Source organism: Chiloscyllium punctatum, chromosome 31 (assembly GCF_047496795.1).
Source record: "Chiloscyllium punctatum isolate Juve2018m chromosome 31, sChiPun1.3, whole genome shotgun sequence".
NCBI classification, from domain to species: domain Eukaryota; kingdom Metazoa; phylum Chordata; class Chondrichthyes; order Orectolobiformes; family Hemiscylliidae; genus Chiloscyllium; species Chiloscyllium punctatum.
In genome coordinates, this window is record NC_092769.1 from 30,584,018 (window position 1) to 30,728,196 (window position 144,179).

The following is a 144,179-nucleotide window of genomic DNA, read 5'->3' on the forward strand; positions in this document are numbered from 1 at the left end:
AAGTTTCGCTCTCTCGCATCTCTGCGTTTCATATATCAGAATTCAAACGCACCCGTTGTCAGAGATTCCGGTCCTTCCCACGATCATTAAACCTCCTTTCCGTCCGTCCCCTCATTTCTCTGAGGCAATGCCCAATCTATCACTCTCTTTACATTCATACTGTTCTGTCTGTGCTGCTGCTGCGGTTACTGTTGTTGGGTGAACGTGCCCCAATACCACCATCGGGACCTCCAAACAAATCGATCCATTTGGATACCGTGGTTGTGAAATCAATCCCCATGTAGCAGCTTTTACTGACATAGGCCAGATACAATTGTAGCGTCAGGCTCATGGAAGATACCCAGGGCAGTTTTGGTGAAAAGACATTTCATTGGAAAAGATTAGCTTTTATGGCTTTCTGCGTTGGTCTTGTGATAATTTCATAGGACTGATAATCCAGAGACCGAGGTAATAGTCTGGGTACTCGGGCTTGAATCCCACCATGTCATGATCGTCAAATTTGGATTCAAAAAATATCTGCAAGGAAGAATCTAATGACTACTATAGATCCATTGACAATTGTTGAAAACAAAATCTGTTTCACTGATGTCATTTCGGGATTGAATTTGCTATCCTTACTTGGTCTGGTCTGCATGTGACTTCAGACTCATAGCAATATGGTTGAGTCTCAACTGTCCTCTGGGCAATTCGGAATGGGTAATACATTCTGCTTAGCCAGAATCGCCCTCATACTAATACTGAAATTTTGAAACAAATGCTCATTAGGCTCAAGCAAGAGTGTTGTGTGCAGTTTTGCAAGTCATATTATAGCAGGGATGTGATCACACTGAGAGAATTGCAGGAGATATTTCCCGGGATATTGTTTGGACTGAAGAGTTTCAGTTGTGAAGAAAGACAGGACAGAGTGGAGTGTTTGTCGCAGTGTAAAGGAGATGTAGAGGAGACATGATTTGGTTAGGGTATGGACAGGGTTCACTGAACGAGTTTCCCACTGATAGAGGGATCGATCAGTCAGGGCCAGAGACTTAAGGAGAAAGACAGAAAACTTTGAGAAGATGTGCGAAAAAGCTTTATCAGCCAGTGGAAGGTTGGAATTTGGAATACACTGTCTGCATTTTTCAGAGTGGCAGAAACCCTTACAACCTGAATAAATATTCAGATGTGAACTTTTGATGCCAAGACATATAAGGCTGTGAGGTAAACTTTCTAAAATGGGATTCAGTTCATTAGGCAGTTGTTTTTGACAAGTGTGGCCACATTTGGTTGAAGGGCCTCCTTTGACACTCTTGTCCTCTGTAGTATAATGGTTAGTGTCCCCGCCTGTCACAGGGCTCAATTTTTCGCTGGGGACAGTGTAAACGTTTTAAAATTGTCACTCCATTCCCAAGGGCGGGTATGGATACCTGTCCTTCCATTCTCGATGGGGCATATCACACGAAGGACAGTGCTGCCTGAATAAAGGTGGGGAGGACTACAGCTCTCAGGGAGGCAGAGTGTAAGTGAACGGCCAAACACGTGACTTCTGCAAACTACACCTTGTGACTGTGTTGGAATGAAAAGCACTTGACAGACTTGTTCTGGATTGAATTATTTACTAGAAGCAGGAAGCTGAGTAAGAAACAACATAAACGCATTCAAATATGAGTGCAGAAACATTTCCCGCAGCACGAATTAGATTGTAAAGGACAGGGTAGCATTTCGATACATTGAATTTGGGTTCTTTTGTTTTGATGAGGCTGTTACCAGGGTATAAAGCCATTTTAAAAAGATACAGCAGTTGTTCACTATGATGGAACGTTGTCTCAGTAATTTGCACTGCTGTTCAGTGGGACGGTTAGGTTGATTGACAAAGTTCAATTGTCGTCTCCTGTCCAGGAAGTGAATTAAGTAAGTTAGGTGAATTAGCCATGGGTAACGTGGGGACAGGTTCAGACGTCACTGGCCGACAGCTAATAGTCCAACAGGTTTATTTGAAATCATAAGGGGGAGGGCTCCCTCTTCCTCAGGTGAAATATACGGGAATAGGGAGGGGAGCTTGGTCTGGGTGAGATGACCTTCAGAGAGTCGACACCAGCTCGATTGAGTGAAATGCCCTTTCTGCACTGTAGGATTCTGTGATTCTATCGGAGAGGATACTGTTGGTGTTTACTGGGGTGTAAAGCCATTAGAGAAGATGCTGACGGGGTGGACTGAGGATGAGATTTTATTCACTTGTCTTCTTGCAAAATTGAGAACAATTATCGCTGAACCAAGGAAGACTTAGTGGGTTTTTTTCCAGTTATGAAATGCTTGGACAGAGTAAATGGGTGGAAAATTCCCTCTTACAAGTAATTAAACTTCTAGATGTCAGGCATTCAAATACTTTGAATAAAACCTTTGAAGGACAAAGAAATGATGAGAACAGAATCGCTGTCACTCGGAGAATCTGTTTTTCAAAATATTTGAAATGGCACATTTGGTGACATACAAGGAATAAATTTCACAAGAAGAGAGACAGCGTGTGGCTCGGTAAAGATGCAGAGCTGGGGTGTAGTCGGTCGGAAGTTGCGGGAAACAATGTCTAAGTTGGTTGACTTTAAATGTAAAGACATTTCGTGAAGATGTGCAGCTGAATAAGATTCGATTCCAAAACTCTAAGTTTAGAAAGATTTGGCATAATATTCCACTTTAAGCATTGTAAATGGAACTGAGCGGATTTTTTTATTGCGTTGGGAAGATATTGCATAATGAATAGGAAGTGACCAGTTGCTTGGAGATCGACTTTGTGCTTTAATCACATGCGTTCAAGATGTGAGGACAAACACCATGATGTTTGGTCCATTTAATACTCGGTGAAATCTGCCAAAGTAACGAGCAACAAAACTGCACTTTAACCCTTTGCTTTTCTAAGAAGTATTCTCCTTAAGCTGAAATAAAGTCGGAGCAAATTTGAATACAACATTAATCGTTCCAATGAGATAAATCTAATTCACTTCCGATATTACAATGAACATTGTCAGGTTGCAGCAAAATAAAAATGAAACGAGCAAACAGCGTTTCTTGCGATTTAATCCAATTCAGGTTCGCCATATCAGAAAGGCCATTGAACCACAACATCGCCTTTATTTACCTCTCCATGGCTGCTTCTTCACGTGAGAGAGGAAGTCACTGAAGAAATTATGAGTCAAATGAAGGTGAGAATATGACGTAAAAGTCTTGTTCTCTGTTTGATTCTGACACAGTTCAGACTCAGAATGTATCAATGACAGCTATTCATTCTGACCAGCATGGCTATTTATTGGAATTTGCTGTCATTATAATTCTAGTGAAAGCAGAAACAGAATGGTGTGGATTCGATTCCGCTCTGGAAATTTCTCATCCATGACGTTCACTGCATGTAACCTGATGAGGTCACATGTCACTGCTTTACAAAATGTGCTGAGGAGACCGAGCGAGTATGGTGGTGGGTTATTATACTGTTGTGCTCCACATTCACGGATTCGAGTCACACTCTGGTTGCTAACTTCACAAACCGCTCCAGCAGTTTTCCTTTGCACGTCACACTGGGTCAAGAATCTTGTTCTTGCCCTTCGCTGCACGGGAGATTGACGAGCAATCGGTACCACATTAAAGTCGAAATGAAGAGCGAGAGCAGTCATTCTATTCAATTGTGCATTAAATTGTTGTAATAAGAAAGAACGCATTTTTCTTTCTGCCCCACATTCCATCTTGTCTTTCTGTGAAGTTACATCGAAAGAAAGAGAAACAGATAACAAGAGATTGGGAGCACAAGTTCATCCAGTGGGGTTGTTCATGAGTATTTTAACCTAACACTTCACACAATGTTTTGATCAGTATTTCAAACAGTCACTCGGAATCGGAACTGCAGAAAGCTTCTCCAATGGAATGAACCTTTCATTCTTCCACAACTTTCTGCTGTGTGTGAATCATACAACGATCCATCATCCAGCGTGATCACTGAGTTGCCAACTGTATAAGGTCCACCAACTTTCTTCAGCAATCACAGCTTCTGGACACAGCCACCTGTGCTGTCCGAGTGTCATTTGTTGCACCCCGGCCTCAGCACATTTCTTCTTCCTGAGTTTATGAGCCTTGTTCCTGATCTGTCTGATCTGTTTCATAAATATTTCCTATCACTTCAGCTCATCCCCTCACAATTCTGAGCTTATGAATAAAATAAGGCATTAGTCCAAATGTTAAACAAAGTGGAAGTATGCCACTCAGCCCATCGAGTCTGCCCCAACATTCAATAAACTCATGGTTGATCTGATAATCTTCAACTCGATTCTGCTCACTTACCTCGACAAAGTTCCATCATCTTTCTGATTAACTATCTGGCACAGTTTGAAAATACCCAACAACTCAACCTCAACAGTGGGTGCCACAAAAATGCCACAGACTTTCTGGCCCCTGAGCAAAGAAATTATTCATCATTTCTGAAATAAATAGGCAATACCTAATTCTGTGTTCATTTCGATTGGTGCTCTCCTCACACCATAGGGCAAGCCACCTGCCTACAACTATCCTGTCAAGATCCAGTGAATATTGAACGTTTATAATTGTTATTATGTGATTATAGAGCTCTCCTCCACCGCCTTTGTTTCAAGGAGAATAATCCCAGCCTAACCAATCATTCCACGAAGCTCCATTTTATACAGAGTTAGCAACATTTTGTAAATCTCTGCTGGCTCTTACAGCGTCCTTACGAAGTTATATGACAGGTGGAGAAATTTCGGTGAGGAAACGGGTTGAAAGTTCAGGAGCAGATGGGAATTGGAACTTGAAATCAGAAAGCGATTGAAATCGGATTGATCCACAAAAGGACCAAATGCAGCAATGATAACTCTGACAAATGAGAATCTAATCATATTCGATTGAAATTCAATGGCTTCATTGTAACTTAATTCCTCCGTGTAATCGTCCTGGGAGGGAGTATTTAGGAGAAATGGAACCTGACCGCCCATATGAAGAAGTTGACAACAATAACATGTCCGTCGGTGGATTTTGTTTGATTATTAACTCAATTCTCATCTCCGTGAAGCCTACGTTGTCCGCAACGCACAAATTAGATTTTTAACAGAACTCTCTCATTTCCCTTGGTGGCTGCTGCTTCTATACCACTGAAGGAACTGGACACCATCCACGACAATGCAGTCACTTAACTGCACATTCTTCAATACCTGAATATTTATTCCCTTAATTGCTAAGGCACAATTGCAGCATAGTGCACCACCTCGAAGATTCACTGCAGTATGTCATCCAGGTTTTGTTGACAGAAGCTTCAATGTTCAAAAACTTTACCGACTATAATACAAGGTTGAAGATGCACTGAAATGTCACCGTTTGCAAATTACCCTCCAAGGAACATATCAGCATGACTTGGAGAGGAGTCAGTGGTAAATTCATTGAGTGATGAAGCGGCCTTGATGGTCAAAGAGTTATACTTCAGCCCTCCACCTTTTATCATACAATTTTTAAAAAATTGACTATTGCATTGACCAGATTTGTGCACATTCCTTTGGTTGTTTCCTAAACTGGCGCTTGCTAAAGATCGAATATCATCCTCAGCCTGTGGTCAACAATAGAAAATATCCAAAAACCTTCTCAATCAATTGATCTCCCTGTCCAACAATCTTCAGAGATCTGTGAATGTCCACTCCAAGATCTCTTTGTTCCGGTACACCACTCAGAATCCCCACTGTTATTGTTTCAACTCCCCAAATTCATTCCCACTTATTGGTCTGGATTCAGTTACATTCGCCATTTTTCCTTTCTACCTGATTGTTACATCCCTGCGGTCCCTGAAATTATTCATCATAGTCAACTATACAACCAATTGTTGTATCTTCTGTAAACTTCTAAACCATGACTCCTACAACTAAGTTTGAATTATCGATCTACATCAGGAAACAGTGGTACTCCACTGGAAACAGGCATCCAAACATGGTTCATTTTTGGATGGGATAAATACCTGAAATAACATCAGAATCGCGCCCTTGCTGTCATTTGTAAACCTGATGGTGACTCTGCAGGTTGATCACCTGACTGATTCCTTCTCACATGTGGGAGTGATGAATAACCTGTCCAAGTTGTGACTGAGCAAGTGAGTTTACACTTCAGCGGGTAATTGAATTCCTTCCTGAAGACCCTGCCCACATGGACCTGACTTCATTGCGGCGTGGGTAACCTTGTGTCTGTTTAGTTTAGATAAGCAGTTGAATTTTAGTCCAAGCTGAGATGACTCCCAATTATCCCCGTCATCCATGTATTTTTTTTATCCTTCCTTATTCTCCCACGGAGTGTGACCATCATAATCTGAACAGCACTTGTTTTTCACCCTTAACTCTCCTTGACCTGAGGCAGAGGGAATTTATGGATGAACCATACTATTGTGTGGTTGGAGTCATATATTGGCAGGTCTCGTTCAGGACGGCAGATTTCACTTTTGAAGGGAAATGAATGAATGGGTTGTCAACAAAGTAAACCTTTTTGTCACTGTTCCTCTGAGCGGGTTTATATTCCAGATTTTATTCATCAAATCTAATTACTACCAGCTGCCATGCTCCATTCTCCAAGGGTTGCTGGCCCAAATATCGCCATTACATTTGCACATGAAACGAAGGTTGGTGGAGTAGCAGATATCATAGGGGAGTGTCAAAGAATGAAGGAGAATATAGATAGACAGGAGAGTTGAGCGGATAATTGGCAGATGGAGTTGAATCCAAGCAAATTTGAGGTGATGCATTTTGGGAAGTCTAATTCTCAGGCCAAATATACTGTAAACGGAAGAGCAGAGCGATTGGGAGTTCAGATACTTTGTACCCAGAATGTAGCTGCACAGGTGGATTGAGTGGATAAGAAGGCACATGGAGTGCTTGCCTTCACTGGACGGGGCATTTAGTATAAGAGCTGGCTTGCTAAAATTGGACAAGATTTTGTTTCAACCGCATTTAGAATGCTGTGTACTGTTCTGGTCACCAAATTACCAAAACGATGTGCACGTTTATGAAAGAGTGCAGAGAAAGTTTCTGAGGATATTGCCTGGGATGGAAGGTGTTAGTTCTGAACAGAGGTTGAATAGATAATGTTTGTTTTCATTAACGAAAACGAGATTGAGGGGGACCTGATTGACATTTACCAAATCATGAAGGGTATAGCCAGGGTAGAGAGAGAGAAGCTTTTTCCCAAGGTGAGGGATTCAATAATGGGATGTCACACGTTCAAGATGAGAGGTGAAAAGTTTAAGAGGGTGGTAGGTACTTGGGTAGTGTTGCCAGCAGAGGTAGAAGAGGAAAACATGGTAGATCCATTTCAGGTGCATCTGGACAGATGCATGAGTAGATGGGGTGCAGAAGGAATTGATTTGGAATTTAGTGATAGGTTTCGACAGTGGATCAGCTCAGGCTTCGACGTCCAAAGGGTCTGTTCTTGGCCTGTAAATTCACTATCACAGAGGGAATTCGAATATGATATGCGGCTGTGTCGGAATGAAAGTGATGTATGCTGGATTGGAATGTTTACTAGGAGCAAAAGGCTGATTTGGAGACGATGTGATCAAAAACAGCTCTTACTGTCAAAGTAACAAAACAGCGCATTGTTAAGGAAAATTTCAGAGAATGCTTTCAATTAATCGAACTCTTGCTTAAGACTCCAGCACGCTTCAGCTGAGCCAATCTGCAGTGCGGGTTAATGCTGCTGTTGTATCTTAATAATCTAATAAACGGAGACAAATATGCCCTTCCTCCCCGCGTTTGACCAGGAACACTCCCAGCTTTGGCATTTCATGTGCCTCTGTACCATCATATAAGAACCATGTCCCCACTTTCAAACCAATCAATCCATTTCAATACCGTGTTTGTGAGATCATTTCTAATGTCGCAGCTTTTACAACAAGGACCATAGATTATTGGAACATCAGGCTCAGCAAAAGGACACAGGGTAGCAGTGAGGAAAAGAAAATTTATTTGGAAGTACCTCTTTCTATGGACTTCTACATCATTTATTTCACTTGCTCATTTGGCTCTATCTAGTCTATTGTGTGCAATTCTGCAATTCGCATGATACCACGGATATGATAGCACTGGAAATGATGCAGGAGCGATTTACCAGGATATTGTCTGGGCAGAAGAGTTTCAATTATAAAGAGAAATTGGATAGTCTGGAGATGTTTTTCTTAAAGCAGAGGAAGTAGAGAGGAGACATGATTGAGATGTACAAAATAATCAGGAATGTGGATGGTGTAGACTGAAATCAACGTTTCTCTTTGATGGTGAGATCGATCACGGGGGGAAGGGAAGGTGGCATAGACTTAAGTATACAAGAGGAAAGATTTGAGTGAATGCGCAGACAAATGCTTTGAAACAGCAATTGGTTGAAATATGGAACACAGTGCATACAAAGGTTGGAGATGCAGAAATCCTCATAACTTTCAGAAGTATTCAGATGTGAATTCTAAGATGCCAAGACAGACGAGGCTATAGGCCAAGTGATTTTATGAAGTGTTCGGATAGTTAAGCGAATGTTAATATCCAGTAATACCAAATAGGCTTCTTTTCGCATAAAATTTCTGAATAGTACCACTGCATGTCGCTGCGTGAGATCCGGTTCAATTCGCTTCCAGGATGAATGCTTGCATATTGGGAGGGATCAGTGGGTAGAATTGCACATTTCCACGCCAGAAACCCGCATTCGATTCCAGAATTGTTTGACTGACTGTGTGGAATTCGCACTCTCATGCTCTCTCTCTCGTGTAAGTTTCCTCTGGCTGCTCTGATTCCTTCCCACAATGCAAAGGTGTGCAATTCAGGTCAATGGCAAAGGAAATCTAAATGGACTGTAAGTGTAAATCAGAGTCAAAAGTCAGAATTGCAGCTGGAGGAAAACAGAATGACCGTTTCAGGTCAACAGACCCTTCCTCGGAACTGTTTTTAATTCGCAATGTTAACTGTAACTTCTCTCCACTGAGCTCCCTGACTCGCTGAGCTTTTGGAACAATTTCCATTTTTATAGGTGGATCATAATTGCGGATTTAGAAATATAGAGTGGGGGAGTGTGAATCTCTTCCATGGCACAGTGCAGACTCAACTGGCCAAATGGTTTCTGTATGCACTGTGTCTAATTCCATTAACGTTGTATCTGTAAGTCTTTGTCCTGTTTTTAGCCTTTGTTATTCACATCTATCCTGTCATGTGAATTGCAGAACAGGACAATCGACATTTTGGGCATAAGCCACCACCAAATCGTTACCACCTGACGCCTGGAAGATAAACGCCTCATATTCTGCCTTAAGACCCTGCAACCACATGGGACAAATGTGGATTTCAATGGCTTCCACATTACCCCTCGCTACACATTATTACAGTCTGAAGCATCAAACTCAGCACCGCCCTCCGGACCCACACCTCTCTCCCCCTCTGACATATCACCTCTTCCCCTGCCTCGAACCACCATTCGCTTTCCCAGCTACCTTGCACCCAACTCCAACCCCCTCCCATTTATCTCCCAGCCCACACCCACAACACTCAGTCCTGTTGAAAGACTTATGCCAGAAACGTCGATTCTCCCGCTCCTCGGATGCTGCCTGACCTGCTTTACCTTTCCAGCACGACATTATCGCCTTGCCGAAGACAGACGAGCTCTGCTCAGGCTCTTTTTCTGGGAGCGAAGAAGGCTGAGTGAGGAAGTGATTAAGGTGCACATTAAGGGGATCGGTATGTGTGATAGGAACAAACTTCTTATGGGAAGAGTTAACAACCAGGGATCTCCGTTAAACACAAGGGAGAGGGTGCTCAGACGAGATTTCGGAAGAGCGTTTACACTCTTAGAGTGTTGTTTATTTGGAATTCACTGTTTGAACGTTCGTAAAGGTATGAGTCAGCAAAACATTTCAGGAGTATTTAGCTGAAAACTTGAGAAGCTAGAGCATACATGGATAAGGATCAGGTACTGGAAAGTGGGGTAAAGCTAAACAGATGTCTGATGAAAGAACCGAACACTGTACAGAAAATACAGAGCATGAAAGCATGGGAAGGGTAAAGGCACGAAAACTACTGGCGATCTATTACAAGGGGTCTGCGGAAAGTTACACTCGTCAAAAGGTTACTGGGGCAGGATGGAGCCAGTGTGACAGGATGGAATAAGAATAGTGGGATGTTCTTACACCAATAAGCAGAGTCAGACTGGGCTGACAGGTTACAATGGCAGGCTGAGATAATAACAATCAGTAAAGTCAGCCTCGCCTACTCAATATCATCATGGCAGTTTGGGACAAGTCCTGGCAATACATACTAAGGACATGACTTTAAATAATTAATTGATAGTTAAGTCAGCCTGCTTGATACGCTTGTAGACGGAAAGATATGACATTAAATATCTAATCAGTAGTTCGTAGAGTCAGCTTGGAACAGGGAAACATTGTGATAGATAGAGTAGATAAGTATCTAATCATGACAGGTTAGTCTGGGATGGAAGTTCATTGTAGCACAGGTGGCTGTAGAATACGTAATAGTGACCGTCGAATAATATTAAGTAGAATTATGAAAAACCATAGTGGCAGAAGTAGAACGATAATGGGAACTAACATTATTGGTTTATTGTATAGCTGGAGTGAGGTAATTCTGACTAACACAGTTGGGCATTTTGATAAGCTAAAAAACATGATTAAAGAAAGGGTAAGAAGTGATGGAATTAAAATAGTGCGTGGCATGGTGGCACAGTGGTCAGCACTGCTGCCTCACAGCGCCAGAGTTCTGGGTTCAATTCCCACCTCAGGCGACTGACTGTGTGGAGTTTGCACGTTCTCCCCATGTCCATGTGGGTTTCCTCCGGGTGCTCTGGTTTCCTCCCACAGTCCAAAGATGTGCAGGCCAGGTGAATTGGCCATGCTAAATTGTCAGTAGTGCTAGGTAAGGGGTAAATGTAGGGAGTATGGGTGGGTTCTGCTTCGGTGGGGCGGTGTGGGCTTGTTGGGCCGAAGGGCCTGTTTCCACACTATAAGTAATCTAATCTAAAATCACATACATGCTAGGTGCTGCACTTTGGGAAAGCGGCACTGATACACATAATGGTAAGGTCCGAGGGTGTGTTGCTGAACAAAGAGACCTTGGAGTGCAGGTTCGTAGTAGGTAGATAAGATAGTGAAGAACGTTTGGTATGCTTTCCTTTTTTGGTCAGTGTGTTGAGTACAGGAGTTGGGAGGTCATGTTGCGGCTGTACAGGACATTGGTTAGACCACTGTTGGAATATTGCAAGCAATTCTGGTCTCCTTCCTATTGGAAAGATGTTATGAAACTTGGAAGGGTTCAGAAAGATTTACAAGAATGTTTCCAGGGTTGGACTTTGAGGTATAGGAAGAGGCTGAACAGGCTGGGGCTGTTATCCCTTGAGCATCGAAGGCTGAGGGGGTGACCTTATTGCGGTTTACAAAATTATGAGGAGCATGGACATTATAAATAGAAAAAAGTCTTTTCCCTGGATCGGGGAGTTCTGGACGAGAGGGCATAGTTTTAGTTTGAGAGGGGAATGATTAAAAAAGAGACCCAAGGGACAACTTTTTCACACAGTGGGTGGTACGTGAATGGAATGATGATGTGGTGGAGGCTGGTACAATTGCAACATTTAAGAGGCATGTGAATAGGAAGGGTTTGGAGGAATATGGGCCAGTTGCTGGTAGGTGGGACTAGATTGGGTTGGGATATCTGCTCGGCATGGACAAGTTAGACAGCAGGTTCTGTTTCCATGCTGCATATATCAATGACTGTATGATTCTATGCCATGGACCCTGAGGTTCGGGGCGATTCAAGCATTTGTTTTCTGAATGTCACTGTTTTTGTTTGCAAATAAAAGGTTTACTCCTTGAAAAATTCCCCGCATCTCCTGGTGATTGTTGACATTTTCTCCAACAACCACAACTTTGGGTGCAGTAAAATTGTGGCGACTGCAGCTCTGTGGCCCAATAAAAAGCGTGTCAGATTGCTACAAATTTGGTACCTTTGCTATTCAAAGTTTGTGGGTTGAACCTCACCAGAATTGGAGGTTAGTTCAGTTTTCAGCTGAATCATTGATTGTTGTGCTGATTCATCGCCAATTCCTGTCGTCTGGAGTTCTCGTCCCTGCTACTGACTAGAGGAAATTCCTTGCCTTCTTGGTTGTGAGTTTTTACGGAGTCATGATCGGACCGAAATCAGATGCTCACCCGCAAAACCTGCAAACTTCGTTCAGAAACCCACTGTCTGTAAACACATTTCCCTCTCAAAGTTGCACAGAAATTGTCGATTGCTTAAATGTCTTTATCCCGTTGTGTGACAGGTTGTTGTGGATGAGCTGGGTAAAGACATTGACGTGTTTGGTCAGCCATGATGATATCAAACGGATAGTAGGACACGTGTTTGGACAAGCCTCCTACTGTTCCTCTCTTTCTGTGCTGTTTCTTACAGAGGGTTTTCAAAATTAACATGATGGGGGCAATGTGAATCGACACTACGGAATATCAAGGTGCTCCCCTTTACCCCACCGCTCTCATAGCCAGAACGGACAGCTGCTATTGTTGCTTTCGATCAGACAGTGAAGGATTCTCTCAGGCGCTCTGTCAGACTGCATGCTCCTCCACACAGGTTTCCAACTGGGTACATGGAGCAAGCAAACGTGTGGATATTGGGATTCAGGGACAGATTTCCACTCTGCTAGGCTGCAGTTCTGGTCACATGAATTTCTGACATGCTGAGTCTTTCTGTGCATTCTACCTACTTTATGATTTAAACTGTAATTGAATTTTTGTTATTGCATAACATTCTAACATCTTCAATGTTCATGCAAACTGTGCAACGTGTTCTTGGATGTAGGAATGGTGAAGATTTAAATGAATGCAATATGGTTCATGTTACCTGTATGAACTTTCAGAAGGAAGTTGGTGATGTTTCGTTGATTCGAATTCTGTGCCGATTGAAGCTGATCGAATGAAAAGCCCTGCGACAGCGGTAATGTAACATTGTTTGTAAACAACGCAGGAACCAGTGGAAACCCATTTTTCGATGTAGTCTATTTTTCACATTTTTTGTGTCCCTTTTGTATCCTTTTCGTGAACCTGATGCTTCAATAATCACAGATTCATGTCAGTTTCACCTTGTCTGCCTTAGGTTTAATTTCAGAACACGACGGTTCAGGGAAATGAAGCAGGGTGAGTGACTGAGGTACCAGTGGGCAGCACATCACCACCAAAGCTCCCACAGTGTTGTGGTTCAGTGGTTAGTACTGCAGCCTCAACAGGGTCCAAATTTCAATTCCAGCCTCGGTGGACTGTTTGTGTCGAGTTTGCACATTCTCCCCGTGTCTGCATGGGTTTTCTCCGGGTGTTCCAGTTTCCTCCCACAGTCCAAAGATTGTGCAGGTCAGGTGAGTTGGTGCATTTGTCAGAGGGGAAATGGTTCTGGTTGCGTTACTCTTCGGAGGGTTGATGTGGACTTTTGGGTCCGAAGGGTCTGTTTCCATACTGTAGGGAATCTAATCATCACAGCAGAACTAGAGCAGTTGAGTTAAACTTCTCCAGGTACGTGTAGGTCACGTGACAGTTTCGCTGTCTGCGGCAACAGTCGCGCAATTGGTCAGAGCCGAATTCTTAAAGGTGCATAACATGCCAAGGTTTTATGTTCAATGCTTATCTAAAGATGCTGTTACTGACATTGACCAGGGATTATTGAAACATCAGACTGAAGCGCAGTTGAAAACAATGTTGAGTAAAGTAGCACTTATTTGAAAAGTCCAGTTTCTGACGTGGGGAAAAGATTTGCCTTTGTTAAACATGCCAATTATTAACAGAATATCTGCAAATATTCCCCCAGTGAATATCCATCTGTTGATAGAGAAACAGAGGATAAGTTTCAGCTTAATAACTTTCCTCAAATTGCTGACCCAGCACTGGAATACATCCTGGGAAAGTCTGTATAAATCGTTTCATATCATTCAATTTCCTGCAAGCTGCACAGCTCATTCAATCAATCGAAAGTATTAGATTTATCTCTTTGTTGAGTTTGCCTGTTGTCAGTAAACTTGGTAAAGGATCTGGGCAAGTAGTTTTGCTGTAGGGAGGAACAAAGGGTCCATCTGGAATAAGGTTGAGTCTTGACGCAGGATTTTTCAAGCGGAGACTCACTCCCCTTTCGGTTGATTATGACCAAATGTTCAAGCCAACAGATGGCAACGATAATGATGTTTTACATCGACAGGCCAAATGTTGCTCACTAGAGGCACCACAGTATTACAGATCAGGTGAGTGGGGGAGATGATGATCCTTGTGGAAACTTGAGAAAGTGCGAAAATTTATCCCACGCTGTTGATCTCACTTTTCTCATAAACCAGTTAGTCAGTGGACTGAGCTAACCGACTTCCATTTAATGTAGAGCTAAACCAAACAGCTCAGTGCATTTACAGTATATAATATTTCATGTTGAATGAGTTGCTGCACCTTCCAACTCCACCAGCTCTTCTCATCCTTAACATTTTCAGTTGCAGATGTTATGCAATTTCTTTCCTATGAATGTTAACCAATTCGATAATGTTTCCATTTTTCATCCCCATCCAGGCAGCCCAGAATCACTGCCACTGTTTAATTCTCCCTGTGTCTGCGTGGGTTTCCTCTGGATGCTCCGGTATCCTCCCACAGTCCAAAAATGTGCCGGTTAGGTGAATTCGCTGTGTTAAATTGCCCGTAGTGTTAGGAGCAGGGGTGCATGTAGCGGAATGGGTCTGGGTGGATTGTGCTTCGGCAGGTCAGTGTGGACTTGTTGGGCCGAAGGACCTGTTTTCAAACTGCAAGTAATCTAATTTAATTTATCTAATTCACTTCTTGTCTGCCTGCACACGCTTTTCAAATATTCTTGAATAAGCTCCTAAAATGATTATATTTCCGAAAATTCATCTCCGAATTCAATAACTGTCAGAATAAAAAATGCCTACTCTAAATTTCTTGATTGTGCCCCGATGGGTTTGAAGTTCTAACCTCTAGTTTCCACTCACCTAAACGAGGAAATTTCCCTCGTATTTACTCTTAACAACTTCATATCAGCTGGATAACCTCTTTTCGGATACAATTAAGTCTTTCCTGATTTCTCCCGCATTATTCCTTATCTATGCCACCATCCCATTAAACCACTTCTTTTCGTTTCTAGTGGCTTTATCTCCAAGTAAACCTCATTTCCATCGTTTCTAATGACATGGCATCATGGCCGCATCATTCCGAACATCTTTAAAGTCCATTAAACACTGCCCGTGTCTTTCATCAAGTCTTTATATCGCTGTATATTTCAACGTGAGAAAGGATGCTGGGTCTAATTCAATGCATGAAAACTCACCACTAAGCTATGCAATCTTGTTGCCGACACAGGAAAGGTGGAAGCAATTTCAATTACAGCTGAATCGATTGGTTGCAACAGAATCGGGTCAAATCCCAGTCCCATACATGACTGTTGTCCTTATGATAATTTGTTCTCTCCGTGTGCTGAAGTTACACAGTGAGGGATCAATTGCTATTGCCAGACATACATAAGGGGGTGAGTATGAAATGCTGAAGTTGTGAGATCAGAGTAGTTTTTATTGACATAGACCATTCACTGTTCGATTCTCAGTCTTAGGAATTAGACAGAGCGCGATTTTGAGCAAAATTTGAGCAGGGAAGTTCCCCCCATGATGTAACACCAAATTATGTGGTTACTTTGTTGTTTACCTCATTTGTGTGTTTTGCCTCATTGAGGATTTTGAAGTTATCCCCTCTACACAAAAGTTCCATGCTTTTGCACCATTATACAAAAGATGTAGTACAATAACACCCAAAGCTGTTTCAGTCTACTTGTACAGATATTGACCCCTGGAAACAGCACTATGAACTCTCCTCGAGTCTGGAAAATAAGTTGCTGCATTCCCATTCTTATGGCTCTTTTCATTACATCGGCTTCTGTTCTTCACGGAATCCGATTCAGCAGATCTTGTGACTGAGTCATTACTTGGTATGTGTTCAGATCATGTGAGCAGAATATCACAGTCCATAACCCAGAAGTCAGACCATACTCAGGGAACCGTACTCTGCTCTAGATCATTTCATGAACACCAGGAAGAAATATCTATGACCTTCAAAATTTACTCACCTGTTTTTCAGAAGCAAGATAAACAATTCCAGGTTTCGGCTTTTGTTATCACACAGACCATGGGTGTAAAGGTTGGAACCAGCTGAGTCTGTCCGCTCGCCCACATCCATTTTCTCCCCAGAAAGTTAGTGGGACAGTCCAAAGATGTGCAGATCAGGTGAATTGGCCATGCTAAATTGCCCGCAGTGTTAGTTAAGGGTTAGATGGAGGTGTATGGGTGGGTTGCGCTTCGGCGGGGCGGTGTGGGCTTGTTGGGCCGAAGGGCCTGTTTCCACACGGTAAGTAATCTAATCTAATCTTAAAAAAAAGTGTTAAAGATGATGGTCTGAATCAGAGTCTTCGAAAAAGAAAAATCTCTTTATCCATTGATTTCTGGTTTATGGGCCCGCTGGGCCTCTGTGTTAGCGCTGATCACAGTGTTCAGCTTTTTTGTAGCAAGTACCTTCGAGGATGTCATCACAGGATATTCTCTGTAACTGTATGATACTCTACCAATAGAGACAGCTCGATCAATGGAGGCAGCTCAGTCTGCTGGGATGGGATAATTTCTGCAGTGCGTCCTGCGGATCAGATACAGTGCATTTTATCATTCAGATCATACAGAGTGTGAGCGCTTGAAAAGGTCAAGCGAGGTTTCCCCACAGGAGTATATTGTAGGTGGAACAATACCAGCGGCACCACCCTAACCCAGGAAAGACCTGTATCAGAAGTCCATTTGGCAAGTTTACTTTTCAGACTCTGGTCACCATGCTCCACGAACCCTGCAGCTTGTGGGAAATAAGCACAAAACAGTTGGTGGTGGATCCCAAAATGAGAGCATAATTCCTCATTTATATCTCCAATAAAATGGGGGTGGGGGGCATTGTCAGAAGGTAGACAAAATCCAATACCAAAGCAGGTAATAATCTCCTTGAGTAAAATATTTGCAACAGTTTTAGCACTAACATTGGAAGTGGGGTAAGCTTCAACCCATCAAGGAAAAGAAATCGACAATGACCAAAACATACTTATAGTGCTGACACCTTTGCAACTCAATGACGTCTTTAAACATCTTTTACAGTTGGCATTAAGTAGTCAGAGATCGACTCACCCTTGTCAAAGAACATAGAACATAGAAGGTACAGCACAGAACAAACCCTTTCACCCACGATGTTGTGCGGAGATTCAATCCTAATGTAAATATAGTAACAACCTACACACCCCTCAACTCACTGCTATCCATGTGCAAGTCGAGAAGTCGCTTAAATGTCCTCGATAACTCTGCTTCTACCACAACCACTGGTCACGCATTCCATGCATTCACAGCACTCTGTATATTTAAAAAAAACTACTTCTGACATCTCCTTTACACCTTCCTCCTAATATCTTCAAACTATGTGTGTGTTTTTCTGTATATATCTGCTTAATGACAGGAGACAGACTGGTGGTGGTCGAAAGTTGTGTGTGTGTGTATTTATGTGTATATCTGTTTAATTGCAGGAAACAGGGTGGCGGTGGAGCGTTCTGTATGTATGTGTGTTTCTGTGTATATCTGTTTAAGGGCAGGAGTCAGGGTGATGGTAGAGGGATGTGTGCGTGTTTGTGTGTATATCTGTTTTAAGGGCTGGAGAGAGTGTGGTGGTGGAGGGTTGTGTGTGTGTGTTTCTGTGTATATCTGATAATCAGCAGGAAACGGGGTGGTGATCGAGGGATGTGTGTGCGTATGTGTTTGTGTATATAACTGCTAAAAGGCAGGAGACAGATGGTGGTGGAGAGTATAGTGTCTGTATTCCTGTATCGATGCGCTTACTGGCAGGAGACAAGGTGGTGGTGGAGGGTTGTGTATGCATGTGCGTTATTGCGTATATCCGTTTAAGGTCAGTAAGCAGGGTGCTCATAGAACATAGAACATAGATCATTACAGCGCAGTACAGGCCCTTCGGCCCTCAATGTTGCGTTGACCTGTCATACCAATCTGAAGCTCATCTAACCTACACGATTCCATGTACGTCCATCTGCTTGTCCAATGACGACTTAAATGTACTTAAAGTTAGCGAATCAACTACTGTTGCAGGCAAAGCATTCCATACCCTTACTACTCTCTGAGTAAAGAAACTACGTCTGATATCTGTCCTATATCTGTCACGTCTCAATTTAAAGCTATGCCCCTCGTGTTCGACGTCACCGTACTTGGAAAAAGGCTCTCCCTGTCCACCCTATCTAACCCTCTGATTATCTTATATGTCTCTATTGAGTCACATGTCAAACTTCTTCTCTCCAACGAAAACAGCCTCAAGTCCCTCAGACTTTCCTCGGAAGACCTTGTCTCCATACCAGGCAAGACCCTAGTAAATCTCTTCTGCACCCTTTCCAAAGCTTTCACATACTTCTTATAATGCGGTGACCAGAACTGTACACAATTCTCCAAGTGCGACCACACCAGACTTTTGTACAGATGTAGCATAACCTCATGGTTCCAGAACTCGATCCCTATATTAATGTCTTCTTAACAACACAGTCAACCTGGGTGGCAACTTTCAAGGATCTGTGTACCTTGACACCGAGATCTCTTTGCTCATCTACACTACCAAGAATCTTATCATAAGGCCAGTACTTTGAATTCCTGTTCCTCTGATCAAAGTGCATCACCTCACACTTGTCCACATTAAACTCCATTTGCCACCTCTCAGCGCAGCTCTGCATCTTATCTATATCTCTCTGTAACATACAACATCTTTCGTCACTATCCACAACTCCACCGACCTTAGTGTTGTCTGCGAATTTACTAACCCACCCTTCTACTCACTCATCCAGGTCGTTTATAAAAATGATGAACAGCAGTGGACCTAACACCGACCCTTGCGGCACATCACTACTAACTGGACTCCAGGATGAACATTTCCCATCAACCACCACCCTCTGTCTTCTTTCAGCAAGACAATTACTGATCCAAAATGCTATATCTCCCACAATCCCATTCCTCCAAATTTTGAACAATAGCCGACTGTGGGGAACCTTATCAAATCCGTTGCTGATATCCATATACACCACATCAACCGGTTTACTCTCATCTACCTGTTTGGTCACCTTCTCAAAGAACTCAATATGGTTTGTGAGGCACGACATAACCTTCACAAGACCGTGCTGACTATCCATTATCAAATTATTATTTTCTAGATGATTGTAAATCCTATCTCTTATAAACTTTTCCAACACTTTACCAACAACTGAAGTAAGGCTCACTGGTCTATAATTACCAGAGTTGTCTCTACTCCCCTGCTTGAACAGGGGAATCACATTTGCTATCCTCCAGTCTTCTGGCACTATTCCTGTAGACAATGAAGATTGAAAGATCAATGCCAAAGGCTCGGCAACCTCCTCCCTGGATTCCCAGAGGATCCCAAGCTAAATCCCATCTGGCCCAGTGGACTTATCTATTTTCAAACTCTGCAGGATTTCTAATACCTCTTCCTTGTGAACCTCAATCCAACCTAGTCTAGTAGCCTGTATCTCAGTATTCTCCTCGACAACATTGTCATTTTCTAGATTGAATACTGTCGAAAAATATTCATTTGGTGCTTCCTCTAACTCCTCCGACTCCTCAAACAACTTCCCATTAATATCCTTGATTGTCCCTAATCTTACTCTTGTCATTCTTTTATTCCTTAAATACCTATAGAAAGCCTTATTGTTTACCCTGATCCTATCCGCCAACAACTTCTCATGTCTCCTCCTGGCTCTTCTGAGCTCTCTCTTTAGGTCTTTCCTGGCTACCTTGTAACCCTCAAGTGCCCTAACTGAGCCTTCACATCCCATCCTAACATAAGCCTCCCTCTTCCTCTTGACCAGAGATTCCACTTCCTTTGTAAACCACGGCTCCCACGCTCTACAGCTTCCTCCCTGCCTGACAGGTACATAATTATGTAGGACACTCAGGAGCTTTTCCTTGAATAAGCTTCACATTTCTAATGTGCCCATCCCCTGCCGGTTCCTTCACCATCCTATACTTCCTAAATTTTGCCTAATCGCATCGTAACTGCCGCTCCCTCAGCTATAAATTTCGTGGAAGGTTTTGTGTGTGTGTATATCTCCATGTATATCTGTTTGATGACAGGAGACAGGGTGGTCAAGGAGATTTGAGTGAGTGTGTGTGTGTGTGTGTGTGCGCATGTGTGTGTGTTTGTCTGTGTGTGTGTGTGTGTAATGTTTCCGTGTATATGTGCTTACTGGCACGAGACAGTTTGATGTGTGTGTGTGTCTTTGTGTATATCTGTCCAATGGCAGGAAGCAGGGTGTTCATGGAGGTGTGTGTGTGTGTGTGTGTGTGTGTGTGTATGTGAGTTTATGCATATATCTTTTTCATGGCAGGAGACAGGGTGGGGGTAGAGGGTAGGTTGTCTGTGATTCTGTGTCTATGTGCTTACTGGTAGGAGACAGGGTGGTGATGGAGGGGTGTGTGTGTGTGTTTCTGTGTATATCTGTTTAATGTCAGGAGACAGAGTATTGGTGGGGGGGATGTTTGTCCATGTGTGTTTTATTTCCTGTGTATGTATGTTTAATGGTAGGTGTTAGGAGGTGGTGCAGAGTTGTGTGTGTTTTTCTGTATATATCTGCTTAATTACAGGAGACAGGCTGGTGGTGGTGGAAGATTATGCATGTGTTTCTGTGTAAAATCGATTAATTGCAGGAAACATTGCGGTGTTGGAGGGTTGTGCATGTGTTTCCGTGTATATTTATTTAATGGTAGGAGGCAGGGTGGTCGTGGAGGTTGTGTGTGTGCGTGTTTCTGTGTGTATCTGATTAACGGCAGGAAACAGGGTAGTGGTTGAGGGATGTGTGTGCGTTTCTGTGTATATCTGTTTAAGGGCTGTGCGTGTGTGTTTCTGTGTATATCTGATTAACGGCAGGAAGCAGGGGAGTGGTTGAGGGATGTATGTGTGTTTGTGTGTATATCTGCTTAAAGGCAGGAGACAGGGTGGTGGTGCAGGGTTGTGCGTTGGTTTCGGTGTCTACCTGTTTAATGTCAGGAGGCAGGGTAGTCATATTGGTTTGTGTGCGTGTGTGTTAATGTGTATATCTATTTAAGGGCTAGGGACAGGGTGGTGGTGGAGGGTGCTGTGTGTGTTTCTGTGTATAACTGTTTAATGGCAGGTGGCATGTTGGTGGTGGAGGGTTGTGTGCGTGTGTTTCTGCGTATATGTGCTTAATGGCAGGAGACATGATGGTGTGTGTGTTTCTCTGTATACCTGTTCAATGGCAGGAGACAGGATGGTCATGGAGGGTTGTGTGTGTTTCTGCGTATCTCTATTCAATGGCAGGAGACACGGTGGTGTTATAGGGTAGAGTGTCTATGTTTCTGTGTCTGTGTACTTAGTGGCAGGTGACAGATGGTGGTGGAGGGTTGTGTATGTTTCTGTGTCTATCAGTTTAAGGTCAGTAGACAGGGTGTTCGTAGAAGATTGTATGTTTGTTTCTGTGTATATCTGTTTGATGGCAGGTGACAGGGTGGTGGTGGAGGGTTGTATGTGTTTGTTTCTGAGTATATCTGTTTCATGGCAGGCGATGTGGTGCTTGAGGGTTGTGCGTGTGTTTCTGCTTAATGGCAGGCAACAACATGCTGGTCGGGGGTTTTGTGTGTGTTTGTGTGTGTGTGTTTCTGAGAATATCTGTTTAATGGCATAAAACAATGTGGTGGTCAACAGTTGTGTATTTGTGCATTTCTACGTATATCTGTTTAGTTACAGGGGATAGTGTTGTGGTGGAGGGTTGAGTGTGTGTGTGTGTGTGTGTGTGTGTGTGTGTGTGTGTGTGTGTGTGTGTGTGTGTGTGTGTGTGTGTGTGTGTGTGTGCGTGTGTGTGTGTGTGTGTGTGTGTGTGTATATATATATATAAATGTTTAATTGCGTGGGTTCGAATCTCACCACTGCCATTTCTGCTGATCAACTCCAACGCGGCAGCATTGTTAAAGTGTTGTTTTGGTCCCCACAGCATGTTGATGTTGAAAACAAAAGGAAAATGGACTTGCTTTAGAGAATTAACTGTGGTGTGGGATAGAGCCAAATACTTCAAAGAGTCTCTGCTGTCAGGATCGTGTTCGCCAGCCACGCGGAAAATCGCAAACACCTCTGCTGTTCCAGGCAAGTTGAGCTTTTACTGGAACCGAATGGAGACTGTTATTTCATTGCTGTTGTGAAACAAAGTCCTGCAGTGACTTGACTCGTCGTTATTTGGTTTTCTGGCCAATGAGAAAATCGTTCCAATGAATTTCGATGTGATATGTTATTGAATTTCTCCCATTTCCTTCATTTCCGTCCTGGAGACATCGGAATGGAAAGGTAATCTAATCGAGACTGTGATTGGTGAAATTCACTTTTTATGGCCCATTCTTATTATGTTCTTTCTTTCTCTCTTTACAGCATTGTCTGGGAAGTGATGGTGCACTAAGACTGCAGTATGTTTGGAAGAGTAGTTTGGAATTGCCCTGTTGTTAGTTGTGAGATTAGTTTATAAATCATGCCCTCGGACTGTCTCACATTTTGCATTCATGCATCTCTGTGTCTGAAAATGCATTAGGTTTGCCAGCTTTGTTTGTGTTCCGTGTTAAATGCTTTCTGTTTTGAGATTCGCTCATTACATTACGAATTAACAGGGTTTCTGAGGTAACTTCCAGCTGAAAAAATCCTTAACTGTGGATCTGGGAAAATTTCAGAGTATGGTCAGTCGGAGCAAAAGTAAGGAAGTCGTTCCTTTCTGCAGTGTTTCGCAATACTACCTTTCCCGTGAGCAGTCGAACACACTAAAGGATTGTGCCACAGACTGCGACGGCAAGCTCCACTAAAAAGTAATCCTTTAAAGCCGGTGTAAGCAACACAACGTTATTGGGGTACACCGCTTGGAAACAAATACTTCGGTGTATCTCGAGCATGCTCACCACATAGCCAAATATAAACAAGTCCAGTTCCCCAGTATTTGGCCCCAAACCCTCGAAACCCATCCTATCCAGAAAATGATCCGATTACCTTTGCAATTTTCTGAGCCTCCTCCGCTTCCTCTGGTAGCTCATTCCATACACGCACAACCTTCTGTGTGGGAAATGTGCCTCAGGTCCTTTGTCAATTTCAGCCCACTCACCTTAAACCTATACTCTCGAGTTTTCAACTCACCCCAACTTGGGTAAAACACGTAAATACTCAGTTTCCAACCCTTCCATCAGATCATGTCGCAGCCGTTACGCTGCAGGGAAAGTCGTCCCAGCCTAGTCGACCTCGCCCTACGGTCCAAACACTGACGACATCCTTGTCAATATTTTATCATCAATTTCACGTGTCTTTTTTTTACGTTTTCAAGATGTCAATTACGCTGGGAAACAACGAGCTATTGGAAACGAATAATGGCTTCAACTTTCAGTGCTGGATGCCACAAAGCTGCAGCAGGAACGGCAGAGGCTTGTTTCTGTAGTGCAGTGATCATCACGTTCGCCACACACGCGAAAGGTCCCCAGTACGAAACTGGGCAGAAACTGCTTTGTTCTTCAACTGCAGCCTAGACAAGCACAGAGCTTCCTTGCTTGCTTTCCCATCTGCAAACCTGCCTTCGAAGTTGCTTGAACAAATCTGCTCTCGTAGTGAAGTGCAATGTAATTCCATTAACTTACAGTGCAAAGCATTGTAAAGTTTTTCTCCAACCTGGTTCTGATCATATGACATTCTGTTTGAGAGTGTATTTACCGCCTTCTGATCCTTCCACGAAAAGCAGTACCGCATTTGCATTCCTTGCGCAGGCGGCCCGGTTCAAAGACAGGGAAGAAGCTGATGCGCTGGTGTCACAGCGCACCACGGATTCCTCAACTAGTCTGTCTGTCAAATGCATCCCAAAGTCGTCTCTGAAAAACCTCATTTGGAAGCTGTCTGTCGTTATTCAACGTGCGAGAATTGGAACCAGAGGTCCTAAATCATGTTTTGGAGCAGTTCGCACGTTCGTGGCTCATTCAATCAGCAACAGCAATGAAAGATATTACACTCTCAGAGGAACCTCTGGACCTGTGCTTTCATAGCGTCGCTAGTATTAAGGTGCGCCCCGAGATCTAAGCCATGTTGGAACTGAAACGGAGGAGTCGACAGAGAGGCTACAGAATGACATCGCATCCATTTGGTTTTCTTTAAATCACTGAGGAGCAGGAAAATGTAAACGGGGAGGGCGAGTGGGGAAGTCAGGCAGTTGCAGCTCTGGAGAAAGTCCTTCTTTGTGATTCACTCAGCAACCAGACACGTGAAGGTGACTCAGAGGCGTGAGAGCTCTTCACATCGAGAACAAAAAGCAATCAAGGGCAGTTAGCACCTCTTCCGGAGTGGGGGTGGGGTGAGGTAATTACCTTTTGAGTTCTGTTACTATGTTCAGAAACTGCCTTTTGGATTGAGGTGAACAGAAACTGCATTTCTAAAAAGCACCATGGAACTTGTTAAACTTTATTGAGTCGCTTTTTCTCATCGATTCCCACTCAGGTTTCCAACTCAGTTGGTATCCATGTGGCTCGTGTCCAGGAGTGAACATCTCTGCAGCAAATTGCACTGTTAAGGTAAAAGGCAAGGAAAGTGGCATCTCGAACAGGCTCCGAGGTCAGACCTTCCTCACAATGTAATCTGTCGTTCTCGGATTTTTTTTTATATTTCAAAAATATACTTTATTCATAAAATGATTTGATGGTCTGTACATTTGATCATGCCATACATATGTCCATATTTACAAACACAGATTCAAATTTATCCTTGTCATTTACAATCCTGTGCCTTTTTCAATCTTGTACATATACATATATTTGGCTGAGGCATCAACAGAGCCCAAAAAACGTCCGCATGGGCCCCCTGTTCTTCTTTAGGCAGGCCGATCTTACACGGTGGTCTTTCCCCACCGCGCCTTGGCGGCAGCTGCCCCAAGCTTCAGCGCGTCCCTCAACACGTAGTCTTGGACCTTGGAATGTGCCAGTCTGCAACACTCGGTCGGGGTCAACTCCTTCAGCTGGAAGATCAACAGGTTTCGGACCGCCCAGAGAGCGTCCTTCACCGAGTTGATGATCCTCCAGGCGCAGTTAATGTTCGTCTCGGTGCGAGTCCCGGGGAACAGGCCGTAGAGCACGGAGTCCCGCGTCACGGCGCTGCTCGGGACGAACCTCGACAAGCACCACTGCATTCCTCTCCAGACTTCCTCTGCATAGGCACATTCCAGAAGGAGGTGTGTGACAGTCTCGTCCCCCCCGCAGCCACTTCGAGGGCAGCGTGCGGTGCGGCAGAGAGTCCGGGCGTGCATAAAGGATCTCACAGGCAGAGCCCTTCTCACCACCAGCCAAGCCACGTCTTGGTGCTTGTTGGAAAGTTCTGGCGATGAGGCATTCTGCCAAATGGCTTTGACAGTCTGCTCAGGGAACCGCTCGACAGGATCCGCCCTCTCCTTTTCCCGAAGGGTCTCAAGGACGCTACGTGCTGACCACTTCCTGATGGACTTGTGGTCAAAGGTGTTTTTCCTCATAAATTTCTCCACGAAGGACAGGTGATACGGAACGGTCCAACTACTCGGAGCGTTCCGCGGCAGCGAGGCCAGGCCCATCCTTCGCAACACCGGGGACAGGTAGAACCTCAGTACGTAGTGACACTTGGTGTTTGCGTACCGGGGATCCACGCACAGCTTGATGCAGCCACACACAAAGGTGGCCATCAGGGTGAGGGTGGCATTGGGCGTGTTTTTTCCCCCATTGCACCGGTCTTTGTACATAGAGTCTCTTCGGACCCGGTCCATCTTTGATCTCCAAATGAATTGGAAGATGGCCCAGGTGACTGCGGCGGCACAGGTCCTGGGGATAGGCCAGACCTGTGCCACATATAGCAATACTGAGAGTACCTCACACCTGATGACCAGGTTTTTTCCCGCGATGGAGAGCGACCGTTGCCCCCATCTGCCTAGTTCCTGTCTCATCTTGCTGATCCGCTCCTCCCAAGTCTTGGCGCACGCCCCAGCCCCCCCGAACCAAATACCCAGCACCTTCAGGTGGTCAGTCCTGACGGTGAAGGGGATAGAGGATTGGTCGGCCCAGTTCCCGAAGAGCATGGCCTCGCTCTTGCCTCGGTTTACCTTGGCCCCCGAGCCCCGTTCGAACTGGTCACAGATGCACACGAGTCTGTGCACGGACAGCGGATCCGAGCAGAAAACAGCGACGTCATCCATGTACAGGGAGGCCTTAACCTGCAGGCCCCCGCTGCCAGGAATAGTCACCCCTCTCAGGCTCGCATCCTTCCTGATGGATTCGGCAAATGGCTCTATGCAACACACAAACAAGGCGGGTGAGAGAGGGCATCCCTGCCTGACTCCAGATCTTACAGGGAAGCTATCTGATTCCCACCCATTGATTGAGACTGCGCTGACAATGTTGGTGTAGAGCAGTCTGATCCAATTTCCGATTCCCTCCCCAAAGCCCATTTTGGAGAGGACATCCCTCATATATGTATGCGATATCCTGTCAAAGGCTTTCTCCTGGTCCAGGCTGATGAGGCAGGTGTCCACCCCTCTGTCCTGCACATAGGCGATCGTATCCCTGAGGAGTGCGAGACTCTCAGAGATCTTCCTGCCCGGTACAGCACAGGTTTGGTCCGGGTGGATCACCGATCCCAGAGCAGACCTGACCCGGTTGGCGATGACCTTTGACAAGATTTTGTAGTCTGCATTTAACAGTGAGATCGGTCTCCAATTTCTAATTTCCTCCCTCTCCCCCTTCTGCTTGTAGATGAGGGTGATGATGCCTTTCCTCATGGATTCACTCATGGTACCTGCCCGAAGCATACTGACATACACCTCCAGCAGGTCCTGGCCGATCAAGTCCCAAAGAGCGGAATAAACCTCGACCGGTAAGCCGTCGCTTCCGGGAGTTTTATTCTTTCCGAAGGACTCGAGGGCCTTGGTCAGTTCATCCAGAGATAGCGGCTGGTCCAGCCTCTCTCGTGTTCCGTCATCTAGGACCTCCGTGATAGAGGACAGGAATGACTGGGAGGCCGCGCTGTCGGTTGGCTTCGAGTCATACAGGCTGGCGTAGAAGGATTTGCTGATCCTCATGACGTCAGCCTGAGATGACGTTACCGAGCCATCTTCTTTCTTCAGGCTGCTGAGCACGGAGCTCTCTTTGTGCACCTTCTGGAAGAAGAAACGCGAGCACGTCTCGTCCTGCTCCGCCGAGCGGACCCTGGACCGGAAGATTATCCTGGAGGCCTCCGAGGCAAAGAGCGAGGCTTGCTGGCCCTTCACCTCCTTGAGGTCCTCCGTGACATCGACCCCCATCGTCTGCAGCAGGAGCAGGTTCTGCATACTTTCCTGGAGCTGGGACAGTTTTCCCCGCCTCTCTCTCGCCTCCTGGACACCTTTGAGGATAAAGAACCTCTTGATGTTCCCTTTTACCGTTTCCCACCAGTCCGCTGGAGACTCAAAGAGAGGCTTCACGGTTCTCCAACCTGCGTAATCCCTCTTGAGCTCTTCGATGTTTCCCGGGGTCAACAGCTTAGTGTTCCACGTTCCCTTGCCCGCCCGCTGTTCGTCCTGTAGGTGACAGTCGGCCAGCAGGAGGCAGTGGTCAGAGAAGAACACCGGCTTGACGTCGGTGGATCTGACCGAGAGCGTTCTCGGATTGTAATGCTACCTCCGGTTTTAGGGTGGATCATTCTTTGGGAACCTTATTCTGCAAAACAGACACAGTGACTGAAACTATGCTACACGGTACGATTTGGGACACGGCCTGCTCAGCTTCGTGCGTTTTTTCTGTAGTCCGGTGTGTTTCGTGTTCCGTGTAAACGTGAAAGTTGTCCTGTTTTGAGCAATGGGTGAAATCATTTAGCAAAGCAAGAATTGAAATTGCAGTAATGTCAAGTAGCTCATGGTAATTTGACCCAATCATAACCGATCATATATTTGCACGCACTCACAGATACATTTGTAGCTGAATCCAGTCTGAGAAGATAGACTCAGTTTACCAGTGATTTTTGTCTGGATTGATGGGCTATCGTTATCTGCTGAGAAATTGATATTGTAGACGGGCACATCCCCGCAACTGTGCGAGTCGGAGAGGGATCATAGAACCGTTTTCACGTCAGTTTGCAGCTGTTGCTATGCAGGAGCACAATTGGAAGTGCAAGAAAATGGCGCGCTGGGCGTGTTGGTAGCGTGGCCGCGCGGTCTAAATCGCTGAATTAAGGCTGCAGTCTCGACAGAGGCATGGGTTCGAATTCCATCACTGCTGTTTCGGCTGAACCAGTCCAACGGCGCTGACCGTTTGGAAGCTGTCTGTCGTTATTCAACGTGCGAGAATTGGCACCAGAGGTCCTAAATCATGTTTTGGAGCAGTTCGTTACCAGAGCTGCAACTGCCTCACTTCCCCACTCGCCCTCCCCGTTTGCATTTTCCTGCTCGTCAGTGATTTAAAGAAAACCAAATGGATGCGATGTCTTTCTGTAGCCTCTCTGTAGATTCGTCCATTTCACTTCCAACATGGGTTAGATCTCGGGGCGCACCATAATACTAGCAACGCCACGAAAGCACCCCTGTCACCTCAGTGTAATAACAGGCCAATTGTTTGAAAGATCTAAAGATTAACCCACCCAAAAACTTTTCCCGATCATATTTCTTCACATTTATTGCTTACTAATACACATATCCCTGTACACAGTGTGCGATTTAGCGTGCCAGCTCACCTAACCTGCACATCTTTGGATTGTGGGAGGACACCACAGCAAAGTCACATAGACTTCGGGAGAACGTGCAAAGTCCCCACTGTCACCCGAGGAGTGAATAAAACGAATGTCCCTGGCGCTGTGAGGCAGCATTGCTAACCGGGTCCCATGTAATCTTATGCAATAAGTAAAATCAGTGAACGATACGAAAAAAAAAGTTTCAAATGAACACTCTCCGACATTGTCAAGGCATGTCAATCTTACATTCAATATGAATAGGTGTATGGAAAACAATAAAAAACAAAATCCCGGCAATTCATGAATAAACTATAATTAAAAATTTAATTTGATCAAAGGTCATAACAATATTTAGACGAATTGCAATTTTTCATGACAAATGTAGGTAATTAGCTGACTAATGAATAATTGGAAGTGGCATATATTTACTGAATGCCGAAGAAAGCGACTTGTTTATCCCCTTGTCACACAGCAGAATAACTGTGTGTGTGTGTGTGTTCGAAATGTTTGAATCCAGCTCTTTCTATCAAAATAAATGATGACTTACGATCACTTCGCCTTGTCACCTTTAAAACCATAACATTCTCAAATATTTTCCAGGCATTTGCAACCAGAAGAACTAGTTAATTTCTTTTCATAGGAACCCAAAGAGAATAAGTAGCGGACACTGTGAATTAGTGAGTCAATGCAAGAATTCAACTGAAGACAACATCCCTTCTTTCCAAAATGTTCAAAATTTAAAAAATGAAAATTTATTGCCATTGTTGAATGAAAGAATAGAGATACTAATTCTTTTTCATTTGATTTTGTTGCATGAAACATCCGTAAGTCGTATTATGATTACAAACACAATAAATGTGAGCATTGAAGTCAAATATAATTAATTGAATTCAACTATGTTTCAACAGGTAAAATAAAAATTGATATTTACAATGATTGAGAGATTGTGCACTGCAATATCTTTACAGTGGTTCATGTACTGTGCCGTAAATCCACATTTGCGCAATCTACTAGATTGAATAATCATTATTTTTTATTAAATAAATCAGCAACACTTGAATTATCAAAGTCTGTCAATGCATTCAAGAATAATGAAATATCTCTTTTTGCAAGTGATTGAGCAATGTCTGGAAATGAACTCGAATTAATTCAGTGAAAAGTAATTACATTTTCCTGAATTTTAAGGCTGACATTACCGTGATCATTCAAATAAGCAATCATCAGATATTTGCAATGACTTTGGATGGGAATTCATTGGTTCCTTTGTGGGGTAGGTGACCTGAAAAATAAAGGCATTTTCATACTGTATATTAGTACTCAGACATAATGGATTAAATGTAAATGTGAATCTCATTATACTTGTTCAAAAGACTTTTTTTATAAATAATTGTGCCATTATTATCATGGCAATGACTTGATAATGAATGCTCTTTTGAAGAATTATAATAATTCAATATCACAAAAGCACTTTGCTGTGATGTTGATTGGATATTTATTAAGATCAGTAAACTGAGGAATAAAACATAGTACCTAGCTTTATGGATTGAAGAAAAATGAGCCATTCTGTGATTATTGAGCGAAATTCTTCTTTTTTTAAGTAAAAAATGTACGTAATACAAGAATTGTGAATTTCCATACACCGGATTCCTTGTAGAGATATGTTTCATCAATTTAAATGATCAATATTATGATCAATGTTTAAAGATTTGTGTCAGAATTAGGAAGAAAATTCGTAAGTCATGAAAGTGAGCTTGAAACTGAACAATGGAGTAAATGACATGTGGCATATATGCGATTTTAATAATATTGTCATTTTTGGACAATGATGAAAAATGTTGGAATAGAAATGTCATAAAATCAACATGGTCAAAGCAGTTCTTTTCTTACAATGAAATGAAAACAATAATCATTTTGTAGCACGCATGATTTGAAATAGCAGATTTTTAACATGACATATATAGTGAAGACTAACCCTTTTGAAAAATGTCGGAACTTCACAAATTTAAAATGCAGTATTTGTTCAATTTGTAATAAAAATGGTTATAATTTGAATTGTCTCTTGTACACACACAATAAAAAAGGAGCTTAAAGATTGTTAGATTGACAAAAATTTGCTTCCCAACGTTATTGCCGTATAGTCAATATCTGTGATAAAGTAGAATTATTGGTTTAAACAATATAAATCAACATTAACGACTGAACTGAAATATAACACATCAATTGCATTAACTGCATAGAATAGTAAATAAATGCTTACTGTTGTCATTTGTCCCAGGAACAATAAGATACTTACTCAGGTTATTCCACTGAATAGTAATCAGCTGAATATCTTTGTGTCGCTTTATGTGCACTGTTTTGTGTGAACATTGATTTCAATAAACTTAGATATTTACATGAATTCAGAACAGACTGATAACTGGGTGTGAAAGATCTTATTTAAGATTAGACAATTTTTATGATTCACTAGGTTTGCTGAACAAAACACAGTTAAGTCATCATGCAATAAACTGGATTAGAGAGAAATATGCAAATTCAATTTCAAATGGATGGACTCGGATATTTTCACAACATTTCAATCTTACATTCAATATAAATAGATGAATGGAAAACAAAAAACAAATTTCAGACAACTCATAAACAGATCAATAACTAAAAATTGATATATAGTAGGAAGTTGCATTTGTTTATTTAACTGAAGAAGAACTTGATTTTTTCCTCATATTTATACCTTTGAAGCATCAAGTTCTATGTGCAGTCTGAACTCAGCTCTTCAGAACAAACGAAAATCAAGGAATATCTGTACTTTGCATATTTCATCTTTGTGAGTGCAACATTATCAAATATTTTGCAAAGAACATTGATTGAGTGGAATTAGATACATTCTGCTAATCGCAGAATGAAGAAAATATATAGCAGATACTGTGATTATTGGAATGAACAACAAATGAAAACATATCTAATGTTGAATTGAAAGGCAATTCATTCGATTCTTAGATATTTTCTTATCAACATTCAGAGCTGCTCTGGCACAGCTCTGTGCAAGGTGGGAATTGAAATTGTCCCCTCGGGTCTGGTAACAGAGACACGACCAGAGTTGCACAAGATTCCTTCATAACATTCCCAAACAGGCTGGGCAGGGCTGAAAAGTAATCAGATGTTTATTGTGATAATTGGATTGGAATTAAATGGTTGGATACTGTGTGTAATCTACTGAACATTCAGTAGTAATTTACAATAATGATGGGAGTTAACAAATGTCTTAATTAAACATGATTTTATGATCACTTGTGGAACGATAGCTTGACAGGATTATGTGATTAGTGTGCATTATATACAAAAAATCAATTTAATTATTCTATATGGTCAGAAGTTTCTCATTTTCTGAAATGCAAATTAAAATGTTTTTGATCTACACGTAAATTGGAACAAAATGATGAATTGGGCAATCAATGTGCCTATTCAGCTGAAGACAACTTTCATTCTTTCTGAAAATGTATGATTTCTAACAAGTCACCATTTCCTGTGATTGTTTAATGAAATAAGATAGATGCCAACCCTTTTTTGTATGCATCAAAAAATTCATGGGGATTTGAATGATTTTGCACATGAAAAATATTGAATTGTTATTGTGAATAAAAACACAATAAATATTAACATTGCAGTGATTTCCAATCAAATCAATTCAAAAGTGTTTCCAAGTTTAAAATGAAAAGCAATATTCAGAGTGATTGAGAGATTGTACATTGCAATGTCCTTGCATTAGTTATTATATGGAAACATAGTTTCACATGTACACCCCTTACCGAATTGAACAATTATTAGGTATTGGCAACAAATCGATTTGAAAACTTTTATTAATGAATTTAAGAATGATGAGGTATCTCCTCTTCCTATTCCACTGAGTAATGTTCAGAAACGAAGAGAAATATTGCAGTGTAAATTAACTGGTGTTCTCTCAATTCCAATTGCTGAAAAGACTGTGATCTTTCAAATAAGCAAAAGTCAGATATTTACAAATGATGTTGCAATGGCAATTATTGGTCTTTTGTGGGTATATTGGCCTGATCGAACAGGTTTTAATATTGTAGCACTCACACTAAGAAATATGAAAGGTATTAAAAGCGAATTGTTCTTGTTATCAAGCCTAAGTTAAAGTATTGCGTAATTATTGTATTTGATCATTGTTTCTAAAATCCTGATAGATAAATTGACTTAATATTTTGAATACACTTTGCACTGATGACGATTGTATATTCATTAAGATTAATAAACTGAAAATTAAAATATAAAACGTGACTTTAATAATTTAAAAAAACTCAGCAACGATTGAACACAGTTCAATTATTTTTGGTCGGTTCATGTCTATTTTATTAATGTAACCTTTATCATGATAAATGTTTAGACAAATGTCAGAACTAGGAAGAAAATTATTAGGCCGGGAAAGTGAGCATTATTATGAACAAAACATCGGGTTAATGATATTTGGTACAGGAAGTCATTTTGTCGCAAATGACTAATAATTGTGTGATTATTGTTCACTGACAACTAATGTTGGAAGAAAATGAAACTATCTCAAAATGAAATTAAAATAAATATCATTTTGGTGGTCACATGATTTGAAAAATGTCTTTACTTTAACTTAATGTGACATTTGAGCTGAAAAATCGTTCTTTCCCCCGCCCCCTCCCCCCACACACCCAGTGTAGTCTTTTCAATAATTTAAAATTTAGTATTAGTTGAAGTAAATAACAAATAGATGTACCTACATTGTTTTTTTGCACACGAAAAAAGTAAAACAATTTTAACATGAAAATGATATCGCTCTGCAAGTAATAATTTCACAGATAATAAGTGTTTGTATTGAATTTAAATGTCACCATAGCTGTAGGAGTGACTTCCCCTGACAGGGAATGAAGACTCAGGAGATCGGCAGTACTCAGGCAAGTGGAAAATGTTTACACATGCTGAAATCAGTTAATGAAGGGATCATCCCCCGAGGCCAAGTTCGGCAGGGAGGTCCATGACACACTGTAACGTTTACAGTAAAAAACAGTATTTTTACACACTTTCTGTATTACAATGGCCACATGCAACGTGGTTACAGTCCTTCCCTCCTTATACTGACACCCGATCCTGTAGAAAACCTAATCTTAGATGGACATCGCTATGGATAGCCCCAGCTTCCTCTTGTTTCATGGTGTTTACAGGTGCTATAACCGCCTGCCTTGGGATCTCTCTGTGCATTTTATTTCCGCAGATTACAAAATTAATTGCTGCAGTCCTATGGGTTTATCACTCTGCCTTATTCACTATTCTCAAGAGTATGTAATTAGAAACTTCTTAAATGTTCTGAGCAACTTTAAAATAGTAACTATTTCTGACAATCAAACTCTGTCTGCTTCCCTGATAGCAGCTGTGGAAGTTAGCTGGGCTCTATCCTACAACTGGTGTTTATTCATTCACTGGGGCAATCATTCTTTCATTAATGAAGTCAGGGTTGGTCATTTTTCTGTGTGCCTGCATTCTCTTATCACTATCTGGAATATGACTGTCTGGAATGGCATACTTATGTAATTGGAGTAGGATTGTGCAAAATGTTCTTTTTTTTCATTAAGACTGTAAAAGACTGTTAGTCTTGTTAATCTACTCTCCACTATTTGTGTTTTAATTCCAAGGCAGGCTGCTCAGGGCATCCCTACAGCAGCAAATCAACAAGGATTTCAGCATTAAAATAAAAATCAACATTCGCTACCATTAGGAAACAGTACCATGCTATATGCTTAGGTCACTGAGACTTATTTCCAGACTTAAAGCCGATTATATTGGATTTGATCAATGATTAAATATTAGATATAAGTAACAATTAGTGTTAAAACTGGTCACTGCAAACAAAAAAAAGATTAGAAATGTCATATTGCTATCTGTTACATGTAGAATTGAACATTAATTATTGGAGTCTAAAACAATCAGGCGTATCTTCATTTGTAAGACCGAATATTAATCCAATGATTTCTGTGAGCATTCACATTAGAAGATATCAGATATTTCCTGTCAGTGTTGGATGATGAATCATTGCTTGGTTTGTGGTTGTGTTGACCTGGAATAAAAGAGCCATTTTTCTTTGTAAAATTGGCACTACAAAATAGTGACTTAAATTGAAATATGAATCTCACGATATTTGTTACAATACCTAAACTGAATTACTGTGTGATTGTTGAACTAATAATGAATTGGTAATCTATTTTAGAACACTGACACATTAAGGTGATTCAATATTTCCAAGCGGGTTTGCTGTGATATGGATTACATAATAATTAGTATCAGTGAACTGAGCATTAGAATGCTGGCATGATGTTTTGGAAAATACATTCGATATGCAGTCATTATTAATCATTCAACATTCTCAGATACTCCTGCAATCTGTACTTGCTGACTCAGCTTTTCTTCTGTAGAAATACAATATATAATCCATGCAAATTTTCTTGTCATCAATATTCACACATTTGTGTAAGCATTACAAAGAAAATAATTAGACAAGGAACACGGGAATTATAGCAAAAAACAGCAGCATTTACAGAGGAAATTTTTAAACATTGTCTCTGACTAAATACATGAAAAAGTTTAATGGGGATTTGTTACAATGTGCTGAGCCGCAATTACATTTTTATCATGATGACTGAGGAACCCTATCAGAAAACTCGCCTATATTTAGGAATTCCTTTACCTCAAAACATGCTACTTTCAGCATCCTTCATCGTAAACAATGAAGTGTGATTATTGGGGTGGCGAAGATGTAGTGTGTAAATTATAAGAAGGTATCTTGTATATATTTGAGATGTTGTGAAAGCGTGATGTTTGCTGTGGCTATTCGTCTTGAGAACAATACAATATTGACAAAAGATTTTGCACTGAACAGTAGTTAGGTGGCCTTGAATACCATCGTGTGGCTTTATGTGCAGTGATTACTTTTATTTCAAGAGCTTTGAGATATTTTCCATGATTTGTAAAATGATTAATAATTTTGTGACAAACGTCCACATATGGTTATGAGCTGGATTTAAAGAATCCAATGTGTTGGTGTGAAAACCCTTCATTGTTGACATTTGCAAGCGAGGTGTATAATGCTCAGGCACTGGCTGGAAGTCAAGGTGTAAGAAAATCTGATTCATCCTGGAGCTGATTGATTCCAGCTGCTGTTTGACTTAGTTTAACTAATTTTGTATTTGTCCCGATTTCGCTGCCTGTCGGTGAATTTAGAACGTCCAATTTCAGTCCAAGGGTCACTTCACATCACTGGAGAGTTAAAATATAATTCACATATTGTGATAACAATGAATTTTCAATTAAAATTTGTGTTTTCACAAACAAAACGATTGGATGTTTTCCGGGAATTAAAAATGACATTGATTAAATATTTATTAAGATTGATAAACTGAGAATTATAATCTAGTTGCAGGAATGTTAAGCTGTTAAACCACAGACTTAGGACTGTTTTGATTTGGAGTGATTTGGAGGCGACAGTGTTGGACTGGGCTGTACAAAGTTAAAAATCCAACACCACCACGGCTATCGTCCAACAGGATTATTTTGCTGAACTAGCTCTCAGAGCGCTGCTCCATCATCAGGCGGAAGCTAGTGCTTCCAAATAAACCTGTTGGACTATAGCCTGGTGTTGAGTAATTTTTAACTTTGTTTTTTAGAAGGAATGTTTTCTTTTATTCAAATATACAGGCTTTTCAAGAATTCTATCTAGCCTTCTGTGATTTTCTTTTAGAGACCACTCATGTATAATTCATACAATTTTCACTGAAATCAGTATTTCAAATTTCCATCAGATTTAAGATGAAAATGAGTACCAAGTAATGAGTACTTCCACGAATGGAAAATACAATAAATTCAATTTACAGAGGCAAGATTCAAGTTCGATCTGAATAAGCAAATAAACACTTTGAATGGAAAATATCTGAAAACGTTTACATTTAAATTTGGACGAAGTCAAATTACTTCTTTTTGAAATACATGGCCTGAAAACTTTTTTGAAAATATGAACAAATCAGGACTATCAACATGTCTTGCTGTCAAGTGTCGTCGGCCAATTGTCATAAAGAATAAATACCACTTTCAGCAACAAGTATCATGTGTAATTACTGAATTGAAAAGTAAGTTGATAGCTCTTGTATTTGTTCGCAAAATGATAACCAGATGTTTACTGTGGTTATTGCGCTCAGTAACAATATGATCAAGATCAATGGCTGTTAGAATCATTGGCCACTCGTAAATAAGAACAGACACTGCTTTGAGCAACAAGTATCATGAATAATTACTGAACAGAAATTTCAGAGACACCCATTGTATTTATTGGAGGGAATGATGACCAGACGCTTACTGTGGTGATTAATCTCAGGAACAATAAGACAATTACTCAGATGATTTCCTGAACAGTAATTAGATGGTCATGAAGACCATTGTGTGGCTTTATGTATCGTGCTTTGTGTGAGCATTGATTTCAATAACATTGTGATAGTATACAAATGTGCAGCTGAGGTGACTTGGCCATGCTAAATTGCCCATAATGTTCACGGATGTTTAGGTTAGGTGTATTAGATTTTGTTAGAGTGGTGCTGGAAAAGCACAGCAATGCATGCAGTATCAGAGGAACAGTAAAATCGACGTTTTGGGAAAAAGCCCTTAATTAGGAATGCAGCCTGTATTCCTGATGAAGGGCTTTGTCCAAAACATCGATTTTAATGTTCCTCGCATGCTGCCTGAACTGCTGTGCTTTTCCAGCACCACTCTAATCTAAACTCTGGTTTCCAGTATCTGCAGTCATTGTTTTTACCTAGGTTAGGTGTATTAGTCAGGGGAAATGTCGAGTAATCGAGCAAAGGAGTGTCTGGGTGGGTTAATCTTTGGATGGTCAGTGTGGACTGTTGGGCCAAATGGCCTGTTTCAACACTGTAGGGATTCTATGACTCTATGATTCTATGATTTTGGATTAAATTGATAGGTGAGTGCTAAAGATACTACTTAAAGTCAACAAAATCTTTAAGTTTAGCAAGGTACTTTGAAGCCATCATGCATGAAGTGAGATACGTGAGTGAGAGAGAGAGAGACAGAGAAATTAATGTTCAAATGAAAACACGCTAATAGTTTCACAGCATATCAATCTTACATTCACTATGAAAAGGTGAATGGAAAATAAAAACAAATTCCTGACAATTCATGAATGACTAATAATTAGAACTTTAATTTGATCAATGCACATACCAGTATTTAGATGAATTGCAATGTTTAGTTACAAATGTAGGTGATCAGCTGACCAATGAATAAAATGAAGTTGCATTTGGTTATTTTGCTGAAGAGGAATTTCGACTGTTAATATTTTCCTTTTTATAATTTCCGAACTGCTCTGACACATCTCCGCTGAAGGTGGAAATTGAAATCATTCCTCCTGATGTTGTCATAGAGAAACTGTCAGAGCTCCACAAAAACCCGTCATAATGTTACCATCCGGGAAGGGCAAGTGTATAGTCATATATTTACGGCGGCAACTCAAATGAAAATTAATCAGATGTTTCTTATAATTATTTGAATGGGAATTAATTGCGTATGTCCTGTGTGTAATGAACTGACAAACCGAATTAGTAATTTACAGTAATGATGTAACAAAGCAATAATGACTTTAATTAAATATGAATCTCGTGATTATTCATGATAAGAAAAAACCGAATCATTTGATCAGTGTACACTGATGAACGAAACTTAATCAATCAAATAGTTCTATATGTTCAATGCTTTTTATCACAGAATGAAAAGAAAATTAATATGCATTTGCAACATAAATGATTAGGAAAATAAATGAGAATTTTAAATGATTTTGTTCCATGAAAAGTGATTAACTTGTATTGTGTTTATAGATACAGTAAATGTTAACATTGAAGTTAAACATAATTAAATCAATTCAACTGTTTCCACGGTCAAAATAAAAATTGATATTCACAATGCCCACTGCAAAATCTTTACTGTATTTAATTTATGAGCCATAATTTCGTAGTAATACTTTGAACTATATTGAACAATGATTAGATAATAGCAACAATTGAATTGCCAAAATAATATCATTTCATTTAAGAATACTGAGAAATTTCAGTTAATTATTTCACTGAGCAATGTGGAGAAACGACCTGGAGTCATTCTAATGAAAAGTAATTACAGTTCTCTGAACGCTTCAGGCTGAGATTACCACGATCATTCAAATGAGCAATTATCATATATTTACAATGAGGCATCGAATGGGAAGTCATTGGTTCCATTATGGGATCGTTCACCTAAACAGTAAATTGATTTTTAAGTTGGAGTGTTCGTTCGAAGAAACAATTGATGGAATTAAAATGCGAATCGCACTATATTTGTTAGAAAGACTAACTCCAATAACTGTGCAAATTACTGTCATGGCAGTGACTGGAAAATTACGTTGTAATCTAAAAAAAAGATTCAATATTTTAAAAGCACTTTGTTGTGATGATGATTGGGTATTCATTTAGTTCAGTAAACTGAAAAATATAATATGGTAGCGAGCTTTATGATTCACAAAAATGAGCCATTCAGTGATTATTCAGCAGAATTGCTTTTGTTTCAAAAATGCAGGATTACAAGAATTACATGTTTCCATCCATTGGTTTGCTTATTGAGATGTAGCTTTAATTTACAACTTTTTGTTCATGGCCAATGTTTAGACATTCATGTCAGACGTATGAAATAAATAAGTAGATAGTGAAAGTGCACATTGCAGTGAACATAAGATACAGGGATCTTCCATAATTTTGTGATTATTGCACATCGACAAATAACTCGAGAGTAAAAAATAATTAGAAATCGACATGGAAAGCAGTTTTTTTTCTTATAAGAAATTGAAAGAAATCCTTATGCATTGCACATGGTTTGAAAACACATCAGTCACCAAAACACCAAGGTCATAAAAATCATCGGTTTAAGACAATAAGACCCGTAATGAAGAGTATTGTGCTCAATGGTATTTAGAGGACCTTGAACATCTTCAAGTCGTTCTTGCAGAGAAAACTCTTTCATTCAACAGTTCTAATTGAGCACAAACAGCCAAGTTTCTGGTATTGAGATGGGGTATGTCAGGTTTCAGGAGTGGCAGGTTTATGGGGTATGTCAGGTTTATGGGTGGCACGGTGGCACAGTGGTTAGCACTGCTGCCTCACAGCGCCAGAGACCTGGGTTCAATTCCTGCCACAGGCAACTCTCTGTGTGGAGTTTGCACATTCTCCCCGTGTCTGCGTGGGTTTCCTCCGGGTGTTCCGGTTTCCTCCCACACTGCAAAGATGTGCAGTTCAGGTGAAGTGGCCATGCTAAATTGCCTTATTATTAGGTAAGGGGTAGATGTAGGGGTATGGGTGGGTTTGCTCTTCGGCGGGGCGGTGTGGACTTGTTGGGTCAGTTTCCACACTGTAAGTAATCTAATCTAAAAAGAGATTGATTGTGTTCAGACACTCTCTAGTCCGAGGCACAGACGGACGTTTCTGTGGCCAGCAACAAAAAATCATAATTATGTGTTGCCTCCCTGGTGCAGGATCAAGGATGTCTCCGAGAGGGTGCAGAATATTCTCTCAGGGGAGAGGGATCAGCAGGAGGTCATTGTACACATTGGAACAATAGGAAGGAAAAAGGATGATTTTCTGAAGGGAGAAAATAGAGTGTTAGACAGGAATTTAAAAAGGAGGTCTTCGAGAGTAATAATATCTGGATTACTCACGGTGTTACAAGCTAGTGAGGACAGGAATAGGAGGATAGAGCAGATGAATGCATGGCTGAGCAGCTGGTATAGATGGCAACCAGTTTCTAGTGGAGTGCCACAGTCCTGGGACAACATATTAATAATGACTTGGGTGAGGGAAGTGAATGTACTGTCACCAAGTTTGTAAATCAGTAGGAAGGCAAGTGGGCAGAACATTCTAGATAGGTTAAATGTGTGGGTGAAAACTTGGCATGTGGAATATAAGGAGGAGAAAGTCAGGAAAAATGGAAGAGTTTAATATTATTTAAATGGAGAAATACTGCAGATAGCTACAGAACAGAGGGATTTGGAATTCCACATCTGTGAATCAGAAAAAGCTGACATTGGAGTTCAGTGAGTAATAGAGAAGGTAAATGGAATGGTGGAACCAAAATCTGCAATTGCTGGAAAAACGCAGTACTGAAGAAGAGTCATTGGACCCAAAATATTAACTCTGTTTTCTCTCCACAAATGCTGCCAGACTTGCTGAGTTACTCAGTCAATTTCTGAATTTGTTTCTGATTTCCAGCAATCACAGTTCTTTGGATGTATTTTTTAACACATTGCTGGTTTTTATTTCAACGGGAATACAGTACAGCCTTCATCCTTTCAAAAGAGTCTCACAATCTGCTAAGCAGACCACTTTTTGCTTGTTTAGTTGACAAACTTGTTAAAGGCAAGATATCCAGCGAAAATTATGCACAAATTTCCAGTAAGCTCACACATTCCTGAACATTTACCAATTTGTCATTTAGTTTTAGGAAAAAATGAATTCTATTAAAGTCTTCACTTTTGCTGTCCTTGGCAATATCTGTGAATATGTGTGTGTGACTGCCTGCTTGTGCATGTTTGTTTGGGATATGTGTGTCTTTGTGTGTGTGTATGGGTGTCTGTCTGTGTATATGTATGTGTTTCTGAGTGTCTCAATATAGCGATAGGAGGTATATTTAGTAAGTTTGCAAATTATACCAAAATTGGAGGTGTCCTTCGAAGTGGAAATAATTGTCAGTTTGGAAGGTGTTGTCGAAGGATTTTTGGGAAACGTTTGCAGTGCACCTTGATTCAACTCAGCATCGGTGGTGGATGGAGTAGATGTTTGTAAGGCGGGTACAATTACAACACTTGAAAAGCATCTGGATTCAGATGCTGATAACTGGGACTAGGTTTATCCAAGTTATCTGATGGATGCCAGCCACTTAAACAAAGTGTCTATTTCCGTGCTGTACAACTCCACGACTCTGTGAATCTTGATTTGCAATTCTAATGTAGCAAATTGCAATTCGAGTATTTGGAGTCAAAGCCAAATCACTTGTTGCTGATTCACTCGATCGAACTTCAGGTCCACCATGGTTCTGTTAATTTCAATTGACGGGGTTGGCAGAGTTTAATGGTTTGGAGATCAGAGTTGACATAATACAAGATGGATGGATTAGTCTAAGGATTTCCGTTCAGAACAGTCGCCTAATATTTCCAGGCAGTGATAGTACTCGATCAGAATTAGAACCCGTTTCAATTGTTTGCCTTGATTTGCCTTGTGGAGAGGCAGGAATTGTTACCATTAACAGCTCAGTTTGTTTATACCAGAGAATGGAACAGCACAAACTCCAGGCAATTGCATATATCAAGTTAAAAATCACACAACACCAGGTTATAGTCCAACAGAATTAAACCTGTTGGACTATAACCTGGTGTTGTGTGATTTTTAACTTTGTACACCCCAGTCCAACACCAGCATCTCCAAATCATGGCATAGATACATGATGGCGGGGAGTTGAGGTTAATTATTTTTGAACGAATGTCACATTTCATCAAGGTCAGGAGGTAAATCCCTACCATCTTCATTCAGTAGTTACTATTGGCTGTGCACTGCCTGAGGGGCCACTGGAGCCGGATTCAATCATCGGGAAAAGCATGGTGAGTGGGACTAGGGAAGGAGCCCATACAGAGTGACAGCTGACGCAGACAATGAGAGGCTGCAGTACATCCCTCTGTGCTGCACCATTCCCTGTGTCCAGCTCTGTTCCAGTGGGTTGCTGCAATCTCATTGATACTCTGTCAGAGACACACTACCGGCTTGTTAGTGACGTACACTCGGCCCCAGCGTAGCTGATTGGTACATTGCTGGTCATCTACATTCACTATCAAACTGTTTCATAGAAAAGATTAAATGAATTCACCTGGACAAACGGATCGTTTACTCTGGTCAGAAGATCTGGAAATGACTAGGCAGCAATGAAACTGTCAGCCGTGAGCTATAGGTCTTTGTTCACAGTCAGGCTGATGGTAAATGTAGGAAGCGGCTGGGTCCTAAGGTAGTCAGGGAGACGACAAGTATCGCTTCTCAGCCTTTTGGCTAAGATCATGTGTAGTTCTGTTCTTGTCAGTTTTAATATCTGATAAGTCCCTGATTTAGGGACTGAATATTAATCTGATTTTTGCAGGACGAAGTTGTGTCAGGAGCTTGCTCCGATAACTTCACGCATCATCCCAGTATTGCAGTGTTTCGGGGAATGGTGCACGTCCCCACTAAAAAAGGCGAACAGTAGATTTATTTTTTATATGTTGTATTCTTTATGATCCGAATGCGGAAAGCTTTCGGTTAGTCAAGTCAGACTTGCCTTCGTGCTAATCAGCTTGTTCTACCATCCGATTCGTTTGAGTCTTTCTGCGTGTTATGTTCAGCACTCACTCTTAATGTTGTCACTTCATCCCCGGTACATGCTGCCTCTTCCCACCAACTCCAATTCCCAACAACAGAAGTTTTACAAAGTTACCCACCAGCTCTACCTAATGGCAAACGGCATTTCAGAAAACAAAAGGGAGAACATGAAGCTATTGAAGTAATCAACAGTTCGGATTTTGATGATGATGAGAGTCACTTTGATGTATTAAATGAGAGATTTTAAGAACAATGTGAAGCAAAGATCTGATGTATTTAAGGCACAGAGTCAGAGAGATGTGCAGCACAGAAAAAGATCCTTCAGCCCAACTCGTCCATGGCAACCAGATATCCTAACCTAATTTCGTCCCATTTGCCAGCATTGGTCCATATCCTTCTAAATCCTTCCTGTTCATATATCCAACCAGATGCCCTTTAAATGCTGTAATTTAGTTTAATTTAATTTAAATGCCTCCACCACTTCCTCTGGCATCTCATTCTATACATGCACCACCCTCTGCATGAAAAAGTTGCCCCTTACATCCTGTTGATTTTTTTCTGCCCTCTCATGCTGAACCTATGCCCTCTAGTTCTGGACCCCCCACCGCAGGGAAAAGAACTGCTGACCTCTACATTGGACAGAGCGACTGCTGCTCTCTATATGATACACAGGGACAGCTGTTGTCCATATTATACACAGGTACTGCTGTTCTCCAGATAAGACACAGGAACTGCTGTTCTCTTTCTTATACACAGGTACTGCTGTTCTCTATATTCTACCCATGCACTGATAATAGACAGAGGGATTGCTATTCTCTGTATTATACATAGGAACTCATGTTCTCTATATTAGACACAGGGATTCATGTTCTCTGCATTATACAATGTGACTGCTGTTCTCTGTTTTCACAGGGACTGTTGTTCTCTATGCTATACCCTGCTATTCTCAGGAACTATAGACCGGTGAGCCTGACATCAGTTGTGGGCAAGTTATTGGAGGGATCCTGAGGGATAGGATTTACACACATCCGGTTAAGCAAGGGCTGGTTAGGGATAGTCAATGTGGCTTTGTGCATGGGAAATCATGTCTCACAAGCTGGATTGAGTATTTTGAAGAATCACCAAAGAGGATTGATGAAGGCTTTGACAAGCTCCCTCATGGTGGCCTGGTTAGCAAAATTAGGTCACATGGAATACAGGGAAATCTAGCCATTTTGATACACAACTGGCTTGAAATTAGAAGACAGATGGTGGTGGTGGTGGAGGTTTGTTTTACAGACTGAAGCCCTGTGACCATTGGGGTGCCACAGGGATTGGTGCTGGGTTCACTGCTTTTTGTCATTTATATAAATTATATGAATGTGAGCATAAGAGGTATATTTATTAATTTGCAGATGACACCAAGATTGGAGGTGGAGTGGACAGCGATGAAGGTTACCTCAGAGTATAACAGGATCTTGATCAGATGGGCTGCTGAGCTGAGGAGTGGCAGATGAAGTTTAATTTAGGTAAATGAGAGGTACTGCACTTTAGAAAGGAAAATCAGGACTGGGTTTATACACTTAATGGTAAGGTCCTGGGGAGTGTCCAATGAGACCTTGGAACACGGTTCATAGTTCCTTGAAAGGGGAGTCACAGATGGATATGTTAGTGAAGAAGGTGTTTAGTATGTTTTCCTTTATGGGACAGAGCATTGAATATGGGAGTTGAGAGGTCATATTGCAGCTGTGCAGCACATTGGTTGGGCTACTTTTGGATTATTGTGTTGCATATCAGGCTTTCTTTCTCTTCAAAGCATGTTATGAAACTTGAAAGGGTTAGAAAATACATGGGAACAAATGTTCTCGGCAATATGCACATGATCTGCTCTTCTCTATAATACAGACAGGGACAGCTACTCTCTGTAATACACACAGGGACTTCTGTTTCATATACTCAGAAATTGCTGTTTAGTATAGCATACACAGGGACTGCTGTTCACTGCAGTTTAGAGAATAAGTGCTATTCTGTATAATCTAATATTGCAGGTCAAGCGATGACCCAGTGATGTTATCGTTGGACTGCTAATCCAGAGACCCAGGTAATGTGCTGGGGACCCAGATTCAAATCTTGCCATGGCAGATGATAGAATTTGAATTTCAGAAAATTCTGCAAGTATGAGAGTAATCATGATCATGAATCCATCGCTGATTGTTTGAAGAACCCAACTTATTCTGGAATGGCTTTTAGGGAAGGAAATTGCCATCCTTACCTAGTCTGGTCTCCATGTTTTTCCAGACCCACAGCAATGTGGTGGAATCTGAACTGCTCTTTGCACCATTAGGGATGGCCAATAAATGCTGGCTGAGACAACAACACCCTCATCCCACAAATTAATAAAAAAGATAACATTTAACAAACTGGAACAGAAACGATGTGCCAAACCGCCACCTTCTGCACTGTAACATGACATTGATTACTACTTGAGGTCCTGTGGGATGTAAATTGTGGAATTTATAATTGATAATTTTGTTCAAAAAGTGTGGAGCTAAATAAACATAGCCAGTCAGGCAGCATCTGATGAGAAGAGTCGATGTCTCCAACATAAGCTCTTCCTCAAGACCATCTGTTCCTTTTCCAGCACCACACTTTTTGACACTGATCTCCAGCCTCTGCAGTCCTCACTTTCTCCCAGCATAAATTTTGTTGGTGTAGTTTTTTTCTGTGTCTCTGAACTTCACAGTATTCCTGTAATTGTGGTGATTTCTTAAAAGAACAGTTTCAAAGCTCGGCTGCAGAATGGATGGGTTTTGTGCACTAATGAATGTTTATTAAAGCTAAGCTGTTATGTCTCAAAGTCAAACAAATTTGAACTTTTAGAAAGAGATTCACTGAACTCACCAAATTTCTAGCCACTCTGTTTACGGTGAATTTCTAAGGCAACAAAAAGTGATCAACCTTATCCCAAACTGTAATCCCAGACTTTCAAGCAAACTATATCAGTAATATTGCTCACGTACAGGTGGCAACCAGTTCTATTGTTTCGAAAACATTGCAAAAGGAGTTGAAATGTGAAAGGTGATGCTGATTGGCTAGCTCATCATTAAAATGGCATTGCAGCAAAAACAGTTAGCCGTCAATCTTAATTCTCAGACCCGATAGGTGGACTCTGATTGGTCGGGGTGTCAGCATGGGGATACAGCAGTGGTTGGTTGTCTCCATGATGCATTTCTTATCGAATAAGTGCAATGTCTGTAAAAATTCTGTTTGCCTACATGAACCAGGGTCCTGCGGAATTATATTTGTTGCTTCTAACGCATGCGCAGATGCACCCAGCTGTTGATCTTGCGTGTTTGAAGGTGGTAACCTGCCGAATGATGCCAATGATAGAAATTGTTCTCACGGTTCACTGCACCCACCAAGTCTGGGTTCCCCATGACATGTAAAATCGATGTCCCTTTTCTGTCCTATCATATCTGTTACTGAATCTGCACAGCCTGAATTGGCTGAATACTTTGTGAAACTATTATAATCATATCTAAATGAGTTTTCCACATGCACAGTGAAGGAGTCCCTCATGATTACGAAGACCACATGAGAGCTACGTTCTGAGAGTGACAACATGCCCACGTGCTCTTTCAACATTGCCAGCTTATTATTATTACAGTTCAAATAAGCCATTGAAATTCAGACATACCACTTGTGTCTGATTCAGTGTTCACCAAACATCATCTCTTTTTTCCTTTCTGGTGGCATCATGGCTTCCTGGTTAACACAGCACCAGGGTTCTGGGTTCAATTCCAGCCTTGGGTAAATGTCTGTGTGAATATTGTCCCCCGTGTCTCTTTGGATACTCTCCCCAGGTCTGCATGGGTTTCCTCCTACAATCCAAAGATGTGCTGGTTAGGTGAATTGGCTGTGCTAAATTGCCCATAGTGTTCCAGGTTAGGTGCATTAGTCTGGGATAAATGTAGAGTAATAGGAGAATGGGTCTGGGTGGCTTACTGTCTGGAAGATCGGTGTGGACTTCTTAAGCCTATGGGCCTGTTTCCACGTTGTTGGGAGTCTATGATACACATGAACTGAGCACCTTGTGCAGTTGACTTCAGTTCCAATAACAACGTGTCTGACCAAATAGATAGTGTTGCCATGGGATATTCTCGAGGGAAAACTCTTCCTAACATCTTTATTGGTAACCATGCAAAACACATCTCTGATGGCATGATACCTAGCCTCTATCCATTTGCATATCTTCAACATGTAGATGACATGTTTGCGACATTTGAATCTGCATTAAAGAGTTTCTTTATAAAGCTCGATGATCGCCACCTGATGCTAAAATTCACCACTGAAATGGAGTACCCTTTCCTTGATACATTCATTGCGAAATCAGCCAAATTGTTTTTAAACTCCAATAACTGAAAGCCAACATTCACTGGTCAGCATACTTGTTAGGATTCCTACAGGCCCCAAGATCAACTTGTGGGGACCGTCATGAATATAGTCCTCACCATCCTCTCACTGTGTGGACTTGATACTGAGATAGAGCCGATCAAAACTGGTTCTTGTAATAACAGATTCCCAGATGAAACCATCACTCATTGTACATCATAAAATCTCATGAAAAGGCCTATCTCCACCACTTTGACACTTTGCAGTGCCTTATCAGGTCATTATCTGGGAAAGGAAATGTCATAGAATCATAGAGTCATCGAGTCTGACAGCATAAAGAAAGCACCTTCGGCCCATACTGGTCTAGGATAACCAGAAGATAGAACATGGAGCATTACAGCACATGCCCTTTATGGAACTGCTCGGCTAATACAGGAAGTTACACTCACAGAATATGGAGCATTGCAGTGCAGTACAGGCCTTTATGCTACCCCTTGTCTAACACCAGACATTAGACGAATACAACATAGAACATTACAGCGCAGTACATGCCCTATATGGAACCGCTCAGCTAATACAGGAAGTTAGATTCAAAGAACATGGAGCATTATCACGAAGTACAGGCCCTTCGTGGAACTGCTCGGCTAATAAAGGATGTTTGACAAATACAACATACAAGATTGCAGTGCAGTACAGGCCCAATATGGAACTGCTCGGCTGATACAGGGAGTTAGATTCATAGAACATGTAGCGTTACAGCGCAATACAGGCCCTTCGTGGAACCGCTCGGCTAAAAAAGGAAGTTAGTCTCAGAGAACATAGAACATTACACCGCAGTACAGGCCCAATATGGAACTGCTCGGATAATACAGGGAGTAAGAATCATAGAAAATGGACCATTACAACTCAGTACAGACCCTTTATGCAATCACATGGCTAATAAGGGGACGACCGAGGCTTGTTTCTGTAGTGTAGTGGTCATCACGTTCGCCTCACACGCGAAAAGTCCCCAGTTCGAATTTGGGCAGAAACTGCTTTGTTCTTCAACGGCAGCCTTTTACATGGACAAGAACGGAGCTTTCTTACTTGCTTTCCCATGTGCAAACCTTCCCTTCGAATTTGCTTGAACAAATCTGCTCTCGTTGTGAAATGTAATGCAATTCCATTTACTTACAGTGCAAAACATTGGCGCTGGATTAAGGCTCCCGCCTCGACAGAGGCGTGGGTTCGAATCCCACCGCTGCTGTTTCTGCTGAACAGCTCCAAAGGCACAGCTTGTTAAAATGCTGTTTCAATCCCTGCTGCATTTCTGTTTAAAACAGAAGAAAAATGGATTTGCTTCCCGGGGAATTGACTGCGGTGTGGGAAAGTGCCGAATTTTCCAAAGTGTCTGTGCTGTCATGATCGTGTTCGCCTCCCGCAAGGAAAATCGCAAGCAGCTCTACTGTTGCTTTCAGTTCCAGGCAAGTTGAGCTTTTACTGGAACCGAATGGAGACTGTTATTTCATCGCTGTTGCGAAACAGAGTCCTACGGTGAGTCGACTCGTCGTTATTTGGTTTTCTGGCCAATGAGAAAATCGTTCCAATCTATTTCGATGTCATATGTTATTGAATTTCTCCCACTTCCATCATTTCCGTCCTGGAGTCATCGGAAGGGAAAGGTAATCTAATCGAGACTGTGATTGGTGAAATTCACTTTTTATGGCCCATTCTTATTATGTTCTTTCTTTGTCTCTTTGCAGCATTGTCTGGGAAGTGGTGGTGCACTCAGGCTCCAGTATGTTTGAAAGAGTAGTTTGGAATTGCCCTGTTGTTAGTTGTGTGATTACTTTATGGTTCATGCCCCCGGACTGTCTCACATTTAGCATTCATGCTCGCTGTGTCTGAAAATGCATTTGGTTTTCCAGTTTTGTTTGTGTTCCGTGTTAAATGCTTTCTGTTTTGCGATTCGCTCAATCCATTACGAATTAACAGGGTTTCTGAGGTAACTTCCAGCTGCAAAAATCCTTAACTGAGAATCTGGGAAACTTTCACGGAGTATGGTCAGTCGGAGCAAAATTAAGGGTGTCATTCGTTTCTGCAGTGTTTCACAATACTACCTTTCCCGTGAGCAGTCGAACAGACTAAATGATTTTGCCACAGACTGCGACGGTAAGCTCCGCAAACACGAAATTCTTTAAAGCAGGTGTAAGCAACACAACGTTATTGGGGTACACCGCGTGGAAACAGATACTTCGGTGTATCTCGTCCATGCTCACCACATAGCCAAAATTAAACAAGTCCCATTAAACAACGAGCTCATGGAAACAGAAAGGTGAAAGGTAGAATGGCTTCAACTTTCAGTGCTGTATGCCACTGACCTCCAGCGGGGCTGACCGAGGCTTGTTTCTGTAGTGTAGTGGTCATCACGTTCGCCTTACACGCGAAAGGTCCCCAGTCCGAAACTGGGCAGAAACTGCTTTGCTCTTCAACTGCAGCCTTTGACAGACAAGAACGGAGCTTTCTTGCTTGCTTTCCCATGTGCAAACCTGCTTTCGAGTTTGCTTGAATAAATCTTCTCTCGTAGTGCAATGCAATGCAATTCCATTTTCCATTTACTAACAGTGCAAAGCATTGTAAAGTTTTTCTCCAACCTGGTTCTGATCATATGCCATTCTGTTTGAGAGTGTAGTTACCCCCTTCTGATCCGTCCAAGAAAAGCATTACCGCATTCGCATTCCTTGCGCAGGCGGCTCGGTTCAAAGACAGGGAAGAAGCTGATGCGCTGGTGTCACAGCGCACCACGGATTCCTGAACTTGTCTGTCTGTCAAATGTACCCCAAAGTCGTCTGTGAAAGACCTCATTTGGAAGGTGTCTGTCGTTATTCAACTTGCGAGAATTGGCACCAGAGGTTCTGAATCATATTTTGGAGCAGTTCGCACGTTAGTGGCTCATTCAATCAGCAACAGCAATGAAAGAAATTACACTCTCAGAAGGACCGTTGGACTTTCACCACAGCTGCAACTTCCTCACTTCCCCACTCGCCCTCGCCGTTTACATTTTCCTGCTCGTCAGTGATTTAAAGAAACTCAAATGGATGCGATGTCATTCTGCAGCCTCTCTGGAGATTCCTCCGTTTCAGTTCCAACATGGCTTATATCTCGGGCTGCACCTTAATACTAGCGATGCCACGAAAGCATCCCTGTTACCTCAGTGCGATAACAGGCCATTTGTTTGAATAAAATGACCCTCCAAAGAGTAACCCACCCAAACACTTTTTCCAATCATATTTCTTCATATTTACTGCTGACTAATACACATATCCCTGAACACAATGTGCATTTTAGCATGGCCAGCTCACCTAACCTGCACATGTTTGGATTGTGGGAGGACACCACAGCAAAGTCACATAGACTTGGGGAGACCGTGCAAAGTCCCCACAGTCCCCCGAGGAGAGAATCAAACCAATGTCCCTGGCGCTGTGAGCCAGTATTGCTAACCACTGAGGTACCATGTAATCTTTTGCAATAAGTAAAATCAGTGAAAGATACGTCAAAAACAAGTTTCAAATGAACACTCTCCGGCATTGTCAAAGAATGTCAATCTTGCATTCAATACGAATAGGTGTAATGAAAATAAAAAATACAAAATCCCGCCAATTCATGAATAAACAATAATTAAAAGTTTAATTTGATCAAAGTTCATAACAATGTTTCGACGAATTGCAATTTTTAATGACAAATGTCGGTAATTAGCTGACTAATGAATAATTGGAAGTGGCATATATTTACTTAATGCCGAAGAAAGCGACTTGTTTTCCCTCTTGTTACACAGCAGAATAACAATGTGTGTGTGCGTGTGTGTGTGTGTGTGTATGTGTGTGTCTGTGTTCGAAATGTTTGAATCAAGCTGTTTCTAACAAAATAACTGATGACTTACGAGCACTTAGTCTTGTCAGCTTTAAAACCACAACATTTGTCAAATATTTTCCAGGAAATTACAACCAGAATAACTAGTTAACTTCTTTTCATAGGAACCCAAAGAGAATAAGTAGCGGACACTGTGAATTAGTTGAGTCATTGCAAGAATTCAACTGAAGACAACATCCCTTCTTTCCAAAATGTTCAAAATTTAAAAAATGAAAATTTATTGCCATTGTTGAATGAAAGAATAGAGATGTTAATTCTTTTTCATTTGATTTTGTTGCATGAAACATCCGTAAGCTGTATTATGATTACAAACACAATAAATGTGAGCATTGAAGTCAAATATAATCAATTGAATTCAACTATGTTTCAACAGATAAAATAAAAATTGATATTTACAATGATTGAGAGATTGTGCACTGCAATACATTTGCAGTGGTTCATATACTGTGCCGTAAATCCACATTTGCGCGACCTACTAGATTGAATAATTATTATTTTTATTCTAAATCAGCAACAATTGAATTATCAAAGTCTGTCAATGCATTAAAGAATAATGAATAATCTCTTTTTGCAAGTGATTGAGCAATGTCTGGAAATGAACTGGAATTAATTCAGTTAAAAGTAATTACATTTTCCTGAATTTTAAGACTGAGATGACCGTGATCATTCAAATGAGCTAACATCAGATACTTGCAATGACGTTGGATGGGAAGTCATTGGTTCCTTTGTGGGGAAGGTGACCTGAAAAATAAAGGCATTTTCATACTGTACTATTAGTACTCAGAAATAATAGATTAAATCTAAATGTGAATCTCATTGTATGTGTTCAAAAGACTTATTTAAAAATAATTGTGCCATTATTGTAATGGCAATGACTTGATAATGAATGCTGTATTTTGAAGAATTAAAATGAATCAATATTTCAAAAGCATTTTGCTGTGATGTTGATTGGATATTTATTAAGATCAGTAAATTGAGGCATAAAACATTGTACCTAGCTTTATGGATTGAAGAAAAATGGGCCATTCAGTGATTATTGAGCAAAATTCTTTTTTTAAGTAAAAAATGTACGTAATACAAGAATTGTGAATTTCCATTAGACGGATTCCTTGTAGAGATATGTTACATCAATTAAATGATCAATATTATGATCAATGTTGAAAGATTTGTGTCAGAATTAGGAAGAGAATTCGTAAGTCATGAAAGTGAGCTTGAAACTGAACAATGTAGTCAATGACATGTAGCGTATATGTGATTTTAATAATATTGTCATTTTTGTACAATGATGAATAATGTTGGAATAGAAATGCCAAAAAAATCAACATGGTCAAAGCAGTTCTTTTCTCACAATGAAATGAAAACAATAATCATTTTGTAGCACTCATTATTTGAAATAGCAGGTTTTTAAATGTGACATATACAGTGAAGGCTAACCCTTTTGCAAAAATGTGGGAAGTTCACAAATTTAAAATGCAGTATTTGTTCAATTTGTAATAAAAATGGTTATAATTTGAATTGTCTCTTGTACACACACAACAAAAAAGGAGCTTAAAGATTGTTAGATTGACAAAGATTTGCTTTACAACATTATTGTAGTATAGTCAATATCTGTGATAAAGTAGAATTATTGGTTTAAACAATATAAATCAACATTAAAGACTGAGCTGAAATATAGCACCTCAATTGCATTAACTGCATAGAATAGTAAATAAATGTTTATTGTTGTCATTTGTCCTAGGAACAATAAGATACTTACTCAGGTTATTCCACTGAATAGTAATCAGCTGATGATGAATATCTTTGTGTCGCTTTATGTGCACTGTTTTGTGTGAACATTGATTTCAATAAATTTAGATATTTACATGAATTAGGAACAGACTGATAACTGGGTGTGAAAGATCTTATTTAAGATTAGACAATTTTTCGGAATTCAGGAGGTTTGCTGAACAAAACACTGTTAAGTCATCATGCAATAAACTGGATTAGAGAGAAATATGCAAATTCAATTTTCAAATGAATGCACTCGGATATTTTCAGAACATTTCAATCGTACATTCAATATAAATAGATGAATGGAAAACTAAAAACAAATTTCAGACAACTCAAACAGATCAATAACTAAAAATTGATATATAGTAGGAAGTGGCATTTGTTTATTTAACTGAAGAATAACTTAATTTTTTTCTAATATTTATACCTTTGAAGCATCAAGTTCTATCTTTACTTTGCATATTTCATCTTTGTGAATGCAACATTATCAAATATTTTGCAAAGAATATTGATTGAGTGTAATTAGATACATTCTGTTATTAGCGGACTGAAGAATATATATAGCAGATACTGTGATTATTGGAATGAACAACAAATGAAAACATATCTCATGTTGAATTGAAAGGCAATTCATTCGATTCTTAGATATTTTCTTCTCAACATTCAGAGCTGCTCTGGCACAGCTCTGTGCAAGGTGGGAATTGAAATTGGTCTGGTAACAGAGACACGACCAGACAACTCTGGTCTGGTAACAGATACACGACCAGAGTTGCACTAGATTCCTTCATAACATTCCCAACCAGGCTGGGCAGGGCTGAAAACTAATCAGATGTTTATTGCGATAATTGGATTGGAATTAAATGGTTGGATACTGTGTACAATCTTCTGAAAATTCAGTAGTAATTTACAATAATGATGGGAGTTAACAAATGTCTTAATTTAACATGATTTTTATGATCACTTGTGGAACGACAACTTGACAGAATTGTGTGATTACTGTGCATTATAAATAAAAATGAATATAATTATTCTATATGTTCATAAGTTCCACATTTTCAGAAATGCAAATTACAATGCTTTTGATCTACACGTAAATTGGAACAAAATGATGAATTGGTCAATCAATGTGCCTATTCAGCTGAAGACAACTTTCATTCTTTCTAAAATACACGATTTCTAAGTCACCATTTCCTGTGGTTGTTTAATGAAAGAAGAGAGATGCCAACCCTTTTTTGTGTGCTTCAAAAAATTCATGGGGATTTCAATGATTTTGCACGTGAAAAATATTCAATTGTTATTGTGATTAAAAACACAATAAATGTTAACATTGAAGTGATTTCTAATCAAATCAATTCAAAAGTGTTTCCAAGTTTAAAATGAAAAGCAATATTTAGAATGATTGAGTGATTGTGCATTGCAATGTCCTTGCATTAGTTATTATATGAAAACATAGTTCCACATGTACACCCCTTACCGAATTGAACAATTATTAGGTTTTGGCAACAAATCGATTTGAAATATTTTATTAATGAATTTAAGAATAATGAGGTATCTCCTCTTACTATTCCACTGAGTAATGTTCAGAAATGAAGAGAAATATTGCAGTGTAAATTAACTGGTGTTCTCTGAATTTCAATGGCTGAGAAGACTGTGATCTTTCAAATGAGCAAAAGTCAGATACTTACAAATGATGTTGCAATGGTAATTATTGGTCTTTTGTGGGCGTATTGGCCTTATCAAACAAGTTTTAATGTTGTAGCACTCACACTAAGAAATATGGAAGGTATTAAAAGCACATTGTACTTGTTATAAAGCCTAAGTTAAAGTATTGCGTAATTATTGTAATTGATAATTGTTTCTAAAATCCTGATAGATAAATTGACTTAATATTTTGAATGCACTTTGCTCTGATGTCGATTGTCTATTCATTAAGATAAATAAACTGAAAATTAAAATATAAAACGTGGCTTTAATAATTAAAAAATCTCAGCAACAATTGAACATCGTTCAACTTTTTTTTGGTTGGTTCATGTCTATTTTATTAATGTAACTTTTATCATGATAAATGTTTAGATAAATGTCAGAACTAGGAAGAAAATAATGAGGATGGGAAAGTGGGTATTATTATGCACTAAACATAGAGTCAATGACATTTGGTACAGGGAGTCATTTTGTAGCAAAAAAAACTAATAATTGTGTGATTATTGTTCATTGACAACTAATGTTGGAAGAAAATAAAACTACCTCAAAATGAAATTAAAATAAATATCATTTTGGAGGTCACATGATTTGAAAAATGGAAATTGTCACTTAATGTGACATTTGAGCTGAAGAATCGTTCTTCCCCCCGCCACCCCCATGTGTAGTCCTGTCAATAATTTAAAATTTAGTATAAGTTGAACTAAATAACAAATGGATGTTCCTCCATTGTTTTCTTGAAAACAAAAATTTAAAAAATTAACATGAAAATGATATCGCTCTGCAAGGAATAATTTCACAGATAATAAGTGTTTGTATTGAATTTAAATGTCACCATAGCTGTAGGAGTGATTTCCCCTGACAGGGAATGAAGACTGAGGAGATAGGCCGAACTCAGGCAAGTGGAAGATGTTTACTCATGCTGCAATCAGTTAATGCAGGGATCATCCCCCCGAGGCCAATCTAGGAAGGGAGGTCCATGACACACTAATGTGTACAGTAAAAAGCAGTATTTTTACACACCTTCTGTATTACAATGTCCACATGCAATGTGGTTACAGTCGTTCCATCATGATACAGACACCCAATCCTGTAGAACACCTAATCTTGGATGAACATCAATATGGATAGCCCGAATTTCCTATTGGTTCATGGTGTTTTACAGGTGCTATAATCTCCAGGCCTTGGGATCTCTGTGCATTTTATTTCCTCACATTACAAAATTAATTTCTGCAGTCCTTTGGGCCTCTCACTATGCCTTATTTACAATTCTCAAGAATATGTAATTAGAAAAGTTTTAAATGTTCTGAGCAATTTTAAAATAGTAACTATTTCTGACAATCAAACCCTGCCGGTTTCCCTGACAGCCGCTGTGGAAGTTAGCTGGGCTCAATCCTGCAGTTGGTGTTTATTCATTCACTGGGACAATTATTCTTTCATTAATGAAAGTCAGGGTTGGTCATTTTTCTGTGTGCCTGCATTCTCTTATCACTATCTGGTGTATGACTGTCTGGAATTGCATGCTTATGGACTTGGAGTAGGATTGTACAAAATGTTCTTTTTTTAACTTAAGACTGAAACACACTGTTGGTCTTATTTATCTCCCCTCCACCATTTTGTGTTTTAATTCCAAGGCAGGCTGCTCAGGGCTTCCCTACAGCAGCAAATCAATAAGGATTTCAGCATTAAAATAAAAATCAACATTCGCTACCATTAGGAAACTGTACCATGCAATATGCTTACGTCACTGAGACTTAATTCCACACTTAAAGCCGACTATACTGATTTGATCAATGATTACATATTAGATATAAGTAACAATTAGTGTTAAAACTAGTCACTGTAAACTTAAAATGATTAGAAATGTCATATTACAATCCGCAACATGTAGAATTGGAGTCGAAAACAATCAGATGTATCTTCATTTGTAAGGCTGAATATGAATCCAATGATTTCTGTGAACATTCAAATGAGAAGATATCAGATATTTCCTGTCAGTGTTGGATGAGGGATCATTGCTTGGTTTGTGGTTGTGTTGACCTGGAATAAAAGATAATTTTTTCTTAGTAAAATTAGCACTATGAAATAATGATTTAAATTGAAATGTGAATCTCACGATATTTGTTACAAAACCTAAATTAAATTACTGTGTGATTGTTGGACTAACAATGAATTGGTAATCTATTTTAGAACACTGACACATTAAGTGATTCAATATTTCCAAACGGGTTTGCTGTGATATGGTACTAAGCACATATGCTCTTACTTAAAAATTAAAATCATGGAAATGAAAGAAAGATAAATACACATACCATGCGCTTATTGTAAATTCATGCAAAATACAACTGTGGAATATGTTTAAAGCAGTTTTTCCTGAAATGAAAAGATAACTAGAATGATTAGCAGCAGGATGTAATCGCAATAAAAAATCATTCAATGTGACTATTCAGCTGCAGGCAGCTCCCCTTCCTTACACATATGTATAACTTCCAACAATTCAAAATTTACTCTGATAAAGAAAAGAACATACGCATGTAAATTCTTTTTTCTTGTTGACAAAAAAGTCACAAATTTGAATTTATTTTAGCTTTAAAATATTTAACTATTACTGTGATCAGAAATACAATAAAACTTCATGTTGAAGAAAAATCAAATCAAATCAAAATACACATCGATATTCACAATAATTGGGAGAGTGAACACAACAATATCTTTCCATCAGTTAATGTACTGAGCCATAATTCCACTGTTATATCCCTTACTGGATTGATCAATTATTAGATATTAATAACTAAATTATTAATATGCTATCATTGAACTGAATATTAATGAGAAATCTCATTAATGTTTGAACGAGCAATGTGTCAACATAAACAGTAATTATTAGTGAAATGTCTAAGATATCTCTTTATAAATGAGGCTGAGATTACTTTGATTGTTGAAACGAGTAGCATTCAGATATTTATAATGAGCATTGGCTGCAAATCAATGCTTTTTGGTGTAGACCTGAAAGATTTTGTTATTGTAGTATAGGCAGTAAGAAATTATGATGTGCATCGCACCTTTCTGAATATTTTCAAGTTTTCTAACAGGTTTCTGGTCCAATCTTCAGTTTAACAAGGGTAATTTTGGGTCAGAACATCAATAACTGCAAACAATTTAAACACATCTCCATCAAAGTTGCTAATCTGATAATTCAGAACAAATATAAAAAAATTACCTCTGTAAATTTAATTGACTATATTTTTAGATTATAGTCAAGTTCGTTATCTACTTATTTCCTTCCTATTTCTGACACCAGTGGCTAAATATTGATTAGATTAAATGTCATATGAGATAGACATTAGCTTTCTCTCAAAGATCTGTACAGCACAGGAATGGGCCATTTGGCCCATAATGTTGTGCTGAACATAATGCAAAAGAAACTCATCCCTTCTGCCTACCCTTGGTTCATATCCTTCCAAATTATCGAAATGAACATTAAAGAGCCTTAATGTATCTGCTTCCACCACCAACCCTGGAAGTCCATTCCAGACAGCAATCACTCCCTGTGTACAAAACAAATTGCCCCTTACATGCCCCTTGAACTTTCCCTCCTAACCTTAAACACATGTCACGTAGTTTTTGACGCTTCAACTCTGGGAAAAACTTTCTGACCGTCAACCCTATCTACGTATCTAATGATTGTACAGACTTCCATCAAGTCTTCCCCCAGTCTCCGCCACTTCACAAAAAAGCAATCTGAATTTTTCTCGCCTCTCCAAATCCAGGCAGCATCCTGGTAAATGCCCTCTGTACCCTCTCCAAAGCATCCATACCCTTCCTGGAACATGGCGAACAAAAGTGAATACAATACTTTAAGTATGCCTTAACCAAAGTGTTAAAATGTTACAACATGACTTCCTGACTCTTGTAACCAGTTCCCTGACCAATAAAGGCAAGCATGCTATTTGCCTTCCTAACCACCTAATTACTTGCATGGTCACTTTCAGGGAGCCATGGTCTTGAACGTCAAGATCCCTTTGAATAATAAAGCTGTTAGGGTCCTGCCATTAACTATCTACTTTTTTTTAACATTTGAGCTTCCAAAGTGAAACACCTCACACTTGTATGGATTAAACTTCACCTTTAATTACTCTGCCCATATCTGCAATTTCTCTTTTTCCTGCTGCATTATTTGACAACACTCTACACTGTCCCCAACTGCACTGAACGTTATATCATCTGCAAACTTATTAACTCACCCAATTAGATTTTAATCCATGTCACTTCTATATAATTGCATCGCAAACAGAAGGGTTCCAGTACAGATCCCTGTGGATAAAAGACAGAAAATGAGGTAAATGCAGAATTCTTGAAGAAATGAGGTTTTTTCAATGACAGAATAATTCTGATGAATAATCTTCTAAAGTGAGATTTTTTAAAAAATTAACCCAATATTTTAATTCATTATCCAGTACAAACTGCTTTGAAAATATTGTATCATCTTAAGTGTTGCATTCTCACATTAAATATTATTTAATTGTCATTTCAATTATCACACCATCATGAGATTTACATTTTCGTTCAATCCATTATTTATTAAGGCCAGTATCATAATGAAATATTGACATTCTTTTCAGGTCAACACACCTGCAATCAACCAAAGTTCTCTCACCCAACACTCATTTTAACTCTCTCATTCTCTTTTATTTGAATTCTCGTATTAATGGAAGGATCATTAATCAGTCTTATCAATTAAGAAATTGCTAACTATTTTTCACATAAATATTTAATTTTTTTCCAACATATTGCACAATTACATTGCAATAGGGGTTTTCTCATCATTCTTAAATTTGTTATCAGCCATTTTAAAACTAATTATTACCAAAATCTAACCGGTAATCATTGTTGAAATCCAATATCTCCAGTTGTATATGTGGAACTATGTCTCAGTACATCAACTGATACAAACAATATTGCACTCTACAATCTCTTAATCTTAGCAAAAATAATTTTAAGTGTGGAATCTTAGCTGGATTGAATTGGTTGTAAGAAAAAGTGCAGTCTGAAGAAAGGTCACTGGGCCCAACTCTCTCCACAGATGCTGCCAGACCTGCTGAGTTATTTTCCAGCAATTACTGAGTTTGTTTGTGATTTCCAGCATCCACAGTTTTGTTTACAATCTTGTATTGATTGTATTTCACCTCAATTCTAACATTGTTACAGTTCTGATTATTACAATAAGAGCTAAGTACTTTTCATGTTAAGCATTATTTAAATTACACGTGTTCCTTGTGTAAATAAACCAGAATTAACAAATGTTTGTTCTATGCTTTTACAATAAATCTTGAATTCTTAGAAATCACATTTTTTTGAAAATGAGGGAAGTTGTCCATCGCTGAGTAGTCACATTGAATGACTAATGCTTTATTTCCAATTCATGTGCATTAAAAAGCAGGTTAATTTTAACTTATGCACATGAATAACTGCTTCAAACAAATTGACTTACTTGATTATCATGAGATTTATGTTTATTTAAGACCATTGTTGCTTCGTTCCATCATTATTAGAAATTACTAATTCTTTTTATCCATTACACAATGGAACTGTCTAATACAATCCTAGTCCAATTATAACAATAAATATCTGAGCAGTTTTCCCTGTGAATAAACACAGTAAGTATGTGATTATAGTCCTGCCCTTCCTGCATGGGAATATTATGGTAATGTGTGTACTAGTAGACCAGGAGCCATGGGTTCAATTCCCACCTTCAACAGAGATGTGTCAAAACACCTCAGAGTTGATTAGAAAATATCTAAGTGTCGACTGAATTGCTTTTCAACCAACATTGTCTCAACTTGTAACTGTTGTTCATTATAATGATCACAACATCTTGAATTTATTTGCTTCACATCACTGATTAAAGTATGAATTGGGCTTGGACTGCTTTAGTACCTGAGAAGTAAATTATTTATTAACACTAAATAGTCACGAGATTATGCAAATTCCTTTTTCTATCAAATGTCATGGACTGTATCTTGTGGTCACTCTCATATTCACTTTCATTATCTTTTTATTTTCTTCTTAATTCAGACACAAATGTTTGAACACCGATAAAGTATGAATAAAGTATTATGCTGCTTCTAAATACCTCTCAACTTTTAATAACTTTGCAGTCTTAAAGATTCTACGGTGTAAATAATTTTTAAGGTGAGGAGGAAAGATTTAAAAGGGGTCTGAGGGGCAACTTTTCCACACTGTTTTTCACATATTGGGATGAGCTGTGAGAGGAAGGGCAGTGGCTGGTACAATTACAACATCTAAAAGACTTTTGGACAGTTTATTGGATAGAAAACGTCCAAAGGGGTATGGGAGAAACACAGGGAAATGGGACTAGTTTAGTTTAGGAAACTTGGCCGGAATGCCAAGTTAGGCTGAATGGCCTGTTTCCGTGCTGTATCAGTCTAGCATTCTACAATTCAAACTTCACTGTGATTGGTCAAGGAAAGAACAAACGGGTGTTAATTCTATTTTGTATCCATAAAAAAGTGAGATGAATTTTAAATAATTTTGTCACATGAAATAGTTTGCTCTTATTGTGATTAGAAATACAATGAATGTGAGCATTGAAGTGAAATATAATTTAATCAATTCAACTGTGTTTCCATGGTTAAAATAAAAATTGATATTCACAATCATTGTGAGTTTGTACATTGCAATATCTTCACATTACTTCATGTACTGAGCCATTATTACACATTTATACCCCCTACTGAACTGAACAATAATTAGATACAGCAACACTTAGATTTTCGAAAATCTATCAGTACACTTGTAAGAAGGAGAAATTTAATTTTGCTACATGACTGTGCAATGTGCAGACATGAACAGGAATTATTGCAGTGAAAAGTCGTTCCAGTTTTCTGAATTCATAAGGCTGAGATTACTGTGATTATTCAAAACAGCAAAAGTCAGTTTACAAAGCGTTTTGCATGCAAAATGATTGGTTCCATTGTGGGATAGTTAACCTGAAAACAATCGCATTGTTTCAATGGATTAAATTAAAATATGGATTAAAATAATATATGGATCTGACGAAACACATTAGAAAGACAAACAAATTATTCTGCAATTATTATAAGGATAGTGAATTCCTAATAAATGTTGTATTCTGAACAAATAAATTGACTCAATATTTTAAAATCACTTTGCTCTGATGTTGATTAGACGTACATTAAGATCGGTAAACTGAAGACTGAAATATAATACTTAGATTGATGGATTGAGGACAATAAATGAGCCATTCAATAGTTATTGAAGAGAATTATTTTTTGTCAAAATGCAGACAATACAGAAGTAATGTATTTCATTCAATTAGTTTACTTGTCGAAACATGCTATGTGATTTTAATTTATGTAATTTTATACTGATCGATGTTCAAACATTTGTGTCTGAATTAAGAAGAAAATAAAAAGATAATGAAAGTGAATAGGAGAGTGACCATAAGATACAGTCCGTGACATTTGATAGAAAAAGGAATTTGCATAATCTCGTGACTATTTAGTGTTAATAAATAATTTACTTCTCAGGTACTGAAGCAGTCCAAGTCCAAGTACAACAAGATCTGGACAATATCCAGGCTTGGGCTTACAGGAGGCAAGTAACATACATGCCACACAAATGCAGGCTATCACATATAAGACATAACCTAACCACCATCCCTTGACATTCGATGGTGTTACCATGACTGAACACCCACTATCAACATTATCCTGTGAATAATCATTGATCAGGAACGGAATTGGTCTCACCACATAAACACAGTGGCTACAAGAGTAATTCAACTCCTGGCTCCTGAAATCCTGTCCAAACGCTACTAGGCACAAGTCAGGAGTGTGATGGAATACTCCCACTTGCCTGGATGAGTGCAGCCCTAACAACACTCAAGAAACTTGATACCATCGGAATAAAGCAGCCCGCTTGATTGGCACTGCTGCTACTGAACATCAGTGGTGGTGAGGGTGTATGATTGTGGATGTCCTAGCTACAATCTCTGCCTCTTCTTATTAACAAAGATAAAAGAATCTTACATTGCTCAACATTCTCATCAAAACCGAGTAAAGTATTCACCGCAGCCCTCTTTTATACCAACCAGCAGCATTTCCACCACCAATAGCAGCTTCTCTTAAAATATTTTGTCAGTAACTTGTAATTAACTGGTTACTACAATTACAACTGAAAATGTGTTGCTGGAAAAGCACAGGTCAGGCAGTATCAAAGGACCAGGTGAATCGACGTTTCGGGCATAAGCCCTTCTTCAGGAAGGTCCTGAAGAAGCAGTGAACCACATTTTGAAATGATCTTTCTGAACATAATATAGATCAGGTTAAAACTGAAGTCGGTGTCTTACACAACTTGCTGCAAGAACACAGACAGTAGAATCTGAGGTGATCCTGAGTATATGGAGGTGAATGTGGGAGACAAGCTGGGACTGTATTGGAGTAGTCACTGTGAGAGGGAACAAATGCTGGATGCAGGGTTTCAGCAGCTGATGGACTGACGCTCAGGTGAGCCATCGGAAACTGAGCAAGTGACCACCATCTAATAGGACAGAGAAACTGATCCATCAGCCTGAAACTGACTGACCACGTGGCTGACAGTGACTCCAACACAAGTGAATGGAAACATTGCTCAGAGCCTGTTTCTGTAACATTCAACACAAGCAGGAAATGGAAAGTGAATAATGAGCTGAAAACAAGGCCACTGCTCTGTTAGAGTCAAAATCATTCAATGTTCAGTTATTGGACATTATTGACTCTCAGAATATTCTAACCTGCAGAATCACAGTAAAAGGGGAAAGTAAACAACATTTTTGGCAAAGACAGAATGAGCCAACTGCTTGTATAAAAACAGCTCAGAACAAATGTGCTGAATCCTCCACAAACTGACAAACACAGGTACCATCAGTTTATAGATAGACAATGAAATTCTTCAGAAAAACCCTTCCCTGTTTATGGTGTGTGGTAGAAAACATTCTCAGTGAGAACTGCCACTTATTTCCTTTGAAAAGAATCTCTGTTTCCCCTCAGAAAAGCAGGTGTGCCCCAAACTTACAGACTGTCTTACAGACAAAGGAAACCTGATCAGGGACTCGCAGGTTAATTAAGCTATGAGTGACAGTCCATTGCACACAACAAGAGCTTAGACCACAACAGATTCTAGTGAAACCAACAATGCAATGAAAAAGGTGAATTAGTCTTAATAATCATGCAGCCTCTCTCAATCAAATAATCCCAGTCAACTTCTAAACATTTTAAAACTATTAATACCAATGTATACATATTTATTTACTTTCCTAATTTCCTCCAAAAAATATATATGACTATTCTCTTTAAAATATATTTTAAATGGTCAATTCATAATCACAATTCAGTTCCAATTATTCTTAGTGCAAAACAACTAGCAAACTAAAATAGTTTTCACGTCAATAATGACACTGGAAACTTTGTTATGTAGTTTACCCATATTTCCAAATATTGTTTTGGTTCATTATTCCAGTGAAGCTAAAATTCAAGTCTATTTATTTTCTCTGATATCCTTCCATTACTTTATTCCCTAATAACAATGCCCATGGTGTAATGGGTGACAAACATTAAATAAAATTGAATTTTCAATGCAAGAACTTGTACAAATAATCACATATTATTCAGTTCATTCATTATCGTTGATTATGAGGGTTATTTTCACTGTATGATCATGTTAAATTCACTTAAATAATCAGAGTAGAATTTTCACCTTTAAAGATATGTAAAGTGAATGTCAAATTATTAATATTTCAAGTAAAACCAAATTCACATTTTGCTCTGTGTTATTCCAGGAATGACAGGATGTGTTGAATTATTATGGGAAACAGGAACAAGTGAAGGTGGTGGCTCTCTGACGTGAGGCCGTAAAGCCAAAGGGCCAGGTGGTAGTTACAGTGGGGGAGGTACCGAGTGCCCCGCTGTCCTCAGAAGGCAGTGAGGATGGTGACACTGACTGGAACGGGTTAGATGACAAAGCATCCACGTATGGACAGAGGGACGACAATGGGTGGGATGACCCACCGCCCTATAAGGTCCAGAAGGCCGTGTCTGTGGCACCACTGGGCATCAAAGGTCAACTTGGACAGACAGTAGGGAGCAACAAAGGGAACTGACAGAAACCAAACATGAACCGTTCACCTGCTGAATAACAGATGTTGGTGTGTTAACACCCAGCCTGATAGAGAAATGGTAATAACGGGCCTTATTGGGACAATATGGATGAATTAGTTGAGGTACAGTCTCACCGATGATGGTGTTAGGCCAAAATCCTTGATGCCAAGATGCCCGGACGTGTACAGCAGAACCTGTCTCTGCAATGAGTGGGTGAGGGTTTGAGCCCCCCCCAGTGCACAGCCGATGAGTGCCTCCAGGCATTCACAGATATTACAGGGATACACTGGGGAGGGGACAGACTGAATGGGCTAAAATAACCTTGGTGTCTCAGGGAACCAAGGGTATTATCGAGGCTCATACAGAGAGGAAGCCTGAGGTGTGTAAGGACCACGGGGGATTACCAAACCCCAACCTGTGATGATGAAATAGGTTTGATGTATTTAACAGATGACATGGGACCCTATTTAACTGTAATTATAAACGTGGGACTGCCAGTGGGAGATCATTCTGATCACATTCTGAATTGGGCCATGAGAGCTGAGACAAACTCAGAAACACAGGGAGGGTAGTACAGTACAGGGAGGGTACTGCAGTACAGGGAGGGTAACCAGACCCACAATGTTACAAGGGAAGCAGGAAAGGGCACATAGACAAGGAACGTAGGCAGAGAGAGGGAGATAGATGTTCACATTGTGTGTGTGCCTGTGTTCACGTAGGCACATGAATATTCATTGACGCTGTGTTTGGGAACCAGCAGAACAAATATTAATAAAAGGAGCATCTATATCAGTTACCGAAACGGATTTGCCCCTCACCCCTCAATTACTAAAATGAGAGCAGTTGGAGAAGGAATCAAGGAAGCTGGATGAAATAAATCTGTCCCAATGCAGATCATCGATATGGCAAAATATATTCAGATATGGGAGTGTGAAACTGAGGAAGGGACCATTCTGGAAGTTGCCATTTTAGAACAGTTCAGAGCAACTATTGATGTAGAGGCACAAACTCTAATATGGGTACAATCTGGCCAGGCCCAGGACAGGAAGCAAAGGAGAGGCGACATCTCCAGAGTAGTTACCTTGCAGGGAGACTGGAACAGTCTCAGAATCTGGGGAGTTATAGCTAGGCGGGTAACTCAAACAGGAATGTGGGTTATTATCTGTAGATCCTGTAAAGATCGAGGGCCCTCTCACTCCCCACCCAAACTGGATCCCATTAAAGCTGGGGCTGAGAAGGCAATAATTGTGACAGTAACAGATTGAGAGAAGCAGGGAATAGTCAGACCAACAGTATCCCAGACTAACTCACAGAAGCCGGACAGCTCATCCCACCTCACTATTGATTAGACCTCCCTCAGTAAATCTGCCACTAAAGAGTATCCTACAGTAGTGAACCACACCACTTTATTTAATGGATTAAAATTGCAACAGGATACAGTCTCAGCCCTTGATATTGTGAATGGGTTACTGTGGACCTAGAACGGTCAGAATAAGCTAGTATTTACTGTCTGAGGAAAGCAGTAGACCTGGATCCAGTTACCTCAGGGACCTCATAATATTCCAGTATATCCCACCGATATATGGCTGATGGAGTGCATCGATTTAATCTTACCAACACCTCATTGCCTCAGTTGGTGAAGAAAGAACATATCCGGATATTACATAGAGTATTGGGTCAGGTCAGGCAGGCCGGGCTTAAAATTAACCCACAGAGCGTGGGAAGGTAGGGAGAGATGTACCTGGGACATCACATCAGGAAGATCAAATCAGGAACGGAGGGGGACAATCCCAGTGAAACGAAAGACCATGATTTCAAAACTATCCACCCGCACACTGTGAAGGGGATAAGGCAAACTTTAGGATTGTTTAATTATTGGAGGACTTTTTTGGAGAACTACCCAGAAATGGCAGAACCATCACGAGCCCTGACAGAAGCGCGGACATTAGCCAGGTGTCAGGCAGTCAGCATATACACAGAGAGACAGCATGCCTTTGGTATAGTTCATGACCAAGTGATAGCCTGGGCTCGGTGAGGGTAAATCACCCTGTCTGTGGGCACGTAGAGCATGAAGGACAGGTCAGAGAGTTAGTGGAAGCAGCTAACTTTCCCAGTGAAGCAGCAATAATGAGAATTAGAGCTCACAAGGTAGTCAAAACCCCACACCAATGGGGCAGTAAGTTTGTGGATAAGGCAGGTGAATAGACAATAGACAATAGGTGCAGGAGTAGGCCCTTCTGCCCTTCGAGACAGCACCACCATTCATTATGATGATGGCTGATCATCCTCAATTAGTATCCTGCTCCTGCCTTATCCCCATAACCCTTGATTCCACTATCCTTAATCACTCTATCCAATTCTTTCTTGAAAGTACCCAGAGACTTGGCCTCCACAGCCTTCTGGGGCAGAGCATTCCATATACCCACCATCTCTGGGTGAAGAAGTTTCTCCACAACTCTGTTCTAAGTGGCCTACCCCTTATTTTTAAAATTTGTCCTCTGGTTCAGGACTCACCCATCAGCAGAAACTTGCTTCCTGCCTCCAGAGTGTCCAATCCTTTAATAATCTTATATGTGAAATACTGACTGAAATAGTGCAGACATTTGAGGAGATGGCAATGGCCGTAGCTACAGAAGTGAGAGAGGAAGGTTTAAAGATATTCCCAGAAACAGTCCCACAACAGCAGAAACAGGAATGGGAAAAGGGTGGGGCAGTAATAGGACACGTCAGAGTCTGGATGATCCAGCAGTGCCACTACACTGTATAAGACAAACATTATTAAAAACATATCATGGGCTGGCCCATATTGGGGAGGATAAAATGCAATATCAGATGATCCACTACAATCCTTGCCTGGAACAGGGAGAAATACAGCAAGGTTTTGTCGAAGGTGTGTAGTCTGTTCACAGTGTGAGCCAGGGAAAGCAATAAAATGGAGGCAGCAGCAGGGACCCAGGGGCCCATGGGAACAATTACAGATGGATTTTACACACACACCCAATCCCAGGGAAGGAAGTCCTGCTGGGTTTTAGTAAATAGGTTTACTCAATGGGTGGAAGCATTCCCCTGCAGATTCTGACCAAGGGACAAATCTTACAGGGAACATAGCTCTTTAGCTATGTGCCCTGTTTGGTACTGAACAGAAATCCCATCCCCCATACCACCCCCAGAGCTCTGGGACAGTAGAAGGAATGACGCAGACACTGAAAGCTAGTCTGACTAAGGCTCTCTCAGAGACAGGACAGTGATGGGTTAGAGTACTATTTAGCAGCCTAATAAAACTGAGGACAACCCCAGCAAAGGGGACGGGACAGTCCCCCTTTGAATTAGTGACTGGATGGACTATGCAGATACCACAGGGTATGGTAGTGGGAGGACCGGAGATGTGTGGTAGTGGGAGGGCTGGAGATGTGCAATGACAAGGATAGGGTTAAACCATTTGTAAAAGAACTGGCAAAGCAGCCGCATGAGCTGAGAGAATCAGAGACTGGGAAAGGAAACATGGAAATATCCGAGCTGACATTCCAAACTCTGGAGTTCAGGTCAGGGGGATCGTATGAAGTAAACACATCAAAATGCTGGACTTATCTGGGGGAGCCAGAGAGGGACCTTTCCCATCCTGTATTAGTAAGGAGCTCTGAATAAACATTGGTCGTGGTGCTCAGCACAGAACTCAAGGCTCCTCTTTGATATTTCTTCCAGTAACAGTTGTGTAGGGGTATGTTGCTGGCTGGAGGTCTGTGACCAGTGCCTCTGTTCCACAAGGGTCAGAGCTGGGACATCTGTTGCTTGTAATATATATAAATGAAAAGTTTGAAAATGTAAACGTTTTAATTAGCAAGTTTGTAGATGGCACAAACTGTTGAAGTTGTGAATCGTGAAGAATGATGTCAAAGGATACAGCAAGAAAGAGATGAGTCAGAAAGTTTTGTGGGGAAATTGCAGATATATTTTAATTCAGACAAGTGTGAGGTGATGCATTTTGGAAGACACAAAGCAAGAGGAATTTGTACAATAAACGGAAGGGTCCTGAGCAACACTGATATACAGAGGGATCTTCAGTTGCAAGCTGAAAGATCCCTGAAAGTGGTGAAGGAGGTGAATGGCAGGCTTGCCTTCTTTAGTCAGGGGAGTGATAATAAAACTATGATCAGGCCACCTTTCGGGGATTGTGTGCCGTTTTGATCACCACATTATAGGAAGAAGGTGAAGGCTTTTGGGAAGGTGGAAACAGGTTTACCAGGATGTTGCCTGGATTGGGAGAGGTTAGAAAATCTTGGATTGTTCTCTTTGGAAAGTCAATGTCTGTGGGGTGACCCAACTGGCACAGAGTTTGTAAACCATGGTTTACTACAGAAATTGTATCTCTTGTTAAAAAGAAGAAAGAGGCTTATGTGTTGATGAGGCAAAATGGTACAGATGAAGCAATAGAGAGTTACAGATCAGCTAGGAAGGATTTAAAGAGAGAGTTAAGAAAAGCAAAGGGAGGACACGAGCAGTTTTTAGCAAACAGAATTAAGGGTAACCCTGAAATTGACTGCGGTTAAAGTGGGCGGCACGGTGGCACAGTGGTTAGCACTGCTGCCTCGCAGCGCCGGAGACCCGGGTTCAATTCCCGCCTCAGGCGACTGACTGTGTGGAGTTTGCACGTTCTCCCCGTGTCTGCGTGGGTTTCCTCCGGGTGCTCCGGTTTCCTCCCACAGTCCAAAGATGTGCAGGTCAGGTGAATTGGCCATGCTAAATTGCCCATAGTGTTAGGTAAGGGGTAAATGTAGATGTAGGGGTATGGGTGGGTTACGCTTCGGCGGGGCGGTGTGGACTTGTTGGGCCGAAGGGCCTGTTTCCACACTGTAAGTAATCTAATCTAATACTGCCCACATTTCTGATCCCCTTATTCCAGGGTTGATGTGATCACACCAGAGAGGGTACAGAGGAGATTGATCAGAATGTTTCTACAATTGGAAAATATCTGCTCTGCGGAAAGATTGGATAGTCTGGGGATGATTTCTGAGGAGGATGAGCTGAGATTTAATTGAAGTGATAAAATGCTGAGGAATCCAGATCGAGTGGATAGGAAGGAGCTATTCATTAACTGAGAGGTCAGAAACTGGAGGATTTAGATTGAAACTAATTCCCAGAAAGAAGGGGAGAGGAGAATTCATTTCACTCAGAGATGGTGGGGAGCAGGAACTCATTGATGGACTGGCAGAGGCAGTAACCAGCATCACATTAGAATAAAAGGACATGGATGTAACTGAGATGCTGGAACATGCAGGGCTGTGGACTAAAGTCTGCAGAATGGGATCATTGTGATTGATTTAACATTTCTCCAGAATATTAAAGTCAAGTCCAATTTGAGAATTTATGAACATCATCCGACCTGAATTCCAAATGTCAGAATAAATTTATCAGAAAGTTCAGCACTTGGCCTATCCTGCATGTGTTGGCTGTAATAGAATGACCCAGGCTTTACAGCGTTATGTACTCACCAATGAGAGCAGCAATTTCAGACTGTGTACTCTGCCCTCTATGTTGTTATAATCTGTTTTTTCAATGTATTTCTTTCAGAGCTGCTCACCTTGTTTCCTGGTTTCTTTCCCAGCCCTAAATCCATTCCCCATGGCCTTGAGGGACTACCATTTCTGCAATTTAATTTCTCCTGCCTTCCCCCGTGTGACAGACTGTCTTTTTGTCCTTGTCTCACCCCCACCTTGCACACAACTTGTTACATTTCTGATGGTTCCCAGACCTCTGTGACTTCACTGCGCATCCTGGGTCAGGGGCACAAGTTGTGAATTCTCTTCCTCATGAGATAATTGGAAATCTGTCTGGCTGCAATTTCCCCCAGATTTTATTTTGTAAATAAAAGAGGATTTGCGTCAGAGTCAAGTATTTGTGAGCCTTCATCCACAATCCTGAGCACTTAGACATAATATGTGACCCTCCCACAGATGTGCAGGTTTGATGGATTGGCTGTGCTAACATGGCCTGTAGTGTGTAGGTAAGGTGGGTTGTGTTAGCCATGCTAAATGTGGGGTTATGGAGGTAGGGTGGGACAGCAGGTCATTGTAGACTCGATGGACCGAATAGTCTCTTTGTGCGCCTAAGGGATTCTGTAATTCTAACTAGTTGTGATTGTTGTCACATTTTCCTAAGTCCAGGTTCATTCATCTCAGGTACACATGCTACCTTTTGTGTTTCTGTGTGTGCCCGTAGTGTTAGGTAAGGGGTAAATGTAGGGGTATGGGTGGGTTGCGCTTCGGCGGGTCGTGTGGACTTGTCCACAGTCTCCATGATTGTGCAGATTCAGTGGATCAGCCATGGGAAATGCAGTGTTAAAAGGATGGAGTGCTCCAGGTGGGATGCTCTTTGGATGGTTGGTGGGGTTTGATGGGCCAATGCTCTCCTGCCACACTGTTGAGATTCTATTCTATGATTGTGGATAAAGGCTATTCTATGATTGAGGATAAAGCAGGGTGTTCTTGGAGAGGCGGTAATAACTGGAAAGCTGAATCCAAAAATCACCACCTTCACCAAAGGAGATTTTCGGAAAATGACAGATAGTCAGGTGGATTAGCATTCCAATCTTAGATAGTGAGGAAGCGTGTAGGAGATAATGATTTTGCAATTTTAAACTGAGGGGAGACAGTGATTTATGGTTTTAGATTGCGTCGTACATTCGCAGTGTGAATATCCATCCTGTACTTTATTACAAAGCCAAGGTCACTGACAATGAAAACCAAAACACCCAGGAAACATCGCCTCACCACGTAATCTGATAAAAGAATTCTGATAAGTCTGGTTGAATTTAGAACAAAGATGAAAAGTTGGAAGATTAAATCCAATCCCAAGATCCAGTGCTTAAACAAAAGGAGACGACAATAGGATGAGGCAGGAGTTGGCTAATGTAGACTGGAAACAAAGACTTTATGGTGGGAAAGTTGACGGACAGTGCGGGAATATCAAAGAAATTTTTTGAAGTGCTCAGCAAAAGTATATATCAGGGAAAAGGAAGGACTTTAGGAAAAAAGGAATAATCTGCCATGGGTGGCTCAGGAAATAAGGGAGTCTATCAAACTGAAATAGAATGCATACAGATTGGCAATGACCATGGAGATTAGAAAAACTTTAAAGATCAACAGAAAGCGAGATGGGATTGGGGGAGAAAAGTGATTAATAGCTATCCCCAGGGCTGGAATAACAGTTTATACTGCTAGAGGGGAACATGATGTTTGGGGAACATATGGCCTCTAATTGTTGAAGCACTTAACTGTTACCATAGAGATAATCCTAAGCAAGTTAAAAATCACAGCACACTCCAAAAGCTTGTATTTCCAAATAAACCTGTTGGACTATAACCTGGTGATGTGTGGTTTTTAAACTTTGTCCACCCCACCACCAGCTCCTCCACATCAGAATCCTGATAGACAGCCCCACTGAAACTGAAGTGCCTATCACATACTTGAGGGAGCCACAGGGGCGTGGGGGAGCGGTGTGTGGTTTAACCACAAAGTGCTGAACTGAACTAGACTTTCTAACTGCCGTTGCCATGGAGATAATACTGAGAGACAGTCTCTATTCAAAGTCCCAAACCACAAAGGTATAAGAGTGGGAGCTGTACATTGGACAGGTGGGGAGTTACTTGATGCTGCCTGAAGGTGTTTTGCTTGTACACTATCCAGGTAACTGCCATGTCTCATCAATAAAGTCTCAAAGAAGACCTCTCTGAGTTCTGTGCCTAGTTATTCCTATCCAGCAGGGTTCAGGAATATGAGCACACAGCAGTCAGTCTTCACAGTGGAGGATACGAAGAACATGCCAGTAATTGATAAGGAGACTGAGGAAGGTGAGGACCTAGATGATAACCATTATCGTGAAAGAGTTAGAACTGGATATGCTAATGTAGCTAAAGGTCGACAAGTCTCATTGCCCTGATGGGATACATCCCAGGATACCAACAGAGTTAGTGGGAGAAATAGCAAATGCACTTAGAGTCATAGAGTCTGACAGCAGAGACAGGCCCTTTGGCCCATGCTGACCAGAAAGTCCATCCACGCTAACTCCATTTCCCTGCACTTGGCCCATTTGCTTCTGACCCTTTCCTATCCATGTATTTGTCCATATGTCTTTTACCTGTTGTGAGTGTTCCTGCCTGAACCATTTCCACTGGCAGCTCATTCCATATACATACCACCCTCTGTGTAAAACAGTTGCCCCTCAGCTTCCCTTTTATTCTTTCTCCTCTAACCTTCAACTGATCCAACCAAGTCGTCCAATCCTTGAGTTCCTGGGAAAAAGACTGAGTGCATTCACCTTATCCATGCCTCTCATGGTCTTATACACTTCTAGAAAAGAATCCCCTCAGTTTCCTCTGCTCCAAACATAAAATCCTCCCTTGTCCAACCTCTCCCTATAACTCAGACCCCTGAGCCCTGGTAACATCCTTGTAAATTGTTCTGCACTTTTTACAGTTTAATAACTGAAACCTCCATTACATCCATCATATTTCCAGTGTTTCCCTGCGGGGCTGGAACCGACGGGACAATGCCAATGGATTACAATCCATGATCGAGAATGAACCCCTTTACAACAATCCCGTTTTCATAGTGTTCCCCATGGTGCAGGTATCCTTGTGTCTTTCTGGTTGCATGGTTAATTAAAGACTTGTCCTTTTACAAAGCAAAGTTGTGGCTTCATTGTTCCTGGGAAATGTGCCATGATTTTTCAGACTTTCAAAAACAAATGAACGCTCTCTCCACACTCACCACGCTGACATGGACTTGGCTGTGTCTCAGTACTTTTCCAGTCACATTGAGATTTGAAATATTTGCCCACGGACAGAATGCACACCTTTCCATCCAGATGAAAAGGCCAATGATATTCAGATCGGCACGGATCAAGTAACTATCAGATTTGACCATGAAGTTCAATTTGTATTTCTCATCCGCAAATCCACCCTTTCAGTACCATACAACAGAGCACACAAGTTACCACTGTTAATACAGGATGGAAATTCATAAGACAATTGTAGTATTAAACTGTAGTTTTCTTGTTTCCCCCAAAGCTTTAAACCTCAGTCTCACAATTTCTCTTTTCTGTGAACTGAAATCCAAACCAATCCCCCCACTCCTTTCCTCCACACCCAGTTCTCACACACTCTCTCTTCGAATCCAGTTTCCTAGCTCCTGATGAGAACCATCCTGCATACACAGCTTCCTGCACACTCTGGCCAAGACCCATCTTACTAAAATGAGCCAAATTAGAATTCTAATTGCAGGCCCATCCTTGTCCCTTTCCATAACAACCCTGAATCTTCACAAAAGAGTTCTAATAACTTTCTGCAAAACGCTGCACCACTGATAGTCTGATCACATATCAGGGTAGCAAGAGAAGGGCCATTCCTCTGGGTCCTGCTCCTAGAGGGATGAAGCTGCTAATGATAGATTAATCCCTCACACCCACAGCCTCCTTCCCAGGCACTGACCTATACTGTGCATAATCCCACAATTGCCAGCACTGCACCCATGCACTTGTCTCCCCTCCTACAGCACGAGCTCCCGAACATACAGGAGTCCAGGTGATTGACAGCAGCTGCTGCCCAATATATCAGAATCCCTACAGTATGGAAACAGGCCCTTCGGCCAAACAAGTCTATACCGACCCTGCAAACAGTAACTTACACAGACCTATGCCCCCTAACTAATTTAATCAATACTATGGGCAATTTCGAATGGCCAATTCACCTGCCCTGCACATCTTTAGATTGTGGGAGGATGCACAAACCCCACACAGACAGTCGCCCGTGGCCGGAATCGAACCCGGGTACCTGGTGCTGTGAGGCAGCAGTGCCAACCACTGAGCTGTCTCTATAGGGTGGAGGGGGCGGGGCTGGAGGACTGGGACAACGAGATTGTAAACAATGAATGAATGTGGTGAACACTGGGGGATGGACAGGTCAGTGAGGGACAGGAGCAGTGCAGCAGCAGGAGGGGATCCTGGACAAACTGAGCAATGGGAGAGTCTGACAGGAGAGAAACTACAGGAAGGGTCTGTTTGGAGGCTCAGGCAGGGACAGCTGGGAGACAGTATGGCCTGGTGGCTTGGGCAGGTTTACTAATCAGCCTCTTCAAAGATGCTGTTACTCAACTCTGAGCCTGATCCTCCTGATCCAGAGGTAAGGACACGTACACTATTTCCTGGTGGGCAAGGGATACAGGGACTGCCTTTCAAAAGGAACTCCCCTGTGTTGGTGACATGAACAAGACTCAATACAGACTCACTGAGAAAATGCTGGCGTCCTTGAACTTCATCCAGAATATTAACACCTATAACTGGGCAACGCAGACCCCAATGTACAGAGTTAAATCCTGGATACCAATAACAGCTTTGTGCATGGGAAATCATATCTCATGAATTTGACTCAGTTTTTTTGAAGAAGTAACAAAGAGGATTGCTGAGGTCAGAGCATGGACATGATCTACATGGACTTCAGTAACGTGTTTGACAAGGTTCCTCATGGGAGGCTGCTCAGCAAGGTTAGATCACATGGAGTACAGAACTGGCCCGAAGGTAGAAGGCAGAGGGAGCTTTTCAGGCTGGAGGCCTGTAAAGAGTGGAGTCTCACAAGGATCGGGGCTGGATCCACTACTTTTCGCCATTTATATCCATGATTTGGATGTGAACATAAGAGGTATTGTAAGTAAGTTTGCAGATGACACCAAAATGGGAGATGTAGTAGCAGGGAAAAAGATTACCTCAGAGTACAAGAGGATCTGGATCAGATGGGTGAATGGGCTGAGGAGTTCAGTTTAGAAAAATGCGAGCTGCTGCATTTTGGAAAAGCAAACTTTAGCAGGACTTATACAGTTAATAGTAAGTTCCTGGTGAGTGCTGCTAAACAAAGAGTCCTTGGAGTGCAGGTTCATAGTTCCTTGACAGTAGAGTAGCAAGTCGATAGGATAGTGAAGGCGGCAGTTGGTCTGCCTGTCTTTATCTGTCAGAGCATTGAGTATAGGGGTTAGGATGACATATTGTGACTGTAGAGGACATTGCAAAAGTTGCCGAATCAATATTCCATTTAATTCTGTTCTCCTTCCTATCAGGTGGATGTTCTTAAACTTTAAAGAGGTCAGAAAAGAATTATAGCATGTTGCCAGGGTTGGATAGGCTGTTTTCCCTGGAGCGTCAGAGGCTGAATGGTGACCTAAAGAGATTTTTAAAATCAGGCTGGGCATGGATAGGGTAAATAGACAAGATATTTGCCCTGCAGTGGGGGAGTACAGAACTAGGGGACTGGGAAGGAGGGTCGGCAGACAGAGGGTGGTTGGATCGAGAAGGGTGGGTCAGAAATGGGTGGGGAAAGAGAGGGGGGGGATAGAAAGGGGTGGCACAGAGACAGATGGGGACAGAAAGTGGGTTTAGAGAGGAGGGGAACAGACAGGGGGAAGGGGGGGGGGCAGAGACCAACAGAGGTAGGGGGAGAGACAGACAGACAGGGGGGAGAAAGAGAACAGACTGTTGGGGGGTGGGGAGACAGAGCGTGGGGAACAGACAGAGTGGGGGGAGGGGGAGAAACAGAGTGGAAAGATGGAGAGTCATTTTGTAGATCTAAAACTCAACCCAGTTCCTGTTTTCTCATCCTGACCTTAATTCCCTCCGAAGAGCTCAGAACAACTGCTTAGTTCTTGGAAAGTAGAGTTTCAGAGAGATCAGGTGCTGAACATGGCATTTGGGACACTAACATTGAATGGAATGCGCTGACCAATAAATGGACTCTGGTTCGATTCCACTGTCTGTGCGGTGTTTGCACATTCTCCCTGTGTGTCTGCGTGGGCTTCCTCTGGGTGCTCTTAATTTCCTCCCACAATCCAAAGACACGCAGGTTAGCTGGATGAGCTTTGGGTAATGGTAGGGTACAGAGTTAGGGTGGAATGCTGTTCCGATGGTTGGTATGGTCCCATGGGCCGAAAGGCCTGCTTCCACACTGTAGGGATTCTGTCACTGAGTATAGGGGTTAGGAGGGCACGTTGTGGCTGAGTAGGGCATTGGGGAGGCCAGTTTTAGAATATTACATTCAATTGTGGTCTCCCTGATTTCAGAAAGATGTTACCAGAATAGGACTCAACCTCTGAATGACAAGTTCCTGGGAAGTGTTGACAGACAAAAAGACCATGCAGTGTGGGTTGACAGTTCCTTGAAAGTGTGGTTGAAGGTAGACAGGTCAGTGAAGGTGGTGTGCGGTATGCTAGCTGGTATTGGGCAGTGCATTGAGTATAGGAGTTGGGAGATCATGGTTCGGTTGTACGGTTTATTGGCTCGGCCACTTTTGGAATCCCCAGACTGCTTTCAATTCCAGTCTCCCTGTTATAGGAAAGATGTTGGGAAACTTGCAAGAGTTCAGAATGGTTTTACGAGGGTGTTGCAAGTATTGGAACACGTGAACCATAGGGAGAGGCTGAATCGGCTGAGGCTATTTCCCTGCAGCACTGGACACTTTAGGTGGCTTTATTGAATTTTATAAAGTTATGAGGAGCAATGATAGGGTGACTAGCCATGGTTTCTTTTTTCCTCAGGGTAGGGGAGACCAAACAAATGTGAATCTTTTTTCCAAGGTGGAAATGACAAATTCTATAAGAGAGATGGCAAGTTTCAAGGATATGAAAACCGAAACAACTGAAGATGCTGTAAACCAGGAAGAGAAACAGAAGTTTCTGGAAAAGGTCAGCAGGTCTAGCAACATCTGTGAAAAGAAATTAGAGTTAACGTATCTGAGGAAGGGTGACCAGACCCGAAACTTTAACTGATTTTTCTTCACAGATGCTGCATGATCTTCTGCGCATTTCCAACAACATCTGTGCAAGTTTAAAGGGAGTTGTTTGGAGTATATACCTGAGAGGAACTTTATAAAGTGCGAGTCAGACCACATCTGGAGTAATGACAGAAGGTTTGGTCCCTTTATTTAAGGAAATACATCATTTCATCAGAGGCATTTCACAGAAGATTGACTGGGATGAACCCTGGTTTGCAGGGATTATTTTTTAAGAAAAGGCTGAAGACGTTGGGACTTTACTCACTGGATTTGGGAAGAATGAGAGGGGATCTCATTGTAACATGTAGGATTCTTAAGGAGTTTGACAGGGTAAATACTGAGAGGATGTTTCTCATCATGAGGGAGTCTGGAACCAGATTCTGGGTCAGTCACAGAATCACGGATTCTGTTTTGGATTCGTCAAGTTTAAGGCAACACCGACACAGGTCAGGGGTTTCATAAGCAATGGAGCTGGGGTGAGGTGGAGAGAAGCAACATTTTAAGAGATTGTAATTCCTGGTGTTTGTGATTGTGTAGATGTCTGATCAGAAGGTCACCTTGGGGTCAGATATGAGAGCAATATTGTCAAGAGTGTGGTTCTGCCTCAGACAGTTCCCAGGGAGAGTGAGGGGCTCAGCAGTAAGGGAAAGTGATTTGTAATAGCAACTGAAGGCAATGGGTTTAACCATTGCAATGTTCCGTTGCAGGAAATTGCAGCCAATCGCGTAGTGGGAGTGTGATGAGCAGTTTGATAACTGAGTAATGGAGAGGGATGATGGCGAGGGATAGCTGGGCATTGTCAGTGTACATGTGAAACCTAACACGGTGCTTTTGGACAATGTCACCTCCTGGCAGTATGTAGGTGAGAAACAGGAGGGACCGAGGAGAGATCCTTAAGGGACACCAAATACAAGGAATTCAGAAAGGAAAGGGAGAGTCAGGATGGAGTAGGTTTTTGCAACAACGGTGGGGTCAAATATTAGTTTGTAGCAGAATGGGAGAGAAGGACATAACCCGAAAAGACAGACAGATAGAACAAGGAACAATATCTGTGAACTGGGGAGGGGGAGTGATGAGGAGGAGGAGGAGCAGCCCGACTCCAAAAGCACTATTCCTACATTAGTGACATCACCCAACTCCACCCTAGTCTCAGCTCATTTACTGAAATACTCGTCCATCCCTGTGTTATCTCCAGACTTCATGATCCAAACACACTCCTGGCCAGCCTCCCACATTCAACTTCCATGTAATCTCAAGAGTATCTAAAACCCTACTGCCCAAGCGCTCACTTGTACCAAAACTTGTTGATTCATCAAAAGGCTCCTATTAACAAGCAACAATTTAAAATTCTCACCCTTGATGTAATTCCTGGCTGTGAACATCCCTGTCTCCCTGAACCACACAATCTGTGAGACCTCGACAACTCATTTTCTTTCAGACTCCCAACGATATGTTTAATCAATGCTTCACCTGTCTAGCTGTTTCTACCGTTGCCAAGGCAACACGGTATGGAATTCCCACCCTAACCCCCTCAGACCTGCTTTCCTCCTTTAAGGTATTCCTGAAAACCTGCTTATTTGGCAATTCTTTTGATCACCTGACCTAATATCTCCAGCTGTGGCCTTATGTCACAAGTTCTCAATCATATGTCTGTGGAATTATAAACATGATAAAAAAAAACAACTGTTGTTGATTTGCACACATTTTGTCAATTCTTCACTGTCGCTGAGTGAATAATCTATAACAGCTCTTACCCAAACACATTGTAGGAGCACCTTCACCACACGAACTGTAGCTGTACAAGGAAGTCAAACATCACCTTCTCCACAGGCAATCGGGCTTTAGCACTGATCACTGGTATCTGTGAAGGGAGAAACACATAGTTGATATTTCAGGGAGTGCAAAATGCATTATCGGGAGGGAAAATGGTGCAGAATTTGGGATTTTTAAATTTGTGTTTTACTACGTGCACCAAGTTCTGTAAAACCTCTCATCCCATACCATGAAAATTTCCTCCTCTTCCTGGTCAATATGTTTTTCCTTCCCCCTGCCCTGCACCTTCTACACATTTCCAATGCCTTGGTCACAACAACACTGTGCTGTCAGTGAAGTTTATCACGTGGTTGAGTATTGCCCCGCCCCTCATTCATTCTGATTGGTTGAAGGACCAACGAGCACCTCTAGCCACAGTTCCCCCACTCTTATTGGTCCTGCGCTGATATCAATAATCCGAAGCCCACTGTGGGCTGGAGCATGCTCAGTGCTTCCTGCTTTTACTGCTGTTCATCAGGTATGAGAGAGAGAGGGCTCATCCCTGTTTCTCCTGAGGTCAGACAATAACAACAACTACCTGCATTGTATGGAGCCTTTCACATTGACAAATCTCCTCAAATGCTTCACGAATGATGGAAACGTTGATTAAAGAGAACGATTTTTAGATACATCTTTAAGGCGGAGAGAGGGAGTTAGGGAGGATATTCCAAAGGTTCGTGTCCTCGGCAGCTTCAATCGTGGAGTGATATAGGTGGGGAACAGCTCACAATGGAGACAGCTAGTGGCTAACCATAAGTTGGATTAGTGGTGCTGTAAGAGCACAGCAGAACAGGCAGCATCCAACGAGCAGCGAACGTCGATTTCGCTGCTCGTTGGATGCTGCCTGAACTGCTGTGCTCTTCCAGCACCACTAATCCACTATTTGCTTTCCAGCATCTGCAGTCATTGTGTTTACTTCATTGATGCTAACCATAAGTTAACAACCTCATGTCGTAGCCCCCTACCCCACACACCAGTTCTCACAGTCTGCCATTACACACTACCTATAGTTAGCCACGAACAGTCTCCATTAACAGCTAATCATCCTCCCCCAGACAGATTGTTATCCACTCCTTTACCCAACCGTTCTTCTCACTCTATCCCCACCTATCGTTTACTCCTTTTATCCTCCCCCCACACTAACTTCTGCACTAAAACTGACTTGTTTTCTCAGTAATATCTGTCCTGAGGAAGGGACACTGGGTCTGAAACTTTATCTGATTTCTCATCACAGATGCTGCCAGACCTGCTGAGCTTTTCCAGAACCTCCTGGTTGTTGTTTCTGATTTACATCTTCTGCAGTTCTTTTGGTTTTAATTTACCGGGAGTTTGTAATTCAGGTCCCACAGCCTCTGTCCCAGTCTCTGCTGTCTCTCCCAACCCCAAACAGTGACACGGCATCTGCACAGCTCATGGACAGGCGCTGTCTTGCTGGCCACACCCCTCATTCACTCCCATTGGCTGCAGGACCACACAACCTCTCCTATTGGTCTGGAGCTGTCGTTAATTAAGCTGGCGCCGATTGAGAGTGGTTGGTTCCTCCCTGTCTCTGCCCTGGGATGAGCTCCATCATTCACAGTGAATGGGGCTGTATCACAGAGCACAGGGGCTGGGGGCTATTCAGCCCATTGGGGCTGTATTCTCTCCCTCTGGAGATGCTGCAAGTCGGTCCCAAGTCCCCTCCCATGTGCCCACGGCCCCCCAAATCTTACCTTAAAAAGTAAAATTCCAAGTCTGTTTCAGAATACCTGCTGAATCTGTGTCGTTCAGACTGTTCCAGATGCTCAGAACTTACTGAGGAAAATAGTATTCACATTTTCACCTTGTATTATTTGCCAATTACTTGAAAGTAGTTACTAAAAATTGTGACAGTGCTAACAATTCCTCTCTCTCTCTGCAAATTCAAGACCTTGGAACCAAATCTGCACCAGGTCGAAATCACTGCTTCACCTTCTCAGCTCCAAGGATATTTATGTTTGCTTCAGCTAGCTCGCCACAAAATAGAGGAATGCATCTTAATTTATTAGGATCAAAGAAACAGACCTTCGGTCCAATTCGTCCATGCCAACGAGGAATCCTAAACGAATGGATTCCCATTTACCAGCTATTGGCCTGTATCCATCAAAACCCTTCCTATTCATGGACCCAATTGGAAGCCTTTTAAATGTTGTAATTTTTCAGCCTTCACGACTTCATCTGGTAACCCCTCCCATACACACACCACACTCAGCTTGAAAACGTTGCCTTTTAGATCCCTTTTAAATGTTTCCCCTCTCAATTTAAACCCAGGTGCTCTAGTTTTGGACCCACCTAACCTGAGGAAATAGGACCCCGGCTGCTCACCTTATTCACACCCCTCGTGATTTTATATATCTCCATGAAGTCACCTCTCAGTCTTTGACTCTCCAGAGAAAATAGCCCCAGCCTATTCAGCCTCTCCCTGTCGTCCAAATCCTCCAATCTTGGCAACGTTTTTGTAAATCTTGTCCAAACCTTTTCAAGTTTCACAACATCCTTCCCAGAACAGGAAAATTCAAACTGAAAACAGAATTCCAGAAGTGGCTTAACCAATGTCCTGTCCAGCCACAATATGACATCCCAGCTTCTGTATTCAATGCATTGACCAATAACGGAGAGCATTAATGGAGTCCCATTTGCCAGCGGTTCACCCTTATCCCTCTAAATCATTCCTCTTCATGTACCCAATCAAATGCCTTTTAAATGCTGCTGTACTAGACTCCACCCCTTCCTCTGGCAGTTCACTCCATACTTGCAATGCCCTCAACATGAATAAGATGCCCCTTAGATCCCTTTTAAATCTTTTCCCTCTCACCTTAAGCCTGTACCCTCTAGTTCTGGACCCACCGAACTTGGGAAAAAGTCCCTGACTGCTCACCTTATCCATGCCCTTCATGATTTTATAAGATCACCGCTCAGACTCCAACTCTCCAGGGAAAATAGACAGCCTATTCAGCCTTGCCCAATAAGCTCAAACCGTCCAACCCTGGCAAAATCCTTGCAAATGTTTTCTGAACCCTATCAAGTTTCTCAACGTTATTCCGAGAACAGAGAGATTGGAACTGAAAACAGAATTCCAGAAGGGCCTCAATCAGTGCCCTGTCCAGCCACAATATGACGTTACAACAGCTGCATTCAATGCATTGACCAATAACGGGGAGCATACCAAATGCTGCATTCACTCCCTTACCTACCTGTGACTCTACGTTCAAGGAACTAGGAACCTGCACTCAAAGATCTCTTTGTTCAGCAATGTTCCCCAGGACTTTACCATTAAGTGTATAAGTCCTGCCCTGATTTGCCTTTCCAAAATCTAAATTGAACTCCGTCTGCCATTCCTTGCTCCAATGGCTCATCTGATCAAGATCCTGTTGTATTCTGAACTAACCTTCTTTATTCTACACATCCAATTTTGGTGTCTTCTGTAAACCTACTGACCATACCTCATATATTCACATTCAAGTCATTTATTTAAGGGCCCAATATCCATCCTTGCAGCACATTGCTGCTCACAGGCCTCCAGTCCGCAAAGCAACCCTCCATCATCATCCTCTGTCTCCTACCTTCCAGGCAGTTTTGTAATGGCTTGCTCTCCCTGCATTCCATGTTATCTAACCCTGCGAACCAGTCTGCTTTGTGGAACCTTGTTGAATGTTCATATAAACAACATTCACTACCTGGCTTAATCAATTTTCTTTGTCACTTCAAAACACTCACTCAAGTTAGTGAGACCCAATTGTGCATGTACAAAGCCACATTGACTCTCCCTGATCATTCCTTACCTTTCCAAACACATGGATATCCTGTCCCTCAGAATCCCTTCCAACAACTTGCCTGCCACTGACTTCAGGCTCACTGTTCTCTTGTTCCATGGCATCTCCTTACCACGTTTTTAAAAATAATGGCACCTCACCTGTCGCTATCAATGATACAAATACCTCAGGAGAGGCCCAACAATCACTTCCCTAGATTTCCAGAAAGTTCCAGGATACACCTGATCAGGTTCCAGGGCTTTATCCACCTTGATGCGATTTAAGACATCCAGTACCACCACCTCTGTAACATGGACACTTTTCAAGTTACCAGTGTTTATTTCTCCAAACTCTCGAGCTTCATATACTTCACCAATAAAAATGACGTGAAATATTTGCATATCTTTTGCACCCCCTGTGGTTCCATAGACAGCCTTGTTCAAAACCATACCCTGAGCCCATCTGCCTGACCTGTCAGGTCTCTTGCACTGAAATAAATGCAGTGTAACTGGTCCATCGCACCTCATTCTGTGACTTGCTCTTGCCTGCCTTGACAGTCTGACCTGTGAACAGTACCAGCCTCAGACTCACCTCTTTTCTCACTATCCCTTTAGGATTACCCCGACTCCCTCACTGGTTTAATGCCTCCCGAGTGGCACTAGCAAATCTCCCTGCTCGTCAGGACCCCATGCTTTCACCTTCCTACGCCATTGGTACCAATGTACAATGACCTCCCACTGGTTATTTTCCCTTTTGAGAATATTCTGCTCCCTCAGAGACATCCTTGACACTGGCACCAGGGCGGCACCACCCCATTCTGATGTCTCACTGTCAGCTGCAGAAACGGCAGACTGTGCCCCTGACTAGAGAGTCCCCTCTCACCATCGATCGTGTGGAACTGGATATACTTCACATTATGTTAGAAGCCAGTCTCAGTACCAGTAACTTGGCTGTCAGTGCTACATTCCCCTGAAAGTGTATTACCACCTACATTTTCCAAAACCGTATACTTGTCTGAGATGGGGATAGCCACAGGAGACTCCTGCAGTACCAACCTACCCCTCCTAGCTTTCCTGGAGGTAACCCATCTACCTGACTGTATCTGCAGTATCCTGCATTCCTGAGACTGCCACCTATCACACCGCCCACCCCACCCCCGGCTCCTGTCAATTCTTCACTGCCTTTAATCACTCCTCCACCAATCCATACGTTCCAATAGGATTTGCAATCACACTTCCTGCAGACAATTATCAGGATCATTGAAACTCTCCCTAATCTCCCTCATCTGACAGGAACAGCACGCCACTCTACAACAGGCCATCTCTCCGCCTTAACAATCGACAGACCAAGACAAAGGCACAGTCTTACTGCTCGAAAAATACTGCCCGATAATAACTTAATGCTTACGTTTTATATCTTAAACATTTAATCAAGAGACCCTAAGACATTAAAAAGAAATAGTCACCTGACTCACGATTGTAGATTTAATAAAATAAAACCGACTAAGATTGATATTTGAAGAGACTGAAACTCACTGAGCTGATCCCCGGCTCTGAGTACTTCCAAGGGTGAGGTCTCTCTGAGGGCAGCTGTGAAATGTCACTGTTTCTCTTCTCTGCCCACTCCATTTCCAGAGAGGTTTTTAACTTCACAACAAGTCAGCTCAGAGAGGTCACTGCTTGGTTTTATTCACTGGGGGTTGCCCTTGCTGCCCAGACCAGTATTTATTGGCCACCTTTACTTGTCTTGGAGAAAGTGGTGGTTAACCGCCTCCCTGAAATGCTGCAGTCCATGTACACCACAGTGATGTTTGGACAACAATCCCCCTCTGGCCCCACAACCCTCCCTGTCTCTGTAATCCCCCTCCAGCCTCACCACCCTCCCTGTCTCTGTAATCTCCCTCCGGCTTCAGAAATTACATGGCCGTGGCTTAAGGTTTTTATTTGGATTCATTTTTGTTTAATAACCCACCCCCCCCCCCGAAAAATAAGTGAAATATTTCGCCCTCAAACAAATTTCTGTTGATTGACCTTTTGGAGAGGCTGACACATGGACGTTGCAGTATTTTATCTCACATTGTACACGTAGAATGATGGAACTTTATTTTAAACATTGCTAAAAAGGGAGGCAATGGCTTAATGGTATTCCTGCCAGATGAGTGATATGTACAGTGTTCCGAGGATTAGGGATAGAATCCCAACATGGCTGATGGCAGCATCGGAATTCAATACAATCTAGAATGAAAAGGCGAATGATGACCATGAAACTATTGTTGATTGTTAGTAACCCATCTGGTTTACTAATGTCCTGTAGGGAAGGAAACGGTCATTCTCACCTGGTCTGGCCTACATGTGACTCCAGACCCACAGCAATGTGGTTAACTCTCAACTGCCCTCAGGAAAAAAATACTTTAAAAACTGTTAAAAAAATACTCCGCAGGTATCACTTAAAAACTGGCTGTTCCCATTGGGACTGTGAATTTCTGAAAGGCCTGAACTAAAACTGAGTTTCAGCTTCACCTTCTCCCTGTCTCACCCCACTCTGTTTACACCCAACTCCAAAACACTCTCATTGAGCCAAGCAGCCCTCACAGTGCAGCCCTGTCATTTTCATTGTCTGCTCACACCTACACTGCCCTCAGCCTCCTGTACTGTTCCAATGCATCTCAATGGGAGCTCAGGGACAGCACCTCATCTTTCAATTCAGCCCTTTGTAACCCCAGAGTCAACATGGACCTCAGCAGTTTCGGAATGAACAGACAGTTGTCAGAAGCTGGAACATTCCACCTGAAAAGGTAATGGAATTTTAGTCCAAAAGGATTTTTAATGGGAAGTTTACAGGTAATTAAAAATATGAAGTTTACAGGTTAACATCATGAAGTGGGTGATTGGGTCTAAATCTGAGTGTTCTTACAAAGAGACGAGGTGTAATTTGGATAAATCTGAGCTCCCTCTCAGGCTTATATCTCCTTCCTCAGTTGTAGGGCCCAGAACACAGCAGATACCCAAAGGGTGACCCAATCATGAATTTGTACATCTTTCTGCTTAACAAAAATATTGGAGATATCTTCCCACAAACAGAGCAGAGAAACCTTTCTCCTTCCACAGTTAAATGCCAATAACATTCAGATCCTGCTGACCCCATTGACTGTAAAAACTTGCTTTTGAGATCCCAGCCCCAATTATTCTCATTTAATATCCTATGAAATGAATTCACAAAACAAAACTCAGTCAGTACAGGAAGAATATAAAGACACACTTTTTTCTTGGTATGTGCTTGATGTGTAAATGCCTCTTTTCAAGTTGCACGCCCCCCCCCCACCACCCGAGGAAGGTGACATGCACATGCGCCTCACTATACCTTACCACCAATAAAAATGGCGGCCATATCCCAGGACCTTTCACAGCCTGAGGGCCGCAGCCACTTTCCCATCTGCTGCAAACGGGGGATTAAGAGTTTCTAGTTCAGACTTTCAAACCGCACAGAGTGTAATTAAAACTTTCCAGTCGAAAGTGACTCATTATCTCCGTCTCCAAGGCCACTCTCCCCTTCCCTGTTTGTGTCTCCCACATTCACCGACGGCCGAGTTACGTGGCACTGCATCAGCAGAGTTACTGGTGACGTGTCATCCCACTGGCCACGCCCCTTATTCACTCCCATTGTTTGGATGACCAACTAGTTGCACTTGGTCCACCAGTCCCACCACCTTTTCCTATTGGTCCGAAGCTGCCATCAATCAGCTGGACCCCATTGTGAGGTCAGTGGTGGGATCCTCCCCCTGTCTGAATCAAACCTGGAAGGTGTATGGATGGTGTCAATCAGGAACAACAAGCAGAAGGTGCTGGGAAAGCTCAGCAGGTCTGGCAGCATCTGGGAACAAAAATCTGTCCAGTGGCCCTTCCTCAGAACCGATGGAGCTGGGAAAATTAGAATTCTGACGCTGTGGAAACAGGCCATTTGGCCCAAAAGGTCCACAGCATCCCTCCGAAGGGTATCCCACCCAGACCCATTCACCTACCCTATTACTGTATATTTCTCCTGACTAATGCAACTAACCTACACATCCCTGAGCATTATGGGAAATTTAGCTTGGCCAATTCAACTAACCTGCAGATCATAGGGGTTAAAGAGTAAATAATAGGCAGGGACATAACCCAAAGAGAGACTCGAACATTTGGAAAGACAAAGGAGTGGATTACCATCTGGCTTGGGGGGGGGGGGGTGCATAGCTGTTAATGGAGGGGACAGGAACCTGTGTCTGGCAGCATCTCAGTGGAGGTGGCGGAAATGGCGACTGATGATCTACGTTCTGCTGCAAAAACAGACCCCGAGCTTCCAGCTGCCTGCCACTTTAACACATGAGCCTGTTCCCTGGCCAACATCTCTGTCTCATGCTTACTGCAGTGTTCCAGTGAGGCCAGAACATACCAAATGGCCCCATATTTCAAGGAGTGCAATTTCCCCTCCCATGTGGTCAATACCATCCACTATATCTCCTCCACTTCCTGCACCTCTGCCTTTGAAACCCACACCTCCAATTGCAACAAGGATAGAACACCCCCCCCCCCACCCCAAGTCCTTACCTTCCACCCAGATACAACACATCATCCTCTGCCATTTCCACCAGCAACAATCAGACCGCACCACCAGATTCTTAAGGGGTTTGACAGAATAAATACTGATGTGTCTGAGGGTAAATACTGAAAGGGGAGTCTGAAACCAGATTCTGAGCCAGTCACAGAATCAAGGGTTCTGCTTTGGATTCGTCAAGTTTAAAGGTAACACAGACATGGGTAAGGGTTTTTAGTAGCAATGGAGCTAGGGTGAAGAGGAGATAAGCAACGGTTTAGAGATTGGAATTCCTGGTGTTTGGGATTGTGTAGATGTCTAATAAGAAGGTCAGCTTCGCGTCAGATATAACAGCAACATTGTGAAGAGTCTAGTTCTGCTGCATAATTCCCAGTGAGAGGGAGAGGTTCAGCAGTTAGGAAAAGGAATTTGTAAGGCAATGGGTTTAACTGTGACAATGTTTCATTGGAGGAAATTGCACCTAATCAAGTAGTGGGAATGTGGTAAGTAATTTGATAACTGAGTAACAGTGGAGTAATGGAGAGGGATGATGGGGAGGGAGAGTTGGGCAACATCAGTGTACATGTTAAACCCAACATGGTGCTTTTGCACAATATCACCTCCTGACAGTATGTAGGCAAGATACAGGAGGGGTCAAGGATAGATCCATGAGGGACACCAAATGCATGGAATTCAGAAAGGAAAGGGAGTGTGGAGATGGAGCAGGATTTTCCAACAAACGTGAGGTCAAATATCAGTTTTTCACAGAATGGGAGAGAAGGACCATAACCAGAAAAGACAGAACAAGGAACAATGTCTGTGAATAGGTGAAGGGGACTGATGAGGTGGAGGAGAAAAGAGAGTTGGAAAGTCTATGGTTTAGTGAGATTAGGGTAAAGGGTCAAGAGGAGCTCTGATAAGGCTTGACAGGAGATGAGATTGGAGAAAAATGTAGGTTTGGACAAAAACCAGGAACACCACGTGAGGGGGGAGGGGGGGGGCGGAAGCAGCAGATCGGATTATCTCAGTCTTAGTGACAGAGAACCTCCATGTGCTCCAAACTCTTGCTGTTGGAGAGAAGGATGGAGGAGACAGGATGATGGACAGTGTTTCACAAAGAAACCAAACCTGGGTAAGTGATATTTAAAGTGAGTGAACAAACCTAATGTATTTAAATTTTATCCAAAATATTAAAACAAACGACTGAAGTCCTGGTTCGAATCCCATCTTGGCAGATGGTGGAATCTGAATTCAAGAAAAGATAACTGGAATTAGGAATCTCCTGATCTCCATGGAAACATTGTCAATGGCAGAAAAAACCCTCCCAACCTGACAGTGGCCCAGCCAGCTACTCACTGTATTAATCACTGCAAAGTCTTAACAAAGGAATGAAACTGGATGGACCACTCGTCATCTAAGAAGGCACTAGAAAATACAACCACAGAATCAGCCCTCTCAATGGTGCAATGTCCTCCAGACTAACATCTGGAGTTTGGTGCCAAATTGTGCCGAGCTGTCTCACAGACCAATCAAGGAACAGCCTGACAGAGTCATACTCATGAAATCAACCCTTACAGACAATGACCAGACACCACCATCACCATCCCAAGAGATTGAGATTGTAGTGATGGAAAAACACAACAGGTCAGGCAACATCCGAGGAGAAGGAGAATCGATGTTTCGAGCCTAAGCCAGTTATCAGCCTGACCTGCTGTGCTTTTCCAGCACCAGACTCTTGACTCTGACCTCCAGCATCTGCAGTCTTCACTTTCTCCTGAAATCTCTGGATATGTCCTGCTCCACCAGCAGGACAGACCAGGCAGAGGTCATGGCACAAGACAGGGAGGATTTGCCCTTGGAGTACTCAGCATGGACTCCGGACACCAGGAAGTCTCATGGCTCCTGCTGATTACCACGTACTGTCCTTCCTTGGCTGATGGATCAGTTCTTCTTCATGTTGAACAACATTTGAAGGAAGCACTGAGGAAGTAAAATGGTGTCAAACGTACTCTGGGTACAGGATTTCAATGTCCACTATCGAGACGAGCTCTGCAACAGAATTACTGACTGAGGTGGTCAGGTCCTAAAGGGTATAGCTGCTCAACTGAGTCTACAGCGGGTGGTGAGGGAACCAACAAGAGGGAAAAACAAGAGTGATCTCATTGTTATGAATTGACCAGCTGCAGATCCATCTGTCCATGACAGTATCAGTACGAGCGACCATCACACATTCCTTTTGGAAACACAAGTCTTAGCTTAAGGTTGAGAAAAACCTCCATCGCGTTGAGTGGCACTATCACCGTTCTAAATGGGACAGACTCTGAAGAGATGTAGGATCTCAAACTCGGTATCTCTGAGGCACTGTGGGACATCAACAGCAGCAGAACTGTACTCCAGCACAATCTGTAATCTCATGGGTTTGCAAATCCCGCTCTCACCCATCACAATGGACAGGAAAGGAGGGCATGCCATGAGCAGCACCAGGCAGACTTAAAAATGAAGTGCCAACCTGGTGAATCTACCAAACAGGACCATCTGCATTTCAAACAGCATCAGCAGCAAGCAACAGAGCTAAGTGATCCTACATCCAGTGGAACCGATCGGAGCTCTGCAGTTCTGCCACACCCAGTTGTGAACGGTGATGGACAATTAAACAACTCACTGAAGGAAGCATCACAGATATCCCCACCCTGACTGATGGAGGGGCCTCACACACCCATGCACCAGATAAGACAACAGCATTTGCAGCAATCTGCATCCAGAAGTGCAAAGTGGGATGATCCATCTCAGCCTTCTCCAGTGGTTTCTAACATCACAGATGTGAGTTTAAGCCAGTTCGGTTGAGTTTGAATAACATCAAGAAATGGTTAAGTCGTGCAAAGGCTATGGGCCCTGCAAATATTCTGGCAATAACACTGATGGTTTGTGCTCCTGAACTTGCCACCCACCAAGCCAAGTACCGCTCCAGCACTGGCATCGACCAACAATGTGGAACATTGCCCAGGGATGTTCAACACAAAAACACAGGGCAATACAACCCAGCCAATTTCCATCTATCAGTCCACACTCGATCAGCAGTAAAGTGATGGAAAATGTTATCAATAGGGCTATCAAGCAGCAGCTGCTCAGCAACAGCCAGCTGAGTGACACTCATTTTAGGCTCCACCAGGACCACTCAGCTCCTGATTGTGTTACCGCCCTGATTCACAACCTGACAACCAGCTGAACCCCAGAGGCGAGGTGAGGGTGACAGCCCAGTCCCACTCTAAGGCCACTAAGCTGATTCCACCCTTGTCTCAGCTCATATACTCTCATCCATCTTGTCATATCTCCAGACTTCATTATCCAAACACACTCCTGGCCAGCTTCCCACATTCAACCTCCCTGTAATCTCAAGAAAAACTAAATCTCTATTGCCCAAGTACTCCCTTGTACCAGAACTTGTTGATCCATCAAAAGGCTGCTATTCATAATCAAGAACATAGAGCTACAGCGATGTATAGCTTGGAAACAGACCCTTCAATCCAACCCGTCCATGCCGACCAGATATTCCAACCCAATCTAGTCTCACCTGCCAGCATCCGGCCCACATCCCTCAATTTAAAATTCTCACCCTTGATTTAATTCCTGGTTGTGATCATCCCTAGCTCACTGCGTCACACACCCTTTGAGACCTCGACAACCCATTCTGTTCGAGACTCCCAATGATCTGTTAATTCATTACTTCACCAGTGTGGCTGCTTTCACAGTTGCCAAAGCAACACGTTCTGAAATTCACAGCCAAAACCTCTCAGGTGTGCTTTCCTCCTTTAAGACATTTCTCAAAACCTGCTTATTTGGCAATGGTTTTGGTCACCTGACCTAATATCACCATCTCTGGCCTTATGTTTAAAATTCTAAATAATATTTTTGTGGAATTATAAGCATGACAATAAAAATATGAACTGTTGTTGATTTGGACATTACCTTCAGATCTTTACTGTTGCTGAATGAATACTCTGTAATGTCTCTTACCCAACCACATTGTGGGAGCACCTTCACCACACAAACTGCAGCTGTACAAGAAAGTCAAACATCACCCTCTCCCAGGCAACAGGGATTTGGCATTTATCACTAGTATCTGTGGAAGGAGAAACACAGTTGATGTTTCAAGGAGTGCAAAATGGATTACAGGGAATGAAAACGGTGCAGAATGAGATAGTCAGAAATGGAAGGAAGATACACTTGCTTATTGGAAAAAGGAATTCTCGACCATTAAAGATTTTCCGGAAAATATTGATAAGCAGCACATGGTCAGGGGCTGGGCGGCAGTGAAAAATTATCTTACAAAAATGTCTGTAACAATAATAGTAAAAAACCAAACAGACCAAAAATACACCCATTGTTCAAGATTGAGGAAGCTAGATATTGACAAAGTGGTCATGAGGGAACCCAGAGATGAAGCAGAGCAGTATAAGCTGTTATGATCCCACAGTCATAGAGACGTATTGCACCGACACAGACCCTTCGGTCTAACTCATCCTTGCCAAACAGGTATCCGAACCTAGTCTATTCCCATTTGCCAGCACTTGGCCTATATCCCTGTAAACGCTTCCTAAACATATCATATGTCTAGTTAGATGCCTTTAACATGTTTTAATTGTACTAGCCTCCATCACTTCCTCTGGCAGCTCATTCCACCCACTGCATGAAAGAGTTGTCCTTTAGGCCCCTTTGAAATTTTCTCCGTTCACCCTAAAGCAATGCCCTCTAATTCTGGACACCACCGCTCCAGGGAAAACACCTTGTTCATTTACTCTATTCATGCCCCTCATGATTGTATAAATCTCTATAACATCACTGCTCAGCCTATGGCACTCCAGGGAAAACAGCCCCAGCCTTTTATGCCTCACCCTGTAGCTCAAATCCTCCAACCCTAACAACATCCTTGTAAGTCTTTTATGAAACCTTTCAAGTTTCACAGCACCCTTCTGATAGGAGGTAGGCCAGAATTGCACACAATATTCCAAAAGTGACCTAACGAATGTCCTGTATAGTAACATGACCTCCCACATCCTATACTCAATGCTCGAATCAATAAAGGAAAATATACTAAACACCTTCTTCAGCATCCTATCCTTGACTTGCAAGGACTATGAACCTTCAGTCCAAGGTCTCTTTGTTCCGCAAACATCTCCAGGGCCTTGTCATTCAGTGTATAAGTCCTGCCCTGATTTGGTTTTCCAAAATGCAGCACCTCACATTTATCTAAATTATACCCCATCTGACCAATATCTCATTGTAATCTGAGGTAACGTTCTTGATTATCCACAACACCTCCAATTTTGTATGACCTGCAAACTCATTTACGATACCAAATCATTTAAATGAATGACGAAACAAATCCAGAAATAAACATCCATTTCTCTGAGATTGAATGTGCTCTGTGTAAATCCTGCCCAATGACTCTGTACCAGAGAAAGGCTGCACATGCGCCTGGCTGCACCTTGCCCCCTACAAAACTGGTGGCTCCGCATGTTTCCAGTGAATTCTTGCCCCAAATAAAGATGGTGGCGCGCACCCATGCCTGCAGCCACACAGAGGCAATTCCCCGTTTACTGAAAACACAAGACTGTGATGTTCAAATTTGTGTTTTCCGATGTGCACATTTTGTTTGTAAAACCTCTCCGCTCATACAGAATCTCTCTCACCTCCTGCGGTTCCACAGACAGCCTTGATTTGCGGTTACCTATTATCTGTCTGGTTACTCATTTGTCCTTAGTGTATTTGTACAATCACCTTTGATTCTCCTTAAACCTATTTCCTAAAGCTATCTCATGTCCCCTTTTTGCCCTCCTGGTTTACCTCGAGTATACTCCTACTGCCCCTATACTCCTCTAGGGATTCACACAAACACAGCTCTCTATACCTGCCATACGCCTGCTTCATTTTCTTGACCAGGCTCTCAATTTCTTTCAACAGGCGGCATTCTGTACACCTACCAGCCTTGGCCTTAACAGGAACATACTGTCTGTGTACTCTCATTGTCGCAGGCCTATGGAGGCAATGGCAGATGAGGATACAGAAGCAATCATTCCCAGTAAAGAGGTAATGTTGGGAAAGATAACAGCCTAAAGGTAGATGGGTATCCAGGCTCTGATGGATTGCATCCCAGGGAATAAAGGAGATGGGGGGGGGGGGGCTGGGGGGGTGGGGGGGGGTGGAGAATAACAAATAGACTCGTGAAAATTCACTAAAAGTTGGTGGATTCTGGAATGGTTTTGACAGACTGGAAGCTGCAAATGTGGTGCCACTATTTTTCAAAAGGACCCGTTAGCTTAACATCTGTAGTGGAGAAAATGCTTGAACCTCTCAAGGAAGTAGTGGTGAGATATCTGGGTAGAAATTGTCTCATTGAGCAGACACAGCATGGATTCAGGAAAGACAGGTCATGTAGAACACATTTACTGGAATTATTTGAGGATACGACGAGTGCGTTGGACAAGGTGGACTCGGTGGATGTGGTGTACCTGGATTTCCAGAAGGTATCCGATAAGTTGCCACACAAAAAGCTGCTGAATAAGGTAAAGATGCACAGCATTATTGGTAATGTATTATCATAGATACAGGATCGGTTAACCAGCAAAAAATAAAGAATGGGGATAAATGGGTGTTTGGATTAGTGTTGGCACTACAACTGTTTGCAATTTACACAAATGTTTTGGAGTTGAGGACCAAGTGTCCGGTGTCAGAGTTCACATTTGATACAAAGATGAGGTAGAGCAATGTCTGCAGAGGCCACTGTCAGTCTGCACAGGGATACAGATAGGTTAAGTGAATGATCTGGCAGATGGAGTTCAATGTTGGGAAATGTGAGGTCATCCATTTTGGTCGTACGAACAGAAAACTGGATGATGAAATGGTGAAATCTTGCAGCATTCTGCTGTGCAGAGAGAGCTGGGTGGCCTTGTGCATGAATCTCAGGAAGTTGGTTTGCAGGTGCAGCAGGTAATTATGGCAGTGAAGGGAATATTGTCCTTCATTGCTAGAGGTATGGTTATGTTGCAGCTGTACAGGATGCTGGTGAGGCCACACCTGGAGTACTGTGTCCAGGTTTGGTCCCCTTACATTAGCAAGGATGCACTGGCACAGGAGGTTCACTAGTTTGAGTTGGGAGTTGAGAGGGTTGGTGTATGTGGAGAGATTGAGAAAACTGGTTCTATAATCATTGTAATTTAGAGGAATGGGAGGTTGGATAGGAAAAAATAAAATTATGAAGGGAGTAGATAAGATAGAAGCAGGGAGGCTATTTCCACTGGGGTCGGTTCAAACTACAGAGCATTACCTCAAAATAAAGGGGAGCAGATTTAGGACTGAGTTCAGGAGGAGCTTCTTCAGCTAAAGGGTTGTGAATCTGTGGAATTCCCTGCCGAGTGCAGCATTTGACGTTATCAACTTGAATGCTTTTAAGGCAAAATGTAGATTTGTGAACAGGAAAGGAATTAAGGGTTATGGTGAGAGAGCAGGAATGTGGAGCTGAGGCCATGAAAAGCTCAGCCCTGATCTTATTGAATGGTAGAGCAGGCTTGAGGGGCCAGATGAACGTTCTTGCCTTGTGCCATCAAAATTGGCCTTTGTCCAATTCAGAACCTTAACTTTTCGATCTGGTCTATTATTTTCTGTAAATATTTTAAAAATAGAATTATCAGAGAATCCCAACAGTGTGGAAACAGGTCATTCAGCCCATCACATTGATACTGACCCTGAAAGCCTCTTAACCTGCCCCTGTAACATTGCATTTCCCAGAGCCTGCACATCCCTGAACATTACGGGCAATTCAGCCTGGATAATCCACCCAACCTGCACATCTTTGGACTGTGGGAGGAAACCAGAGGGCCCAGACGAAATCCATGCAGAAAACCCCAATAAGGTGATCATCCCATTCTCATTTCCCAGTTCCACCTAAATAACTTCACTGACCATACTCCCAGGAATATCCTCCCTAAGCAAAAACATAATGCTATTTCGAATCAAAAATGCCACTCCCCCTCCTCTCTTGTCCCCCTTCCTATCCTTGCTATAGCATCTATACCTTGGAACATTAAGCTGCCAGGCCTATCCATCCCTGAGTGATGCCTCTGTAATTGCTATAATATCCCAGTGCCATGTTCAAAACCACACCCTGAGCTCATCTGCTTTCCCTGTCAGGCATCTTCTATTGAAGTAAATGCAGTGCAACTGCTCAGTCCGTCTTCATTCTGTTCCTTGCCCTTGCCTGCCTTGACTATTTGACTTCTGAACTGTACCAGCCTCAGACATACCTCTATTCTCACTACCTTCTTGGGTTTATACCCACTCCCTCACTGGTTTAATGCCTCCCGAGTATCACCAGCCAGTCTCCCTGCCTAGATATTAGACACCTTCCAATTGAGGTACAATCCATCCTTCTTATGCAGGTCAACTCTACTCCAGAGGAGATCATAATGATCCAAAAAACGTGAATCCTTTTCCCCTGCACCAGCTCCTTAGCCACCGATCCAGCACCACCTCCTCCTCTGTAATATGGACATTTTTCAAGATGACACCATTTATTTCCCCACATTCTATATCTCCCATGTACTTCTTCACAGTAAACACTAATGCAAAATACTTGTTTCCTATCTCACCCATCGCCTGCAGCTCCACACAATGGCTGCCTTGCTGATCTTTGAGGGTCTCTATTTTCTCCCTAGTTAGCCTTTTTTTTTCCATGTATTTACAAAAGCCCTTCGGATTATCCTTAACCCTATTTGCCAAAGCTATCTCACGGCCCTTTTTTGACTCCTGATTTCTCTTTTAATTATACTCCTACTGCCTTTATACTCAAAAAATTTTTTTGATTGGAATAAATGCAAAATATAACATCTTGACAAAACAAACGAGGGCAGGACTTACACTCAATAAAAGTAGAGCCTTGAGTAGTGATATGGGAACAAAGCGACCGAGGGCTTCAGGTCTTTGAAATTTGTGTTACATGTAGACAGGGTGGTTAAGAAAGTGCTTAGCACACTTACCTTCATTATTCAGACCTTTGAGTCCAGGAGTTGGGACGTTATGTTGAGGATGTACAGGACGTTGGGGAGGCCTCTTCTGGAATACTCTGTCCAGTTCTGGTTGTACTGTTATAGGAAGGATATTAAATTGGAGCAGGTTCAGAAGAGATTTACCAGGATGTTGCCATGAATGGAGGGATTGTGTTCTAAGGAGAGGCTGGATAGGCTGGGAATTTTTTTCACTGGCGTGCACGAGGTTGAGGGGTCACCTTATTACAGGTTTACAAAATCAGAAAGTGTTTTGCTGGGGGGGGAGGGGGGGGAGATTCAAAACTGTGTTGCATTCATTTTGAGAAGAAATTAGAAAGATTTCAGAAAAGACATTAGGGTTTTTTAAAAAATTATACATGTGAAATGAACTTCCAGAGGAAGTGGTAGCTGTGAATACAATTACAATATTTAAAAGACATTCAGATAAGTACATAACTAGGAAATATTTGGATGGATGTGGACCAAGCGGAGGCAGGTACAATTAGTTCAGTTTGGAATTATGGTTGGCATGGACTGGTTGGACCACAGGGCCTGTTTCCTTGCTGTATAACATTATGACTCTAATCCTCACTAACTCTAAATTCCTCCATCCTCACAACTCTCCCGATCACTGTCACTTCATCCAGCCTCACAACTCTTCCTGATTTATATAATTCCTCACCAGCCACAGAAAGCTCCCTATCTCATGTCCTCCAGTTTCTCAGATCTCTGCGATATGTGCCTTTCTTTAGTTCCAGCCTTGAGGATGCCCTCATTCACTCCGATTGGTTGGAGGACAAACTGGTACAACCTGGTCCTCCAGTACTGCCCTCTGCCCCCTATTGGCCTGCGCTGATATCAATCATTCGGGGCCCATTGTGAGGTGAGTGGTGGGATCCTCCCTCTCTCTGCCCTGGGATGAGCTTCAACATTCACAGTCAATGGGGGCAGTATCACAGAGCACAGGGGCTGGGGCTATTCAGCCCATTTGGGATGTACCCTCTTCCTCTGGAGATGCTGCAAATCTGTCCCAATTCCCTTCCCCTTTGCCCATAGCCCCCCAAATCTTCCCTTAAAAAGTAAAATTCTAAATCTGATTATGAATAACTGCTGAGTCTGTGTCCAGCTGCCATTCAGACTGTTCCAGATACTCAGAACTTACTGAATAAAATAATGTTCACATATTCACATTATTTGCCAATTACCTGAAAATAGTTACTAAAATTGTGACTTTGTTAACAATTCCCCTCACTCTGCAGATTAGATATCCTAGAAACAAATTTGCACCTGGTCAAAATCACTGCTTAACCTTCTCAGCTCCAAGGACAATTATCTGTGCTTCTGCTAGCTCTCCACAAAAGAGGAACACATCTTATTTTCATTTATTAGTGTCATAGAGATGTACAGCACAGAAACAGACCTTTGGTCCAATTTGTCCATGACAACGAGGAATCCTCAACAAACGGAGTCCCATTTGCCAGCTATTGGTCCGTATCATTGGAAACTCTTCCTATTCACGTACCCAATCGGATGCCTTTCAAATGTTGTAATTGTATCAGCCTCCACTACTTCATCCGGCAGCTCATTCCACACATACACCACACAGCTTGAAAACTTTGCCCCTTAGATCCATTTTAAGTCCTTGCCCTCTCAACTTTAGTCCATGTGATCTTGTTTTGAACCCAACTAACTGGGGGGAAATGACCCTGGCTGTTCACCTTATCCATGCCCTTCATGACTTTATCGATCTCCATGAAGTCACCTCTCAGTCTTTGCCTCTCCAGGGAAATTAACCCTGGCCTATTCACCCTCTCCCTGTAGCCCAAATCCTCCAACCCGAGCAAAGTCTTTGAAAATCTTGTCTGAACTCTTTCAAGATTCACAACATCCTTTCCAGAACAGGGAATTTCGAACTTAAAACATAATTCCTGAAATGGCTTAATCAATGTCCTGTCCAACCAGAATTTGACGTCCCAGCTTCTGAACTCAATGCATTGACCAATAAATATAAGCATAACAAACACCACCTTCACTAGTCTGTCTACCTTCGACTCTACCTTCAAGGAACAATGAACCTGCACTCCATGGTCTCTATGTTCAGCAACATTCCCAAGGACTTTACCATTAAGTGTACAAGACCTGCTCTGATTTGCCTTTCCAAATTCCAACAGCTTACATTTGTCTAAATTGAGCCCAGTCTGCCATTCCTCGCTCCAATGGCCCATCTGGTCAAGATACTGTTGCATTCTGAACTAACCTTCTTCATTGTCCACTACACCTCCAATTTTGGTGTCTTCTGTAAACCCACTGATCATATCTCATACATTCACATCCAAGTCATTTATTTAAGGACCTAATACCCATTCCTCCAGTACAATGCTGCTCACAGGCCTCCAGTCCGCAAAGCAAGCCTCCATCACCACCCTCTGCCTCCTACCTTCAAGCCAGTTTTGTATCCAAATGGCTAGTTCTCCCAACATTCCATGTTATCTAACCTTGCTAACGAGTCTGCTATGTGGAACATCGTTCAGTGTCCATATAGACAACGTCCACAGTCTGCCTTCATTAATCATCTTTGTCACATCTTCAAAAAAACTCAATTAAGTTAGAGAGAGAGAATTTCCCACACACAAAGCCATGTTGACTATCCCTAATCAATCCTCGTCTTTCCAAATACATGTAAATCCTGTCCCTCAGAATCCCTTCCAACAACTTACCTACCACTGACGTTAGGTTGACTGTTCTCTTGTTCCCTGGCCTTTCCTTCCCACCTTTTTAAAATAATGGCACCCATCTTCCAGCACCTCACCTGTCACAAACAATGATATAAATACCTTAGGGAGGGGCACTGCCAACACCTTCCTAGCTTTCCACAAATTTCTGGAATACACCTGATCAGGTCCCAGGGATTTATCCACCTTGCTACTGTTTAAGACATCCAGTACTTCCTCCTCTGTAACATAGACACTTTTCAAGTTATCACTATTTATTTCTCCAAACTCTCTAGAATAGAATAGCATAGTATTTCTCCCACATCCTGTTGTTCCATAAATGGCCTTGTTGATCTTTAAGGGGTCCTATTCTCTGTCTGGTTATTATTTTATGCTTAAAGTATTTGTAGAATCTCTTTGGATTCTCCTTAAACTATGTCCTGGAGATATTTCACGTCCCCTTTTTGCTCTCCTGATTACCCTCGAGTACATTCCTGTAAAAACGTGATCCTGTACTCCCAATTCCTCCGCCTCTGCCATATCTGCTCCCAGAAGAAGCAATTCCACTCCAGGACATCCCAGAAAGGTTTCCTCTTTCAAGGACCGCATTTCCCTCCCACTTGATCAACAATGCACTCCAACGCATATCCTCCACTTCTTGTACCTCCGCCTTCCCCCCACCCCTCCAACCACAATAAGAATATAATCCTCCGGTCCTCACCTGCCACCCATTAATCTCCATTAACCTCTGCCATTTCTGCTACCTACAGTCAGACCCCACCACGAGGGATATATCTCCCTCCCCAGCCCTTTCTATCTTCTGCAGAGACCATGGGATCTTTGGTGCTGATGTGCTGCCCCACGGATACTTCAGTCACTCACCCTGCCAAATGGCCGAGTGAGATTATCACTAGATGGATAATCCAGACACCCAGATAATGTTCTGGGGCCCAGGGTTTGGATCCCGTCACGGCAGACAGTGGAATGTGAGTTCAATAAAAATTTGGAATTAAGAATCTATTAAAAGACCATGAATCCATTGTTGAATATTGCGAAAAAAAAACTCATCAGATTCACTAATATCCTTCAGGGAAGGAATCTGCCATCCCTACCTGGTCTGGCCTACATGTGACTCCAGACCCACAGCAATGAAGTTGACTCTTTACTGCCCTTTGGGCCCAGTCAGTGATACCCTCATCCTGTGAATGAATAACAAAGAAAGTCAAGTCTTGTACACAACCATACTGTTCTTACAGATAAGTGATCTCTTAGTAAATTTGCTTCTCAACTCCCTGCTGACTATTGGGGAAGTGGAGAGGCGGTCAATAGTACCATCCCAATAAGGGGATCATCCCTTTCTTATTTCTCAGTTCTGCCTGGATGTACTCCCAGGAATACCCTCTTGAAGCCCAGCTGTAATGTTATCCCTAATCAAAAATACCTCTTCCCCTGCTCTGTTGCCCCCTTTCTATCTTTGCTATAGCATCTATACACTGGAACATTAAGGTGCTGGTCCTATCCATCATTAAGTTATGCCTCTGTAATTGCTATAATATTCCAGTGCGATGTTCAAAACCATACCCTGAGCTCCTCTGCCCCCTGCATTGAAACATATGCAGTGTAACTGCTCATTCTGTTCCTTGCCCTTGTTTGCCTTGACTGTTTGATGTCTGAACTGTACAAGCATCAGACTTAGCTCTTCGCTCACTCTCTCTCTGGGTTTACCCACATTCCTTCACTGGTTTAATGCCTCCTTAATAGCACTAGCAATTGTTCCCTTCCAGTGCCAGTACAATCCATCCTTCTGATGGAGGTCAATTCTACCCCACAAGAGATTCCAATGATCCGATAATGTGAACTCTTCTATTCCCATGTCATTGATACCAATAAACAACAGCCTCCCCTCAAAATGGTTATTCTCCCCTTTAAGAATATTCTGCTCCCTCTCCGAGACATCCTTATACAAAAATTACACATTCGAATAATAAACCATACACTCATCAGGTCATCATAAAAGGATTACAGGACACATTGAAGGTTTGGGGAGACCTTTTGAGAGAATGCGACGATTCAAAGGAGAATTTTTAAGCAGCAAATGGGATTGATCTGGAACACAATACTCACACACACAATGCGAATATCCAGATCCTGATATACTGAGTAATTCAATCAGAGTTTAGCAGAATATTTACTGAGATTACCATCTGAATGTCCACCTGTAATATTCTGTAATACAAGTTTATAAAATCTGTCACTATCAGTTCAAGTTAGAAGCTCACACCATCCCCTCCTTATGGCCCAGGATTACTGTACATATTACCCTTGAGGACATCAGCAGTCAACTCAGAGGGAAATCTGTGGGTTTCTAGGAGATTCCAACTTGAGATCTCATGTGACTGAACACAGCTGTTCTTTGACACATTGGAGAAAATGATCCAAGCGTCAGTGAGTTATGGGGAACAAGAATGACTTTCTTTTCTTTCATTCCGTGCTGCCGCTCTGCCTCATCAATAAGACACGGGTGTGAAAGGCTAATGCCTAACGATGGGCACGTTGTCTCCATCCTGACCAATGGGTAGGAAGATCCTCCCAATCACTCCAAAGCGTATCCCTAAAAAGATAGCAACTCTGTCTGCTTCCCACTGCCCAGTGCTCCCAGTAAATGTTTGGAAGAATGGGAAGGGGGGATATCTCCTAGAAAAGGCATAACTGTAAAGGTCTAAGAGGATTATGAAAAGAGAGAGATGCACAGGAGAAGGAGGCAACAAGTTGCCAGATGGGGTGTAACTTGGGAAAAATGGGAAGTTGCTCATTTTGGAGGAGATAATAAAAGAACAAAGTACTATTTAAATGGTGGAAACTGTAGAAAGCTGCACCACAAAGGGACCTGGGGTAATTGTTCAGTAAACACAGAAAGCTACCACACAGTTACACCAGGGAATCAGGAAGGGGAATCGAATGTTTGTTTCAAAAGTTTTCAGTATTAGAGTTTGGAGTATATACCTGAGAGTAACGTGTGGAAGTGCTGGTGAGACCACCATATCTGCAGTAATGAGAGCAGTTTTGGTCCCTTTAGAGAAGGAAATATGTCACTTTATTGGAGGCATTTCAGGGAAGATTCAATGAGATGATCCCTGGTTTGGAGGGATTATCTTTTAAATAAAGGCTGAAAAGTTTGGAACTCTACTCACTGGATTTTGGAGAAAGAGAGGTGATCTCATTGATACAGATGGGATTCTTAAGGGGTTTGACAGGATAAATACTGAGAGGATGTGTCCGAGGGTAAATACTGAGAGGGGAGTCTGAAACCAGATTCTGAGTTACGGAATCAAGAGTTCTGTTTTGGATTCAAGTATAAGGGAACACCGACGTGGGTAAGGGGTTTCAGTAGCAATGGAGCTGGGGTGAGGTGGAGAAAAGCAACTTTTAAAAGATTGGATTTCCTGGTGCTGTGATTGTGTGGATGTCTGATCAAAAGGTCACCTTGGGGTCAGATATAACAGCAATATTGTTGAGTGTCGTTCTGCCTCAGAGTTCCCAGTGGGAGGGAGGGGCTCAGCAGTAAGGCAATGGGTTTAACCTTGACAATGTTTCATTGGAGGAAATTGCAGCTAATCGACGAGTGAGAATGTGATAAGCAGTTTGATAACTGAGTAACAGTGGAGTAATGGAGAGGGATGATGGGGAGGGAGAGCTGGGCATCGTCAGTGTACATGTCAAACCTAACAGTGTTTTTGGATGATATCACCTCCTGGCACTGTGTACGTGAGATACAGGAGAGACCAAGGATAGATCGTTGAGGGACACCAAATGCAAGGAATTCAGAAAGGAAAGGGAGAGTGGAGATGGAGCAGGATTTTCCAACAACGGTGAGGTCAAATATTAGTTTTTCACAGAATGGGAGAGAAGGACATAACCAGAAAAGACCAACAGACAGAACAAGGAACAATATCTATGAATTGGCGAGGGGGAGTGATGAGGCAGCAGTGGAGGAAAGAGAGTTGGAAAGTGAGTTTAGTGAGATTAGGGTAAAGGGTCAAGGTGAGCTCTGATAAGGCTTGAAAAGACACTGAGAAAGATGTAGGTTTAGGACAAAAACCAGGAACACCACGTGAGGCAGTTTGGCTCAGTGGGCTAGTGGGAGGGAGAGAAGCAGCTGATCGGATTATCTCAGTCTTAGTGACAGAGAAACTCCATGTGCTCCTCACTCGTTGTTGGAGGGGAGGATGGAGGAGACAGGATGATGGACAGTGTTTTACAAAGAAACAAAACCAGGGTTAGTGATATTTAAAATGACTGATCAAACCTGATGTATTTAGCTTTTATCCAGAATATTAAAACAAACGACTGAAGTCCTGGTTCGAATCCCATCTTGGCAGATGGTGGAATCTGAATTCAAGAAAAAAACAACGTATTAGGAATCTCCTGATCTCCATGAAACCATTGTCAATGGCGAAAAAAATCCTGCCAACCTGATAGCGGCCCAGCCAGCTACTCACTGTACTAATCACTGCAAAGTCTCAACACAGGAATGAAACTGGATGGACCAGTTGGCAACTAACACGGCACCAGAAATTACAACCACAGAATCAGCCCTCTCGATGGTGCAACGTCCTCCAGACTAACATATGGATTTTGGTGCCAAAATGTGCAGAGCTGTCTCACAGACTAGTCAAGGAACAGCCTGACATAGTCAAACTCACGGAATCTTCCCTTACAGACAATGACCAGACACCACCATCACCACCAATAGATATCGAGAGTGTTGTGCTGGAAAAGCACAACAGGTCAGGCAGCATCCGAGGAGCAGGAGAATCGATGTTTCGAGCCTAAGCCCTTCATCAGCGTGACCTGCTGTGCTTTTCCAGCACCAGACTCTTGACTCTGATCTCCAGCATCTGCAGTCTTCACTTTCTCCTGAAATCTCTGGATATGACATACCAGGTAGAGGTGGTGGCACAGTGGTGTACAGATAGGGAAGATTTGCCCTGGGAGTACACAGCATTGGCTCCGGAGACCAGGAAGTCTCATGGCTCCTGCTGATTACCACATCCTGTCCTTGCTTGGCTGATGAATCACTTCTCCTTCATGTTGAATAACATTTGGAGGAAGCATCGAGGCAATAAAATGGTGTCAATTGTACTCTGGGTACAGGATTTCAATGTCCATAATTGAGACTAGCTCTGTAATAGAATTACTGACTGAGGTGGTCAGGTCCTAAAGGGTATAGCTGCTCAACTGAGTCTACAGCGGGTGGTGAGGGAACCAACAAGAGGGAAAAACAAGAGTGATCTCATTGTTATGAATTGACCAGATGCAGATACATCTGTCCATGACAGTATCAGTACGAGCGACCATCACACATTCATTTTGGAGACAAAGACTTGCCTTAAAGTTGAGAAAAACCTCCATTGTGTTGAGTGACACTATCACCGTTCTAAATGGGACAGACTTTGAAAAGATGTAGGATCTCAAACTGGATCTCTCTGAGGCACTGTGGGACATCAACAGCAGCAGAACTGTACTCCAGCACAATCTGTATTCTCATGGGTTTGCAAATCCTGCTCGCACCCATCACAATGGACAGGAAAGGAGGGCATGCCATGAGCAGCACCAGGCAGACTTAAAACTGAAGTGCCAACCTGGTGAAGCCATAAAACAGAACTACCAGCATATCAAACAGCATCAGCAGCAAGCAACAGAGCTAAGTGATCCTACATCCAATGGAACAGATCGGAGCTCTGCAGTTCTGCTACACCCAGTTGTGAACGGTGATGGACAATTAAACAACTCACTGGAGGAAGTATCACAGAAATCCCCACCCTTACTGATGGAGGGGCCTCACACACCCATGCACCAGATAAGACGACAGCATTTGCAGCAATCTTCAGCCAGAAGTGCAAAGCGGGATGATCCATCTCAGCCTTCTCCAGTGGTTTCCAACATCACAGATGCGAGTTTTAAGCCAGTTTGATGCAGTTTGAATAACATCAAGAAATGGTTAAGTAGTGCAAAGGCTACGGGCCCTGCCAATATTCTGGCAATAATACTGATATCTTGTGCTCCAGAACTTGCCACCCACCAATCCAAGTACCGCTCCAGCACTGGCATCTACCGACAATGTGGAACATTGTCCAGGGATGTTCAACACAAAAACACTGGGCAATCCAACCCAGGCAAGTTCCATCTATCAGTGCACACTCGACCAGCAGTAAAGTGATGGAAGATGTCATTGACAGGGCTACCAAGCAGCAACTGCTCAGCAACAGTCAGCTCAGCGACACTCATTTTAGGCTCCACCAGGGCCACTCAGCTCCTGATTGTGTTACTGCCCTGATTCACAATCAGGCAACCAGCTGAATCCCAGAGGTGAGGTGAGGTGAGAGTGACAGCCCAGTCCCACTCCAAGACCACTATTTCTAGCTGATTCTACCCTTGTATCAGCTCATATACTCTCATCCACCTTGTATTATCTCCAGATTTCATTTTCCCAACACACTCAGGGCCAGCTTCCCACATTCAATCTCCCTGTAATCTCAAGAAAGTCTAAATCTCTGCTTGTTGATTCATCAAAAGGCTCCTAATTATAATCAACAGCATACAGCCAGAGAGATGTACAGCAAGGAAACAGACCCTTCGGTCCAACCCGTCCATGCCGACCAGATACCCCAACCCAATCTAGTCTCACCTGTCAGCACCTGGCCAATATCCCTCAAATTAAAATTCTCACACTTTATTTAATTCCTGGCTGTGATAATCCCTAGCTCCCTGCACCACACACACTTTGAGACCTCGACAACCCATTTTCTTCGAGACTCCCAACCATTTGATAATTCATTACTTCACCTGTGTGGCTGTTTCTACAGTTCCTGAAGCAGCTTGGTCTGAAATTTGCAGCCAAAACCTCACAGGTCTGCTTTCCACCTTTAAGACATCCCTCAAAACCTGCTTTTTGGCAATGCTTTTGGTCACTTGACCTAATATCTCCATCTATGACCTTATGTCTAAAGGTCTCAATCGTACTTTTGTGAAATTATTAGCATGATAATAAAAATACAAACTGTTGTTGATTTGGACATTATTTTCAAATTATCACTGTTGCTGAATGAATACTCTGTAATGTCTCTTACCCAACCACATTGTAGGAGCACCTTCACCACACAAACTGCAGCTGTACATGAAAGTCAAACATCACCCTCTCCACAAGCAACAGGGCTTTGGCATTAATCACTGGTATCTGTGGAAGGAGAAACACAGTTGATGTTTCAGAGAGTGCAAAATGGATTACAGGGAATGAAAATGGTGCAGAATCTGATATTCAGAAATGGAAGGAAAATACACTTGCTTGTTGGAAAAAAGAATTCTTGACTGTCAAAAATATTCAAGAAAAAAGTAATCTGATAATAGAGCAGTACATGGTCAGGGGCTGGGCTGCAGTGAAAAACTCATTTACAAAGGGTCTATAAAAGTAATAATACAGGAGTAAACAGACCAAAAATACACCCATGGTTCGAGATTGAGGAAACTAGATATTGACAAAGTGGTTATGAGGGAGCCCAGAGGTGAATCAGAGCAGTATTGGCTGCTATGGTCCCAAAGACATTATACGAGAGAAAGGCTGCACATGCGCCTTGCTGCACCTTGCCCCCTACAAAGATGGCGGCTCCGCACGTGTCCAGTGAATCGTTGTCCCGAATAAAGATGGCGGCGCTTACTCAGGTCTGCAGCCGCACTGAGGCCATTCCCCATTTACTACAAACACGGGACTGGGACGTTCAAATTAGTGTTTTCCGACGTGCACAATTTGTTTGTAAAACTTCTCCGCTCATAGCAGCACAGTTTTTCTCCCGTTTCCCTGTTTATTTCTTTCCTTACCGTATCCTTTCTCTCCATAACTTCGCGAGCATTCATTCCAGCGACTCTGCGCCGCGCGCGAGGGTGATCACATGGTTTAGTTTAGCACCGCCCTTCATTCACTTTGATTGGTTGGAGGACCAACATCCCGCTAGGTCATCCAGATCCGCCCACCGTCCTTTCATTGGTCCGGTGCTGACATCAATCACCCTCGGGTCACTTTGTTGGCTAGAGCATGCGCAGTGTGTCCTGCTTTTGCAGATATGTTGGATAATGTGATGGGAGAGTTTACTGAGGGTAAGGATCCCTTTGTGTGAGCTCTGCAGTAGATTTCCTTTATTCATGGAGGGAATTGCCTTCCTGCTCATGTCTGTATAGCTGTGATTGATGAATCAATGCCATCTGAATCAGTACATAAACACCCCATTTTCACTGCTTTTCACAACATCTGAGATCTTTAGCACATTGTATCACGCTCTTCTTTAGAAACAAAAACACATGAAACGGAGCCTCAAGGAAACGGAGCAGGAGTAGGGCATTCATCGCCTTCAGCTTGTTCCCCCATTCTATCAGATCATGGCTTGGCCAATCCAGACCTCAACACCTCTTTTATGCTTGATCCGCATAGCCCTCAACTGCTCAATATTTCAAAAATCTATCTGCCCTCTTTTAAAATAATTTGAGACAGAGTCACGGATTCCCTACTATGTGGAAACAAGCTCTTAGTCCAACAAGCCAGAACAACCCTCCGAAGAGTAACCCAACCATTCCCCTCCCACATTTAACTTTCACAATTGTTTGGGCGAGAAAATTCTAGCCATTCACTGAGAGAAAAAATACATTCCTTTTTCTAAAATGAATGTTCCCTTATGTAATGTCCCCTGGTTTGAGACTTCACTGGTGCTAGAAGATCTAGTCAACATCTACCCTGTCAAGCTCCTCAGAATCTTGTTTCCATTAGATCACCCCTGCTTATCAATTCTTGTTCGGTCAACCCTTTTGTCCTCAAAGCAGCTAAGTGAATCTTTTTTGAATGGTGTCCGATGTTAGTTTATCCTTTATTAAATATGGGAGCTAACATTGTATACAGTACTCCAAGTGAAGACTCAGCAACAGCCAGTGTGGTTAACCAATCCTCAGTCCATGCTAATACATTACCCCGATACCACAAGCTCCTAAATTGTGCAATTAACTTTTATGTAGCACCTTATCATTTACACTTTTAAAATCCAAATCCAGAACATCATTCGATTACCCTTTATCAGCCCTGCTTGTTATCTCCTCAATGAACTGTCGCTAAATTTGTCAAATATAGTTTCTCTTTCACAAAACCCAGTCTACCATGTTTAATGATAAGCTTTTCCAAATGTCCTGCAATTTCTTTCTTTAATATTCGACTCTGTAGATTCTTTCAGTAGATTTGCAAAGTATAATTCCCCTCTCTTAAATCCATGCGGACTCTGTCCAATCCTGTCACTGTTCAGTAAGAAACTTGACTGTACTCCAATATAGGTAATAAATGTATCTGTATTTATTTTTAAAAATTGATTACTTATAAATGCTGGACCCATGCAATATCAATAAATTAGTGACTCTGAATTTGGGTTATAATGTTTTTTTTTGTTAATTCCTTTTCGTACTGTGTTATGCAGACAGCACCAAGCGATCACTCTTAATTGTGAGTAACTTTGAAAATAATATATTTTAAAAATGACATGCCAAAATGCTGCCTCATTATTGTGCAAGGAGGATTTTGCATTCAATCGGTTGCAGATAAAACTGAACTGATCTTTGGTGTAACCTGCAGTCTGGCCAAATTGCAGCAAAGTGGCAACTCTGTTGTCAAATTCTTACTTGACACTGCCCAAGGCGATACTGATGGGACTTCACTTTGCCATTCTTGTTCACCAGCTTTATTTCCAGGTTTACTTGTATAATCATTCTAGAGCTTGTAAGTTTAGACAACTTCTCTTTTAGGTACATATGTAAATATCATACTGAAATGTTGCACTGAATGGTACCAAATCTGAAATTAGTCTCTAATCTGATAGTAACATGCTCTGACCCTTCTACATATGTATTGGCATAAGTCTATGCCAGTTATTTTTCTGAAGCCTGTGATTCCTGATGAAGGGCTTATGCACGAAACATCAACTCTCCTGCTTCTCGGATGCTGCCTGAGTTGCTGTGCTTTTCCAGCATGACACTTTTCGACTCTGATGTCCACTTCTTTGGTCATCACTTTTTCCTTTGATCAACAAAAATTATTCTTGGTTTAATCTTCTCAAAGTGCAATACGAACCAATTCATGAAATTCAGATATCTCACATGTACGTTAACTGTCTGAAGGCTAAGACATGAGTAAATTATTGTCAGTAATTGAAACCGTGCTGACAAACCTGTGCAGTATCAGTGCCTCACCTTTACAGTGTTCCCAGATATCGCACAGCTGCAGTATTTTGTTTTGCACTCAGCTATATGTTGTTCTCACTTGTTTCTTTGTGAAAGATTACAAAATTAACTTGGATGAATGAACTTATGATTTCTTTAACCAATGTTGGGAGAAAAAAAAGTCAGTATTTCAACTGCTGTTAAAGTAAAATAAACTGATAATCAGTAGAAAGGGTTAAAGATGGACATGGATCAAATGCTGGCAAATGGGACTAGATTAATTTTGGAGATCTGGTCAGCATGGGCAAGTTGGACTGAAGGATCTGATTTTGTGTTGTACAACTGTGACTTCATTCTCTCAATTATTCAAGAAGTTGAATGCTTCGAGGAGGAAAAGGAGGATTTATGCAGAGAATGCACTTGAAATGATGATTGAGGTATATCACATTGTTTCATGACCTTTTCCTCTGAGTTCTTCAATGAACAAACTTGTTTTATTATCTGAATAACTATGTATCATGTGATTTGTTTCACACAAAATATTTTGTTAGGATCTGGTGGACTATTAAGAAGTGTTCATGTTTAAAACTTAGGCAGCATGATTGTTAAGCAAGAAAAGGTTGGCGTTTTACTCCCACTGAATCATTGCTCTATAAAAGGTAACAAGCTTTTTATCTGTTCTGGGCACAGACTATATGGAAGTCAATTCTGAAGGAAAAAATCCTCGTCGGTAATGTTCCCACGTATGTGGAGTAATTGCTTCTGGTCAGTCTTCAGGTTATAGAGGCTCAGAAAGAAATGAGTTGGCCAAAGTTAGCAACATCATTTGGATGGATTATGCACATTAGGGAAACTTGCAGGATCTGTCGAAGAAACACGTGTTTCAGAGTGTATGCAATAAACCTGAACATTGTTATTTTTTTCACAGAGTTTGTGACCCGACTGGAGCAGCAATGAAGCTCGTATTGTTTTTTAAATTTCCGAGCTTGCCAAATTATTGTTGGTAAATGCAGGTGACTTTATCAAAGCACATTTCACACTCCCCAGCTAGGAATTTGATCCCAATTCTGTCAGTCCATCCATTCCTATGGATAACAGGTATTTTAAATGTGAGCACTCCATTTAACTATTTGAATTGAATACTTCAGTGGTTACGTCCTCTTGGACTCTTAATTTCAAATTACTCAATGTGATTTTTTGTCCCTCCTGAATTTGCCAAGCACTGGGCAGTTCTGGAATATTCCAAATATTTACAATAGATGCATTCACACTGTTGAAGGCAATCTGGTCAATTTGAATACCATTCGGGTAGTCAACAACAATACATAAGTAACTTTATGAATTGCTTACTGTACACCAACAACACAAGCCAAGTATTAGTGAAACCACAGATTGATTCCCATGGATCCCCAAATCTAAACAGTGCATTCCAGATATGCTCACGATCACCATCTGGGAGCAGTCTCCCAAAGTGCTCCCAGAATTTAGAAAGCACACACACTGCCCTCCAAAGATAAATCTGCTGTCACAGGCTTCACTCTGATTGTATACAATGGCATTTATTGTCCAGTTCTTTAATGTGACAATTGATTTCACAAACAATTTATAAAATACTTTAAATCCTGAAGAAATGTGATGTCAGCCCTTTGTAGAAGTGAATGGAAAGTGTGATGTTTGCTTGACCTTTGGCTCTATGTATCAGGCCGAACTGAATCTTTAGCAAGATGTGGGATATTTCCCACACACTTTGCTTTTTTAAACAAATATTATGCTCTGAGATTTAAATCAGGTTTAATAAAAATCCTTCCAAAAATTGAGTTTGACTTCAGCTCCTTGGAAGAGACATGCTCTTGGCCTTCAATTTTGTGACATGTGATCATTCTTTGGTAAAGGTGGCTGTGTGAAACACTGCAGGATGTTGTGCTGAAGTGCCTCATTGGGTGGAGGAGCTTTATTACTGGTGTAACTTGGCTAATTTTGAGATGGAATATTATTTTGAGTTAAATCTTGTTTTTAAACTGAGATGTGCTTGTGTAACTCAAGTGTGGAAACTATGCTCATGTTTGCAATGAACCTTTCACTTTCAGAGATTAGTATTTTTCCGATCGGTTTTGTAAATAAAGTTCACTATAGAAAGCACAGTGCTGGAGAACTGCAGGTCCAGCAGCATCTCTGAGGGGAATAAAACATTGGAAGCTCCAAGTCTCATGATCATTTGTCCGTTCAGACAAAGAGTCACTGAAATTGAAATGTAACATTATTTTTCTCTTCACCAATGCCTTCACAACTGCTGAGTTTCTCCAGCACTTTGTTTCTGGGATTCAGATCTCCAGCACCTGCAGTTTATTGTTTTGTTATCAATCCTATGATTTGACTTGGGGAGCGAGAGGCAGCAACTGTGATCAATTTGGATAAAACTCCCCAACCATGGAAAACAAACACATAGTTCTTTATACTTTGCAAACAATGACTGTAAATAAGAAATGCGATTAAGCTAAGTGCAAGATGGTATACCACCTGCCTTGTCTCAAACTTGCTACTCATTTTTGAGGACTAATCTGTCAGAATTGTGTTTGCTCCCTTCCTTTGAGATCACAGTCCACAAATGTCCCAGTTCCAATTCCTGGGCCAGGCCCAGGGTACCACATTGCAGTGGGGTGAGGAGATTTGTGTCAGCCTGAAGTTTTTGTTAATAACAACCTTGCAGGTTGAAGTTGACGGTTTTGACGAATATTGCATCTTCAAACTTGGAGGAAATCCTTCCGAATGTATTGATTAACTGGACTGAGCCTGTTTACATGCTGCCCTGTTAGTAGTGCTGTAATATTCTCAGTTAATAATCACACAACACCAGGTTACAGTCCAACAGGTTTAATTGGAAGCACACTAGCTTTCGGAGCACCGCTCCATCAGGTGATTGTGGAGGGCACAATTCTAAGGCACAGAATTTATAGCAAAAATTTAGTGTGATGTAACTGAAATTATCCATTGAAAAATACCTTGATTGTCTGTTGAGTCTTTCATCTGTTCGAATACCATGATAGTTTCACTTCTTTCATGTGTAAATCACAAAACCTTTTTTCAAAAGTTGCATTCCTGACAGTGGCCCATCAAATCACTCATTGTATTAATCACTGCACAGTCTCAACAAAGGAATGAAACTGGATGGACCACATTACATCTACTAATGCACTGGAAAATACAACAACACAATCAGCCCTCTTGACCCTGCAACTTCCGCCTCACTGTGGGCCAACAGCAGCAGCAGAACTGTACTCCAGCCCAATCTGAAATTTCATGGCCTGGTATATCCCCATTCAACCATTAACATCAAGCCAGGGGATCAACCCTAGTTCAATGGAGAGTTCCACAGGAGCAATACCAGGCATACCGAAAAAGGTGGTGCCAACCTGGTGAAGCTACCCAACCTGCATGCCAAACAGTGCAAGCAAACCAAATAGAACTATGTGATCCAACAACCAATGGATCAGCTCTGAGCTCTGCAGTTCTGCCACACCGAGACAGGAATGGTGATGGACAATTAAACAACTCACTGCAGGAAGCATCACAGATATCCCCACCCTTACCGATGGAGGGGTCTCACACATCCGTGCAACAGACAAGACAACAGATTTGCAACAATCTTCAGCCAGCAGTGCCAAATGATGAGCCTTCTACATTGGTCCCTGACATCACACACGTGAATCAACTTGGTTGAAAACTTATTTCAAATCAGATCAAGAAATGGAGAAGTAGTGTAAAGGCTGTCAGCCCTACCAACATTGTGGCAATAATACTGATGGCTGTGCTCCAGTAATTGCTGCTCACCAAGACAAGTCCAGCACTGTCACCTCCTGACATTGTGGAACATTTCTCAGGGATGTTCAACACAAAAACGCAGGACAGAGCCAACCCAGCCAATTTCCCTCCATCAGTCGACACTCACTCAGCAGTGAAGTGACGGAAGGTGTCATCAACAGTGCTGTCACGCAGCTGCTCAGCAATAACCTTCTGTGACACCCAGTTTGGGTTCTGCCAGGACCACTCCGTTCCTCCGTTCACAAACTGACAAACAGCTGAATTCCAGAGGTGAGGTGAGGGTGACAGCCCAGTCCCACTCCAAGGCCACTATTTCGACTTCAGTGATATCACCTGACCTCACCACAGTCTCAGCTCATTTACTGAAACTCTCATTCATTTATTTTGTTAACTCTAGATTTCATTATCTAAACCCAGTCCTGGCCAGCATCCCACAATCATCCTCCCTTTAATCTCCAGAATATTGAAAACTCTACCGCCCAAAAGCTCACTTGTACCAGAACTTGCTGATCCATCAAAAGGCTCCCATTTATAAGCAACAGCAATTTACTTTCACACACTTTATTTAATTCCTGGCTGTAATCATTCCTATCTTCCTGCACCACACACCCTTTCATATCTCAATAACTTATTTTAGTTAGACTCCCAATGATGTGTTTATTTGTGAGTTCAGCTGTGTGACTCTTTCTATAGATTCCAAGGCAACACGGTCTGGAATTCCCACCCTCTAAGATCTGCTTTCTTCCTTTAAGGCATTCCTGAAAAATTGCCTATTTGGCAATGGGTTTGGTCACTGGACATAATATTCTCCAGCTGTGGCCTTATGTCAAAAGTTCTCAATATTTTTGTGAAATTAAAAACATGTTGATTTGTACAGGTATATTCTACTTTTCACTATCGCTGAGTGATTAGTCTGTAATGTCTCTTACCCAACCACATTGTGGGAACGCCTTCACCATTCAAACTGCAGCTGTACAAGGAAGTCAAACATCACCCTCTCCACAGGCAACAGGGCTTTGCCAATGATCACTGGTTTCTGTGGAAGGAGAAATACACATGATGTTTCAGGGAGTGCAATATGAATTATAGGGAATGAAAATGGTGCAGAATTTGACTGTCAGAAATGGAAGGAAAATCCACTCCCTATTGGAAAACAAGAATTCTTGACTGTCAAAGATATTGTGGAAAAAATAACCTGATAATGGAGCAGCATACAGTCAGGAGTCGGGCAGCAGTGGACAATCCATTTATGAAAAGGTCTGTGAACGCAGTAGTAAAATACTAAACATGGCAAAAATACACTCATGTGAGACTGAGGAAGCGAGATAATGAACAAGTGGACATCAAGGAGCCCAGAGGTGAATCAGAGCACTGTTCACTTTTATGATCCCACAGTCAGAGATGTCTAGCACAAAAACAGACTCTTCAGTCCAACCCATGTATGCAAACCAGATATTCTAACCTAAACTATTCCCATTTGCCAGCACTTGACTGACATCCCTCTGAACCCTTCCTATTCAAATGCCTTTTAAATGTTACAATTTTGGTTGACCTTTAGGCTCCTTTTGAATTTTCCCCTCTCACCCTAAACCTATATCCTCGAGTTCTGGGCTCCACCTCCCCAGGGTAAACACCTTGTCTATTTATGCGATCCATGCCCCTCACGATTTTATACACCTCTTCAACATCACACCTCAGCCTATGACACTCCAGGGAAAATGGCCCCAGCCTATTATGCCTCTCCCTGTAACTCAAATCCTCTAACCCTGGCAACATCCTTAAAAAATCAATTCTCAAACCTTCCATGTTTCAGTGCCTCTTTCTGATAAGAGGGAGACCAGAATTCCACACAATATTCCAAAAGTGGCCTAACCAATGTCCTGTACAGCTCCTTTACTCAATGCTCTGACCAACGAAGGGAAGAATCCCAAACAATTTCTTCACTGTCCTATCTACCTGTGACTCTACTTTCAAGGAACTATGAACCTGCATTCCAAGGTCACTTTGTTCAGCAAGACTCTCCAAGACCTGACAATTCAGTGGGAGTCCTGCTCTGATTTGCTTTACTAAAATGTAGCACCTCACATTTACCTAAATTAAACCCTATCTGCCACTCCGCAGCCCATTGGCCCATCTGATCAATATCCCATTGTATTCTGAGACAACTTTTATCACTGTCCACAATACCTCCAATTTTGGTGTCATCTGCAAACTTACGAACAGTACCGGCTCTATTCACAATCAAATCATTTAAATGGATGAAGAAACAAATCCAAGAAAAAAAAACCATCCATTTCTCTGGGTTTGAATGTGGTCTGTGTAAATCCTGCCCTATGAATCTCTACCAGGGAGGGCTGCACATACATAACTCTGAACCTTGCCCCCAACAAAGCTGGCGGCCGCGCACGTGTCCAGTGAATCTTTGCCTCGAATAAAGATGGCGGTGATCACACAATGAGGTTATTTTCCAGTTTACTGCAAAAACAGGACTGTAAGTTTCAAATTTGTATTTTCCGATGTGCACCAAATGTTTGTAAAACCTCTTAGCCCATACCAATACCATTTCCCTCCCGCTTCCTGCTGTTTATTTCTTTCCTTACCAACAGCTCTCCATCCACATGTCCCGCACATCCGCGCCCACCGTGAGGATGATCACGTGGTATAGTCTAGTCCCGTCCCTCATTTACTCTGATTGGTCGGAGCACCAAATGCCCCGCCAGGTCCTCCAGCTGTGCCCCTGCCTTTCCATTGGTCTTCCGCTGACATCAACTACCAGGGGCCCATTGTTGCTTGGAGCATGCGCACTGCTTCGTGGCTTTTGTTGCTGTTTATCAGTTACAAGAGTGAGACACAAAGTTAAAAATCACACAACCACCTGATGAAGAAGCTGCAAAGCTAGTCCTTCCAAATAAACCTGTTGGACTATAACCTGGTGTTCTGTGAATTTTAATTTTGTCCATCCTAATCTAACACCAGCACCTGAAAGTCAAGAGTGCGGGAAGAATGCAAAATATAACAACAAAAGAACTAGGAACAGGAGAAGGCCGTCCTGCCCTTTGAGCTTGCTCTGCCATTCATTAAGATCATGGCTGATCATTTTGTGGACGCAGAACCATTTACAAATGTTCTCACCATATCCCTTAATTAATTAATTAATTCTTTTTTAAAAAGCTACCTTAGCTTTAAAAACGTTTACTGAACTAGCATCAACTACTTCCCTGGGCAATGAATTCCACAGAGGTCAAGAAGTTCTTCTCAATTCAGTCCTAAATTTGCTGCCTCTAGTCTTATAGTGATGCCCTCTTGTCCTAGCTTCACCTGCCAGTGGAAACATTCCCTCTACTTCTATTTTATCCATTCCATTCATTATTTTATATGTTTCCCATTCTTCTGATTTCCAATGAATATAATCCCAATCTACTCAGTCTCTGTTAAGCTAACCCCCACAACTCCGGAATCAACCTAGTTAACCTCCTCTGCACCCCCTCTAGTGCCGGTACATCCTTGAGCAAGTAAGGAAATAGAAACTGCATGCAGTACTCCAGGTGTGGCCTCACCAGCATCCAATACAGCTGGAACATAACTTCTGCTTTTAAACACAGTCCCTTCAGCAATGAAGGCCAAAATTCCATTTGCTTTCTGAATTGATTGTTGTACCTGGTGACTAACCTTCATGCAGAAGGTTACTCAGGTGCCACTGCATAGCAAATGATGCAACTTTTTAAAATTCAAGTAATAATCTCTTTTTTAAATGTTACTCCAACCAAACAGTAGACTTTATATTTATGAACATTCTATTCCAAATGCCAGACCATTGCCCACTCACTCAATGTATCTATGTTCCTCTGCAAAGTTTCACAGTCCTCCGCACACTTTATTCTGCTACTCATCTTAATGTCATATGCAAACTTTTACACCCTACATGTGGTCACCAACTCCAAATCATCTGTATCAATTCTAAATAATCGCAGTCCCAACACTGATCCCTGAGTCCCTATTAGTCACTGATTGCCAACCAGAATAGTACTTATTTATCCCCACACTTTGCTTCCTTTTAGTCCACCAATCTTCTATCCATGCTAATACTCTACCCCTAACGCCATGCACCTTTATATTATGCAACAGCCTCTTGCACAGCACCTTGTTGAAGGCCTTTTGGAAATCCGGGTACACCGCATCCACTAGGTCTCCGTTGTCCACCTTACTCGAAATGTCTTCATAGAATTCCAAAAGATTTGTGAAGCATGACCTGCCCTACATGAACACATGCTCTGTCTGTCTAATGGGACAATTTCTATTAAGATTCCCTGCTATTTCTTCCTTGATAATAGACCCAAGCATCTTTCCCACTACAGAGAATAAGCTAACTTGTGTATAATTCCCCACCTTTTGTCCACCTCCTTTTTAAAAACGTGGCATCAGTTTTGCTGTTTTCCAATCTGCTGGGACTGCCACAGAGTCCAGTGAATTTTGGAAAATTACTGCCAGTGCATTTGCTATTTCTCCTAGCATCTCCTTTAGTACCCTGGGATGTATTCCATCAGGGTCTTCCATCAGAAGACGTTTCTGTCATGAGCTCAATTAACTCCAACAGTCCAACACTAGCTGTTCCGTAATAATGATTGTTTCCAAATCCTCACCTATCTTTGTCTCTTTGCTAATTTTTGGCAAGATATTAGTTTCCTCCTCTGTGATATCCCATAATTAAATGTTCCTTCTCATTTTCCAAAGGACCAACATTTACTTTAGCCACATTTTTCTCATTCAATATAAAATTTTGCTATCTGTCTTTATAGTATGTGCTAGTTTATTTTTCTCATGTTCTATCTTACATTTCTTTATAGCTCTTCTGTGGCTTTCTGTTGACCTTTAAAGTTTTCCCAGTTCTAGTTTCAGGCTGTTTTTGGCCACTTTGCATGCCTTCTCTTTCAATTTGATTGCTTTCCTTAGATACCCATCACAGAGTATGCCTTTTCTTCCAGTCCTTCCTTTTCACTGAAATATATCATTGTTGAGCACTTTGTAAAGTGCCTTTGAAAATCTTCCAATGCTCATCAACTGTCCCACCATAAAATCTTTGTTTCCAGTCTACTTTATCCAGGTTCTCACTTATTCTATTGTAGTTCTTTGTGTTGAAGCACAGGACCCAGGTATTAGATTTTATCTTCACATGCTCCATATGTATTCTAAATTCAACCATATAGTGATCACTTCTTTCAAGAGGATTCCTAACTCTGAGGTCATTAATTATTCCTGTCTCATTGCACAGGACAAGATCCTGGATAGATTGCTCCCTTGTCAGTTCCATTTCATACTGTTCAAGAAAACTATCATGGATACACTTAATAAACTCAAGGCTCCTCTGACTGAGCTGGTTCGATCAATCTACAAGTAGATTAAAATCACCCATGATAATAGCCGTACCATTTTTACAGGCAATAGTTATTTCTTTGTTTATTGCCCATCCCAATGTGATGTTATTATTTGGTGGCCTGCACACCACACCTATCAGTGACTTTCTTGTTAGAATTTTGAATGCATCATTCCTGTTTCTCCTAACGTACAGCAATAACAACGACTACTTACATTGCATGGAACTTTCACAATGGCAAATCTCCTAAGGTGCTTCATGGATGATCAAAACATTGATTAAAGAGAATTATTTCAAAATACATCTTAAGGGAGGATAGAGAAGGTTAGGGAGGGTATTCCACAGACTTCTGCCCTTGACAGCACCATTCGTGCAGTGATGCAGGTGGGTTGGGTTGGAAAGGGAACGTGCAAAGGGGAAATGGAGGAGCACAGGCAGTGCATAAGGTCTTAAGGAGAGAGGAGGTTCCAGACTGAGTCTGTCTGTCAGAGAGTATGGCTGCCTCATGGAGTTTGAAGCTCTGCAATGGGTCCATGCATGTCACGTTAGTCGAGGAGAGTATAACGGTGGCTGAGAGTACTTTCGATGAGGACTAGTCTCCTGAGGTAGTGTGGCCTGAGGTTTGAAACAGAAGAGGAGAGGTCACACTGCTTGGAGTTTTTTTTTATAGGCCTCCGCAGAGTTCCAGGGAGGTGGAAGAGAGGATTAGCAAAATTATTCTGGATAGAAGTGAAAGTAACAGGGTGGTCATTATGGGGGACTTTAACTTCCCCAAAATTGACGGGAAATGCTATAACTCTAAGATGTTGGATAAATCGTTTTTTATCCAACGTGAACAGGAGGGTTTCCTGACACAGTATGTTGAAGGGCCGACAAGAGGGGAGGCCACATTGGATCTGGTCCTTGGTAATGAACCAGACTAGGTGTTTGATTTAGTTGCAGGTGAGCACTTTGGAGAGAGTGACCATAATTCAGTTAAGTTTAGTTTCGCCATGGAAAGGAATAAGTACATGCCACGGGTCAAGAGTTATTGATGGGGCAAGGGCAATTATAATGCTATTAGGCAAGAATTAGATGCACAGAATGGGGTAGCAAAATGCAGGGGATGGAGACAATGGAAATGTGGAGCAGGTTTCAGGAACAGATATTGCGTGTCCTTGATAGGTATGTCCCTGTCAGGCAAGTGGAAGTGATAAGGTAAGGGAACCGTGGTTTACTGCAGAAACTGCATCTCTTGTTACGAAGAAGAAGGAGGCTTAGGTGTTGATGAGGCAAGATGGTTCAGATGAGGCGATGGAGAATTACAGATCAGCTAAGAAGGATTTAAAGAGAGAGTTAAAAAGAGCAAAGAGAGGACACGAGCAGTCTTTAATAAATACAATAAAGGAGAACCCTAAAGCTTTCTGTAGGTATGTGAGGAACAAAAAGATGATTAGGGTAGGAATAGGGCCAATCACAGACAGAATGGGAAGATGAGTGTTGACCCTGTGGAGATCGGAGAGATGCTAAATGAACATTTCTCATCAGGTTTCACTCAGGAAAAGGAGAATATTGTAGAGGAGGAGAATGAGGTATGAGATATTAGACTAGAAATTATCAAGGTTAGTTATGAACAGGTATTATCAATGCTGGAAGGTGTGAAAATACACAAGTCCCCTGGACTGGATGGGATTTATCCGAGGATTCTTTGGGAAGCTAGGGAGAAGGTAGCATAGCCTTTGGCTTGGATATTTGAGTTGTCATTGTCTGCATATTTGGTACCAGAGCACTGGAAGATTGCAAATGTTGTGCCCTTGTTCAAAAAGGGCAGTAGAGATGATCCAGGTAATTATAGACCAGTGAGCCTTACTTCTGTTGTGGGAAAGGTTTAGGAAAGGATTATAAGAGATAAGATTTATAATCATCTGGCAAACATCAATTTGATTTCAGATGGTCAATTTGGTTTTGTCAAGGGCAGGTCATGTCTCACAAACCTCATTGAGATTTTTGAGAAGGTCACCAAGCTTGTAGATGAGGGTAGGGCATTTGACGTGGTACACATGGACAAAGTAAAGCCTTTGACAAGGTTCCACATGGTACACTTTTGGAGAAAATGCAGAGGCATAGAATTGAGAGTGATTTAGCAGTTTGGATTAGAAACTTGCTTTCTGAAAGAAGGCAGCGAGTTGATGGAAAATATTCAGCCTGGAGTCCAGTTACTAGTCACATGCCACCAGGATCTGTTTTGGGACCACTGCAGGTATAGGTGAATGGATTAGGAAATTTGCAGACAACACTAAAGTCAGTGTAGTAGTGGACAGTGTGGAAGAATATTACAGGTTGCAAGGGGACTTGGATAAACTGCAGAATTGGGCTGAGAGGTGGCAAATAGAGTTCAATACAACTAAATGTGAGGTGATGCACTTTGAGAAGAATAACAGGAAGGCTGAATACTGCGTCAATGGAAAAAATCTTGGTAGTGTGGTGTGCAGAGGGATCTTTGAGTCCATGTACATAGATCCCTGAAAGTTGGCACCCAGGTTGATAGTGCTGTTAAGAAGGCAAACGGTGTGTTAGGTTTCATTCGTGGAGGGATTGACTTCTGAAGTTGAAATACCATAGTGCAGCTGTACAAAACGCTGGTGCAGCCACACTTGGAATATTGTGTTCAATTCTGGTGCCCATATTTCCGGAAGGATCTGGAAACATTGGAAAAGGTGCAGAGGAGGTTTACCAGAACATTGCCTGGTCTGGAGGGAAGGTCTTGTGAGGAAAGGCTGAGAGACTTGAAACTCTTCTCATTGGCAAGAATAAGGCTAGAGGGGATTTGATAGAGACATACAAGATGATTAGAGGATTAGAAAGGTAGACAATGGAAGTATTTTTCCTAGGATGATGACATCAGCGTGGGGGGAATGGGGGTGGAACCCTGCTCATGACTCCACCTCCATTCCCCCCACTCCAGTTACAGGTTCAGCCCCCACTCCCAGCTCCACACCCACAACAAATCCCCGCTCCCAGCCCTGCCAAGTTTTCACCATCCCTCCAGACCTTCCCCTCACTGAGGACGAACGATCAATTCTCAGCAAAGGCCTCACCTTCATCCCCCTCCATTCACGCATTAATGAATTTAATACACGCCGTGACGTCGAACAATTCTTCCGTTGCCTCCGTCTCCAAGCTTACTTTCACAATCAGGACTCCCGTCCACCTTCCAAGGACCCCTTCGCCCACCTCCAACACACTGCATCCACCTGGACACCCCGCGCTGGCCTATTACCTACCCTCGACCTCTTCATTTCCAACTGCCGCCGGGACATTAACTGCCTCAACCTGTCTACACCCCTCCCCAACTCCAACCTCTCACCCTCACAATGCGCAGCCCTCCAATCCCTCTGCTTCTATCCCAACCTCACCATTTCGTCAGCAGATAAAGGGGGCGCAGTGGTAGTCTGGCACACTGACCTCTACACTACTGGAGCCAAATGCCAACTCGACCTCTTCCTACTGCCCCCTCGACCATGACCCCACCCCCATCACCAAACCATCATCTCCCAGACCACACAGAACCTCATCACCTCAGGAGATCTCCCACCCACAGCTTTCAACTTCACAGTCCAGGAACCCCGCACTGCCCGGTTCTACCTCCTTCCCAAGATCCACAAGCCTAAACACCCTGGCCTACCCATTGTCTCAGCATGCTCCTGCACCACTGAACTCATCTCTACCTACATCAACACTGTCCTATCCCCCCAGTCCAGGAACTCCCCACATACGTTAGAGACACCACCCACGCCCTCCACCTCCTCCAAGACTTCAGTTTCCCCGGCCCCTAATACCTCATCTTCACCATGGATATCGAATCCCTCTACACCTCCATCTGCCATGACCAGGGCCTCCATCTGCCATGACCAGGGCCTCCAAGCCCTCGGTTTTGTCCTCTCCAGACGTCCTCAACATTACCCTTCCACTGACACTCTAATTCGTTTGACCGAACTGGTCCTCACCCTTAACAATTTCTCCTTCGAATCCTCCCACTTCCTCCAGACCAAAGGGGTAGCCATGGGAGCACGTATGGGCCCCAGCTATGCCTGTCTCTTTGTTGGTTATGTAGAACAGTCGATCTTCCGTAATTACACTGGCATCACTCTCCACCTCTTCCTCCACTACATTGATGACTGCATTGGCGCTACGTCGTGCTCCCGCGAGGAGATTGAACAATTCATCAACTTCATCAACACATTCCACCCTGAACTTGAATTTACCTGGACCATCTCTGACACCACCCTCCCCTTCCTGGACCTATCCATCTCCATTAATGACGACCGACTTGACACTCACATTTTTTTTACAAACCCACCGTCTCCCACAGCTGCCTGGATTACACCTCTTCCCACCCTACCTCTTGCAAAAATGCCATCCCATATTCCCAATTCCTCCACCTCTGCCGTATCTGCTCCCAGGAGGATCAGTTTCACCACAGAACACACCAGGTAGCCACCTTCTTTAGAGACCGCAATTTCCCTTCCCACGTGGTTAGAGATGCCCTCCAACACATCTCGTCCACATCCCGCACCTCTGCACTCAGACCTCACCACTCCAACAGTAACAAGGACAGAACACCCCTGGTGCTCAACTTCCACCCCACTAACCTTCGCATAAACCAAATCATCCGCCGACATTTCTGCCACCTCCAAACAGACTCCACCACCATGGATATATTTCCCTCCCCACCCCTTTCTGCCTTCCACAAAGTCCGTTCGCTCCATGACTACCTGATCAGGTCCACGCCCCACACAACTCACCCTCCCATCGTGGCACTTTCCCCTGCCACTGCAGGAACTGTAAAACCTGTGCCCACACCTCCTTCTTCACCTCCATCCAAGGCCCTAAAGGAACCTTCCACATCCATCAAAGTTTTAACTGCACATCCACTAATATCATTTATTGTATCCGTTTCTCCAGATGCGGTCTCCTCTACATTGGGGAGACTGATATCTCCTAGCAGAGCACTTTAGGGTACATCTCCGGGACACCCGCACCAATCAACCCCACCGCCCTGTGGCCCAACGTTTTAACTCTCCCTCCCGCTCTGCCGAGGACATGGAGGTCCTGGGCCTTCTTCACCACCGCTCCCTCACCACCAGATGCCTGGAGGAAGAACGCCTCATCTTCTGCCTCACAACACCTCAACCCCAGGGAATCAATGTGGACTTCAACAGTTTTCTCATTTCCCTTTCCCCCACCTCATCCCAGTTCCAAACTTCCAGCTCAGCACTGTCCCCGTGACTTGTCCTACTGGACTATCTTCTTTTCCACCTATCCACTTCATCCTCCTACCGCCCCCGACCTATCAACTTCATCCCCTCCCCCACTCATCTATTGTACTCTATGCTACTTTCTCCCCACCCCCACCCTCCTCCAGCTTTTCTTTCCAGCTTCAGGCTCTCTGCTTTTATTCCTGATTAAAGCCTTTTGCCCAAAACGTCGATTTTACTGCTCCTCAGATGCTGCCTGAACTGCTGTGCCCTTCCAGCACCACTATCTGTACCCCAACACATCACTTTGCCCCTCAATCGTGGTTTCTGGCTGTGCACAAGGACGAGTGGCCCAGTCTGTACTGGGGTGCCCTGGGGCCCTGAAACACATGGTAAACACTAAAATCACCAGAGCATTGAGAGCCCCACCACATTATTTACATGTTCTATTGTTTTTACTCTGTTCCTGCCTTACCTTGTTTTTTTCCTTAATAAAGTTGTTATTACACACACCTGCACAAGCTGTGAAATGAACTCAGGCCTCTCGATCCAAGATTCGGGATATTTTCACCACATCGCAAGGCATCAACTCTAACTTCCCTTGTCCCGCAGCCTGCTGAGTCGCGCCTGTATCAACTCCGCAGTTGGGAGGAAGGGGCGGAACAGGAGGACCGAGCAGCGGCCGGTCGTCTAACTAGAGTGAGTGAGGAGCGGGGCCAAAGCATTATCAAGGAGTGAACGCTTCAGGATTGATCATTCTCACTACAGAGTGAAGCATTAAATCTCTCCCATGAATCAATGTGAGATTTTTAAGAAATAGTTGAGATGTAAATCTGATAACGTACATTAGGGAGATTTAAACAATCCTTAGATAAACACATGGATGATTTTGCAATCGTGTAGGGGGACGAGCTGAGAATAATTCACTGGTCGGCGTGAATAATTCAAAGGTCGATTTATACAACTCGAGTAAGAAATTTATTTTCAAACTCCCCGAACGATTGGTAATTTACATACCTGGCTAGTATGGTTAAGTTGAACCGAACAATCTATTTGCATATTAATCATCTCAATGACTGTAACTCGACAGAGCAATTGTTAATGACTATTATTTTATCCATGATCCTGTGCAGGTCTGAATATTCTCTATAAACTCACCAGTAATCTCAGACTCATGCGCAGTTTGGTTTCTATGTGGAGCATGCGCAATGTCACCATGATCATTGCAGAGAGAGATAGACATGGAGCTGCTTTCTCCGGCAGCGGCTGCGATCAGCTTCATGCCGGAGTGCGGGAGCCTCGCTGGGAGAAAGGAGCGGAGAGATTTCACAAGTCCTAGATACAGGTTAAAAATAACTCGAAAAAGACCCTCCAGACCCGGGTAAGGAGGTGGCGGTCTCTGATCAGGGAAGCGGCCCAGAGTCACGGCCGCCATTTGTTTGAGGGAAGAGGGAGAGCGGGCCAGAGGGCCGCCATCTTGAGAAGGTCAAGGTGCAGGAGGGCGGGGCTTTCGAGGTCTGTGGAACAATCAGAGGAAAGGGAAGTCCCATTGTTATTGATTCACGAACACAGCTTCACTGGGCGGTCCTGCAGGAATATCCTCTCTCAGTCCTGCTGGGATGTTTCACCCCATCAGAACCAGCAGCTCTCCTCCTCTCTCAGCTCCCCTTCTGTCCTTCCTGCAGCATCTGTCCCTTGGAACATTGAGCTGCCTGTCCTGTCCCTCCCTCAGCTGTTGTTTCTGTAATACCTGTGATATCCCAGTCCCATCTTAGATTACTTCACTAAAGACAGGAATGCACCCGTTGGATTTTTCTTAACATCAGCAATTGTTTAATACTCATTTACAGGTTTTTCATTACATCGTTTTTGAAGCATTTACTCCACGTTCAATCATTTGCAATGGTGGGATCTGAACATGTGTCCAGAGAACACTTGCTGAGTTTCTGGATAAATTGTCATACAATAATGCCACTAGGCCATCACTTCGCCTGCTCACAGTTTGTACATACCAGTGCAACATGAATCAAAACCCTTTCTTCCTGCACAATTATTTGACCCGGCACTCTGTATGTGACTCTCCATGTGGTATCCCTCATTGTGTGGGTCAAATTGCTGTCTCTGTCGGCGTCTCTCACTCTTGAAGCTACTCCAGATCATGAGCCAACAGAATTCTCCACTCCAGAGAGATGAGGCAGCACAGGTCAGGAATGGAGACTGGGATTTTCCAGATCTCTGTGGGGGTCAGTGCCATTCTATATGTGTAACCCTCAAAGCATCAGTCTAATTTCCCATTCTGCCCATTTCTGTGTCTTCTACAGGTACTCAGGGAGTTCCTGACTCAATAGACTTGCCAACTGCTGGTTGGGACGATGGTTGGTCAGCCAGAAAGACAAAGTCAGGGAGGTCAGGAGTCTTCAATAAATCCTGCTGCCAGGTAAGATCATTCCAGTGAACAGAGTAGAAATTAATAAGGGGGAATCCAAACATCAGCTAACAAGACATGACATAGAGAAAGTGCTGGAGGGGGAGCACAGTACAGACACATCCAGGCTCAATCACCACGCCTGCTGCAAGTTTTGTTGTAATGAGACAGTATCGGGAGTTCCCAGTTATCAGTCCAGGCCTGTGCTTTCTTAGGGAGTATCAGAACAACTGAGGGGAAAGCAGGCCTCCCACGAGAGGGTGGTAATGCTGCCTGGGATCTTTCTGTTCCCTATTCCCTCTCCAACACTGTATCTATGGCTTATATTGAGGACCAGTGTCCTCAATCATTCTAACTCCTAAAACAGTTCCTATCTCTGTCATCTCCTCCCCTCTCACCAATTATTTCACATATTTGAAACCTCCAGTCCAGATGACCATCTATATCGCTGTAACTTGCTTCAGTCTCTACAAAACGCCTTGTTTCGATAGTCTCCTGCTCCAATAACTGGAGACATCGGGTCTGTTTCTGTGTGGCATGACTTTTTGGCGGAGGTTTCCGAAATGGAATGAGTTGCACTTGCTTGTGTTCGGCCCATATTCCTTCCAATCTACTTCTCTCCATGTACCTGCCATGTATCTTTTCCATTTGGTAATTGTACATGTTTTTACCATTTCCTTTGGCAGTCCATTCGGTCTATGCACCATCCTCTGTAGAAAATGTTGCCCCTCAGCTCCCTCTTTAAATCCTTGTTCTCTCACCTCACGTGTATACCTCTAGCTTTGGACTCACCTACCCTTGGCTATTCACCTTACTTCGGCACTACATTGTTTCATAAACCTTTACAGGTCATCCCGTGTCCTCGTCTGCCCAGGAGAAATATTGACAATAATTTTACAAATATCTCCAACTCATGTACTCAATGCTCTGACCAATGAAGACAAGTGTGCCAATTGCTGCTTTCCCCACCCTGTCACCCTGTGATTCCATTCCAAGGAACAATGTAACTCCACCCCTTGGTGTCTCTCTGTTCGACAGCACTGCCCAGGGCCTGACCATTAACTGTGTTAGTCCTCCCTGGTTTGTCTGAACTAAATCCAACTCCTGAATTAAACTCCATCTTTCATTCCTTGGCCCACTGGCCCAGTTGATTAACATCCCCTTTGATAACTATATTCCCTGCCCACTATTCCACTAATCTTGGTATCCATAAACATACTAACAGGGACTCCTATATTTTCACTCAAATTATTTATGTAAATGGTGCACAACAGTAGCCCCAGCACCAATCCTTACAGCACACTGCTGGTCAGAGGCCCTAGTCTGAACAACAACCCTCTCCCACCACCCTCTGCCTCCCACTGCCATCCCATTGTGTATCCAGTTGGCTAGCTCTCCCTGATCCTTTGTTATCTACCATTACTAACCAATGTATCATGCCACACCCTGACCAAGGGTTTGCGGAAGCCAGAAACAACGTCTGTTGCTCTGCCTTCATCTACCTTTTTGGTCACATCTTGCCTTCATTGATCATTAAGGAGACCGGGTTTGTCCCGAGCTCTTCTTTTGCTCTTAATACACTTGTAGAGTTTCTTTGGATTCTCCTTAGCTTTCTCTCCCAAAGCTATCTCGTGTCCCTTTTTTACATTCCTGATTTCCACCCTAAGTATATTTCTACAGCCCCGATGCTCCTGAAGGGATTCCCTTGAGTCAGCCAGTTATATCTGACATGTGACCCCATTTTTCTTGACCACAGCCTCGAAACTCAGCCAATATTTCCTAATTCAGTCCGTATTGAGCTGCGCACTAACAGGAACACGCTGGCGCTGAACGCTCCTTTTATCTCGGTTTTAAAATATTCCTACTTGCCAGACTCCCCTTTACCTGCAAATAGCCTCCCCAGATCTACTTTAAAAATTCCTGTTTAATGCTTCCTTGCTCCCTTGAGTAACTTGAACTTGTGGACCAGGCCTGTCCTTTTCCATCGCTATTTCCAATCTAATAAAATTGTGGTAACTTCCCAAAGTGCTCCCCCATGAACACCTCAGTCCCGTTCCCGACCTTGTTTCCCAAGGGGAGGTCAGGTTTAGCCCCATTCTCCAGTTGGGCCATTTACATAATGACTGGGAGTTTTCAGAACACACTTAACAAATTCCTTCCATCCAAATGCTTAACTTAGTAGCAATCCCAGTCCAGGTTTGGAATGGTTCAGATCCCCTATCATTACAACCCTATTATTCTAAGAGCTATCTGAAATCTCCTGACATATTTGCTCCTTCATCTCCCATTGCCTATCGCTGTAGTACGACCGTAGAAAACTAATGGCCAATTTTTATTTCTCAGCTCCACTAATATCGTTTAACTGGGCGATCCTACATGAATCCTCCCTCTAGGTACTGCTGGGATGTTTCCCCCAATCAAACCCACCAGCTCTCCTCCTGTTTTGCCTCCTGTTCTATCCTTCTTGTAGTATCTGTCTCCGGAACATTGAGCTGCTGCTCCTGTTCCTCCCTCAGCTGTGTTTCGGTAATATCTATGGTCTCCCAATCCCATGTTCCCATCCATGCTCTGGGTTCATCTGCCTTATCTGTATGGCCCTTTGCATTGAAATAACTGCAGTTTCATTCACCAGTTTTCCCTAATTGTCTGCTATGTTCTTGCCTGCCTTGTCTACTTGTATTGCTCTCTTGAACATTTGTACCAGCCTCAATTTTCTTTCTGGCCTTACGACTCTTTGGGGTCACACAGCCCTGCCAGACGAGTTTAAATCCTCTCGAGCAGCTCCAGCAACGTTCCCCACCAGGATGTGGGTCCCCCTCCTGCTCCCAGTTCAGGTATATTCCCCACCCTGTCTACCTGTGCTGACACCTTCAGACATCCAGGGACTTGCCCACCAAGGTCCCTGAATTCCTCAATACTCCAGGAGGACCTACCATTCATGATGTATATCATTCGTTTATTAGACTTCCCACAGTGCATTACCTCACAGTGATCAGAAGTAAACTCCATCTGCCGTACTCTGCTCAGTTTATCATCTGATCGATATCAGTCTGCAGCCTGAGTCCATCACCCTCACTGTGGACAACACCCTCACCTTTCATGTTATCTGCAAACCTACTAATGTTACCTTCTGCTTTCACATCCGAGTGATTAATGTCCATAATGAACAGCAATGGCTCCTGCACAGATCCCTGTGGTACACCCGCTGGGCAAAGGCTTTCAATCACAAAACCAACCCTCCACCAATTGTGGAGCCAATTTACCAACTTACCTTGGATCCCATGGGATCTTCCCTTTTGGAGCAGCCTTCCGTGTGGGACCTTGTCAAAGACCTTAATGAACTCCATATAAACCACATCATCTGCACTGCCCTCATCAATATCAGAGGACAGTCGTCTAGCAGATCCATACAGACAATCCCTAATGAAATTGCGGGGGTATCCGTTTTTGGTGAATACATTGTATAGGTGTTCTTCTTCCTCTTTTTGCAGTTCTGGTGTACTGCAGTGTGTTGATGCCCTTTTGAACAGTGTCTTGATGCAACTTCTTTTGTGTGTGTTGGGGTGGTTGCTTTCGTAGTTCAAGACTTGAGCTGTGTGTGTGGCTTTCCTGTAAACCTTTGTGGTGAATTCTCCGTTCGGTGTTCTCTGTACCAAAACGTCTAGGAATGGGAGTTAGTTGTCCTTTTCTTCCTCCCTAGTGAATCGGATTCCTGTGAGTGTGGCGTTGATGATCCGGTGTGTGTTCTCTATTTCTGTGTTTTTAATTGTTACAAAGGTGTCATCCACGTATCTGACCCAGAGTTTGGGTTGAAGTTGTGGTAAGACTGTTTGCTCTTACCTTTGCATTACCGCTTCTGCTATGAGTCCAGAGATGGGTGAGCCCATGGGGGTGCCGTTGATTTGTTCATATATTTGGTTGTTGAATGTGAAGTGTGTTGTGAGGCACAGGTCCAGTAGTTTGAGTATGGAGTCTTTGCTGATAGGATACTATGTTGGTTGTGATACTATGGGTCTGAGTGGGATGTCTGGTTTGGGCACTTTAGGTAGTCCATAGATTCTGAGGGTGTTGTTACTTTCAGGTTTCATTTTCTGTTGGTTATCTGTCTGTTTTTTTGTAGGTTTCTCAGTGTGTTGTTTATCCTATTGGTGAGCTGTGGGGTGGGGTCAGACTTCACGCAATTTCATCCACAGATGCGTCCGTGAAAGACAACAGAATGAAGACATGCCATGACCCAAAGGACTAGCCACACTACCATACATCAAGAACATTTTGGAACTGACAGCCAGACTACTGCGACCACTAGGACTCATAACAGCACACAAACCAACAGCCACTCTCAGACAACAACTCACCAGGACGATGGACCTGACACCCAGCATGAGCAAAACCAATGTAGTGTACAAAATCCCATGCAAGGACTGCACAAAACACTACATAGAACAAACAGGAAGACAGCTAACAATCCGCATCGATGAACACCAACTAGCCACGAAACGACACGACCAGCTATCCTTAGTAGCCACACATGCAGATGACAAGCAACGTGAGTTCGACTGGGACAACACTACTATAATAGGACACGCCAAACAGAGAACAGCCAGGGAATTCCTGGAGGCATGGCACTCATCCACAGTTTCAATCAATAAGCACATCCACCTGGACCCAATATACTGGCCACTGCAGCGGACAGCTGGAACTGACAACCGGAAGCGGCAGATACAAATCACCATAAATGCCGGAGGAAACATCACAGAAGTGCTTCACAGGAGACTCCCAAACACTGAGGATGTCACCGAGACAGGGGATGAAACGTCTGCAATGCAAATTCCCAACTCGGCAAACAGAACCACAACAACGAGCACCCATGCTACAAATCTTCTCACAAACTTTGAAGCCCTTTAGACTGTACAAAGCTCCGTCATGAACAAGCCATTTCCTTTGCCTTCTTCAGTGTCTGCAACTCTCGCTGTATCTTCCAGTAACATTCTTTAGTTACTGCAGATCTGCCTAGCTCCCCAGATAACCTGTTTCATCCCCTACAGCTCCCGCAATCACTGTAACACTCTCTGCTCTGTCTAATCCTCCTCTTTCCCACTGTCTTCCAGGTACAACGGTGATCCTGTTAGAGAGCAGTGTGGAATGAGATGTTATAAATCTCAGCTGAGGCTTGAGGCCTACCATTACATGGGAGTCACAAGGGGAGAGAACCTGAGAGAGAGCAGCACAGAGCAGGAGAATATAAATCAGCAGCGAGGGTCAAGGCCGACTGGGACTTGGATTTGGATAAAAAGCAGAGCAGGAGGCTCGAAATCAGCACCGAGTCACAGAGGGAGTGACCGTGTGAGGGAGCAACTTGGAGCAGGAGCTTGAGGCTGACTCACACCTGGGAGAATATAAATCCACACAGAGGATCGAGGCCTAGTTGTACCTGGGAGTCAGAGAGACGGTGACCCTGTGAGGGAGCAGACTGGAGTGAGAGCTGGACGATTACACGTCCGAAGAGACAGATCACTACGTGTGCACATGTCCCTCCATTGTTCTGTGTTTGTGTGTGTGTATATGTGTATGTCCCCTTCCCTCACTGTGTGTGTTTAACTCTCCACTGTGTGCGCGTGTCCCTCCCTCACTGTGTGTGTGTTTGTGTGTGCGTATGTCTGCGTGTCTCCCTCCCACACTGTGTGTGTGTGTGTGTGCCTGTCCCCTCGCTGTGTGTATGTGTCCCCTCTCGCTTTCTGTGCACATGTCCTACCCTCGCTGTGTCTGCGTGCCTCAACTTCGCTGCGTGTATGCGTGTCCCACCCTCGCTGTGTGTGTGTCCCCTTGCAGTGTGTGACAGTGTCCTCCCCTCGCTCTGTATGTCTGTGTATGCGTATCACTCACTCACTTTGTGTCTGTGTGTCCCTCCTTCGCTGCGAGAGTGTGTGTGCGTGTCGCTATTGCTGTGTGTGTCCCTCCCTCGCCGTGCGCGTGCGCGTGTCTTTCACTCTTGCAGTGTTTGCGTGTACCCCTCACTGTGTGTGAGCGTGTCCCTCCCTCACTGTGTGTGAGCGTGTCCCTCACTCGCTGCGTGTCTGCATGGCCCTCCCTCGCTGTGTGTGTGCATGTATGTCCCCCTCGTTGGGTGTGCGCTGTCCCTCTCTTGCTCTGTGTGTGTTTTTGTGTTTGTGTGTGTCCCTCCCTCACTGTGTGTGCATGTCCCTTCCTGGCTGTGTGTTCGTGACCTTCTCTCGCTGTATGTGTCTGTAATATTGTGATTGCGCATGTGTGTGTCCCTCCCTCGCTGTGTGTGCGTGTCCCCCTCTTGCTATGAGTATGTGTGTCCCTGTTGCAGTGTATGTGAGTGTCCTTCCCTTGCTCTGTGTGTGTTTGTGTCCGTCCCTCCCTTGCTCTTTGTGTATATCCCCCTCACTGTGTGTGCTCATCTCCCCTTGCTGTGTGAGTGCATGACCCCCTTGCTGTGTGTGCGTGTGTATATTTCCCTCCATCGCTGTGTGTGCATGTCCTTCCCTCGCTGTGTATGAGCGTGTCCTTCCCTCGCTGTGCGTGTGCGTGTCCCTACCTCATTGCGTGTCTCAGCAAGCCTCTCACTCGCTGTGTGTGTCCCTCGCTCTGTGTGTGTGTGTGTGTGCGCGCGCGCGCATGTCCCTCCCTCGCTGTGTGCGTGTGTCCCCCTCTTGCTGTGAGTATGTGTCCCTTTTGATGTGTATGTGAGTGTCACTCCCTCACTGTGTGTTTGTGTGTCCCTCCCTCGCTGTGTCTGCGTGTATCCCCCTAACTGTGTGTATGTGTGCGTGTCCCTCCCTCGCTTTGTGTGTGTGTCCCTCTTGCTGTGTGTGCATGTGTCACTCCCTCACCGTGTCTGTGCGTGTCCCCTCTCCCTGTGTGTGCGTGTACCCTCTCAATTTCTGTACACATGCCCTCCCCCTCACTGTATGTATGCTTGTCCCTCCTTCCCTGTGTGCGTGTCCCTCGCTCGCTCTGCGTGTGCGTGTCCCTCGCTCGCTCTGCGTGTGCGTGTCCCTCGCTCGCTCTGCGTGTGCGTGTCCCTCGCTCGCTGCATGTCTCAGCAAGTCCCTCGCTCGCTGTGTGTGTGTGTGTCTGTCCCTCTTGCTGTGCGCGTGCATGCGTGACCCTCCCTCGCTGTGTGTGCATGTGTCTCCCCCTCACTGTGTTTGTGAGTGTCCCTCTCTTGTGTTTGTGTGTGTGTGTCTGTGCGCGCCTCTCTCGCTTGCTCTGTGTGTGTGTTTCCCTTCCTCTAGTGTGTACGTGTCACACTCTCATATTATGTGTTTGTGTGTCCCCCCTTCGCTGCGTGTTCCTCACTCGCTGTGTGTGTGCGTGTCCCTCCCTCACTCTGTGTGTGTGTGTGGGTGTGTGTCCCTCCCTCGCTGTGAGTGTGCGTGTACCCCCTCGCTGTGTGTGTGTGTGTCTCTCTCTCGCTGTGAGTGTGCATGTCCTCCCTTGCCGTGTGTGTGTGTGTTTGTCCCTCCTCACTGTGTATGTGTGTGTGTGCGTGCCTGTGTCCCTCCCTTGCTGTGTATATGCGTGTCCCTCCCTCACTGTGTATGTGTGAGTTTCCCCCCCTTGCTCGGTCTGTGTGTGTGTGTTTTTGTATGTGTGTGTCCCTCTTGCTGTTCGTGTGTGTGCGTGGCCTTCCCTCGCTGTGTGTGCATGTGTCGCCCCCTCGGTGTGTGTGTGTGTGGTCCCACCCTCGCTGTCTGTATGTGTGCGTGTCCCTCCCTCACTGTGTATGTGTGAGTTTCGCCCCTTGCTCTGTGTGTGTCCCTCTTGCTGTATGTGTGTGTGTGTGGCCCTCCCTTGCTGTGTGTGCATGTGTCGCCCCCTCGCTGTGTTTGTGAGTGTCCTTCCCTCGCCGTGACTGTGTATGTTCCCTCTCGCTGTGTGTGCGTGTCCCCTCTCAATTTCTGTGCACATGCCCTCCCCCTCACCGTATGTATGCTTGTTCCTCCTTCCCTGTGTGTGTGTGTGTCCCCCTCCATCCCTGTTTGTGTTTCTGCCCCTCCCTCGCTGTGTGTCCTTGTGAATGACCCTCCCTCACTGTGTGTGTGCATGTCTTTCCCTCTCTCGCTGTGAATGTGTGTGTGTCCCTCCCTCACTCTGTGTGCGTGTGTGTGTGTAAGTTTCACTCCCTCGCTGTTTGTGTGTCTCTCGCTTGCTCTGTGTGTGTGTCTCCCTCGCTGTGTGCATGTGTCTCTCTCTCGCTGTGTGTGCGCGCATGTCCCTCCCTTGCTGTGCGTGTGCGTGTTCCTCCCTCTCTGCGTGTCTCAGCAAGTCCCTCCTTTGCTGTGTGTGTCCCTTCCTCGTTTTGTGTGTGTATGTGTCACACCCTCATAGTATATGATTGTGTGTGTCCCCCTTTGCTGTGTGTTGCTCACTCGCTGGTTGCGTGTGTGCCACTCCCTCGCGCTGTGTGTATGTGTCTCTCTCTCTTGCTCTGTGTGCGTCTCCCTCCCTCGCTGTGAGTGTGCGTGTCCCCCCGCACACTGTGTGTGTGTGTGTGTCTCCATCCCTCCCTCTGTGTGTGTGTGTGTGTGTGTGTGTGTATGTGCGTGTGTCCTTCCCTTGCTGTGTGCATATGTCCCTCTCTCACTGTGTGTGCACGTGTCACTCCCTTGATGTGTGTGTGTGTGTGTGTGTGTGTCCCTCCCTTGCTCTTTGTGTATATCCCCCCCACTGAATGTGCGCATCTCCTCTTGGTGTGTGAGTGCATGACCCCCTTGCAGTGTGTGCGTGTGTCCCTCCCTCGCTGTGCCTGTGCATGTCCTCTCTCGCTGTGTGTGTGTGTCCCTTCCTTGCTGTTTGTGTGTGTACGTGTCACATCCTCACTTTATTGTGTTTGTGTGTCCCCCTTCACTGCGTGTCCCTCACTCGCTGTTTGAGTGTGTGTCACTCCATCACGTTCCGTGTATGTTTCTCTCTCTCGCTGCGTGTGTGTGTATCCCTTCCATGTTCTGTGTGTGTGTTTACGTGCGTGTCCCTCCTCTCTGTGTGTGTGTGTGTGTAAGTGTGTCTCCCTCCCATGCTGAGAGTGTGCGGGTCCCCCTTGCTGTGTGTGTGTGTGTGTGTGTGTGTATCCCCCCTCACTGTATCTGTCTGTGTGTGTCCGTCCCTCCCTCGCTATGCGTGCGTTTGTGTGTGTATCCCTCCTTTGCTTTGCTGTGTGTGTGTGTGTGTGTGTGTCTGTCCCTTGTGTGTGTGAGTGTGTGTCCCACCCTTGCCGTGTCTGTGTGTGCCCCCTCTCAATTTCTGTGCACATGCCCTCCCCCTTGTCATGTGTGTGTCCCTTCCTTCGCTATATGTGTGTGTGTGTGTGTTTGCGTGTGTATCCCTCCCTCGCTGTGTGTCTGTGGGTAACCCCCTCACTGTGTATGTTTGTATGTCACTCCCTCGCTGTGGGTTTGTGTCCCTCCCTTGCTGTGTGTGCACGCGTCCGTCCCTTGCTCTCTGTTTGTGTGTGTGTGTGTATCTGTGCGTGTCCCTCCCTCGCTTTGCGTGTATGTGTCCGTCCCTTGTGTGCGTGTGTGCATGTCCCTCACTTGCTCTGTGTGTGTATGTGTGTGTGTGTCTCCCTCGCTTTGCGTGTGTGTCCGTCCCTTGTGCGCGTGTGCTTGTACCTCCCTTGCTCTGTGTTTCTGTGTGTGTATGTATGTGTGTGTGACCCTCCCTCACTTTGTGTGTCCGTTCCCTTGTGTGTGTGACCAGCTTGCTGTGTGCGCGTGTCCCACCCTTGCCGTGTCTGTGTGTGTCCCCTCTCGCTGTGTGTGTGTGCCCCCTCTCAATTTCTGTGCACATGCCCTCCCCCTCGATATGTGTGTGCTTGTCCCTCCATCGTGGTGTGTGCGTGTCCCTCCCTCGCTGTGTGTCTGCGTGTATTCCCCTCACCGTAAGAGTGTGTGTTTGTCCCTTCCTCAATGTGTGTGCGCGTCTCTCCCTTGTTGTGTGTGTGTGTGTATGTATTTGTTCGTGTCCCTGCCTCGCTTTGTGTTTGTGTGCCCCCTGTCAATTTGTGTGCACATGCCCTCCTCCTCGCACGGTATGGGCTTGTCGCTCCCTTGCAGTGTGTGTGCGTGTTCCTCCCTCGCTGCGTGTCTCAGCGTGTTCCTCCCTCGCTGCGTGTCTCAGCGTGTTCCTCCCTCGCTGCGTGTCTCAGCGTGTTCCTCCCTCGCTGCGTGTCTCAGCGTGTTCCTCCCTCGCTGCGTGTCTCAGCGTGTTCCTCCCTCGCTGCGTGTCTCAGCGTGTCCCTCCCTCGCTGCGTGTCTCAGCGTGTCCCTCCCTCGCTGCGTGTCTCAGCGTGTCCCTCCCTCGCTCTGTGTGTGTGTCCCTCGCTCTCTGTGTATGTGCGCGTGCATGTCCTTCCCTCACTGTGTCTGTGTATGTGTCCCTTCCTCGCTGTGTGTGTGTGTGTGTGTCCTTCGCTCTCTGCGTATGTGTGTGTGCATGTCCTTCCATCACTGTGTCTGTGTGTGTATCCCTTCGCTGTGTGTCCCTCCCTCGCTGTGTGTGTGTGTGGGTGTGTGCCTCTCTCGGTGTGTTTATGTGTGTGTGTGTGCGTGTGTCCATCCCTTGCTGTGTATGTGTGAGTTTCCCCCCTTGCTCTGTGTGTGTGTGTCCCTCTTGGTGTGCGTGTGTGTGCTTGGCCCTCCCTCATTGTGTGAGCATGTGTCTCCCCCTCGCTGTGCGTGCGTGTGTCCCTCTCTTGCTCTGTGTGTGTGTATGTGCGTGTCCCTCCCTCTCTGTATGTGCGTGTCCCTCCCTCTCTGTATGTGCGTGTCCCTCCCTCTCTGTATGTGCGTGTCCCTCCCTCTCTGTATGTGCGTGTCCCTCCCTCTCTGTATGTGCGTGTCCCTCCCTCTCTGTATGTGCGTGTCCCTCCCTCTCTGTATGTGCGTGTCCCTCCCTCTCTCTATGTGCGTGTCCCTCCCTCTCTCTATGTGCGTGTCCCTCCCTCTCTATGTGCGTGTCCCTCCCTCTCTATGTGCGTGTCCCTCCCTCTCTATGTGCGTGTCCCTCCCTCTCTATGTGCGTGTCCCTCCCTCGCTGTATGTGTTTGTCCCTCCCTCGCTGTGTATGCATGACCCTCCCTGGCTGTGTGTGCGTGTGTCCCTCTCTCACTGTGTGTGTCTGTTTGTGTGCTTCCTCATGTGCATGTCAGTCCCCCGCTGTGTGTACATGTCCCTCACTCTGTATGTGTGTGTGTGTGTGTCCCTCTTGCTATGCCTGTGTGTGTGTGGCCCTTCCTCGCTCTGTGTGCATGTGTCGCCTTTTCGCTGTATGTGTGTGTGCATGTGCATGCGTGTGTGTGTGTGTAGTCCCACCCTCGCTGTCTGTGTATCCCTCCCTCACTGTGTATGTGAGTTTCCACCCTTGATGTGTGTGTGTGTCTGTGTGTGTGGTCCCACCCTCGCTGTCTGTGTGTGCGTGTCCCTCCCTTGTTGTATGTGTGTGCGTGTTCTTCCCTCGCTGTGTATGTGTGAGTTACCCCCCTTGCTCTGTGTGTGTGTGTGTGTGTGTGTGTGTGTGTGTGTGTGTGTGTGTATATATATGTGTCTCCTCCTCGCTGTGTGTGTCTGTGTCCCTCTTGCTGAGTATCTCTGTGCATGTCGCCCTTCCTCGCAGTGTGTGCATGTGTCGCTCCCTCTCTGTGTGTGCGCATGTCCCTCATGTCCCTCTCTTGCTCTGTGTGTGTGTGTGCATGTCTCCCCCTGTCTGTGTGTGTGTCCGTGTCCCTCTCTCACTGTGTGTGTCTGTGTTTGTGTGCTTCCTCATGCACGTGTCGCTCCCTCACTGTGTGTGCGTCCCTCCCTCACTGTCGGTGTGTGTGTTCCCCTCCCTCACTCTGTATGTGTGCATGTGTGTCCCTCCCTTGCTGTCTGTGTGTGCATGCGTGTTCTTCCCTCGCTGTGTATGTGAGAGTTACCCCCTTGCTCTCTGTGTGTGTCTCTTACTGTGCGTGTGTGTGTGTGTGTCTCCTCCTCGCTGTGTGTGCGCATGTCCCTCTCTTGCTGTGTGTGTATTTGTGTGTGTCCATGTCCCTCACTGGCTCTGTGTGTGTGTGTGTGCCCCTCTCTCACTGTGTGTCTGTAATTTTGTGCTTGCGCATGTGCGTGTTCTTCCCTTGCTGTGTGTACGTGTTCCCCTCTTGCTGTATGTGTGTCCCACTTGCAGTGTATGTGAGTGTCCTTCCCTCATGCTGTGTGTGTCTGTGTATGTGTGTCCCTCCCTTGCTGTGTATCTGTGTGTATGTTCCTCCCTCACTTTGTGTCCCTCCCTCGCTGCGTGTGTGCGCGTTCCCCTCACTCTGTGTGTGTGTGTGTGTGTGTGTGTGTGTGTGTGTCCCCCTTCCTCGCTGTGTGAGTCCCTCCCTCGATTTGCGTGTGTCCCTTCCTCGCTGTGTGAGTCCATCCCTCAATTTGCGTGTGTGTCCCTCCCTCTCTGTGTGTCTGAGTGTATCCCCCTCACTGTGTGTGTGTGTGTGCATTTCTTCCCTCGCTGTGTATGTGTGTGTGTGTGTGACCGTCCCTCTTGCTGTGCGTGTCTCCCTCGCTGTGTGTGCATGTGTCCCTCTCTCGCTGTGCGTGTGCCTCTCTCGCTGTGTGTGTCCCTCTCTCGCTGTGTGTGCATGTCCCTCCCTGGCTGTGTGTGTGTGTGTCTCTCTCTCTCGCTGTGTGTGTTTCTGTTTGTGTGCTTGCGCATGCACGTGTCCCTCCCTTGCTCTGTGTGTGTGCCCCACTTGCTGTGAGTATGTGTGTCCCTCTTGCCGTGTATGTGCATGTCCCACCCTCGCTTTGTGTGTGTGTGTGTGTCCCTCTGGCTGTGTGTGCGCGTGTCACTCCCTCGCTGTTTGTGTGTGTGTGTCCCTCCCTTGCTCTGTGTTTCTGTCTGTATGTGTGTGTGCGTGCCCCTCCCTCGCTTTGCGTGTGTGTGTGTGTGTGTCTGTCCCTTGTGTGTGTGAGTGCGTGTCTGCGTGTATCCCCCTCACTGTGTGTGTGTGTGTGTGTGTGTGTGTGTGTGTGTGTGTGTGTGTGTGTGTGTGTGTGTGTGTGCGTGTCCTTCCCTCGCTGTGTGTCTCTCCCTTACTGTGTGTGTGTGTGTGCATGTCCTTCCCTCGCTGTGTGTTTGCATGTCACTGACTTGCTGTGTGTGTCCAATATTTGCACCATCAGTGGATTGGCCATCATAAATTGACTGTAGTGTTCAGGAATGTTTTGGGTTAATTAAGTTCACCACGAAAAATGCAGGGTTGAATGTACAGGTTGAGGGGTGGGTCTGGGTAGGATGCTCTTCAGAGTTTTGGAATGGACTGGTTGGGTCGAATGGCCTGGTTCCACACGATGGCGATTCTATTCAGGTTATTGCCCAGCCCTGTCAACCATCCCCGTCTCTTACACCTGGCCTAATCCCCAATATTCTCTTAACACAGTAATCTCTTCCAGACTCTAAAACACGCCTTGCCTATGTAACCTTCTCCAGTCCTTGCAAAGATTGATATGTCTGTCACCTCTTCCTGCTTTTAGAACCCTCCCTATAACTATTACAATTTGGTACAGCACTCCCAATCATTGTTCCCTCTCGAAATTCCCATAAACATTTGTATCTCTGAAAACTCATCTGGACTGTCTCAACTTCCCTTTGACAGTTACATGCTGAGACCTGCTCTATATCAGTGAAGTAATTAAGTCTTGGCAACACTCACTGTTATAATCTCCCTCCAGCTTTACAGCACTGAGGATCTGTAGAAGCTCTTCTCAACCCGACAGCAATCTCTGTGTCTGTAATCTCCTCCGCTCCCCATAATACATTCTCTCTCAGCTCCTCTGTAGTCCACTAAACACTCCCTAACACTGTCTGTATCAGTGTAACCTTCTCCAAAAACACAACCTTCCCTATCTGTGTAAATCCCTACACCAGTCCCTATCCCTCTCAGCTCCGTCTAACAATACAACCCTCCATGTCTGTGTATTCACCTTCAGTCCCTACTCACCTCCCTATCTGTGTAACCTTCTCCATCCATTTTTGCTTCAGTCTCTTCAACTGTCCCTGTCAGTGTAACCTCTTCCAGATGTGAAAACTCTCCTCTTTTTGACTTACTCAGACCACACAACCCTCACTATCTATAACCTACTCCTGTCTGAGAAACCTACCTCTGCAAACTGCTCCAACTCTTCAACTCTCCATAAGCTCCTGCAGCTCTTACATCCCTCCCTATCTACCAAATCTCTTCCAGTCCCTAAACACCAACAGTCTGTGGAGACCCGACCACCATCCCTATCAGTGTAATCCTCTCAGGTCTCTGCAGTAATCCTGATCTGTCGAACTCACTCCATGCCTGTGCCTCTCCCAATCCAGTCCCTACAAAACTCACTATCTATTTAACACCCTCCTGTCACTATCACCCCCATGTCAATGTAAGCTCCTCCTGTGTCTCCACCATCTACCCATCTTCATAACCTTGTCCAGCTCTTACACCACTATCTGTTTAAACATCACCCTCCCCTACAACTTCCTCCTTGTTTGTGCTATGCTCCCTTATCTGTGAAATTGACTCTGACCAAAATTGTTATCCCAATCTCTGAAACGAAATCCAGATTCCACAACCTCCATCACCCCCAGAACCTAAGCCTTCCTGTGTCTATAAACATCTCCAGTCACGACTACCCTGCATATCTCTGTTCATTCTTCCAGTCGATACAAACCTCTTTATCCCTGTAATCTGCTCAGCTCCCTAAAACACTCCCTGTCGGTGATCCAGCCCTGTCCTACGAACATCCTTATCCCTGTAAGCTTCTCCATCCCTCCCAACATTCCCAACTCCACGAACTCCTGCAGGTCCTATAGCTCTCCACATTTCTGTAATCTCCTGTGGCTCTACGGTCCTTCTTCTCTGTGTAACCTCGTTCAGACCCCATACTCTCCAGCTTCCTGAATCCTCTTCCTGCCATTGCAACCAAAACCACATGTTTCTGTAATATCCACCAGTGCTTACACCCTCCCCAACTCAGTAACCACTTACAGCCCTAACAAAACGCCTAAACTGTGAAACCTCTCATTTCCCTACAATCCTCCCTCCCTCCTCAAATGCCTTCATCACCATGAAATCTCACAATTACTGAAATCTCCTTTTGGTACTGCAACCCTCCTAATGTCTGCAAAATCCTCCTGTCCTGATATTCTTCCCTATCTCTGTAACCCCCAACACCCTCCAGTGTCCTTCTGGGGAACATGGCAGAGGATGGAAGATTTGTAGAGTCCGGACCATATTATGGAGGTAGAATTCTGGGGATTACAAATTTGGTCGAATGTCTGTGAAGTGCAGATTATTGGCGAGGATTCTAAAGACAGGATTTATGACTACTTGGGAAACCATAGTTAGATTAGAGACAGTCAGCATGGGTTTGTGAGGGGTAGGTCATGTCTCACAAAACTTATTGAATTCTTTGAGGATATGTTATTATACGTTGATGGCTCATTCAAAAAAGAAGGATGATTTTGGATACAGGGAAATCTGTCTGTCTGGATACAGGATTGGATACCACAGAGTAGACAGGATGGCAGCAGATGGACAGTATTGATCTTGGAGCTCATTGGCCTGTGGTTTTCTCTAACAGTCGGCTCTGGGACTCTGCTCTTTGGGATTTTTAAAAAATGATGTGCATGTGGATGTTGGAGAGTGGGTTCGTAAGTTTGCCAATCACAGCAAGATTGATGGAGTGGTGGGGAATGTGGAGGGCTGTTGTAGGTTGCACTGGGATATTGACAGGACGCAGAACTAGGCTGAAAGTGACAGATGGAGTCTAATCTGGAAAAGTGTGAAGTGATTCATTCTGGAAGGTCGAACCTGAATACAGAATATGGGGTGAAAGGCAGAATACATGGCAGTGCAGAGGAACAGAGAGATCATGGGGTCCATGTCAAAATCACCACGCACATTGGCAAGTTTGTTAAAAAGGCATATGTTGTGTTGGCTTTCCTTAGCAAGGGGATCAATTTTAAGAGCCGCGAGGTTTTACTGCACCTTTATAGCGACCTGGTGAGACCACACTTGGAATATTGTGTTCAGTTCTGGTCCCATCTTTACAGGAAGGATGTGCAAGTTTTAGAGAGAGTACACAGGAGATTTACCAGGATGCTGCCTGGAATGGAGGGCATTTCTTATGGAGAAAGGTTCAGGGAGCTAAGGCTTTTCTCATTGGAGTGAAGAAGGGGGCGGGGCGACTTGGTAGAGGTGAACAAGGTGATGAGAGGCACAGAGTGAATAGTCAGAGACTTTTCCTCCTACGGCATAAATGGCTATTACAAGGGGGTGTAATTTTAAGATGATTGGAGGATGGATCAGAGGATAGAGAATGGTAGGTGGTTGGAATGCACTGCCAATGGTGGTAGTAAAATTAGATACATCCGGGACATTTAATAGACTCTTGGACAGACACATGGATAATAGTAAAATGAAGGGTATGTAGGTTAGTTTGATATTACAGTTGGATAAAAGGTTTGCATGAAATCATGTCCGAAGGGTCTTGGGCTGAACTGTGTTCTACGTTCTGTCTGGTAAACTGGGTAATAAGCTCAGATCAGTGTAAAAGGATATGGCATTCAGGAGGAGCTAGTGAACTGGATACAAAAGTTGCTTGATGGTAGGAGACAGAGGGTGATGGTAGACATGTTGTTTTTCTGACTGGAGGCCTGTGACCAGCGGTGGAGTGGGTCCCCTGTTGTTTGTCATTTGGATAAATGGTTTGGATGGGAATATTGGTCTCCTGGTAAGTAAGCTTCTTGGGGGACACTGACATTGGTGGTAAATTGGATAGTGGAGAAGATTATATATGACACAACAAGATTAACAGGACTGCTCGGATAGTGGGCTGAAGAATAGCAGATGGGGTTTAGTTAGATAAATGTGAAGTGTGCCATTTGGTGAAACAAACCAGGGTGGGACTTGTACAGTTAATGTTCGGGCCCTGGGTAGTGTTATCAGTCAGTGACCCAGGGATGCAGGTACACAGTTCTTTGAAAGTGGTGTCACAGGTAGACAGGCTGGTGAAGCAGGAGTTTGGGATGGTTACCTTCAGTGGGGAGAGCATTAAGAGTAAGAGTTGGGATGTCATGTTGTGGCTGTAAAAGGCATTAGTGGGGC

At 43.2% G+C, this 144,179-nt stretch overlaps 2 long non-coding RNA genes and 1 other non-coding gene across 9 annotated transcripts; 1 reads left to right on the plus strand and 2 right to left on the minus strand.

The window, feature by feature from the left end:
* Nucleotides 1-42,964: 42,964 nt before the first annotated feature.
* Nucleotides 42,965-43,155, plus strand: LOC140457244 (U2 spliceosomal RNA). The gene has a single exon (XR_011953348.1). It is a non-coding gene; the product is annotated as a U2 spliceosomal RNA (small nuclear RNA).
* Nucleotides 43,156-53,695: 10,540 nt separating this feature from the next.
* On the minus strand, nt 53,696-92,465 carry LOC140456929 (uncharacterized). Of its 5 annotated transcripts, none has more exons than XR_011953225.1 (5): nt 92,142-92,465; nt 89,338-89,420; nt 79,779-79,885; nt 59,283-59,352; nt 53,696-57,078 (listed from the first exon to the last, which is right to left on the minus strand). It is a non-coding gene; the product is annotated as an uncharacterized lncRNA (long non-coding RNA). The 5 variants fall into 5 exon arrangements; XR_011953223.1 differs by having other exon boundaries at nt 92,190-92,464; XR_011953226.1 differs by lacking the exon at nt 89,338-89,420 and having other exon boundaries at nt 92,190-92,457.
* Nucleotides 92,466-95,517: 3,052 nt separating this feature from the next.
* LOC140456930 (uncharacterized) lies at nt 95,518-107,888 on the minus strand. 3 transcript variants are annotated; one of them, XR_011953230.1, is made up of 6 exons: nt 107,803-107,888; nt 107,058-107,164; nt 104,234-104,316; nt 102,052-102,153; nt 101,040-101,126; nt 95,518-97,312 (listed from the first exon to the last, which is right to left on the minus strand). It is a non-coding gene; the product is annotated as an uncharacterized lncRNA (long non-coding RNA). The 3 variants fall into 3 exon arrangements; XR_011953228.1 differs by lacking the exon at nt 102,052-102,153; XR_011953229.1 differs by lacking the exons at nt 95,518-97,312; nt 102,052-102,153 and adding an exon at nt 99,833-100,025.
* Between the last annotated feature and the right edge of the window lie 36,291 nt (nt 107,889-144,179).